Here is a 135961-nt window from a genome sequence, read left to right as displayed (position 1 = left end):
ATTTTTCTTTTAGTGGCTTGTCACGCCACTCCACCCTATTAGGATTTAGGCGACCCATTTGGACGTGTGATTGCGACATGACGTGTGCGTAGCACGATCCGAGGGGTCACTCAATCTTCCACTTTAAGCTTTGGGTTGATAGCCTTTAGCTTTTAGTCGAAGGTTGAGGATTTTTTATAGATTCACTCAGACATGTAGCCGTAACATGACGTATGCGTAGCAATGTCTGGGGAATCGCTTGAGCCACCGACAAAGAACCTTGGGATTGATGACCCTTGGTTTCCAAGTCTGAAGGTTCGGGGACCTAAAACCTATCGAGTCTAGCTGCATTAGTGAGCCAATACCTCATGCATCCATGATAGTTTACCTAAGGTAGAGTCTGCCTTACCCTATTAGGGACACGATTCACGAGGGAAGGAATCCAACCCCTCTTTTCTTTATCGCTTTATCTCTTTGTATTGTTTTGCTACAATGTGTTATTTGTATTTATGTGATTGAACTAACCTTTCTTGGTTTGTGTCTCCATTGCATTCATTAGCCCTAGGAAATAAGAGTTCTGGCATGGCACTCTCTAGGAACCTACCCCGTTTGATGTGACACGTTTAAATTTAATGCTTCACATGCGTAACATGAATACATTCTATTTTTGGCTCACCCCGGCATACAAAATGGGGTCCCTTTAGGTCATGTTTCATTTGAGTACTGCATATTTACGCGCTTTGATAAAATGGCATCACGCATAAACCCTAGAAGGGAATGCCATTTAGGGAATCCCACATTAGGGCAAAGCCAACCCTATATCCCCGTGGGTATTTAACCCTATCTGGGGATTTGCATGTTTAAATTCCTGTTTAACCAGAGAAGTGGGACCTGTAGGTAAGGTATTTGACATCTACTTCTGTTTCTAGATAGAAAGTCCTCGCCGAGTCCAACAGATGTTGGTAGTACCGTTGGAGGTACAAAGGTGGCCCACATTCCTTTCACCTAGTGAAATCAATCAAGTAGCCACTCGATTAGGGCACATCGGGGATTTCAGGGACATTAAGTCCGACGGCTATTTGGTGGAAGCTTTGGTGCATCTATGGGACCCCACTTGTTCCGCTTTTAGACTAGCGAAGAGGGAAATGACCATAACAATTGAGGAGGTCGCTGGATTTCTCAATTTGCCGATTCAAGGAACTGCCGTGATATTTCCATTAGTGTCTAACAAGGCCGAATTTTGTCGCTTCACCGGGTTAAAGGAGTCAGCAATACGAGGGTCAGACCAAAATATAGAGGCAAAGTTCTTATTTGACCGATTCGCGTTAAGGGATGGGTTTGAGAGGCACCTGGGAGATTTCTCGTTCACCTCCAAGGAAATTTGGGAACGAAAGAGAGTATGGGTGTACAGTTTGGTTATGGCTGGAACCTATTTTTTCCCTAGAAAAGACAAAAAGATAGCCTTTAAACTCACTAAAACCTTGTACGACCTGTTCCTAGGAGTGAAAGACAAACAGTGTTCTATTATACCGACCGTTTTGGCAGATATCTTCGTAGCCTGCACTACTTGTCAGAGAGGGAGAAAGTTTTTTTGTGGTTCAAATTGGATTTTACATGTATGGGGTATGGAGCACTTCATGAGACGACCGTCTATTCCCGAGAGTTTACCAATGACTGCGTACGACTGGATAGCCACACATTATAAGAGGGTTAAGAGGGAGAATCTGCCATGTGATGCATCCGAGTTTGTGGATTTCTTGAAGAATATGACTGATCAAAATATTAGATGGGTATTGGATTGGACTAATTGTATAAAACTCGTTCTCCGCACCCAAGCATCCGAATTTGTTCTCTTACTGGGCACCCAAGGAGTCACCGCATACACACCAAAGAGGTTTCTTAGACAGTTAGGACGTACCCAAGAGGTGCCGCCCGCATTTGATATGAGTGAGTTTACCATCATTTTCAATGGAGAAACGTGCCCAAACCCACTCCATATGAAAGATCAGATTATTGAGGCCTGGGTGACGCTATCTGATGACGAGAGCTTTAGATACATCCCGGAGCTCAAGCAGAAGGGTTTGACGACTCCACAATACGAAGACTGGGTGAGAAGGTCCACTGCACAAGAGAAACAAGACGAACCAGCCGAGGAGGTGGAAAAGTTGAAAGCCATTATCGAAGCAAAGGATAAGGAAATTCTGCAATTAAGTAAGTCTGTCGAAGCATATAAAGGGATGGCGGAGCAAAACAAGCAATTGTATGAAAATGAACGAGAAAAACGTCAAGAGCTGAAAAGAAAATGCGGAAAATTATATGACCAAGCTGAACGTGTTAGAATTCCATATGCTAGAGAAACCAGGGACTCTGTATTAGATAGGCTTAGAAGTTTTGCCAATCTTGTACGGAATCGTTTTCATGACATGATGTAAATATTGGCAAATTTATCAATGAAAACGATTTTTCTTTTGCACTCATTTGGAATTGTTGTCAAAAACAGGTTTGTGTTACGGATCCCATTTCGAAGGTGTTGCATCATGCTAGGCCTACTCTTGGCACAAAAAGGGGCCCCCCGATAGGACATGCATCCGAATTTTTGGAACATCTACTAACTCTTGTCTTTTTCTTTTCCTTTGTTTTATTTTTGTTAAAAAAGCTAAGCCAGGGCTAAATCTAAAGCACGCCATTTCGTATTTTTAGGTAATATTTAAACATAACTTCTCGTCGAAACCCCATCATAACGCGATCCCGTAGTCGAGCCCAAAGGAACCCAAAGGAATCGTGTAGACATGAGTACTCAGCCAGAATCGTCTGATAAGACCGCTGCAACTACCCAACCGGAGGCCACAAGTCCCGGGGTTCAGTTGACTGAATTGCTCACCAAATTTGGGGAAATGGCGTCTGAGATGGCCGCCCAGAAGAAGTTGATTGATGAACTCATTAGTGGCGGAGTTTAACCCGAGCCTTTGCCCGTCAGACAACCGGAATCCGAACCATTTGTCATTCCTCCAATTCAAACCACTTTTGAGGGAGTTTTCAACCCGCAGTATACTTACAATCAAAATCTTTCGTTCTATCCTCCCTATGGGCAAGGATTTCAGCCTCAGGGTGGTCAAGGTGGTCCAAACATGCCTCCGGATCCACAAGCTTTTTATCAGACTACTGCAGAGCCTGTTGTGCCGGAGCACACTGTTCAAACCAAGCCAGAAGTGGGGGAGTCGTCTGCCCCGATTGATCTGAAGTTACTTAAGCAGTTGGATCGTTTCGATGAGTTCATCCGGAAAAGCCAAGGTTTAAGCAAGCAGGGGGTGTTAGACTACGATGATCTGTGCCTGTTTCCAAATGTGCAGCTGCCCGTGGGATTCAAGACCCCGAAGTTCAATAAATATGATGGTACGGGCAATCCTAAGACGCACTTGCGTTTGTTTGCCAACAAACTGGGCAAGCCGGTGGATGACGAAAACTTGCCACTGAGGTTATTTCCAGAGAGTCTAGAAGGTGACGCCCTCGATTGGTATTCAAACTTAAAGCCAGAGGAGGTGAAGACTTGGCTTGATCTGTCCAACGCCTTCATCAGACAATACGAGTATAACTGCGAGCTAGCACCGACCAGAACTACTTTGGAAGGCACGAAGAGGCGACCATCTGAAGATCATAAGACATACGCCAAAAGATGGAGAAAGATAGCTGCCAAGGTTGAGCCTCCGATGACCGAAGATGAAATTATTCGCACTTTCATAAAGGCGCATGATCCTCCATACTTTGAAGAAATCTTCCGTATGACTGGGTGTTCATTTGCTGCGATTGTGAATAAACTCGAAGAGTATGATGATTTTGTGAGAGCCGGAAAAATTGTTAACGTTTCTGCCTTAAAATCACAATTAGAAGCTTTGCAAGGGCAAGGAAGTAGTGGAAAGAAACCACAGTTTAAAAAGAAAGAGGGGGATGCGACTTTTATCTGGAACCAAAACCCTTCACCCAAACCCCGATACCAACCCAATCCAACCTACCAACCACATTACCCTTATTATTCAAACCCGCACCATGTATATACTACCAATATCCATCACCCACGACCTCGCCCAAGCTATCCTAACCCACCTGTACCCCCTTTTCAAATCTCTCAACCAAATCCACCCCAAAACCGACCTCGCCCTCCATATAACCCAAGATTTCCTCCCCCAAATAGACCTGTTTACAACCATCCTCACCCTCCTGAACCTTACAACCGACCCCCTAGCCGTACATTTACCAATTTAGACAGGCCTCTAGACCAATTGTATGACCAGTTAAAGGCCGCCGGAAAAATTGGTATGGTACCCCCTCCTACCTATCCATATGGCATGCCCGCTTGGTATAACCCGCAAGCTGTCTGTGCTTATCATTCAGGGGCACCCGGACATTCAACTTTGGATTGCAAGGCTCTTAAGCATAAAGTTCAAGATATGATTGAAGCTGGAGAGATTGTAATTAGGAAAAGGGAGGCACAAGGGCCGAATATAAATAGGAACCCCTTGCCGGAACATGCTAATACCATTGGGGTCATTCTGGACGACGCAGAGTATGACGAGTTAGCCCAAAAATTGGCAAGGAAAGCTGAGGTGTTTGGGGTCACAGACCGACCATTCATAATAGAAGATGAACCATTTGAGGAGGATAAAAGGCCTTTTATTTTGGATCTCACTCTAGCTGAGAGCAAGGCCTTGGAGCCAGTGGTCATCGAATTCCCAGAGCAAGAGCCTATTCTGAGTTTGCAGCGAGTGCCGTGGAACTGTGATGAGCCTGTCATACAAATTGGAGAAAAGTCAGTTGCCAAAGAAGAGGTGTCAGTGGTCACCAGATCAGGGAGGATCGCAAGTCCGTTTGGAGCTACCGTTCCAATTCAAACAAATAACCCCGACTTGCCCGATAAACCAGCAATTACTGAGAAGGAAGCCTTGGATTTTCTTAAAAGGCTCCAAAGAAGTGAATATAATGTAGTCGAGAAGCTAAGCAAGTCGCCCGCCCAAATATCCATGCTGGATCTGCTCTTTTTTTCGAATATGCATAGGGATGCGTTGCTCGAAGTGCTGACTAAAGCTCAAATCCCTAAGGACATTTCGATTGCTAATTTCTCACATATGGTTGGGAATGTGTTATTTACAAAACAAATCATTTTCTCTGATGATGAATTACCGGCGGAAGGCATTGGACATAACAGGGCTCTGTACATAGCTGTGAGGTGCAATGGGAAAATTTTGCCAAAGGTGTTGATTGACAATGGATCTGCGTTTAATATCTGTCCTTGGAGTACCTTGGAAAAGCTAGGGTTGCAAGATATCAAGCTGAGGCCTTCAGGGACCATAGTTAGAGGTTTTGATGGAGCACAAAGAGAACCTATAGGAGAAGTGGATTTAGTAGTCGAGATGGGCCCGCACAGTTTCAAATAGCCTGCCAAGTTATGCACTTTCCTAGTGTTTACAATATTTTGCTTGGAAGGCCGTGGATTCATAAGTCCGGGGCTGTGCCTTCTTCATTGCATCAAATGTTGAAATTCATAGTAAATGACAAATTGATAACTATCTTTGCCGAGAAGGATTGCTTCGTAATTGCTGATTCTGGGTCCGAAGAAGATGGTAACCGAAACGCCACAGTGACCCCTCATAGCACAGCTGATATCATCTCCGTAAGTTGGATAACAAAAGAGGAACGAGCTCTGTCAAAGGCCAGTGTCATGATGGCTAAGGAAATGATCCGCGGAGGATATGAGTTTGACAAAGGGCTGGGACGTGATCTGCAAGGAATTCTGAAACCAGTGGAAATTGTGGAGAAAAAGGATTCATTCGGCTTGGGTTTCCGACCAACTGCTAGAGACATCAAAGAAATGAAGGAACGCAAGAGAGCAGAGAAAGAAGGCAGGCAAAAGGCTCTTGATATTCCACCACTGCATTATACTTTTCCACGACCAACCGAGGTGATCACATCAGAGATTAACCCAGTTGATGGAATCGAAACTAGTTTGGCCCAATTGTTCGTTGGGGCAACATTTGAAGACAGTTTTCCAGATGAGGCCCAGTTTCCTGACATCCCTGAAGGATCAATTTCCAATTGGACAGCCGAGTTTCTGCCCATTCGGAAGGAGTTTCGGTAAACCTAAAGGGGTTTGTCATTCATGCGAATTTATGAAAATACTTCTGCATCTGTAAATAGCTAATGAAAGCATCTTTACCTCTGACTAAAGCTTTCACATGAAAATATTGTCAAGTTTTATTTCGTTCCCGTTTTCTTTCAATCAAAGGTTTTATGAAAATGCACAAGTTGCTCTTGTCATGTTGATTTGTTTATTCGTTTGTTTATATTGCTGTCATATTGCTTGTTCATTTGTTTGTCGTATATTTGTTTGCTTATTATCCCACATTCGTTAATTCTTTCAGATGGCCAAAAATAAAACTATTTGACCCTTTGGATATCACTATTCTGGAATTCAATAATGGCAATCTCTATATCACTCACGACTTGGAGGTCTGGGAATCCGAGCTCCAAAGCGAGAGTGATAATGAGGAGGAATTCGATTCTTTTGCAAAGGATTTTGAACAATATGAGGAGAAATCAAAATCGAACCTGGAAGAAATAGAAAAGGTTAACATTGGCACTAAAGATGAAGTTAAAGAGGTGCAAATTAGTATTCATTTGAATGAGAGGCAGAAAAAGGAGATGCTTGAATTTTTGACTATGTTCCAGGATGTATTTGCATGGTCCTATGATGATATGACTGGTATTTCAACTGATGTGGTAGTGCATAAGTTGCCCACAGACCCTACTTTTTCACCCATAAAACAGAAACCCCGAAAATTCAAACCAGATATGAGCCTCAAAATAAAAGAGCAAATTGAAAAACAGCTCAAAACCAACATTATCATTGTTTCTCATTACCCTATTTGGCTTTCGAATCCAGTCCCTGTTCCAAAAAAGAATGGAGAGGTGCGAGTTTGTGTGGATTATAGAGACCTCAATAAGGCCAGTCCTAAAGATGATTTTCCTCTGCCAAATATTCACATTCTCCTGGACAATACCGCTGGGCATGAGATTGAATCTTTTTGTGATTGCTTCGCTGGATACCACCAGATTTTGATGGCAGAAGAGGATAGGGAGAAGACTGCTTTTATCACCCCTTGGGGGACGTTTTGCTATCGAGTGATGCCATTTGGTCTAAAGAATGCCGGAGCTACTTATCAAAGGACCATGACCACCTTGTTTCATGATATGATCCACCGGGAGATGGAGGTCTACGTGGATGACATTATAATCAAGTCTAAAAGAGCAGAAGACCACTTGGTTGATCTGAAGAAGCTGTTCGAAAGGTTGCGAAAGTACAATTTGAAACTAAATCCTGCAAAGTGCGCCTTTGGGGCACCAGCTGGTAAATTGTTGGGTTTCATTGTTAGTAAAAGAGGCATAGAGATAGATCCAGCAAAAATCAAAGCAATTCGAGATATGCCAGTGCCGAAAACTCAGAAGGACGTGAAAAGCTTCTTAGGAAAGATCAATTTTATTGGGAGATTCATTGCCCAGTTAACTACCACATGCGAGCCGTTGTTCAAATTGTTGAGAAAGAATGTGCCGTTGTACTGGAATGAGGAGTGCCAACAAGTTTTTGACAAGATTAAAGATTATTTACTGCAGCCTCCGGTCTTAGTGCTACCCAAACCGGGCCGACCATTGATCATGTACTTATCTGTGCTCGACGGAGCAGTAGGGTGTGTTCTGGGGCAGCACGATGACTCCGGAAGGAAGGAGCAAGCCATTTACTATCTAAGCAAGAAGTTCACGCAGTATGGGGCTAATTATTCATTCATTGAGAAAAGCTGCTGTGCATTGGCCTGAGCAGCTCAAAAGCTGAGACACTACCTGTTAAGCCATACCACTTATCTTATTTCCCGATCTGATCCTTTGAAGTATCTCTTGGAGAAGCCGATGCTAACTGGACGTCTGGCTAAATGGCAGATAATTCTCTCAGAGTTCGATATTGTTTTCACTTCAGAGAAGGCCGTCAAGGGGCAAGCTATAGCTGATCATTTGGCAGAAAATCCAAGGGATGATGATTATCAACCACTTCATACTCATTTCCCTGATGAGAAAATCTTATTTGTAGGCGCCACAGACGATATAAGCGAACAGAACCCTGAATGGAGGCTTTTCTTCGATGGAGCTTCGAATTCTCTCGGAGCGGGAATTGGAGCTGTTTTAGTTTCACCCGAAGGGAAGCATTACCCTGCCGCTGCCAAATTGCAATTTGCTTGCACAAACAACATGGCTGAATATGAAGCCTGCATTTTTGGTCTCAAAATGGCTCTAGAAATGGAAATCAAAGAGTTGATAGCTTTCAGTGATTCAAATTTGCTCGTGCATCAAACCTTGAAGCAGTGGATAACCAAAGATTCAAAAATTTTGCCCTATCATTGTAGTTTGCTCACTCTGGTCAAGCAATTTCAAAATTTGGAGTTCAGACATCTCCCGCGAGCCCGAAATGCATTTGCTGATGCTTTGTCCATCTTAGCTTCTATGATCCAGTATCCAGATGAATTGAGAATCGAGCCTATTCAGATTCAACTTCAAGACAAGCCTGCCCACTGTTGGGTTGTAGACAAGTCCTCTGACAATATTCCTTGGTATAACGATATTAAGGAGTTTCTCAAAACTGGGTCTTACCCTCTGCATGCTAGTACCAAGGACAAGAGTTTTCTGCGTAGAATGGTTTCAAAATTTTTCTTGAGTGGAGAAGTTTTGTATAAAAGAACCTCAGATTTGAACCTCTTAAAGTGCATCGATGAAGACGAAGCTCAATATATGATGAAAGAAGTGCATAGTGGCGTTTGTGGACCTCACATGAATGGCCATTTGCTAGCAAAGAAAATCATGAGAATCGGATACTACTGGCTTACTATGGAGCGTGATTGTATAGATTTTGTCCGGAGATGTATAAAATGTCAAATGCACGGTGACGTTATACACGCTCCGCCCACTGAATTGCATAGTATGATCGCCCCATGGCCCTGTTCAATGTGGGGTATGGACGTGATTGGCACAATTGATCCTCCCGCCTCAAATGGACATCGATTTATATTGGTGGCAATTGAGTACTTTACCAAATGGGTTGAAGCGGAGTCATTCAAACATGTGACGAAGAAGGTAGTTGCCAATTTCTTGAGAGATCACATCATCTGTCGCTTTGGAGTACCCGAAACGCTTATTACAGACAATGCCAAGAATCTGAACAATGACATGGTAGATGGACTATGCGAGCAGTTCAAGATCAGACACCGCAACTCTGCCATTTATAGGCCTCAGATGAATGGAGCTGTAGAAGCTGCAAACAAGAATTTGAAGAAGATTATCCGCAAAATGACTGAAAGGCATCGCGATTGGCATGAAAAGTTGCCTTATGCATTGATGGCGTATCGGACTTCTATCCGGACATCGACTGGGGCAACGCCATATTCACTCATGTATGGAATGGAAGCTGTATTACCAGTTGAAGTTGAAATTCCTTCGCTACGAATCCTCATGGAAGCTAAATTGGAGGAAGCTGATTGGATAAAGCAGCGCCATGAGCAATTGACTTTGATCGATGAAAAGCGGTTTAATGCTATCTGTCATGGTCAATGCTATCAGAAACGTGTGGCCCGGGCTTACAATAAAAAAGTCCATCGGCGTGCATTCGAAGAAGGTGACAAAGTACTAAAGCGAATTTTGCCGATGCAAGATGAAGCTAAAGGCAAATTTGCTCCAAATTGGCAAGGGCCGTTCATTGTCCAAAAGGTATTACGTGGCGGAGCACTTATCTTGGCAGAAATGGATGGACGAACATTCCCTCAACCCATCAACTCAGACATGTGCAAGAATTTTTTCATTTGATCATGCAAATTTCCTTTCGAAATTCACGCAAATGGCGAAATACAAGTCAGGCCATCTTCTTTTACACTTAAAACATTTTATCTCTACTTGTCCCCTTTGAGCCATCAGAATTGACAAATTTTCGTTTGATAACCCCTGAGAATTGCAAACCCCCACACTGGGACAAATTTATTTTGAAAGAGAGATGATCAAAAAGAAAAGAGAACCTCACACTGAGGCAAATTTAGTTTTTAAAGAAAAATGCGAAAGTGAGGAAAATGCAATGAAGAAAATGCAAAGAGAGAAAATCCGATCAAACTGGGGCAAATTTTCCTCGGTTTCGTTCAAAATCGGAAACGATTTCAAAATAGTGCAATCTCAAGTTATTTCACACCTCGCATCAAAATTTGCTTTCAAGCCTCAACTTTTCTTGAAAAACACCCCACCTGACCTCATTACAAAGCCCAAAGTCCTGGCTTTCGTCATTTGTTGTATTTCTATTAGGAAATTTGTTAATCAACTGGCAAGTGATGTCCGTAATGCTTTCGCCTAATCTTACAAGGGAAGTGCATTTTACTGATGCCCGAAATCTTTAACTCATATTTCTGAGTCGATCATGGTCGAGATGTTTCATTGTTCTTTAGGTGAAAACCCGAAAGGGCGCCTCGGAAAAAGAAAAGAAAAGAAAAAAGAAAAGAAAAAAAGGAAAAGAAAAACAAGAAAAAGAAAAAGTCAAAAACAAAAACAAAAAGGGCGGGGGCAACCTTGGTGAAAACCCGAAAGGGCGCCAAGGCAGGTTTTCTCAACAGACGAGCACGAGAAGGAACAGCTGGTGACCTGGTTCATTTGGACTTTCCCCCATGATTGTGATACTTCTGCCAATATCGAATTCCGAAACAAATATATCCAAAGTTTTGAATATGATATTCGTTGGCCAAATTTGCATTTTTCTTTACGAATATTCTTTTGCAAAATGTACTTTTATAAACCTCTTGGTTTCTCTCGATTATTTGCGTTCGACTGCTTGTGATTGTCTGCATTCTTTTGCATGCTCATCTTTGCCTGACATAGGAAATCATCTTGCACATATTATTGATTTTTATAGGACAAATTTCCATGCATCATTCTTTCACCATTGGATTCAAATGGATGATAAACCCTAGGGTTTGCGCAAGGATAGGGGATTCAATTATCTATTAAAGGGGGTAAAGTGCAACAAAGCTGCTACATGGATTTGGTGACGTGGTAAATACGTACTTTATCAGTCTCAAAATTGAAAGGTTTCAAAATTACAAGTTCGGCTAAGTTAGACGCCGCGGAGCAGAGGCAAAAGCGTCACAAGACTCATGTTTACACGATTCTTAAGGCAAATCGGATCAAATGATGGTGGCAAGTCCATTATTTCTTCTTTTCTTGCAGGAACGTTGCATTTACAAACGAGAACAACCACTCTCCTCTTCGCACCAAAATCGATGTCAGAAACAGCTCCCCAATAGGCAAAGACGAAGTGATAATGTTATTAGCAAAGTTTGACCATAAGAAACAACATCAGCCACCGTTTCAGCCACAGAGATCAAATCTCCCTCTTGGTACAAAAAGTTTGAACTACTCCCATGTAAAAACTCAATTTATTGTTTAAACCTCTCTAGCGCAATCCCGTTTTAAATTTCTGTTCGGGTCAGTCCCGTTTTAAATTTCTTGTTCGGGTCAGTCCCGTTTTAAATTCCTGTTCGGGTCAGTCCCGTTTTAAATTTCTTGTTCGGGTCAGTCCCGTTTTAAATTCCTGTTCGGGTCAGTCCCGTTTTAAATTTATTGTTTGGGTCAGTCCCGTTTTAAATTCCTGTTCGGATCAGTCCCGTTTTAAATTTCTTGTTCGGGTCAGTCCCGTTTTAAATTTCTGGCCAGTCCCGTTTTAAAATTCTCGTTCGGGTCAGTCCCGTTTTAAATTCATGTTCGGGTCAGTCCCGTTTTAAATTTCTTGTTCGGGTCAGTCCCGTTTTAAATTCCTGTTCGGGTCAGTCCCGTTTTGAATTCCTGTTCGGGTCAGTCCCGTTTTAAAATTCCCTGTCAGGGGTCAGTCCCCGTCGTTTGAGTCGTTCACAGCCAAATAGCACAGGTGAGTATTTGGTGTCTATTTCTTTGTCTTAAGTTTTTCCAAAACTCAGACAAAGAGGGGCAAACTATAGACACCAAATTTTTAATGTCACGATTTTAGTTTTTAAACTTTTAGCATTTGTTTTTATTTTAGTTTTTACTTTTTGCATTAGTTTGGTCCTTTTAACTGTTTTGTTGTTTATTTTATTATTATTATTATTGTAAGACTTTAGTCTAAAATTTGTCAAAAAGGAGAAAGTTTCATAAAATAGGGGGATAAGTTTCATTTCTTTTTAGTGTTATTAATCGGAAAAGAAAATCATCAATCAAAAGATTTTTATTATTAAGATTAGCAATTTTTTTTTGTTTTTAGTATTTGTTTATTTTAGTCGTGTTTACTCAATTTGTTGGTTGGTTCATTTGAAAAAAAAGAGAAAAAAGAAAAAACGATGAAAATGAAAAATGAAGAAAAGAAAAGAAAAATAAAAATCGCGAACTTTGGTGTTTCTAGTTTGTTTATTTTGCCCGATATTACTTAAATTGTTGTTGTTTTTTTTTACTTAATTTTATTACTATTTTGTTAAATTACTTAAAAAAAAAAAAGGGCCGCGACATGCAAGCTGCGTAAATACGCAGCTTGCAAGGAAGGGCTCGGGCAGCCCTTTGGCTGCAATTTTAGAGGAGAAGGTTGGTGGTTCCAGGTGGCCAGACACCTGGCTAAATGGGGGAAGCTTCCATGCAAGGTGTAAGGCTAAAATGGAAAAGAGGAGAGGCAGCAAAGGAGAGCCGTGGGATGAAGGGTTTGGTGTGAAGGGGGGTTGCATTTGACAGTAGCCGCAGGGAGAGATCTGGGGGGAGCTAGAAAACAAGAGAGAGAAAGAAGATTGGCGGGGGGCAGAAGAAAAGAGGCAGACGGGAAGAAAGAAAAAAAAAAGGGGAGAGAAATCTGGGCTAAAGTCTGAGAGAGAGAAAGGAGAAAAGAAACAACGGCTGAGAGGTGTTTTGGGGGTAACAACTGAGAGAAACCAGAGGGAGTGACGGCTGAAAAACTGAGGGCTTAGAGAGTGTTGGCGGTGGGAAAACAAGGAGAAAGAAAACCAGCAAAAAGAAACAGAAAAATCCAAGAGAGGAACCAGAGTTGTCTTCCTTGCGGTCACCATTTGTTGCCGTCTAACTTCGCTGAACAAACCACTCCCGAAGCTGTCTCTTTTGTTGTTCATCGGCGTTTAGGTACGTTGGGGTTGCTTACTCTCCCCAGAATTCGTTTAGTTGCCTTTCCTAGAGTTTGTTCTTATGATGTACTGTGCTTGTTGGTTGTTCGATTGACATGTTATGGTATGAATTCGTTGCAAGTTTCTTTCTTTATGTCTCTGTAGCGTTTCTTATCTTCTATTGTATGTTGTAGCTGTGGGTATTAAGTGGTTGCACTGAGATAATCTTAATAACATTGGGTAGCGATAACATCTGGGTTTTCTGGGTTTTGGGTAATGGATCAGTAGTTTTTGTGGGAGCTATTGCATAAATATGTTTAGCTGAGTGAAAACGTAGAAAGTTTTCAGCTTTACAAGCTTTATTCTGTCTTTTCTTGGGCATGATTAGATATAGGGATGGGTCCTGTTTCAGTTTAATTCTCAGGCAAAAACATGGGATTCTTTTTCTATCTTGACACATTAGTAGAAAGTTTGGATTGGGTTCATGATTCACGGCTAATTGCTCTGTTTTGCTTAACCTGTGTGACGTTTGCTGAGTTTGAACTCAGAAAGACAGCGGAGCTTCACGGGTTAGCCGTCGTTTGTTGTTGTCCATGCTACTTTAGTTTTTGGTTGTACAGGTTGCATGTTTTTTGTTAGTTTGGAGATTGTTTTGTGTAGCCTGTGAATTTGATAAAGCAAACCCAGGAGTTACAGAAGAACAGAATTGTTGCCTGAGATTTCTTTGCTTGAATGTCGAGTTTCTGTGGTTTTGATGTTTGAGATCATAGCTTTGTTGTTTGGTTGAGAAGCTAGTTGATCTGTTTTTTTTTGTTTTGGTCCAAACTATAGATGTTTTGGTTTGAGTGTCACGCGAGTTGAAGCTGCAAATTTCGCAGCAGCACAAAAAGCTTCCGCATTCTTTTACTGTTTGCTTTCCTGCAACTGCTCATATAAGTTTCGGCCATCTGTTTTTGCTAGTTGGGTTTGCATGTTTGGGGTGTTGGAATACTGGTTGAAAGGAATTGGATAAGGGGGTGTTGGGTGTGTATGTTTAGGGGCTGAAATGTTTGAAACATGTTCAAATGCTTGCTGGAAAAGAACAAACCAGGCTTGCCGAACCTTTTGCACAGAATTTTCCAGCATTGACATGATTTTTCTTCTATGTTTTGGTTTGTTTGAATGTTGAAATTGTGTGTTATGACGCTTAGATTAGTTTTCGGATGTTTGGTTGAAAGGTTTTTTGATCAAAATTGGTGATGAAGTTGATATGTACCTGCAAAAAAATGAAAATTGCAGCAAGCTTGGATACAAAAGGAAGCATGTTTCATTTTTTTTCAGTTGCAGAAGTTTAAGCCATACGTAGCTGCATGTTTTGCATGAAAATAACTTCTGAATTTAGCATTTTGTCCCCCCAAGTCTCCCTTTGTTCCCCTGTGGCCCAACTAATCACATAAATTAATCAATTTCGTCCATTTCAAGTTTAACTTTCTTAGTATGTTTTAATATGATGATTGGGATAGATTATTCATAAGTTTAGAATGGATTTGTAGGTTTTAATAACTTTTCATAGACGTATAGCTTTGATTTGAATTTTTAATGGAATGTTTGAATTTTTGTCGTTTAATTGTAAAATGGGGTTTTTATTCATTTCTTGTGAATTTTATCATTTGATTGGAGGTCTCACCTTAGGTCCTTAATTTTATTTTACTTTATAGTAATAATAAATTGATCCCTTGAATATTCCTTAATTCTTTATATGGACCTTTGTTTGTTTAATTGGGAGAATAGGGGGTGTTTAACTTCTTTGAATGCTTTGTTTAATTATTCAATTTCATATTTATTCTTTTCCTTGAAATTTTGTTAATTAAAGTGATGCATTAACCCCTTGTTTTGATATTTTTAGCCCAAATTAGCTCTTTCTTTGGCGATTATAGCCCAAGTTAAGTTTTGTTCACCTTATTAGCATTACAAACGGGGGAGGTACAACTTCTTTTATCCCTTTTTGTCTCTCCTATGTGACCCAACGTGCTAAGTGAGAATTGCATGCCTACTTTGCTTTCCTTGCTTTTCCTTAATTCCTTTCATTTATTTCATTTACTTTGCTTTTATTAAGTCATTCTTTTATTTATTTATGGGGTATGTGTACACCTCTTGGCTTGTAATAGATAGGGCTTGGAGAGCGTTTTGTCCATTTTCCCCTTCCCCTTTTGTTTTAGTTAGCAAAATGCAATAGGTTCATTAGATTGATCGCTTGCTTTTGTTGCTACGTGTTAATTTGCTTTATTAGGCTCTTGCATTTAGTCGAGCATGCTAAGTGTTATGTGCTACGTGTTTATAGGTGATTGGCATGTCTACTTGCTTTCTATAGTCATAGATGAATATGATGGATGAATGCACGTCACCACACTAGTCCAATGCTAGTTGTGGCTCATTGCCCCGTTTTCCACTAGTCCAACGCTAGTAGGAGTTCATAGATATGGGCTAGTCCAACGCTAGACCCTTAGGGATTTCCCTCGCTAGTTCATACTTGCATGTTTCACTACATTTCATGCATTTTTCTTAGTTTCTAGCATTTGGTATGCCCCTCCAACCCTTTCCCCTTCATTTTAGGTTTTTGCATCTTCATGCTAGTTATAGGGTACATTTGCTTGAGGGTCCCCTTTCGATAAGGGAAACGAGCGAGTGTGGCTACAAAATAGCCTTAGCACGCTGGTTCTTCCTTCTAATCAAAAGGAAAATTAAAGTCGTGAAATTAGGAGTCATTCCCGTACCCGACTTGATGCATTCCTCTAGGTTCATGCACTCTCATTCTTATCATATCACTTCCTCACTCTTTTATCCACCTTTTTTCACAACTCATATTTTCCTCAATCCACGTGCCATGTTTGTACATTTTTCTTCTTTTATCATTTATTTTCTACATCACAAATTGCACCCAATTGCACTTATATGTATCTACTATTATATTTTCATTCACTAGCACACAAACACCTTTATCTTCTCAATTGGCACACATGCACTTTTCTCACATTTACACAATTGCACTTTTCTTACATTTGCACACTTACACGCATACTTGAGTCTTCATTTGCATTGCCCGTGACCTCTATGAGGACTTTCCTTATTGGCCACCTCAACTCATGTGGTTGGGACCAAAAAGCTTCATAAGAGACATTTTAGATTTAGGATTGCATCTTTTTAGCATCCATTAGTCATGTCCAACATGCAAAACATACTTTGGGTAGAAGAAATTAGGAAAAGAAGGGCTAAGTCACGCAACTAGCTTTTGCTAGGGTAAGGGAGTGCCTTAGGCTTTGCCTTTGCCTTCTCCCTTATCAAATGTGACCCTCGATCCCTTTCTTTGGTTATGTAGACCTAAAGGTTCTTTAAAAAGGGTTTGTTTACTTTTCTTTCCAAAAATCACTTTTTGGGTGACTTGGTACACCCTAACTCTATACCAAGTGGCGACTCCATTTTTCATTCAAAAACCCTTTTTGAACTTTATTTGGCCAAACCGTCGCATTTCACAATCCCCCGGCCTTTTGTTTTCATTTTCACACACGTTCACATACATATTCCACACACTATTTTCACACCATTTCAAAAAGTGGGGCGCGACAGGGAGCTCTATGGACCTGGAGCAACACTTGGGAGGGGCAAGGGACAATAAAAGAAAGATTAGATAGATGTTTAGGGAGTGTGGGCTGGCTGCAACAATATGAGAAAGCAATCTGTGAGCATGTGGAAAAGGAGGCATCTGACCACAGTCTTCTTCTCTTAGACTTTAGCCCAGCGCAAAAGAGAGTGAACAGAAGATTCTATTTTGACCAACGCTGGGCAAAAGACAACACTTCTGAGGTAGTCATCAAGAATGCGTGGGGAAAAGATCAACATGGCTCTCGAATGTTCAAGGTGGTAAGAAGAATAAAAGAGTGCAGGTTAGCTCTAATCGAATGGCATAGAACAACAAAAGGTAACACACGGGCAGTAATCTAGGAATTAAAAGGGCAATTGAAAGCACTAAGGGAGCAAGAAGACTGGGACAAGGGTGCTGCGGCGAACCTGAAGCTACAATTGAGCAAGGCCTACAAGGATGAAGAGCTTTACTGGAGTCAAAAATCAAGAAGTCGATGGCTCAAAGAGCGGGACAAAAGTACAGCCTATTTTCACTTAAGTGTCATGGCTAAAAGGAAAAGGAACAGAATCAATATGCTGCAAAAGGCGAATAGAGAGTGGTGTAGAGGCGAACAAGAAGTGGAAGAGGAACTGAGCAAACACTATAAGGAACTTTTCACCTCCACGGAACCTTCTAAGTTTGATGAAGTGCTACACAGAATACCTCACACTATTTCCCATCTTATGAACGCGAAGTTGATTAAACCAGTGGACGAGAAGGAGATACAACACGCTACTTTCTCTATGTTCCCTAACACAGCCCCTGGGGTTGATGGTATGTCCCCTCTATTTTTTCAAAGATATTGGCACATCATTAAAGATGATTTGGTACATGCCATTATTAGTTTTTTTCATACTAGAAACCTCCTTAAATCTGTAAATGAAACTATAATTTCCTTAATTCCAAAGGTCGACAATCCAGTTATCATCTCTAACTTCAGACCTATTAGCTTATGTTCAGTGCTTTACAAAGTTATCTCCAAAATCTTAGCTAATAGGCTGAAATCTGTCCTTCACCCCTGTATTACCCCCTCACAGTCGACCTTTGTCCCAGGGAGACAGATCTTAGACAATGTCATGATTGCCCATGAAATTTTACATTTCTTGAAAAACAAAAGATCTGAAAAAGTTGGTTTCATGTCCATTAAGCTAGATATGTCCAAAGCATATGATAGGGTAGAGTGGAAATATTTGGGGAGAATTATGATACACATGGGTTTTTGTCCTATTTTTGTCCAATGGATCATGGCTTATATTTCCTCTGTATCATATTCCTTTAACTTGAATGGTAGGAAGGTCGGATACATTAAGCCTTCTAGAGGCATTCGGCAAGGAGACCCCTTATCTCCATACCTGTTCATCTTGTGCACTGAAGGATTTTCCAATTTACTAAATAAAGCTGTGGATAGAAAGGAACTCACTGGAATCAAAGTCAGTAAAGATAGCCCCATGGTGTCACATTTGTTTTTTGCAGATGACTCCTTGTTGTGTTGCAAAGCAAGTAAGAAGGAAGTTCTGAAGATAAAGGAGGTCATCAACCACTACGGCCAAGCATCTGGACAGGTTGTGAACTATGAAAAATCTGCCATGTTCTTTTCTAAAAACACTCCCAACCGGATTAGGAAGGAGCTGAGCAAGGTGTTGGATAATATGAGGGAGGCTCAAAGTGGTAAGTATCTAGGTCTACCTATGACTATAGGAAGAGGTAAGAACCAGGTGTTTGGGTACCTGAAAGACAAGATAAATAGCAAGTTGCAAGGGTGGAAACACAAGCTGCTCAGTCAAGGAGGTAAAGAGATTCTGTTGAAGTCTGTAATCATGGCCATGCCTAATTACATAATGTCTTGCTTCAAACTCCCTAGAGGGTTGTGTAAGGAGATTAGTTCTAGGTTAGCTAGATTCTGGTGGGGAGGAGGGGAATTGAAAAGAAGATGCATTGGGTCAAATGGAGCAAGCTGTCAGATGTGAAGGGAAGAGGGGGTTTGGGTTTTAGGGACCTAGAGATTCTCAACCTAGCTTTGCTTGCGAAGCAAATTTGGAGAGTCATCACTAATCCAAAATTGCTAGTAAGCAAAGTTTTGAAAGCAAAGTACATGAAAGAGGAAAACTGGATAGAAACACAGCCCCCGTCCACGACTTCTTGGTGCTGGAAAAGTATCCACAAGGGGGGAGAGTTATTGAAACAAGGACTATGGAAGCGGGTAAGAGATGGTAGAACAGTGAGGATTTGGGAGGATAAGTGGATACCTGGATCGACCAATGGTTGTGTATCAACTCCAAGACCAACAAGCTGCCCACTCGTATATGTCCATGAATTAATTGAGGATGGGAGGTGGAAATCTGATCTCCTGCAGCTGTGGTTCAGGAGTGAAGACATCGCTCTCATCTCCAGTATCCCTCTTAGTATTTTTGGCAGAAAAGACAGGTTTTTTTGGCAGTATAGCCAATCTGGAAGTTACACAGTAAAGACTGGCTATGCTGTAGCAAAAGGGACAATTGACAACATGAGGAGCAAAACAGCACATGAACCTGAAACTAGTTGGGAAATTGGGAAACATACGGTATGGAAAAGGCTGTGGAGTTTGAATATCAAGCTGAAACTAAACCACTTCCTATGGAGATGCCTACAAAATGCCTTGCCTGCAAATGAAACACTTTTTAAGAGGATAGGAAAGGGAAGCAACATATGTGCCTGCTGTGGCGACAATGCTGAAACAATTGAACATATGTTATTCTTTTGCCCAACTGCCAAAGTGGTATGGAAACTTGCTCCAGTGAAATGGGAAGGGATAGCTGAACTACAAGGCAACTTTTGGAACTGGTGGGTGGCTGTGATGCAATCAGCACAGGAGGCGCATGGCCTGGACAGAATCCAGCTTACGGTTAGCATTTTATGGCAAGTGTGGAAGGCTAGAAACAAAATGACTTTTCAAGCCGAGAGGGGGAATGCAAAACTGATTGTCGACAAAGCTCACAGTGAATGGCTTGAGTATGAAGCTAGCAATGAAACCAATGGAAGACCAGCTACAACAGCAGAGGAGAATGGGCAATCACAGTAGAAATGGGAACCACCTAAAGAAGGCGTGATAAGGATAAACACGGATACGGCACTCTCAGCTAAGATGGTCCGGACAGGCCTGGGGATCATTGCGCAGAATTGGCATGGAAAGATAGTGAAAGCTAAAGGCATCGTGACACGGAGGAGAGGAGCACCAGCCATCGAGGAAGCAATGGCAATAAGGAGTGCGTTGGAAATGACCACAAATGCAGGATGGACTACAATAGAGGTCCAATCTGATTGCAAATGTGTGGTAAGCCTAATCAACTCAAGCAATGCACAGGACTGTAAGCTACAAACGATCCTGGATGACATTGAAGACTTGAAGAAGAACTTTGACTGTTGTGTGTTTTTGTTTATTCCCAGGACTGCTAATAGTTGTAGCCATGCTTTGGCTCAATTTACAGTTAAGTCAGTTAGGATAATTGAATGGGAGGGATCATTCCCATTTTGGTTTTCAGAACTAGCTAGGAAAGATATGGGGGTAGTTACCCCGTTTTGTAATTAACTCTTGTAATTTCAAGTGTTAATATATATAAAATTGGTATCGTTTGTCAAAAAAAAAATTGTATATCAGATCCCAGTCCGAACTCCGAAATAACTTATCCCTATATTCACCGACAGCTCTGCAGCCCTTTTTGTTGCTATGTCCTCCACCTTCTCTTTAAACTTGCCGAGTAGACGTATCATTTCAGTTATAGCCTTCCTAATGATGTGCAGCATTATATTCATGGCTTTCCAAAACATATTTGTCATCTATCAAGAACAGAGCAAACAATTCTCGAATTAGGTGCAAATTTGCAGTAAACTAGACCTTTCAAATTGTTTACTAAAAAATATTCCTACATCATTGTTAATTGAACAAGGAGAGGAGTAGGATGTTAGTAGTGAATCATAGCGAGAATGTATTTGGAAGATATCTGACAAAAGTAGTATCGTACCCTTTTTTCATTAACTTAACAGAATGGTTGACTACATCAAATTTGAGTACTATTCCGTATACCCTGACCTGCCATTTTGGCACTTGCATTTTTCAGGGCATAATGGAAAGAAAGCTTATTTTGATTTTAAAAAATTCACAATTTAATTTGGAAACTAGATACAATTTAATTCTTGTCAGCTTTGGGATGTCCAGTCATCTATAACATGCCAATAACTTTGATCGGATTGGACTGCAATTTTTTTTATTCAAAAAAATATTTGTTAAAATAGCAAAATAAATGTGAGTTAGGACATAGATAAAATTTGTAATTGAAGATGAAGATTCTGAAATCCTACACCTTTTTTTGCGGAATTGTTTCCTTAAACTTGGTGCCTAGAAGTTCAAATTCCAATTCATTTTGAATAGGAACACAAGGAGACCCAAACTAAGACCAATCATTTCTAATCTAATAATCGTGCCCATCGTCTCCATTTTGAATAATCAATCTTTCTACCACTAAGCTTTGTTTGGGCCTTGGGGCAACACCATTTGATTAATTATTTTACAGTTTCTTAAAAGATTTTGAAATTTAGGAATTCACCAAAAGCCCACAAAGCCCAAATATAGACAAATAGCTGATGGGGTTACTCCTGAGTTTATTGTACTTAAGCACAGGAACTTACTACATTCCTGTCGGATAAGCGGCTTAAGATTTCCGTCTAGAGGTTAAGCCTAGTTTCAAAGTTCATGAAAGAAAATTGTCAAGGCATAAATAATTATGGATTTATATCACATCTAATTTAACATATGAATGCATGTACTGATATTTATTGTGCCTATCAATGGGCACTTTACCAAATTAATTATACTTTTACCAAAATTAACCCTTGAAGCACCTATTAATCATTACCAAATTAATTATACTTTTGCCAAAATTAACACTTGAAGCACCTATTAATCAAACCCACTAATTAATTAGAGGAAAAGGAAAAACCAAGTTTTAGTGCCTGACCTCTTTGCCTTGTTTGGTAATATAAGACAGAAAAATATGACCACGTTTTACTTATTTGCATTCTTAGTTTTTCTCTTTAGGATTTATATAGTAGCTTGGGTTCTAGACTTACCATCTTTTACTTTCTATCACGAAGTTCATCTAATTATTTTGTCGTATAATTTTACATGTGACACTTCGTGCTCAATTTGTGAATAAAGCATGTGTATATTCACATGTTACGTGGAAAAAATAGAGAGCAAAATAAAAGCTATAAGAAAAGCCTTTTTTTCGTCAAAAGTATTTTTTATATTTCATTTACTAACTTGATACCACAAGCTCAGTTATAACCTGGTTACTACCCAAAAGATCCATTTGTGCACTCTCTTTGAGCCACATGGGAAAGTTTTCTTCCCAGTCTACTTCTTTAACAAGTTTGACAGCAAACTTTGCTAGATTGTGTGCACATCCATTAATTAGTCTATTAATAAAAGAAAAAGTACATTTGTCAAACAGACTTTTCATTTTTTGTATGTCCTCTAGTAAAATAGCAACTCTGGAATCCTTGATGCTTTCTTTCGTTATCATTTCCACTACTGCTTTACAATCCAATTGGAACTCTACTTTATTTCACTGAGCTTTCTTTACCTTTACCATTCCCATTCTGATTGTTGTAGCTTCCTCCACCAGTGGTTCACTGGTTTTCCTTGCTGATTTTGCCCATGCTTTTAGTACCCTTCCTTTCCAGTCCCTTGCTACCCATCCTAGTCCACATTTGTCCATTCCTGTTGAGAATGCAGCATCCATGTTAATCCTTATCACTTCTTTACCAGATGATTTCCAAGTTGCTGACCTTGAGCTTCCTGTTTGTTCAATGTACTCCCCTCCTCCAGTATTCTGGGCATCCATGATTCTGCCCACTCTCTCTGTGCTTTTTGTACAATAAGTCTAGCATCTACCTCCTCATCTGAGAATATCTTCCTATTTCTTGCTATAAGAAATAGCAAGAAGTTTTGTAATGCTATCGCACCAAAGGCATATCCTTACAACATAAGAACCCAGAGGTTAAGACCACGCCTTCAGTACTTGGTATTTCCCTAAAATCTACCAAGTTTGAATATTTCACTTAATTAAGTATGATTCCAATTTGTGCCATTTCACTTAACATTATTTAAAAGGACGTGGAAAACTAAAACATAAGCAAACCTTCTTTTCTTTTGAGGGCGGGGTCCAAATTACAAGCAACCATATGATTTTACGCATCCTAAACATGAAGATAATGTTAAGCGTTAAAAGAGGAAAAAAAAAGGAAAGGTTTTTGTTTAATTTAAAGGTTGTTTGCATTTCCTGCTTTATCATATGGTTCAATTTCCTTTGATGCCTTAAATACCAGTGCAATGGACAAATCCGAGTCAATCAGCACATGAGTATCATGTGACCATACTGGTAGTAAAGCGGTCACACATGCTTATAGTTGTCACTTGCCACTTTTTGTGAGTTGTGTTTAATTGTAACGGATGGGAAATCTCATTGGTTTTATTATTATTTTTTTATAATAAAAAGTTAGGATGGATTCGGCTCCGATCACTACTATGTATGAGTCAGGTATACTTTCCGGAACGATGGAACCATAAGACGCTTAAGGGTTTTTTAATAGATCATCCACAAATACAACCCTTATATTATTAAAAAGAAGTGATTGATAAAACACAGGAATCTATACGATGAAGTATAGATAAAATGGGAATGGATAAAAAAAATGAAAGATAGACTATCTTTTGCTTTATTTCTATTACAGAGTTGCGTGCAAAAGATAAAATATCATTCCTCTTGCCAAAAAGTCCACCATTTCTTAAAATAGGGGACTAGAGGGACTAGAATAGATTGTGGGGGGTTGGGTCAGAGAAAATAATTGTTCTATTTTCATGTTTTTTCAAAAATTAAGCTTTTATACACTATTAGTGTAGAGGATTTTTTACATTTGTAACAAGTATAAATGTATGTCAAGTATGCAAAAAGTAAATTTTAAATTTGAAATTAGATTAAATGTCATGCATTTGCATCCGCTCATGTATACACTGAATAAAAAAATTACTCTTTTAAAAAATTTGACTTTTACGGATTTTTTTTTGTTTTGACTTTTAGCATCTATCTGAACATGTCTAGGATGATATACAAATTATTTGAGATGTTTTTTCATTATTACAACATGTGTGTGATGATATAAAAATTATGCGAGATATTTCTATGTTGCTCTAAACAATTAGAACGGGTAATTATTTGGCATCAAATATGATTTTGGGAGGTGTGCCATGTGACAACCCGACCTCTCCCTTGGACGAACCCCAGGGTATCAGCGGACTACCTGCCCAACTCTCGTCGGGGCTCGGTCAATCAAAGAACTAATAACTCAAAAATAACTGGTGAAATAATTTCAAATTTAAGTGTACAAACCCTAATGGCTCATAATCGTCAAGCCAACTTTCCAAACTTAAAATGTTAAACTAAAAGTCACACTTACCACTCCATACTACAATTACGTAACATAAAACGAATTTATGAATCCAAACTGACAAAAGTCAAAAGTAAAGTCGTCTTAACAAAAGGGTTACAAGTCCAAGCAAAATAAAGTTAAGAAAACTCTGGACTGTTAGTCCATCCCCGATTTGTTAAGGAAAACAAAGGGAGTGGGGTGAGCTAAAGCCCAATGAGGTTCCAAGTAAAACAAGTAATCACATAGCCAAATAAGGGCACAAAATGATCAAATAAACATCGTACAGGAGAATGACAGTTTAAACACAATTCAATTCAAGGATACGGGTGGCTTTCAAAATCCAAAGATCCACTTGAGTTTGATCATAAATGCCTCCATTGACTCTCCGTCAACACTTGTGTACACAGAATATAAAGTTCATAGAACACCACTTTCACCGATCTCCGTCCACCAGTCAACCCCCTATCGGGCCCGAACACCAAACAGGAACAGGAATGGCAATACTCGAGTATACCAGGAATCCAAGATTCCAAAGAAACAAGATCAAGTTCAGAATTTTACCACTGGTGATGCTGGACAACACAACAAGCAAGCACAACGGCTATACTTCACCAGGGACCTCCAAATATCAGTCCCCAAGGTTTATCGGCCTTCTCGACCAAACTCTTGCAGGCTCGATACAACCGACTCACCTAAGAGGTTGGATACCCAAACAGTAGCAGTAGTTGATGGGATATCACCCAAACAACTCAAACACAGTCATATATAGAGAAATCACATCTCATAATAACAGTATACGGAGCCTTATTGGAAAACAAGAGAGGTCGAGTGCGATAAAGTACACGCTCGCCTCCATTTTATCAAAACAGTATTTGGTTCCAATAGTCATAAATCAAGTATTTCAGATATTCAGATATTTCACATAACAGGTAGCAAGTAGTGGAACACTCACCTGTCAAGCAATGCAGTAGTCAAACGTCAAGTATCTCAGTTACGACCACATTCATTTTCCAATTCTAGGGCAACGAGTAAAATCGTTAACAAATTAGGTTCACTTTCCACTCAATTGTAGGCTCATTAAGTGACCAAGTGAGTGGTTAAAGTCGCTCAATTCATCATGCAAATTAGGCCCAAAATGCAGTAAAAGTTCATGAGAAAACAAGTTCAATAAGTGCATGAAAGTTGGGCGAAAGAAAAGTTTCATTCAAGCTTAAAATGTTCTTCGCGGGTAAAACAGTCGCGCTCACGCAGTCTCGATAAAACGGCTATATCTCACTGTAGGAAGGTCGGAATTAGGAGTTGTCAGTGGCGTTAAAAACTAGACTCGAAGGGCTTTCCAACGGTATCAAATACACACTCTAGATCATCTCCTATCAGTACCAGTAGCTCAGACAAGTTGGCTGATTTTTCAACCCTGGATCAGCCCTAACCTCAAGCAAAACTACATTAGTTCTTGGTGCTATCTTCTTTTGTTTTGGTTCAAATTTACCCAAATCAGTCCTCAAATGTTCATATACCGGGATTCAAGTCACCTAGTACCATTGGATTTCATAATGTAACACATAAACGTGTTTAAGAATGACCATAGCAGTCTAGTTATCAAGGGAAACCAAAACAGTCCACTAGTGGTCTAACAAACCACTTTACTCACTTCAATTTCATTCCAACTCACACATGAGCTTAACCAATGTCTAGCCAAGTTTCTTAGGTATGATTAAGGTGTAAATAAATCACAAAAATCAAGGAAAAACCCATCCTTCAAGAACCGGTCAGCCAAGGCAAAGAAGAACAGTCCACACTTTAACATATTCACTCAACCTTCACCCTCCCATGATTTTCATTTAAATAACATATCAAGTGGTAGATCTAACTCAAAAGAGGTTTAAAACATGTTAATACCTTATAAACAAACATGAGCAAAGTCCAAACATTTCATCAAACACTTGGTAGGCATACTAACTAATTCAACTATTACTTGTTTCATTCAAGAGATTAACCCCAAATCTCAACCAAAACATCTGGTAGTTTGCCATTAAATTTTAAAGTACATGACAAAATACAATAAAACTCTCATTTAAAGATTATTTACCTCTCTTGTAATGAGCTTGAACCACCAAATCAATCCACCAAAAGGAAAACTTCAAGCTTGGAACAACCACTAGGAATGAAGGGAAGTTTCTCAACTCACTCAAGATCTTTCTCTTTTGATTTTTGCTCTTGATTTACTAAGGTTAGAAAGCAAGGAAAATGGAGTTTCTCTCTTCCTCTCTAAGCTTCAAGAAATTTGGCCAAGCTAAGGGAAAGAAAGCTCCAACATGGTTTAAATTATCTTCTAACTTTTGGTCAAACAAGATCCGTGGCTAGAGTTTTGCCACTTGTCCCCATTCTTGTCCAATCCTCCCTCAGTCTTTGACTAATGATATTTTAACCTTTCCAAATGTACCAATACTTATTTAACACATCTAATCCTTCATGTAAAGTCCCTACCACTAATAAAAGAACACTGGGTAAAATACAAGTGGTGAATTATTTAAAACCAACTCAAGAAAATGTTTTACTTCAAGTAAAAAGAAATGAAATGTAATACATGGGAAATGTTGTAACACATAGGGAATATGATGCAAGGGCATGTTATAAGTGGTCTAAGTCTTAGAATAAGGCATGTAAATAAAAAAAAACTGTGTTTTAAAGTGAGGGTCAATACAAGGGAATTGTTGTATCACATGTAAAATACAATGCTAGGGCATATAATGAATGGTTTAAATCTTAGGGCAAGGCATGTAGTTTAGGGAAATTGTGTTTTAAAGTGAGGGTTCTCACACTCTCTCTCCCTTCAAAGAATTTCGTTCTCGAAATTCTCACCTTGATCACTGAATAGCTCCGGATATTTTAATCAAATGCCCTATTGAACTCTCTCGAGGCCTGTGGTCATATACTATAGTAAAATACTAGCAATACAAAGCCAAATATAGGAAGAAATTGAGGTTCCAAAACTTTATTTAGAATATGCATCAATTTACAAATTTTATACCCGTATAACTTATCAAAATATAATATTTGCTTGTTCCAATCGAGGAGTAATCCTCATGTACTTACAAATCAACGTTGCCAAAAGTCATTTAGAGCACAAGAGTATCACTTATAGTCAAAAGTTTGGAGAAATAAGAAAAGGCATTCAAAATACAAAGTTGGAAATTGTTCGACCTAAAAGGATTTGAATAAACTCATTTCCTTTCATTTAAACCTCAATTCCACTCAAAAGCCAACCTCAAAATAGTTTACCAACTCCAATCATAAAGTTGGAAATGAAAGTAGGAACAGTTCTAGGAAAATAGAAATTTTCTAGTTTTGCGTGATACCATTTGAAAGTCATATCTCAAGTTTCTTAGTTCCAAAATTTATAGACTCTATACCGTCACAAAATAGATTCAAAGAGTTACAACTTTCTAGAAGGTACCATTGTAAGATTCAATCCACAAGTCAGTCAAATTCCAACCTTAAGTTGCTCTTCACCCAGTAAGAGATAGAACAGGTATGCAATTTCGTCAATTTTAAAAAATCACAGATATTCATGAAAATTGAGAACAATACTGAAATTTTCATAATTGATAGTATTCTGAATCTAGTTCTAAACTCAACAAACGGAACTCATTTCTGACCTTTCTTCATCAAGATATAACAGATTTCCTAAAACTGCCCAAGGTTTCCTGCGGACAAATTTTCAGCGGCACTTCATTTGTGTTTACTAATTTTTGCAGCCAATTCAAGGCTTCATTCTTCCCACAAAGCAGTTTCAACTCAAGTGTATATACGTACCAAGCCAACAATTCACTAAATCAAGCATATAACCGTCACCTACTCAAGTTAGAAAATGAAACTCTGAGCTGAAATTCCTAATCACAAGTTGGAATTTTCTTTAGGCAAGTCAAACTAGCATATAAAAGCTAAATATTTCACATAGCAAAACTATCAGACCATGGCCAACACTCAAGCATGATGTGTGGGTAGAAAATTCTCCATAAAACTGAAAATTTCTAATGGACAAGCGAAATTATAGCAATTGACTCATGGACAAGGATCCAATACTGCCCAACCAACAATATTTAATAGCACTTATTAAAATAGCAGGTACAAAGTTCACTGTTCCTAACGAAAAATAGCTTACTACATAAAATTTCACTACGCAGAGTCCAATGATCACAACTATTTCAGACAAGACCTCACTAAGGGCTAACTTAACTATGAATGTCTTGAGATGCTATTCGACTAGGCAAATGCACTAATTGAAACTTATTCCGTACCACTTCTGGAATCCCTTCGCATTTCTTTTTCAATTCTATGTTCTGGTGCAGTAGTTCAATTTTCTCCAAGTACTCTTATTCCCATCGTCCTTCCCAGTGCTACACTAATCTCTTTTGGAACTCTACTTCCATTCGAATAATCTCTATATTCTTATACAGATCAGTCAAATTTGTCATCTCGCCGATTCACTTAAATTGATGACAGCTTGCCAGGCAAATCAAAGGAGCAGGAAGTAACTCATTACGATTGGAAACTCTAGTCATATAACTTTTAAGTTTATTCACTTCCAATCCAACAACGAAGAATTAAACTAAGCTATTCTCAAATGAGATAGACAAGACAGTAGGATACATTTAGGGCAATATCTCAAGATACTATACCACTTATTCTTATTCGGAGATTTTGACACAAGGAGTATCCTTATCACTTATGTACATAATGAAATCCTAAAGTATACTTCGTATCTCAAAAGTTCCACACCTCATCTCAAGTTTTTGGATATAAGTATAGAACCCAATTCTTTTCCTCAAACCCCCATACATAATTCCAAAACTCTCAGTATCAACATGGTAATGATCAAGCCAAGTCTATACTTTGACATTAGTGGATAGGTGTCAAGGGAGTATAGGTAAGGGTAGTTCGTCGAGAACCAAGTTACAGGTATCAGATATCACAAGAGAGGTAGAAATACCTATATAGTTGCAGTTAATACAACCTCCCAATCCAATAAACATTTATCAAGTCCTCACGTCATAGGAGAAGGAAATAGGTCTTCAGTGTAAATTTCTCGATGTACACTACAATCTAACCATCATTAATAGAAACCCAAACCAGACTATGACTAGGTTAGTCCATAATAACCTTCCAAGATCCATTACCTCAATCAGTCCAATTACTAGGTCAACTGTTAGAATCTTCCGCGCTTGACTTTTGCCATCTAAACTTCTCATGTACAATCAAGATACAGACCCTTATTCTAGTGCTCTCCACTTTTTGGCACTCAAGTACAAGAATCCACAATAAGATAATTCACAACTCGAACCGGCTGGTCCCAAGAGTAAATCACCCTTATTAGAGATTCCTACCTGACATACATATCTATATCTTTCAAGTACCATGATAAAGGGTTTATGCTTCTAACAGTCATGATTCATAGCTTACGCCCAAGGAGAGCACCTAGTTCTTTCCACTTACTCACATAATCGGGATAATAACACCACTTGACCCCAAGCTAACTCCGCGTAGGGACCACGCGAAGCAGCAAAAATATCTTTCATTCTTTCAAACCAGTTCTCGGCAGTTTCGGGATCTAGTCCTCTAAGAAATTTAGGAGGAGCGAACTTTTGGAACCGTTCCTGGGCCCTATTTTCGCCTACTTCAAGGTCTCTTTGCTGGTTATCAAGTACTTGACCTTGTTGGTCAACCAAACGGGTCAGTAAATCAGTCATACGATTGATAATTGTAGTTACCTGGTCCCCTTCTTACCTCTGGGTCCCTGGTCTTGGTTACCACAAAACCTTGTTCCCCCTCTTGATTATGGGCCTGCCTAGATCCAGATCCACGGTCCCGATCACGTTGTCATTTAGTCTCCATAATCACTCACTGGTTTAGACCCAAGTATTTTAACTAACGGGGTAAGCAAGTATGGGTATATATCAGATACTCATTTATATTTAAAAGTCATATAAAAATGAAATCGGAGTCACGATAAGCAAGTGAAAATGCAAAGCAGTTAAACGCCAATGCCGAAACAGAGTCAAAGTCAAAGTCAAAGTCACAGTCACAGTCACAGTCAAAGTCACAGTATTATACATTCAAAGGCTCATTACAGTTGTTTACAAGATAACAAGATCAAAAGCCTCAAAAGTACAGGACTGTAGTCATATCGAGCGAAACCCTAGTGTAAGTAGTCAAAAGAAAGCTATACAACCACCGAGTCACCACATCCTCTATCCTTTCTATGTACAGTAGTCAAAATCATCCACAATAGTAACCAAATAGTGAGGGCCTAATCCGCGGTGGGAATGGCTGACCTCTCGCTCTGGGCAGGTTCAACGCCTGTGTCATTTCCAATGTGAGAAGTCTCATCGCTCACTTCTCCCAGTAGATCATTACAAATATTTAGAATGGACTCTGCTCTATTCCTCACTTTCCCGGCTTTCTTGGCCATACGCTCTTGAGCTTCTCCAAGCTGCGCGCACAGGTCATCAACCCTATCTCGACCCTTGACCACATCATATTCAAGTTTCTTAATCCGCTCGACTTGCTTTTTAATAGTTTCCTTCAGGTAACTCACTTTAACTCCAAGCCTAGTATTGTCCCACGCTAGGACCTTGCGTTCCTTCACAACGGCCAGAACTATTTCATTAGGATAAGTGTAAATATGCCGACACTCGCAACGCTTATAGCGGTCGGATGGGCTCCAATAGGCTATAGCTTCTCCGGGCCTGGTCTGGTATCTAATCATCGGTAAGTTCTCGCGGGACGTCTTGCCAACCGATCTATCACCAGGGCCACTAGATCCGTCCATCCTACACAAAGTGTAGATAAACTTAAGTACTCTTAAGGGAAATAATGAGATATAATCCTCAAGTAAAAAATTTCTAACTCGCCCAAGTTAATTCAAACCTAGGTTCTGATACCACCTGTGACAGCCCCACCTCTCCCTAGGGCGAACCCCAGGGTATCAGCGGACTGCCTGCACAACTCTCGCCGAGGCTCAGTCAATCAAAGAACTAATAACTCAAAAATAACTGGTGAAATAACTTCAAATTTAAGTGTACAAACCCTAATGGCTTATAATCGTCGAGCCAACTTTCCAAATTTAAAATGTTAAACTAAAAGTCACACTTACTACTCCATACTACAATTACGTAACATAAAACGAACTTATGAATCCAAACTGACAAAAGTCAAAAGTAAAGTCGTCTTAACAAAAGGGTTACAAGACCAAGCAAAATAAAGCTAAGAAAGCTCTTGACCGTTAGTCCATCCCCGATCTGTTAAGGAAAACAAAGGGAGTAGGGTGAGCTAAAACGCAGTGAGGTTCCAAGTAAAACAAGTAATCACATAGCCAAATAAGGGCACAAAATGATCAAATAAACATCGTACAGGAGAATGACAGTTTAAACACAGTTCAATTCAAGGATACGGGTGGCTTTCAAAAGCCAAAGATCCACTTGAGCTTGATCATAAATGCCTCCGTTGACTCTCCGTCAACACTTGCGTGCACAGAATATAAAGTCCGTAGAACACCACTTTCACCGATCTCCGTCCACCAGTCAACCCCCTATCGGGCCCGAACACCAAACAAGAACAGGAATGGTAATACTCGAGTATACTAGGAATCTAAGATTCCAAAGAAACAGGATCAAGTCGAGGATTTTACCACTGGTGATGTTGGGCAACACAACAAGTAAGCACAACGGCTATACTTCACCAGGGACCTCCAAACATCAGTCCCCAAGGTTTATCGGCCTTCTCGTCCAAGCCCTTGCTGACTCGATACAACCGACTCACCTAAGAGGTTGGGTACCCAAACAGTAGTAGTAGTTGATGGGATATCACCCAAACAACTCAAACACAGTCATATATAGAGAAATCACATCTTATAATAATAGTATACAGAGCCTTATTGGAAAACAAGGGAGGTCGAGTGCTATAAAGTACACGATCGCCTCCATTTTTATCAAAACAGTATTTGGTTCCAACAGTCATAAATCAATTATTTCAGATATTCAGATATTTCACATAACAGGTAGCAGGTAGTGGAACACTCACCTATCAAGCAATGCAGTATTCAAACGTCAAGTATCTCAGTTACGACCACCTTCGTTTCCCAATCCTAGGGCAACGAGTGAAATCGTTAACAAATTAGGTTCATTTCCCACTCAATTGTAGGCTCATTAAGTGACCAAGTGAGTGATTAAAGTCACTCAATTCGTCATGCAAATTAGGCCCAAAATGCAGTAAAATTTCATGAGTAAACAAGGTCAATAAGTGCATGAAAGTTGGGCAAAAGAAAAGTTTCATTCAAGCTTAAAATGTTCTTCGCGGGTAAAACAGTCGCGCCCACGCAGTCTCGGTAAAACGGCTATATCTCACTGTAGGAAGGTCGGAATTAGATGCCGTCAGTGGCGTTGGAAACTAGACTCGAAGGGCTTTCCAACGGTACTAAATATATACTCTAGATCATCTCCTATCAGTACCAGTAGCTCAGACAAGTTGGCTGATTTTCCAACTCTGGATCAGCCCTAACCTCAAGCAAAACTACATTAGTTCTTGGTGCTATGTTCATTTGTTTTAGTTCAAATTTACCCAAATTAGTCCTCAAATATTCATATACTGGGATTCAAGTCACCTAGTACCATTGGAGTTCAAAATGTAACACATAAACATGTTTAAGAATGACCATAGCAGTCTAGTTATCAAGGGAAACCAAAACAGTCCACTAGTGGTCTGACCAACCACTTTACTTGCTTCAATTTCTTTCCAACTCACACATAAGCTTAACCAATGTCTAGCCAATTTTCTTAGGCATGATTAAGGTGCAAATAAATCACAAAAATCAAGGGAAAACCCTTCCTTCAAGAACCGGTCAGCCAAGGCAAAGAAGAACAGTCCACACTTTCACATATTCACTCAACCTTCACCCTCCCATGATTTTCATTTAAATAACATATCAAGTGGTAGATCTAACTCAAAAGAGGTTTAAAACATGTTAATACCTCATAAACAAACATGAGCAAAGTCCAAACATTTCATCAAACACTTGGTAGGCATACTAACTAACTCAACTACTACTTGTTTCATTCAAGAGATTAACCCCAAATCTCAACCAAAACATCTTGTAGTTTGCCATTAAAACTTAAAGTACATGATAAAACACTATAAAACTCTCATTTAAAGATTATTTACCTCTCTTGTAATGAGTTTGAACCTCCAAATCAATCCACCAAAAGGAAATCTTCAAGCTTGGAACAACCACTAGGAATGAAGGGAAGTTTCTCAACTCACTCAAGATCTTTCTCTTTTGATTTTTGCTCTTGATTTACTAGGGTTAGAAAGCAAGGAAAATGGAGTTTCTCTCTTCCTCTCTAAGCATCAAGAAATTTGGCCATGCTAAGGGAAAGAAAGCTCCAAGATGGTTTAAATTATCTTCTAACTTTTGGTCAAACAAGATCCATGGCTAGGGTTTTGCCACTTATCCCCATTCTTGTCCAATCCTCCCTTAATATTTGACTAATGATATTTTAACCTTTCCAAATGTACCAATACTTATTTAACACCTCTAATCCTTCATGTAAAGTCCCTACCACTAATAAAAGAACACTGGGTAAAATACAAGTAGTGAATTATTTAAAACCAACTCAAGAAAATGTTTTACTTCAAATAAAAAGAAATGAAATGTAATGCATGGGAAATATAGGGTCAATACACGGGAATTGTTGTACCACATGTAAAATACAATGCTAGGGCATATAACAAAAGGTTTAAATCTTAGGGCAAGACATGTAGTTTAGGAAAATTATGTTTTAAAGTGAGGGTTCTCACATGCCACTTCGTACTTTTCATTGAAATATGAAAACAGAAGCACTATGTGTTAACTCTCAATGTCAACTTATTGAGGAAAAATCGCACAATTTCCAAATTTATTGGTTAGGCCTAGCCCCTAGAGCTCCATGTGTTCATCAGATTTAAACACAAATAGTCAGTCAGGGCAAGCTTTTTATCTGGTTATATTCTGAAATCCATTCAATTTATAGAGGTAGAGTAACGAGAGTGGTTGTGCAAAGAATGATTCTTCTTCAACCACTCTTGCTTGATACCTGTGAGTACTGCAGCTATTGAATTCTTTCCTGTTTGTTTATTAGTTGTAAATTTGCATTTCTTATAGCTAAATTTTACACTATCAATATCTCTTAATCATATGGACTATATCCTTTCGCTAAACTACTTTGATGAGGGTTTAAAAAGAAGTGATCTTACTGTCATGTGGAGTTTAATATTCTACTGAGCTGATGTATCTATTAGAAAAGTGATTGAGATTTGAAATTCTACAGTACCTGTTTTCTTTGGAAGGAATACAAGCTATAATCAAATAGTGAGCTATAAATGAAACTATTAGCAAAAGAGAGGATTGATGAGCTGAAATATTTTAGTAGAATCATTAATTTTACAAGTCATGTGCACTTTTGATCTTTGTCAATTATTATAGCCATCTTGTTCTTTTAGAAACATCTACCGGACTTGTACCAGAGAGTTGGAATCCAAATTCACGGACTACAACATTTGACTCCCTTGATCAGTTTTTAGTTCTAAAGTCTGATTGATCTGAAATCTTCCAAAGGATGAAAGTTGAAAAGTGCTATTCAAGTTTTTCCTAGCATTTATGATTTGTCCTGCTATTTCAATTTCATAACATAATCCAACACTTGGCGGTTGAAGTTGAAATTCATTTACTTTACCATCAAATTTGTCAAGATATAGTGAGCTTACATCATGGCCTGTTGATGGTCCCTATTGACATTTGAATAAGAATTTCTAAAGTGTGTCATAGAGCTCTTTATTGTGAAATGTAGACAAAGAGCAACATGCACATGGTTCATATACTTCTAAATTCTAATGAATTCATGTATTTGTATGTGCTGCAGATATACCTCCATTGATGAGCAGTTCACATGAATCCATAGGCGGTTCTGATGCAGTACTAAAAAAGCATTTCATTTCATTTCTTCTTATTATGTCTCTTTGAGTAAAGATCTTCAGCCTTATGCATTTCATTTCTTCTTATTATGTCTCTTTGAGTAAAGATCTTCAGCCTCATGCACCACAGGTACCTTCACCACTGATGCCTTTCATATAACGGCTTGCCAAAGTTATCAGGCACAAAAATGCTCACTTTTTCTTTACATGGTTTATAGTTCTCTGCTTCAATACAAGGATTTTAGTTCTTGACTGTAATACAGTCATGTATTTTAACTCATACTACAATAAAAGTAGTTAATAAGAAAAATGGTGCCAAACTTATCATGGCTTGTTAATAGCCCACCAGTTATGAAATTTCAGTTCAATATATCCCTAGCACATTAAAAACCTGAAATAAAATTCAAACTAAGAATAAGTGGTCTTTCATGAAGGTGAGTTTTACCATGTCTTAGCAATATCATAGGGCTTGTGTATTTTTACATAAAACATTAAATTTCTGTAACACAGTGGCATCTGAACTGATTGTATCGAGTCTTGTGATTGACGAGAATTTGATGTAGAATAGCAGAAGAATAGCTGAGTTTCAATGACATTCATTCATCCAAAAAAATTAGTCTAATCTTCAAGTTGCTTCAGTCTTCATGTTCACATATGTAAGAGGTTGTTATTAATTACTGATTGATTGTGTTTGATTTTTCAAGTATGTTGAACTTTTCCTTGATTGAAATTATATTGAGTGTGACAGCGACTGATTGCTGGTCTTCCCTAGCTCCACATCTTGCAAATGTGGTTTGTTGTCCTCAATATGAGGCCAGCCTTGTAGTTCTCCTGGGACCGTCAGTCATTGCATTTCAGATGTTGAAAAGATCTTGGAAATTCGAGGCGCCAATGAGAATCTTAGCAATCTCACTTCAGCTTCTTGCCCTATTGTAGATGTTCATAAGGTTGATAGCATTCTGGCTTCATTAAAACTTCTAGATACATGCGATGATGTTGATACCACTGCAGTGTGCTACAATAGAATTTGCCAGAATGCCTTATCAGGTGCAGCTAATTAAAAAACTATATTTCGACAATTATAGTATGAAAACATTGAGTAACAATCCTATCTTGCTTGATGAATTAGCAATTATGAGGGACTATTCCAATATCGTGCTTTGATGGCTAGCTAGTAAGCTTAATCCTTCTTCTGCAAACCAAATACTCGGCGGACTTTCTAGCTGTCACTTAAACAAAGGTAACAAGGAAAAACAATAAGAAATGCACCTTGCATCTTTATGATTTGCATGATAAACTTTGATAATTCATCTAAAGCAAGAGTATCTTGATCTTATTTTCATCGAACTCTTTGATTAGCCTGCCCACTGGTATTTCCGAATATTGCTGAAATTCCTGAATACTGTGGAGATTAAGTGAATAATGAGACATCTTGCTGCAATGCCATGGAGAGTTATAGGTCTCGCTTGCAAGAGCAAAGCTTTATTAATAATTTGCAAGCAGCAAACTGTGCTTCCTTGCCTGTTATGAAGTTGCAGAGTGCTAACATATCGAGCAGCATGTATAACCTTTACCATATAAAGCTGAAGGACTTCTCACCTCAAGGTCTGCATCTATATCTTTTTCAAATATATTACTTTAGGTCACTTTTCCAAACATTACTTGCGGAATATTTTTTCCTTCCATAAATTTGTGGATCATCATGGTGTGCAATCTACTGAGAACTGATTTCCTTCAGCAGTTGACTCGAAAGGTAATTGTTTCAACAGATAGTCCAATATCATATATAACGATTATCTTTCTCTTTATGTTTTGATCTATAAGATATCAGACTTTTTCTTTACAAAAATTAATTTAGCAATGAATGTCTATTTTATCTTACCTTTGATTAGTTTATCACTTATATTCTCCAAAATCTGGTTGCCTCTTGCCTAGCTTGCCTTCGGATGTAACATTTAATGGAAGTTTTGGAATTGGATTTATTTGCGATCTCAATGATAACATTGTGGCTTCTTGGCCTTTGGTCCTTTTGTTTCTGCTTCTCCCTGCAATAAAACTAGCACATGTACGCAAGCAGTTTCTTTTCTTTGTTGCATAATATAATAATGTCCTCTGCAGCTTATGGCTTGTTATCTTGAGACTTCAGTTATCTATTTGAGAAATTCTCCTCTTTTTCTTGTTTTTTCCCTTGACCAGAGATCACATGAAGGAAGGAGAGGCTTCTTGAAATTGTTGCTTAGAAATGTAGGATTAGGTGGAGCAGCATTACTTAATGATGGAAAAGCATATGTCGATGAGCAAGGGGTTTCTAATTCAAGGATGTCCTATTCTAGATTTTTGGAGTATTTGGACAAGGATAGAGTGAAAAGTGTGACGACCCCACTTCTCCCAAGGGCGAACCCCAGGGTATCGGCGGGCCGCCCGCCCAGCTCTCGCCGGGACTCAGTCGCTCACTACAGTCCTCAACCAAATTACAATATAAATCTCAAAATTACATCAAATTCTCCAATGATTACATATTACAAATGCAGCGGAAACTGATTCCAATCGTGGAACGTATACTTACATCCATATGAATTTCAAATATTTATACAAGACCAACTCGTACATAAAATAGATCCAAACTTAAACTGTACACGATATAAGCCATCCAGTCACGTGAATAAGCAATCCAAGCTTTTCTTCACCTTGAGCCCTGTGGGGGGGGAAATAAAACATTTTTTTGGGGTGAGCTAAAAGCCCAGTGAGTAACCAGTAAAATCAGTAATCAAATAGTTTTCACAAAAATTCATTTCATTGATGTCATGGTTCAGAAATCAGATGTACGTATTTTTGCTCTCGTGAGCCAGTGAAATCATTGTAATGTTTTAGAAATTCAATAAGTAACCGGGGGTAAAAATGTAATTTTGTTACAGGTCAACATTTGCACAGTGAGAGTAAAACAAAAGCAGAAAATGACACCACATGGTAATTCCACAAAGCTCAATGAGCTAAAATCTCAATAAGGTTCCGAACATGAAATTACATAACAAAGCCAACACATTAACCATCAATAATCAATAATTCAAGAAACATTTACAATGGAAAGCGATAGTAACATTCATGAAAGGATACATTCATTCTCCTGACATTTCCTCGCTCATTTGGTCATTCATTTCATTTCATTCACCCCGTCCCTGGCTTTTGGCCAGGCTCCACCAACCTACATAGGTAATACTCGAGTATACCAAACGTTCACCCAAGTTCCTAATCGCCTGACCGAGTCCACTTCTGGCTCAAGACGACCGGTAACAAGGGGCAATGGCCAGTTCAGCCCAAAAGGCTTACATTCATGCGCAAGTAACATTTCAATCGAAAATTTCACATTTATCGAGGTCGAGTGCGATAAAGTACACACTCGCCTCGAAAACTCGTTTTGGAAATCATTATAAGCGCTTAACACGTTATCAACCAAAATACAAGTCATGAAGTCAAGAAATATAGCAAACAAGGCACACTCACATGCCAGCACGCATGATATGCAAGAAAACATTTCAAAAGTAACTTTGGAAACAGTTCAAAAGTAAATAATGTAAGAAACGGTTCATAAATAACTTTAGAAGTAGTTTGAGGTCACTCACCTCCACGGCTCAGAAATCATCCATCACATAACATTGCCTTGCTCAAATCCAAGTCTTAGATCACAAACTCAATGCAAACAAGTCCTTTAAAACTTCGGACAGCACTTCCCCTAAATTTGCTTACTTTCCCAGCCATCATGGCTTCATTATTTCTTCAGCCAGTCCCAAAGTCACACAAATAAGTTCATCTAATATCCATTCAGCAAGCTCCAAGTAGTACTAGTACAAGTCAAGCTAGGAAAAAGTCCGGAAATGAAGGTTAAGCTCAAAACCAGAAAAACAGTTTTGACGTCATTTTGCGGTAATGGTACCAAAGGCACTACAATTGTCGGATGGGGGTGTAAGACCCACCGTTTCGAAGCTAAGGACCAGGGCTACAACAATGTAGAAGGTCACTCAGTCCAGTTCCTAGCACAACTAGGTCAAATATGCCAAAAATACCAAACCAGAACCACTAAAACAGGTTCACAAATCACACAATGCTGTAATGAGTCCAACTCGGTCCATACAAGTCCAAATGCATTGATTCCAAAGGCATATGGTAGCTAAGACATCCAGATACATTTCATCAGAAGATACCAACATCCAAATCCAAAGCAATTCCAGTCAAAATGGCCAATTACAAGTGCAGTTTTCGCATTCTGATCAACCCAGAACAGCAACAGTAAAATCGACATATCTCACTCTACACTAGTCCAAATGACCTGGAATTTTACAGGAACTTCAAACTCATCAATACCTACAACTTTCATGTTTTAATCAAAGGCCAATTTGGCCTCTAACATGGTGCAATAAATTCGGGCAGAATGAAGAACTACAAAACCTAATTTTCTGAAATTTCTTCCAAAACAGAAATTGATTGTACTTAATCACTTTTTCCACCTCCTAGAGTCATTAAACATCATTTCCAATCATCATACATGACCACAACACCATGATCATATTAAACCAGAAAATTCCTCAAAAAAAATAAAAACTTCACCAATTCAACCAAACTCAAGAAATAATCCAAGAAATTGCATCTTATAACACCACTAATCATGAATTGAACATCATTAGAGGAAGGAGAGGTGTTCATCCACCACTCACCTTAGCAAAACAAGAGGGAGAGCTACTTGTCACCTTAGCTTCTCAAACAACTCCACCAAACAACTCACAAACACTAAGTGAAGAGGTTTTATGGAGAAATTGGAAGTTTAAACGGTTGATTTGCTAGATTTGAGCAAGAAATTGAAGAAACAAGTTGAGAGCTTTCTTTTCTTCCTTTCTTGAGAGAGCTTCGGCCATGAAGCTTGGAAATGGAGCAAATTTTTGGTAAAGTTTTAGTTTATTAAGTCAAATGGTAAGACATGGCATAAAAGTCAAAAATTCCACCCAATGGCCAAGCGACACTTGTCACTTAAATAATGAATCTCTATCTCTTTGTTCCCTCTCACACCAATCCATAAATATCTCTTAACACCTTATAAAAAAAATATCACTTAGCACAAAACTCCAACAAGTTATCAAAAATATATTACATTTGCCGCACTAGCGGGTCCCACGTCCAAAATACGCTTTTAATCTCTCAAAAACTAACCGATACTAGAAAAATCATTTAAAAACTATATTTGCTCATAAACTTTATCTGGGGAATTTTTCTAATCAAGAAAATGTAGGAAAAGCGGGCGTTAAAAAAAAATAAACCCTAGGAAATTAGAAAATTTCCGGGTTCTCAAACTCATTTTTTTCGGGGCGTCACAAAAAGAGTAGATCTATATGAAAATGGAACTATTGCCATTGTTGAGGCAGTCTCCCGAGTTGGGTAATCGGGTGCAGAGAGTTCATGTGCAACTTCCAGGACTTCTGCAAGAGCTTCTTCAGAAATTTAGAGAAAAGAACATTGACTTTGCTGCTCACAATGCTCAAGAGGACTCTGGTTCTCTGTTGTTCAACTTGATTGGAAACTTGGCCTTCCCACTGATCTTGATTGGAGGTCTATTCCTACTTTCAAGGCGATCTTCTGGAGGGATGTGTGGTCCTGGTGGGCCCGATTTTCCATTGGCCTTTGGTCAATCAAAAGCCAAGTTCCAAATGGAACCAAGCACTGGTGTGACCTTTGATGATGTTGCAGGGGTGGATGAAGCAAAACAAGATTTTATGGAGGTTGTGGAGTTCTTGAAGAAGCCTAAAAGGTTCATTGCCTTGGGAGCTCGTATCCTTAAGGAGGTCTTCCTTGTTGGCCCTCCAGGTACTGGAAAGACCCTCCTAGCTAAAGCTATTGCTGGTGAAGTAGGTGTTCCATTTTTCTCGATTCAGGTTTAGAGTTCGTAGAGATGTTTGTTGGTGTTGGTGCCTCTCGTGTTTGTGATCTTTTCAAGAAAGTGAAGGAGAGTGCTCCATGCATTGTATTAGTTGATGAAATTGATGCTGTTGGGCGGCAAAGAGGAACTGGCATTAGAGGAGGCAATGATGAAAGAGAACAGACCCTCAACCAGCTTTTGACAAAAATGGATGGTTTTGAAGGAAACACTGGCATTAATTGCGGCTACTGACCGTGCTGACGTTCTTGACTCTGCCTTGTTGAGACCAAGACGTTTTGATAGACAGGTATAACTCCTTCAATGATTCTCACTCCTCAAACTGAGGTTTAATGGAAAATACTTGTTTAATGGAAAATGTTTAATTTCATGCTTTTACACAGGTAACCGTTGATGTACCAGATATTCGAGGAAGAACAGAAATTCTGAAAGTTCATGCTAGCAATAAAAAATTTGATTCAGATGTGTCTCTTGAAGTGATAGCCATGAGAACAGCTGGTTTTAGTGGAGAAGATCTTGCTAATCTCTTAAATGAGGCTGCTATCTTGGCTGGCCGACGTGGGAAGGCAGCAATCTCATCAAAAGAGATCAACGATTCAATTGATAGAATAGTTGCAGGAATGGAAGGGACAATTATGACTGATGGCAAGAGCAAAAGTCTGGTTGCATACCATGAAGTTGGGCATGCTGTCTGTGGGTAAGTTTTGAGATTGTCAAGCTTGTCTTTATTAATTCGAGGTGTTTTATCTCTCATTGAGATTGTCTCTCATTGCATTTGACTTCCTGTGTTGCAAGTAGTATACTTCCTGAGGTTCCTATAGCAACATCTGCTCTACTAGGTAGGAGTACTTGCTGATGTGCTATTAAAAATAGCAGGTCATTTCCTTTACGGAAATGAAATAAACTAGCATTCAGTTAAGTTCACTAAATTGAGTGATCTTTTGTTTAGCAGATATTATCCTTCTTTCTACATCATTAGGCACTTCAAGATGATCTTTTGACCCCTTAAAACAATGAAAAAAATGGATGTCCTGACATTATGAGATTTGTTAATCATATTCATCAGGAGAATAATTTTAGGTGAATTACCGGCTGATATGTTTACATTATCTGAAACCACATTCCTTCCTTTACCTCATTGTACAGCAACTGATGCTATATTTCCTGCCCTAGACCAATTTCTGTTTGTCCTTCGTTCCTTTATTGGTTGCATATCACTGAGTTCTTTGTGGTGTGAACTCTGAATTAGGCTCAAACTGAAATCAATCAACTATAAACTGGAGAATAATTAGTTATGAATGTTCCTTGATTGAAAGTTATTAACCTTGATTTTGCCTCTTCATAAATTGTAGGACTGCAGATTAGCAAGGAAATCACATTCTAGAAATGAAAATCTAGAAAAAGTACACACATAGAAAGGCTTAAATTGATAGAGCGAAATCACATTCTCGGAGTACAATATGACCAAAAATTTTAGCATAATACCTCAAAACAATTTTGTTGCTAATCATGGAATAGTCGCAAAAAACTGTGTCGCTACTCCAGTTACAATCAAGCACAGAAAAAACATGATCTAGGTAGGAATAAAAGGCCAAACATGACAAAAAGCAGCAACTGTAATACAGCTAAAGAAGAAGCACGTCTTGGAAGGAAATTTGGTACTGGAGGATAGGGCTTCGATTAACACTTGTTTTTGCAACATCACCTCTCTTGCAGCAGCAAATTTGTTTAGTAACCTGAGAAATATTGACAAACAACACTTGATCAGTGTAGTCAGAAACACAAAGCTAATTCGTCCATGATACTAATTCAGTGTACAATAATGTAAATTACTTTGCAGTTCTACTTCCTTCCAACTTGTTGTGGCTCTCAACATGAAATTTAGAATTTAAACATTTGCAAACATATATACCTACAGCTTTATCTGGAAACCTCTTCAAAAAAAGGGAAATTCAAGAAAACCTCCAAAACCAGGAAATGAAAAAAGAAAAGAACATAGAGATCAGCTCATTCACAGAATAAATTAATAAAGACACTAAACTCATAAATGAACAAGAAGAAAGAAAGAGAGAGAAAATAAAATATTTAAATTTTGAAAATTGAGAAAAAGTACTAAAAAGCTGTGCACTAGATTATATCAATGATTATAAGAAAAGGGTGTGGTTTGCAATTCCTCTCCATCGGAAAGGTAGTTGGCAGAGGAAAACTTGAGCCTCTCCAGAAAAAGGGAAAGATAGAGAACATTCCACAGCATAAAATGAAAAAAGAAATTTATCATGACATTGAACTCAAAAATAAATAAGAAGAAAGAGAGAGAGAGAGAGAGAGAGACAAACTATAGTACTTAAATCCATTTTCCCATCAAAAAAGTCAAAACAAAAAATGAAAAAGAAAAAAAAACATTATATGTAGTAAATCACGTAAATTAATTGAAGAAAGGGTGTTAGTAGTTCTGCACCGCAACATTGAAATAACTAATATTGATTCCTACGCAATAGAAAATCTAGGCTATTGGAGAAGTAGATCATATTTTGGAAAATTTCAAAGAAAGGGGATACTTGGCAAGACAAGACTAGAGGGAAGGGAGGAATCACGTACTTGAAAACCAATCCGGATTTTGATCAAATAGGTGGCCTTTAACACCTTGTTCGAACTTCACCCCTTTGCTATGAACAATGGGTCAAGGGCATTTTTTGGGTAGCGACTGTCCCAGTCTAATAATTCCCACCATTCTACATCTCCCCTAATTTTACGAAGAGTGCTGGGAGGAGATGGTAGACCGTTGGTGGTAGGAAGAAACAAAGGCAGCCTCTTTACCTTTGGACAATCGAATATTTCAATCTCCTTAATTGAATCGTAGATCATGGCTGCCTTGCAAATGTTCTTCAGTTGCAGCAGCCTATTCAGAGTCAATCTCCTTAATTTTGGAAGGATGACGGTGGCAGTGGCTCCACTTGAAGTCAATTGGATGCCTTCTCCTCCTCCTTGTCCTGCTCTATTGCCATCTGTTGCTATCTCCTCCAATCCTTCACAATCTTCAACACTTAATGTTTCAAGATTTTGAAGGTTCTGCAGCAACTGCACTGTGAATAGCTGCTTCACGTTGTGACATTCAGAAATCCACAATATTTTGAGGGAAAAAAAGGTGCCAATTGGAAGCAAATATGGTTCTGATTCTCCGTAAAAAAGACCAACTAGATTTGGCAACCCGGAGAGCCTAGCTCTTCGAGATGACAGAGTCGACTAAGAGACGAGACTTCCAGCCGATCATGTGGAGAAGGAGAGGGCAATTGCCAGAGGAACTCTATTCCAACCGAATAAAAAATATCCAATTCAAATAAGTGGCTTAAATTTATAAAATTTCTAAACACATCTGACAAGCACCTAATGCCCATGCCTTCACAATCCACGATTTCCAAACTCTTCAAATCATCTGGCAGATAGTTCGATCCTCTACCAAGCTTACACTGATGAAAATACAGTTGTTTCTGATAATACATATAACCCCGATTCTTAGTTAAGATGTCGTTGATATAAACATTATAGTATTTTGGCCACTGAGTATTTTTATAGAAGTTCGTAAAAGACAAACATCCTATGAAACTTTCTAATTGGTTCAGCACTTCTGGATCATTAACTTGTACCTTACCAAAGGGTGGCAATAATAGCAGTTGAAGACGGTGGAATTGGGAAAATGTCCCTTTTGGTATTATCTTTAAACCTAAAGTCTGACAGTCTTTCAAGTTAAGCCTTTCAAGGTTGACCAGTGACTCCCAACCTTGAGGTAAATCCTGAATGCTAGTGCATGATAAATCCAAATCCCTCAATTGCTTGAGCTTTCCCAGTGGTGGCACAGACATGAGGCGTGCACAACCCCCCAAAATCAAAGCAGTGAGATTCACCATGTCTGAAACACAATTAGGCAACTCTGTTATATCTTTGCACCCTTCTAGATTCAAAACTTTAAGTCCACACATGTGCCGAAAGAAAGAATCTGGGATTCTTTTTATGGAAAAATGGGGAAGAAGCAAGGTTGAGAGCTTAGGACAATTCGGTGACCAGCCTGGTGGAACTTCTATTTCTGCGCTTCCAAATGTATGAAAGTAGACTGCATGGAGATCTTCTGTCCATTCTTTTTGTTCCAGTATTACTTTTGAACGCCTCCATACAAAGCTTTTGACCAAGAAGCGTGGTACAACTCCACTCATCTTTAGTTTGGAGTTTCCATTCGTGATCCTCATTGCCATATCTCTGACCAAATCATGCATCTTTACATGGTCATCCCCTTCGGAATCTTTTGTTTCTTCCAGCAGGCAAAATCTTATCAGTTTGTTTAATATCGTTTGACCTTCATCAATATCTTCTGACCTTGAGTTCCGTTTTGGCATCAACTCTGCCCAAATAAAAAGGTCTATTAGTTCCTTTCTTTTTATTTTCCAATCTTCCGGATAAAGAGAGCAATACAAGAAGCAATTCCTTTGACATTCATTCAGGCGATTGAAACTCCATTCCAGGATGCGAAACACCTTTTTTTCCATCTCATCGTGCCCGACGGAACATGCTTTCAAGTCTTCCAATGCATTTCTCCACTCACAGATGTCTCTCACACCTCTCATGCTCCCAGCCACTGTGACAATACCAAGAGGCAAACCATCGCACCTTTCCGTGATGGACTTGGCAATATCTTTCAAACCTCCATCACTGGAGGTCTCGCTGCCAAGTGTATGCTCGAACAAACCCCAAGCTTCCTCTGTGTCCAATGTTTTCAACTCAAAATTGCTTTGGCATTGCATCCGGTTGCACACGTCTAACGAGCGTGTAGTCAAAATCAATCTGCGATTTAGTGCATCAAGAGGAATCCCTACCCTGTCTAAACCAAAGTCTTCCCAAACATCATCCAATATGAGCACTACCATTTCCTCCATTTTCTCGAATGCGTCACGCAACCTGCGTGCCCTTGCTCCTTCATCATCCACGTTTGACAGATCAAGCCTTAGGTGTTTAGCAATGTCACCTTGCAGCTTTTTGATGCTAAAATCTTGAGAGACAGAAATCCAATAAACCTTGAATTGAGTATTCTCAAGGAGATGATTATGGATGTGTTCCGCCAAAGTAGTCTTACCCACACCTCCCATCCCCCATATCCCAATCCTTAAGATCTCATTGGTGTCCAACCATGCCGGGATTGTTTCCAGACCTTTGCAAAACCTTTTTCCAAGTAATTTTATTGTCTCTCGTGGCTCACCTCTGCTCTCAGAAGCCTCAAGGCAAAGCTCAGCAAAATGATCACTATCACTTTGCACCATCAGTTGCTCTACAAACTTGTCCATTTTCTCCACTCCATCCCCACTGCTAAATGCATATTTTAGAAGATTACCCTGTTCTACCCTCGTTTTCAATGCAACGAATTCATTCTCTATTTTTGCTACCTCCTCAAACCAATTCTCAACCTCCCTTTTCCTTTTCTTAGTACCTGATCTTTCTGCAACTTTCACTTTCGACTCGAAATCAATTTTCCTGTTGCTTAATCTTTGCAACTTCATTTCGAGCGACCTTAGATTATCACGCAAATGGTAACACTTCCTTCCTCTGTCGAATGCCAAATTCCCAAGTGCCTCCATTGTTAATTTTCCAGTGAGCTCAATTACCTATCGATTGACAAGAAAATCTCTAAAAATTCCAGTTATCTAACAATAACGTTGTTCAATAAAGGTAGCATAATAATCATGATGCTCCTTTGGAAAATTTTGAAACAGGGCATTTCCAAACTCAGTCTGACAAATTTGAACCCAGTTAGTAAACTAAACAGTTAGCCGATTAATGTTGGATTCTACATAAATGTATCCTCAACTTTTAATCAATGTTTCAATGATGCAAAGGAACTAAAAGTAGTATTATTAGAATTTTCATTTTGCATTTATTTATCAAATACAAGTCCTATCATATCATAACTTTTTTGCGCTGAATGAAATGTTCATAAGTATACATGATGTATTAAGCAGAAACATTCCAGTATGTAGTAGTAACTTTATATTTTTTGAGTAAGTACAAGTGGTTCTTCTTAGTAACATAATTTTTCTTTTTCTTATTTGAGGCAAATGGTATCTTAATTATTTTTTTATTTTTGATAAATAAATTTTAGGTAAATTGGTGTTGAAGAGGTGATTTTTGGCGGGTAACTGAACCGACCTAAATCAGTCCCTTCTCAGGTGAAGTGAGGGATACTTGCTTATCCGAAGTGGAAGGCGGGGCTTCTCCCCTGGGATCACTCCGACGATCAAGTTAGTATCAGAACGAGAAAAAATAATAGTATATATGAATGAACAGTATGTTTACTTGTTGGGTGTACATGTGGGGTATTTATGGAGTGGGAGTGGATGACAGGACGAAGGTCTCATGCTGGTGGGACCCATGTCCTGTCATTACGGCTCTGTTCCTTGTCAGGAGGTCTGACTCTGACACTGTAGCCGACTGAGCAGGATGACGGGGAACCTTGCCCAGTACCCATTAAGAGCATCAGTGCTTTTCAGATAAAGCACTGGTCCTGGATGATGTCAGGCGGGTTGACATCATCAGCGTGCAGCCGAGGTGGAGGCCTGAGGTGCAGAGGTCACATAAGCAGTAGACCAGGGTTCAGCCCGAGCTCGGGGGTCATGTTCAGGACAAAACCACACTCGCTTGAGAGACGAAATAAGATCACCTCGGCTATTCGGGGAAGGCCGAGGTGAGCATCCTCAATAAGCCTCCCAAGCCTCTGGAGCTCCGGGCCCGGGAGGTACCGAGGCTTCGTTGTGCCGAGGTCGGCCAGGGTCGGGGACCCGAAACTGCTCTGGAAGATGCAGGGGTACGACACGTGGGCAGGTCAGTTGATAGGACGTGGTGAGCAGAGAGAGTGTCAGTCGAAAGGACGGGACATTAATGAAGAGAGAGAGAGAGAGACACGTACTTTTGAATTTGAACATGGCTGTCTTTTCGCATTCTTGGCGCCTCTTCGGGTTCCCCCGATCCCCTATAAATGGGGGGCCCCTTTCACCGCACGTCTCACACTTTTTCGTTTTTGCCTGAAGCTTGTAATATCCGTGAGCGCTGCCGAGGTCAGTTCTGTCAGCCGAGATCACAGCCGAAGTCATCCACTTCGTCCGATTCCGTAGTGAATAGTAAGTATCTTTCTTTTCATCTCATCTTTCACACATGGCCAAAACAGCTAAAACCCATAAGGAAACCGTGAAACCGAGCTATCAGGCCGAGAAGGGGTCGAACCCCTTGGAAGAAGCGAATTCATCCAGCTCTGCGGGGTCGGCGCCTACCGATGTAGGGGAATCAGCCGAGGAGAAAGTGGCCGGGACAGCCTCGGGGTCAGAGTCATCAGAGATGAGCGAGGGTGGTTCCGATGTCGAATACGATACCGATCTCGGAACTGCCATTCCCCGTGACGAGGGCGTGCTGGAGCCAGTTGCCCCAAAGAATGCTGCCAACCTTGACTTCGGCAAGATGCCGAAGTTTAGGAGCCGCATGGGAAGGGACATGGTCGAGAAGGTGATAAGAAAGTACCCCTTCAGGCCGGGGTATCTCATCACATCGCCCGGGCCGAACGATTCGACCGAGAAACCCCCCATGGGCACTGTGGCCATCTACCTTCAGCAGTTGGAGGCCGGGCTTAGGATGCCACCGTCGAGGGTCTTCAGGGACGTACTCCGTCACTTCAGCGTGAGAATTACTCAACTCACCCCGAATGCGGTCCGCATTCTAGTGGGATTTGAGATGCTGTGCCGACATCAAGAGTTGACACCCACTGTGGATCTCTTCCGCCGATGTTACACTGTCAAGGCACACGGGACGGATAAGGGGTGGTTCTACATCTGTAATCGGAACAACTGCATCCCGAAGCTCGTGATTGGCGCTCCCACCTCGATAAAGAACTGGAAGCGTGACTTTTTCTTCGTCCTAGCCGGGGACTTCCCTTGGGGTTTTTGGTGGAGGCCCATTAAATCGAAGGCCGACCCTTCCGCGGGGGACCACGAGGAGGAGGCCTTCCAGAAGTTGATGGGGTCAGGACTTTGGATATACAGTTGGGACTACCCCGAAGCCGTGCTAGTCGACGAGGGGATTAACCGAGCTTTACTCAATCCTGACAAGCCTCCCTTCTTTTCTACTAAACTTAAGAAACCTTGTAATTTTTCTTTCATGACTTTCCTTTTACCTCGGCTATGGCAAATAATAATGTTTGTTTCTTGTGCAGTGGCCAAATTATCCAACATCATCACCTCGGGCTCAGCCGAGGTGGCAAAGAGATCGAAAAGGAAGAACTCAGACGAGACATCGACGCCCCCACCTAAAAAGAAGTCACAAGGGCAAGTGTCCAAGACTTTGGTGGCAAAGAGCACTCCCACCCCGGCCGCCCAAAGCAGCTCGGCCGCCGCAGCCACGGGGTCCACCTCTTCCGTGCCAGAAAGGGTGCCCCTCGGAGTTACCACGGCACTTCCGCCTCCTCACGGCCGAGGTAAACAGTTGAAGGTTCCGGTCAATACGGTCACGGGGTCTTCACTGTGGAACCGTTTCCATAGCCCCCCGGTGTTTCCCGAGAAGGACAAAACCCACTCCGACGAGCATTGGTGTCCGGAGTGGACGATTTCGGTCAATGATAGGTGCACCCATCCTCGGATCGCACAAGAGTTGGTGATGCAGTCAAGCTTGCCGAGGGACGTAGAGTTCACGAGGAAGCTGACTCCGGTCGAGATGATTCAAAGCGTAATGGTGACCACGGCCTCCAACACAGCCTTTGTGGCCGAGATGGCACATCGATACTGTGCCCTACTCGAGGAGCAGGATACCGGCAAGTTGCAAGATCAGATCTCCAAGTTGAAGAAAAAACTGGTGGTGTCCGAGTCTGAGAAGTCGAAACTTCAGAGACGGCTTCAAGAAGCCGAGACTAAAGGGGAGGAGGCCGAGGCCACGATCAACAGTCTCAGGTCGGCTCTGGAGGAAGAGCAGAAGAGGGTGGACGAGATGAAGAAGTCCCATGAATAAGCTCTCGAGAGTGCAAGGGCCTCGGCAGTTGAGGATTTCCGGAAGTCCGAGAACTTAATCGGAGATCTCGGCCAACTGACGAGGCCGAGCTTTATGCTAGGCTACACATCGGCTATCGACGAGGCCGCAGTTCATCTTTCCTCCGAGGCCTTGGAGTCTTTGAGAAACAATGCCAACTACAATGAGAACTCCAAGAAATTGTGCGATCGGATGGCCGATGGCATCCAAGTTGGAAGGAACTTGGCCGAGGTCCAGGACGAGTTCAACAAATGGCTATCTGAATTCGACGAGGTGTTCGAGGAGGACGGAGGGGAGGAAGCTGGGGGTGACGTCGGCGAGAAGGCTGACGAATGGCAAGAAGGAGAAGGAGGAGGAGAGATTCATCCCGGCGGGAAAGAAGCCGAGGGGCAAACCGGCAAGGAGGGAGCCGAGACGGGGGTCTAGGCTCGTAGGTGCTTAAGTGTAATGCCGAGGTGGGAATTGCTTAGTAGCATTCCTGATCTCGGCCTTGTAATCCTTTGGTAATGCCTCTTTTTAGTAAATGACATATCTATTTCATCTCACTTCGGCTCTTTTAATTTTTTGCTTCGTCCCCTGCTTGTCCCCCTTATTTTTTAATAACGGATGTGTGGTATCGTAGTATTGAAAAATAACAAAGCATCTGAGGTCATAACTTGACGAAATGTTCAAGCATAATACAATTTAAGGTTCTCGGCGTGCCAAGTCCTCGGCACTAAAGAGCCATCTCGGTAGCTCAGTTTACAATACCCACTAAGATTAGATTCCACAACTCGGTAAGGACCTTCCCATTTTGGGCATAACTTTCCTTGCGGTTCCGCTCGGCTGACTGAGTTTTTTCTAAGCACCAAGTCTCCTGGCAGGAATTACCGATGTTTGACGCGGGCATTGTAATAGTGGGTTAGGGTGTTCTTGTAGGAAGTTACCCGAGCTGAGGCAATGTCCCTTCTCTCGTCGACGAGGTCGAGATCCAACTGTCTTTTTCTTCGTTCACCTCGGCGGCATAGGCTGCCAGCCGAGGACTGGGTGTTAGGATATCAGCAGGGATGACAGCCTCGGCTCCATAGGTCAAGGAGAATGGGGTCTCTTGCGTGGATGACTTCGGCGTGGTCCGATAAGACCAAAGGACACTGGGGAGTTCTTCCACCCAGGATGATCCAACTCGGCATAGTCGGGTCTTGAGGCCATGCAAGAGAATTCGGTTGAAATTTTCTGCTTGGCCGTTGGCCTGGAGGTGGCCCACCGAAGTGAAGTGTTGTTTGATGCCGAGGTTCTCGCACCAAGTCTTAAATGGATTCTCGGCAAACTGTCTCCCGTTGTCTGAGATGATGATCTGAGGTATGCCGAAACGGCAAATAATGCATTCCAAAAGAATTTTTGAACGGCCAGCCCTGTGATGGTCCTTAGAGGCTCGGCCTCGACCCACTTAGTGAAGTAATCCACAACGGTTACAAGAAAGGTATAACCACCGACAGCCTTAGGGAAAGAACCAATGATGTCTGTCCCCCACTGCTCGAACGGCCAGGGTGAGGTGATTGGAACCATGAAGTTTGAGGGCTGGTGGTGCTCGGGGGGGTGGACTTGGCAGGAAGAACAGCCGAGAACAAGATTTTGGGCATCCTGTCGAATGAAAGGCCAGAAATACCCAAGAAACAAGGTCTTCTTGGCCAACATCCTATGGCCGATGTGAGCCCCACATAGGCTTTAATGTATCTCGTGAAGGACCTGGCGTCCTTCCTCAGGCGTAACGCACCTCAGCCACGGGCCAAGGTAGGAGTGTTTATACAATTCTCCATCGCGGAGAGCGTACCGAGCGGCTTTGCGTTGTATATTTCTCGCATCGGCTCGGTCCTCGGGGAGGATTCCCTGCCCTAAGAAAAGGATGAACGGGCTCATCCATGTATCTCCAGAGTTTACAGGGCAGGCCACCTCTTCCATGTACCCAGGCTCGTTCAGCACTTCCACTAAAACGGTCTTGTTGAGGTCAGAAAATGATGTGGAAGTCAGTCGGGATAAGGCGTCTGCCCGCCTATTCTGGGAGCGGGGAATTCTTTAGATTTCGAAAGACTTGAAGTACGCGGTGAGTTGGTGGACTTTGGAGAGATACCGTTGCATGGTCTCATCCTTGGCATAATATTCGCCACGAACTTGGCATACTACAAGTTGGGAGTCACTGCGGACGTGGATCCGCTGGGCACCGAGCTTGCGGGCTAGCTAGAGTCCCGCGATCAAGGCCTCATATTCGGCCTCATTATTGGTGGCCGGGAAGCCAAAGCGGAGGGCATATGAGCACATTTCCCCCTGGGGGCCCTCCAGGAGCAGTCCCGCTCCGCTGCCGTCCCCATTAGAGGATCCGTCCACATACAACGTCCAAGAGGGTGAGGTGGACACTTCGGCAACGGCGGAGGTGGATTCCCGACCTTCCGCGAAGGTGAGCTCGGCAAGAAAGTCGGCTAAAGTTTGAGCTTTTATGGCGGTGCGTGGCTCATACGACAGGTCGTACTCCCCCAATTCGACAGCCCACTTGGTGAGGCGCCCGGAAGCCTCGGGCCGTACCAGTATCTGTGGAATAGGCTGGTATGTCCTGACGAAAATGGGATGAGCTAGGAAGTAAAGTTTCAGCCGCCGAGCCGCGTGGACCAACCCTAGCACGAGTTTTTTCACTTGGGTATATCGAGTCTCCGGCCCACGGAGAGCTCGGCTGACATAGTAGACCGGCACTTGGGTGCCCTCATTTCGGATGAGCACAGCACTGATAGCTTCGTCGGCGGCGGAGAGGTAGAGGTACAGTTTTTCTTCGGGTCGAGGTGAGGCGAGGGTAGGCAGGTGATGCAAATATTGTTTTAATTTGTCGAAGGCAGCCTGGCACTCTTCGGTCCAGACAAACTGATCAACCTTCTTCAACACCTTAAAGAAGGGCAAGGCTTTCTCAGCAGATTGGGACAGGAAGCGGTTCAGCGCGGCCAGGCGTCCATTTAGTCTCTGGACTTCTCGGAGGTTCCGAGGTGGGGACATGTCCTGAATGGCCTTGACTTTGTCAGGGTTAGTTTCGATTCCCCGGTGGGAAACCAGATACCTCAAGAATTTTTCTGAGGTAACACCGAAGACGCATTTCTTGGGATTTAACTTCATCCTCGAGTTCCGCAGGACGCCGAAGACCTCCCTCACATCTGATAAGAAGGCCGAAGTGGTTAAACTTTTGACGAGAATGTTGTCCACATAGGCCTCCACATTGCGGCCGATCTGATCTTTGAAGAGGCGATTGATCAACCTTTGATAGGTCGCCCCGGCGTTTTTTAACCCGAACGGCATGGTAGTGTAGCAGTAGACACCTTGGTCGGTGTAGAATGTTATTTTCTCTTGGTCCTTTTTACTCATTCCTATTTGATGGTACCCTTTGAAGGCATCAAGGAAGTAGAGGATCTCGTGTCCCATTGCCGAGTCAACGAGGGCGTCTATCCTCGGCAAAGGATAGCAATCCTTAGGGCAGGCCTTGTTAAGGTCGGTGAAATCCACACACATTCTCCATCCACCTGTGTCCTTTTTGACCATGACGGGGTTGGACAACCAGGTGGGGTATTGGACCTCATGAATCATCTTGGCGGGCAAGAGCTTGTCGACCTCATCAGATATGGCATTGCTGCGTTCGGGGCCGAAGTGCCTACGTTTTTGCTTCACAGGACGGGCCTGTGGATTAACGTTAAACTGGTGAGTCATGAGCTCAGGTAGCACTCCGACCACTTCATCAGCGGACCACGCGAAGACGTCTCGGTGGTCCTTTATCAGATAAATCATCTCTTCCTTTAGGGGCGAGGGGAGTCCGGCTCCCACTTGGACCACTTGGTCAGGTCTCGCCTCATCCAAGACCACCTGCTCCACCTCATCCCCGGGTTCGAGCCTACCGGGCTTTCCTGCCGTCTGAGGATCGATGCTATCTATGGAGAAGACAGCTGGCCTCTTTTCTTCGGCCTTTGACGCAGTTCGGGGAGTGACCGCGGCCTGGATGGTGGCGAGGTAGCATTCCCAGGCGGCATTCACGTCGCTGCTCACCTCAGCCACCCCCGCAGGCGTCTGAAATTTGAAACTCAGGTGGTAGGTAGAGTACACAGCCCGCAAGGCGTTGAGTGTGGGTCGACCTATCAGCATATTGTAGGGGGAGTCTGCTTTGACCACCGCAAAGCTAACAGGTATAGTTCGGCAGCGGGGATGACGTCCGATAGTCATCATCAGGGACACCATACCTTCCGGGTGGACTACGTGTCCCCCGAAACCGACGAGGGGAGTTCTGACAGGAGTGAGTTGCTCCCTGATCAGTTTCAAACTTTCGAAAGTTCGGTAGTACAAGACGTCTACCGAGCTTCCGGGGTCAATGCAGACCTTCTTGACTATGTAATTATTGGTGAGAACTTCAATCACAAGAGCTTCGTGATTGCTGGAGGTGGCAGGGACAGTGTCGCTGGGGCCATAGGTAATCACCTCGGATAGCCGAGAGCTCGACTCTGCCACCTCCATCCCAACTTGGCGGTAGGTCCGCTTCCGGGAGTTCTGGTTGTCTTCTCCCGTCGGACCACCCGCGATTGTGTTGATCACCCCGGCGATGCTGGGGCCGTAGCCCGGTGATCCGTCGCGCGGAGGCCGCTGGTCCTCCCTATGGTCCTCGGGACCTCGGCAATGCATCTTCGTGTCCCGCCTGTCCTCTCGGCGGGGGCCCCGGTTATCCCGTTGGGAGGCGCTTCGGTTGAGACCTCCGTCCTTGCGGACGAATTGTTTCAAGTACCCCTGCCGGATCAAGTTCTCGATCTCTCACTTCAGATCATTGCAGTCCTCAGTCTCGTGCCCAACATCCCGGTGGTAGGCACAGTAGAGGTTGGAGTTCCTCTTATCTCTCCTCCCCAAAATTTCAGGAGGGGCTCGGCCGAGGTGGTTCTGCCTCATCACAGGCAAGATATGAGTCCGGCTGGAATTGAGCGGTGTCAGCTCAGCGTCCGAGGTGGACGACCTTCCTTTCACGATCCGGTCGAAGACACTTCGACGATCTCGAAATTGATTCGACGAGCCACTGGGGCCCTGTTCGACTCGACCGGTGTCTCTTTTCCTCCGGGACTCTTGCCCGGTGCGAGCAGCTTGAGCTTCCCGCTTCATGCGATTGAGGTTCTCACTTTGGATTCCTTGGTCGACTCGCTCCCAGAGTTCCCGAAGTGTGCGGGAGTAATCCCGATGTATCTCGGTGTTGAAGATTCCCGCAATTAACCCGTTGGTGAAGGCAGCTATGGTCACCTGCTCATTCTGATCAGGTATCTGCACATTTTCCTCATTGAACCTCTGCACATACGAGCGCAGTGACTCACCGGGAGCCTGCTGTAGGTTCAAGAGGTAAGCTGAAGTCTTCGTAATTGGGCGAGACGATACGAAACGGTGGATGAACCGGTCTATCAACTCGTCCAATGAGGAAATGCTCCTCGGTTCTAAGCCCCAGAACCATTTTCGGGCTGTTCCTTGTAGGAAAACGGGGAAAGCTCGACAAATCATGGCATCGGGGATGCAGTAGAGTCGGAAGGCAGAGATGAATGCGCGGAGGTGATCCTCGGGGTCACCTCGGCTATCGTAGGAGTGCAAGGCTGGGAACTTAAAATTTGTGGGCACCATTTACCCATTGATGTCATCAGTGAAGGGCGGAACCCTCATATAGTCGGCTGCTATACCTCCGGGGCGCCGAGGTGGGTCCTCAGCGTGTTTTCCCAACAGACCCCGGGAGAACGCCCGGGAAATAGAGGCAATTTTAGAAGCCGCCTTGGAAGAGGCGCGCTTGGAGGTACTCCGGGAGAGGTGCCCCTCATCAGAGTCCTCACCGGAAGGTATTTCAGGGGACTTCGTCGATCTCCTCTTGGAGGATTCGGTTTTTTCCTTCCCCTGCCTCTTGAAGTACCTTCCCAGTTCTTCAAAGATGTTAGGGTTGTCAGCTACGAATTCGGCCATCTTGGCGATGGCGTCTGTGAGAACCCTGAAAATATATATATATAAATATCAGTGCATATCTCATTTTGCATTTGTAATTCCTTAATAAATTTTAGCATTTAATCTAATTGTTTTTAAATAAGTACGTAAAAATAATTTTCATGTGCAAAATAATATAATTTGTGCTAAACTATTAAGTTCCTTGGCTTTATTATATTAAATTAATATTTCGAAGGTAAATTATTTCGTTTATTTAATAATTAATTTCTCCGAATCCCGTTAGCTAAACTTTAATCGTTGATATTGCTCAAGGTTAATAGGAACCTTTGCACTAAGATGCAATCGATAAACTTTAGATAAAATCGATATAAGTATACCAAGTATACTTAGAACGTTAAAATCTCGATAGTTTAATTTTTGCGAGACGAGTATACTAGTAGGCATTCAAATTGCATTTGGGATAAATCTTGGATTTAGTTTAGGATTGAGGGCTTAAGTGGAAATTCGGATGAAATGTGAAAAGACCAAATTAACCCTTCCTCATCTCAAATTTATCCATGCAGCCATGGAACATTCCAAACAATTCCAATTCCTGCCGGTTCCATTTCTCACGTTTCATTCCAGCCTTTTCCATTTGATATTGCCGACCAACTCCACTCACAGCCTCACCTTATATACATTACACTACTCACACACTTCATCATATCATTCTCACTTCACCACAATATCACAACTCCAATTTCTTTCCTGCCGTGAACTGTGAGGGAGCAACCTTGGAATTATCGACCGGGAGAGAGTGAGAAAGAGCCGAGCTTCTTGTTTCTTTTCTCTCTGTCCGTAAACTAGAGAAGGAAGAGAGGGACTTGCGATTCAGTTTGTCTTTCATCCGCGAGCTGGTGAAGAGCTTGAGACCAGATTTTCTTCATCCTAGTGCCGAGCTTGAGCAAGGGAGAGGAAGACTAGCGGGCTAAATTTCTGGACAGCCAAGAGTGGAGGTTTGTTGCAGCTGCTAGTCGTGTGTTTTAGGCTTCAAGCTAAGGTAAATTCTGGACTTAGAAGAATTGTTTATGGGTTGATGAAGCTGTCTATACGCATGCATGTGGGTTTGTGAGGTTAGATGAGGAATTGAGACTTAAGAAATCTGGTTTGGAAGAATTGAAGCTGCCGAAAGTTTGAGTTGGAAATTTGTAACTCTAATTAGCTAATCTGTGATAATCCGAGCCTAGATGCACATTTAATCAACTAAAACATGGATGATTAAGCTTTGCATGAAGGTAATTAACCTTGATTAAGACAGAAAATTGAAAAGATACAAAATCAGGTTGCATGCAAGCCAACCGAGAGCAGGATTGTTTGAATTTCTGGTTGAGTAATGTTTTGATGTTGTCCGAACTTGCTTATGGATCAAAACTGATAGATAACTGATTTTTGGGTCATGCATGTAGCTGATGAATCGTGAGGAAAGAAAAAAAAAAGAAAGAAAAAAAAGGGAAAAAAACTGAAAATGTGGCCGAGAGCTTGCATGTGAGTTGCCGCCTGTTACTGTTGAAGAAAAATGGAAACTAATGGTAGTTTTTGCATGTGATATGTGGGTCTTAGATGTTTGGAAGGTTTAGTTGAAGAAAGCTTGAGGAAAAGTTGAATTTTGGATTGAAACCGAGAGAGATTTTCTGCTGCAAAAATTTTCCAGCTTATCCAAGAGAGGAACTAGACAGATTCCTAACAAATTTTATGACTTTGGGTCTTGAATTTCTATGTTAAACTGGATTATGTATATACATATGTATTAGCATGGTTTGGTTCTGCATGTAGCCGAAATGGGCCGTGAAAAAAAAGGGAGAGTAAAATTTGTACTTCAAGCACTTGGGAAGCTGTTAAAAAAATATTCCAGCTTGGTCGAGAGCATTTAATTAATTTTTCTTCGAATTTTAATTAAGATTTTCATATTGGATGTTTAAGATTTGCTTGAAGCTTGCTAATCACCTTTTGCATGTTGAGCTGAGGTAAGAATTGAAGAAAACTAGGAACAAAAGCTATATAAATAAACTACTCTATTGTTGGAAATTTGATTTGAAAGCTGGCCGAACTAATTGAGATCTTTTAGTGAGTATTGGTTGTCAAGAGCTAATGATTGATGAAGCTCTTGACCATTTGAGTAGTTTTGCAATAATTTAATTTTTGGTGAATTTGTTCAAGTGGTTGGTTGAAATGTACTTGGAAGGTCCATGGGTTGTGATTTGGGATTGCTTTAGTACCTTGGACTTCCTTTGTTGAATTTTAATTGTACTGTAATTTGTTGAGACCTAGGGCTAATGATTGATGAAACCCTAGTGAAATTGATATTTGGTTTGTAATGTTTCAATCTTGGTGACTTGGGAATCCATTGTGCAAATGAACTAGAATTGTAAAGACCGTTTTGGTTTTCTTGAACCTGAATACTTTCAAAATCAAATTTCGTGGGAATACTCAGCTTTAATATCAAGTAATAGAATTTGAGTTTAGTATGTATTATTAAAAAGTTAGATATTGGGACTTTTAAAACCTTGCCGACTAGTTAATTCTTTTATTTTGCTTAAGCTAGTTTTATTACCTTTAGGGAGTAATTGTATTTAACTTTTAAACTTTAAGTTTCATAAAACTATTCTTGACTAGTTGTTTTAAAGGAAATTTGAAAAAAATACTAGATTTGAATGATTTCAAATAAAAGGATAGAAAACTTATTCGGCAAGAAAACCGTTTAAACCAATTTGGTTCTAGTTTGCCTCTAGAAGGGAAATACCTTTAAAGAAACCATACGAAATATTTTATTTCTTTACTAGCCTTAATTCCAAGGGAACTATTGATTCGTTTCGAGAAATTAAATTAGTTTTATACAAGATAACCTTTTATATATAAAACAAGGGTTTGTTTAGTAAAACTTATAGTTTTAAAACTTGGTTTTCTAGGGTATAGCAAGGACGTGGAATTTTGAATCCCAGCTTGACCTTTGAACTTCACTCGTGGTGAGTGTTCCTGCTTGTTCTACGCCTACTTGATTAAAGTGATTTCTTGACTTGATATGTGATAATCGGAAAATGGTTTTTCTGATCCATCGAAGTGGGCAGTGTGTACTTTATCGCACTAGCCGTTCGAGTGGTGACTTGTGTGAAGTGTTTTCGTGAAATATCTTGCTTGCACTTGCTAAGCATTGAGTAGGGGAATGTACCACACCTGAGGGTGGGAGGGCCTCTTATCCTATCTCAAGTGCTAAAATCTTGGAATACTTGCTAAGTACTGAGTAGGGGAATGTACCACACCTGAGGGTGGGAGGGCCTCTTATCCTATCTCAAGTACTAAATCACCAGGCAGGGGAATGTACCACACCTTAAGGGTGGGAGGGCCTCTTATCCTGACCTGGTAACCACGTGTTGGACATAACGTCGCTGGGTGAATCCCTCGACCAATTTCCTGAGGGTATACGCAAGTATACTGCTCCCAATTTCCTAAGGGTATATCTCGAGTATACTGCTTCCTTTATTTTGTCGTGCGGGCCCGGAGCTGGGGTATGTCTGGTGGCCGGAGTAAGAGAAATAAGAGAATCTACATGAACCGTAAGTAGTGAGAGTTGACGGAGGGTCAACTACAATAACTTTTGATCAAGCGAGGCAAATGGCTCCTGAGAGCCCCTGTATCCTACCTTGTGCTGTTATCTGCTTTTCTTAAGTGTGAAATTTAAATACTCGTTACTTGCCTTATGTGATTGCATGTTTTGGGGCACCACTGAGCTTTAGCTCACCCCACGTTCATTTGTTTTCCTTACAGGTTATGAAGTTTGAAAGAGTTTGAGCTGCTTATATTTTCTATGAGTGTACTTGACCAACCTGAATTTAGATTGTGGTTTGTAATGAATTCCAGGTTAAGCATTGTATCTTTTATTTTGGATTGCCACCTGAAGTTGGAAAAGTGTAAACCCTGATTATAATATTTGGCTTGTATGTGTATATATATTCGGGCCGTATGAAATTTTATGTTTTGGAAACAGTAAGACTTTACCACTTGAATGTAACGCGTGAGGTGTTTAGGAGCCGCCGATTGGCTAATTTCGGATGCTGTTATCTTTGAAGTTAATGTGATGTTAACAATTGATTTATTTTGGAAGATTTGCTATTGTAATAGCTTAGGTTAATCTTCGGAAGGATTTGGGTTAGTATGCTTGCGTGAGTTCTGGCGAGAGCTAGGCAGACGGCCCGCCAACCCTCTGGTTCGCCTTAGGGGGAAGTGGGGTCGCCACAGCGTCTTCCTTGTTGGGCTGGGTCCTTGGAGACCCTTGTTCTTCAGAAATGCATCCTTGCTGGGCTCCTGAGGTTTGCCCAGCCCCGGTTGAGGGAACTCTCCCGCTTCTGGAGCGCGTGGATCTCATTTTAGTAATAATCTCGTTCCCACAGACGGCGCCAATTGAAGAGGTGATTTTTGGCGGGTAACTGAACCGACCTAAATCGGTCCCTTCTCAGGTGAAGTGAGGGATACTTGCTTATCCGAAGTGGAAGGCGGGGCTTCTCCCCTGAGATCACTCCGACGATCAAGTTAGTATGAGAACGAGAAAAAGCAATAGTATATATGAATGAACAGTATGCTTACTTGTTGGGTGTACATGTGGGGTATTTATAGAGTGGGAGTGGATGACAGGACGGAGGTCTCATGCTGGTGGGACCCATGTCCTGTCATTACGGCTCTGTTCCTTGTCAGGAGGTCTGACTCTGACACTGTAGCCGACTGAGCAGGATGACGGGGAACCTTGCCCAGTAGCCATTAAGAGCATCAGTGCTTTTCAGATAAAGCACTGGTCCTGGATGATGTCAGGCGGGTTGACATCATCAGCGTGCAGGCGAGGTGGAGGCCTGAGGTGCAGAGGTCACCTAAGCAGTAGACCAGGGTTCGGCCCGAGCTCGGGGGTCATGTTCAGGACAAGACCACACTCGCTTGAGAGACAAAATAAGATCACCTCGGCCATTCGGGGAAGGTCGAGGTGAGCATCCTCAGGTGTGTATGTCGAATTACTCACCACTCATTCCATCTCATTCGACAAATAGCAAGAGTCCAAACGACAAAATGGTCCAATTAAAGACCTCATAGAATTCAAGAATATATCAAACTTGGTCTGGACGTTGTTTAATAAAGTTCATAACACAATAGGTAAGTAGGGGAAAAAAAATCTTCCTCGGTCAATCAATATTTATGCAACTGTAGGCTTATCTAGGATTCTTCCCATTGGCAAAGATAAAATATTTACTACAATATCTGGAGAAATATCAATGTGATATGAAGAACCATGTACATTTTAAATCCCATCAATAAAATGTATCTAAAAAAATTACAAAATATGCATGAATACCCACTTTATTAGTCTTTCAGATAGATTACTAAGGTAGTTTTGTTTTTCTTTTCTATCGATTTTTAAATTTTGAGTGCATCAAATCAAAAAATTTAAATGAAATAGGTAACAAGAGTTGTGCCTTAATAAAGGCTTCAGATCCTCTGTCCCCAAAATAGTCTCTATCCCCTTTGTCCCTTTGTTGTACAGCTGCCACGTGTCTCTAGCCTTTTGTTAATCCAAACTCAAATAAACCGATAATAATCGATTTACAAGTTTTATTAACCCAAATTCAAACAAACCAATAACTCAAAACTTTTTTTATTTTCTTTTTAACAGAAAAGAGTTATTTTCTTTTTTATTTTCTTGATAAAAAAGTTTTGAGTTATCGGTTTGTTTGAATTTGGGTTAACAAAACTAATAAATCGATTATTATCAGTTTATTTGAATTTGGGTTAACAAAAGGCTAGAGACACGTGGCAGCTGTACAACAAAGGGACAGAGGGGACAGAGACTATTTTGGAGACAGAGGATCTGAAGCCATAAATAAAGTGTCGTGATAACAATGTTTCAAATACATTATTTTTAAAAAGGAGAAGAATAAGAAAAAAGTGTCTCAAAACTTGAAAGGATGGATGTTAATAAACATGTAGTGCTCTAATGCCTTCCCATTTGATAGTGAAGAAGAGCACAAAAAAGTGTAGTCGTCCAATTAGCTGGACTTAATGAAGACTGTTATAAAAATTTTAACAATTTTATAAGACTAACACCAAGATCTGGATCCGGTTCTAGACTCGACAAGATCCGATCAAATTCATCTTAAAAATCCACCATGTACCTAGATCCAATTTTGATGGTTTCGAGATCCCGATTTGGATCAACTCATTCTGCCCAAGAATCAGCCCCACTAGAGCAGTTCGTTTAGATCCAGGAAGCCGATAAGGTCCTATTACTAGCCAATTTCATATTACTCTACGAATTTGCAAACGTAAAATTAATTTAGCTGCACCAAATATTATTGAAAAAAAAAACAACTTTCGAGTTTCAAGCTAGTAGTCCAAACATTTATCTTTTCTAAAGAATTGATATCAAAGCTTTTGCACATATAATAATATCCGAATTTCTTGCCAAACATTGTCAATCATATAAAAAGCTTGAAGAGAGCACTCCATGTATTGAAAGGAACAAAAAAAAAAAAAAGAGTGGTCGAGATTTTTGGGCCTCAGAAATCTAAATATACAACTACAAAAATTTACAACATCAAGATGGAGTGTGATATCATTGTACCTTGAAATGAGAACAAGTTATCGTCAAGAAGTTGAGAACCGCAAGACTCTGCCAAAAAACAAAAATTTGTATTATATTTCGATCTAATTTTCACTACTATAAGGACTATGATCGTTGAGTTTTGATGAATGACTTATAATTGAAACAACGTGTTTGTGCCAAGTAATTCCATTATTACATGATGAAATAAGAAAAAACTCCAAAAGTTGCAAAATTCAGATGGATATGATCTCATTATACCTGAAATTGATAAGAAAACTTGAGGAAGCTGAAATCCTGAGACTGAGACTCTGCCAAAAGCATGTATTATGATTTTTGAGTGTTGTGGAAAGGATGGTAAAAGTTGAAGTAACTGCAGAGCACCAATGACTTTAAGCGTTCATGATAGTGGGCCCTTGGGAAGGTCGAAAGATGGGCACTGAAATTGCAATCGTTAAATACCTCGATTATTCTTGGCAAAAAAAAAAACCTCGAGTATTAACCAATTTGCCTGAGATTTAGTTGGCCACCATGCAAAACACAAAATACAACTTTAGTTACAGATTAAGAGCTCAAACTTTACTACTTATAATAACATCCAAAAAGTTGTACATATTTTTAAATTCAGAAAGTATGTTGCAACTCTAGAGAATTTCACTTACTTTTAAATCAAATAATGTGCAGTAGCATAGATTCGCAAGTTTAGATAGACTATCTATTGAGTAGTGCACACTCTCTTCAAAGAATATCTATTACGTACACTAAATGCTATGATAGAAACAAATTTAACTTGAATACCATCGGTTTCCGTAGTATGTATATGTGTATTTATTGTTTTGCTTTTGCAATATGATTTCATAAAAACTATTTCCAAGCTATGAGAAATTTTAAGATACTGTGCTCCAATTATAAGAAACATTACACGACTACTTAACTTGCAGGCATGCTGATTCAGCACTCATGTTAAGTAATTAAGTAGTAGTATCTTTTAATAGCATACCATATTTTGTTCGGAAACTGTTTGAATAGAAATTACCTATTCATTTTATATAATTCTCAGAGAAATTGGTCTATAGAAAAATCAGGTGGCGGATCAGGTGGCGGATGCGTTGGCCAAGGTGGGGGCACAGTCAGAGGATTTTGTCTTGTATTCTTCACAGCAAGACTTTCCCAGAATGGCAAGGGGGGCCTTGGGCTTAGATAGGTCTCAGACTCCCGCTATTCGTGTTAGAGTTGCTCGCAAGTGAACTCGTTGTAATTTTGATGGTTTTTATAATAAATAAAATAAATGTGTGTTGGAAAAAAAAAATGGTCTATAGAAAAATCAAAATGATCACAACTTAATAAAAACTTTAAAACATAAGCATGAGGCATGAGAAAGCAATGCTGTCACCATGTTTTTTCATTTTCATATAAAACTTTGAAGGGGCTTTTCTTGGGTTTTGTATGTGAACAAATTTTGAAAAATGAGTAAAATGCAATTTTGGTATCTAAACTTTGACCCTTAAGTGATTCTAGCACCCAAATTTCTACTAAAAAAATCATGGGTTGTCACATGTCCAGCAACGAAATTATAAAAAAGGTTTCACGTTTATAGCTAATGAAGTATTTTCAAATTGTTACTTCAAGCTCTTCATGTGAAACTATATTTCACAATTTTTTTTAATGGTTTCATGATTTCATGGTTAAATCCATAAAGATTTTTCTCTTTTTTTAAATCAGAGTATGGAGAGGAGAAAGGAGTCTTGAGCGTGTATGATTAACTTGATTGAGTATTTTCTTAGAATAGGTTATTTTATTTTTAGATGAGTGATCCATGTTCTATTATTGCTTAAATTGGGCATCATGTTCACATTTTTTTAAAATTTTGTTGTTGGAAACAGGACAACACATGAATGGTTTTTTAAGATGAAATTTGAAAAAATCCATCAAAAGTACCAAATGTGCTTAAATATTATAACATAAGGTACCAGATTTGCTTTGGTCCAAAGTTTGGTTATCAAAATCGCTCAAGGATCAAAATTGGATAGCCAAAACTACATTTACTCTTTTTCAAAATTTAATTGGAATGAGCCTTCTAACAACATAAGATCTTAGTCTAGCCATCAAGGTTGAGATCCAATAATTAGAGGTTTTGAATTCAAATATTCAATTCTCTCCTTACTTTTTAAGTCATACCGATCTTGAGTTCAAAAGTTTCTATTTTGTCCTTACTTTTTAAATTTTACCTCTCTCATGTTGAAAAAAAAAAACATAAGATCAATTAGTCAAGAGGAAGCAAATGTTCTTTGCAGGATGAGCCTACCAGTTTAGTCGTTGAAGCGGTTACTTAGAAGGAGCTGTGGTAGTACATAGATGTTGCAGATAATTTGTTTTTCACATTTCATCATTATTAGTACCGAAGGGAAAAGACTTCCGTTGACGTTGACGACATTGTCGAGAGGAAAAATCGAGGAAGTTGCAGGGAGGCGAGAAAATCGTTCATAACATATGTCATATTTGGTCAAATGAATTTTTCACCATTTATTTTTAAAATATTAAGGCCTTGTTTGGATTGCATTTTTCTGAATTTTTTGTAGAAAAAATACTGTAGTAATTTGATATATATGAGGTAAAAAGATGATTGAAAAATGTGCTCACAAAAAATATGAAAAATTGTTGTCCAAACAAGGCATAATTTTACATTTTTACAAATTTAAGTTAGTAAAATTTTATCTCAATCTAAGTTTTCAATCACTTTTAAACTTGAAATCACTATATGATTCACATGCAGTCATTTTTTATTCAAATATGTCAAATCCCACCTTTTGTGAAGTAAAAATGAATATGAATTAGATTATATCCCAATTTTTAGCTCTTTTTTTTTTGAAAATTTTTTAAAAATTTTGTTGTCGAACGCAAGACATCACACATGATTTTTTTTAGTTGAAAATTGAAAAAAATCCATCAAGGATACCAAATGTGCTTAAATATTATAATATAAAGTATCAGATTTGCTTTCGTCCAAAATTTTTGGTTACTGAAATTGCCCAAAGCTCAAGATTTGATTACAAAAACTGCATTTACTCTTTTTCAAATTAGTTGGAATGAGCCTCTTAACAATATAAAATCTTACTTTAATGACTAATGTTGATATTAAGAATTAAAGATATTGAGATCAAATTCTCCTATTTCCTCTTTTTTTTTAAATCCTGCCCCTCTCCAATTGGAAAAAAAATTAGGAAAAAAAACATATGACCTACTCGTTTAGTCTTTTTTTATCGCAATAATAACATTTTTATAAGTTAATCTATTCTATCCTATAGGAAGGGGGAATCTAAAAAGACTATATAATGGATTAATCTATCCTATTTTACAAGAAGGGAGAATCTAAAGAAACTGATGAACTAATAGATAAACAAATTCGACTAAACTAAAAGAATACTCTAATACTTGTTTTAGATTTTTTTCATTGTAGGTGGAATTCGGACGAGTTCGACCCGATCTACAGCCCATGTCGTTCAAGTGGTCACTTAGAAGCATAGTTATTAAACCCGGCCCGGGGAGGAACCCGGTGAAAGAGGTGGATCAGCGGATTACTGATTCAACCAGTGGGGGTGAGTGATCCAACTGGTGGTCACTAAATATATTTAAATATTATGTCTTATAATTTTTTATATGTTTGAAATTATAATAAACTATGTCTTAGTAAATGTTCAATTAGTCTAATTTATTATAGAATCATTAATTCTTATAAGAATCAACAAAACTTAAATTTGCCTTATGGAAATTTCATTATTTTTAACCAACTTTTGGTTTTAACTTATGGAAATAAACTAGATAATGTTATTTTATTAAAATTTGCCTTATGGAATTCGGAAAATAAATAAAATTTTATTAAAAGATTTCAAATAAATTTTATTTTGAAGAAATAAAAGTCTAATATATAATATAAGAAGGACCAAACAACTAACAAATGGATTGTTGGTCTAATGGTGATTGCACTATATTCTTATACTTGAGGTTTCAAGTTCGAACCATCAAATGCAACATTTTCTAAAATATTTTTTGCATGGCAACCGGGTTCCTCAGAAAACCGGCGGGTTCACCGGGTTGACCGGTTGAACCACCGGTTCGTCAAAAAGTCAACGGTTCTACTGTCCAAACGATCTAATTAGCAACCCGGTCCGGTTCTATGGCCGGTTCACCTGGTTGATCGATTGAACCGTTGGGCGGGTCGGGTTTAATAACTATGCTTAGAAGGAGCCGTGGTCGCACAAAGATGTAGCGCATGGTTTGCTTTCCACTTTTCGTCATTGCTCGGACAACTAAAAGCTACCACACTCCACTATTAGTAGAGGGCCACCACCGAAAGGGAAAAGACTTCACCGTTGACGCAGACGAACATTGTCGAGAGGAAAAATCCAGGAAGTTGCAGCGAGGCTTTTCAAATTTTCGAAGTGAAATTATTTAGGGAAGGCAACTGGCGGGTTTGAAGTGGGGAGCCTTCGCTTGTCCCTCGGTCAGCCGTCCAAAAGCTCTCTCAGCTTCTACCCAGCTACCCCTGCAAGTGCTCCATGGGTGACCACTTCTAGTTTTTTTTCTTATTTGACTTTATTTATATATGTACAATATTGATAATAAAAGTACTAATCATTCTTTTCAATTTTTAACCAAAAATTCAACATGAAATAAAATTTAAAAAATATTTTGATCTTTGTGAATTCATTTCTTCATATTTAATTTTAGATAAAATCTAAATCATCATTGTTTTTATTTAAAAAAAGTAATCTAACATTTTTAAAAAATCCTTTTACCAAATAAATAAACAAGAAAGATTATATTTTTTTTACCACAATTTCATATTACATATATATATAATCATACTATGTCATCTATTTTTTATTCCACAAATATATATCATTTATATTATAGGTAGGGTGGAGGGCAGGGTTTTCTTCCCCGTTCGTCACCCTATTTAAAGTTGGGGGAGAAAAATGTCCCTTCTCTTCTCCTCCCCCAGCCTCTCTCTTTGGCGCCCCAAGCCCCATTGCCCTCATTGTTATCTCTAGAATTATTAGGTAAAATTAGAATGAAATAATTGGCATCTTGGGTGTGATTATTTGCTAGGTAAACACTAGTATTTGAGTCCCTAAAACTAAGCTTAACTGATAGAGACATTAGTCTAGTAATAATTGGTTCAAGGTTAGATTGAAAATCTTCTCAGCCCTTCCCCTTTCTCTCTTGTCTTCTTTCTCCTTATATGATTCAGAGTCTTCCTTTGAATTAAAAAAAGGTTTGTCTGGGCACTCATTAAGTTGTATTTCAGATGTTAGATTTTTAGAAATATAAGATTAATTAGGGAAAGTGTATAAATATAAGGAGATTAATTATGCAAAGTGTATAAATACAGAAAAAAGTAATAATTCTTAGTATATGTGTATATATATGACATGTTGAGTTGAATATAGATGTTTTAACGAGTACTCATTGGCACCCGTTAGAAAATCCTTTTAAAAAAAATACTAATCTGTAAGGTATCCACTAATAGTTAAAGTTTGCTTACCTATTTTATACCATGTTCTTGGAAAAATATGATTCTAATTTTCTTTTTCATTTTCTTTTTGTAATATAGCTACTACTTTAGTCAGGACTCAAAACTTGACAGTTAATAGCCTCACATCCAACGTTTGACAAAAAGAAAAAAAAATAGCCTCACATCAACATTTCTTATAAATACCAGGTACAAATCTTCAACTATTACATAGATACATTTGCATAACCTTTTATCTTTTTCCTTTTTATTATTTTGACAAAAATATAGGTGCATGTTTGTGACTCTATCTTAATCAGACCATAAAAAATTGGGTAAATTACATGTAACCCTCATGTGATTTCATCTATTGCTACATGACCCCTCAAATATTTCAAAATATTCACTTCACCCCCCTATGGTTTTAAGTAAAATGAAAAGTTCGCGAAAAATAGTTTATGTAACGTCATTAGTTAAAATACCAATAATGACCTTAATTAAATACTAAATCAATCGACGGCTAAATCACCTTGTATAAAAGCATAAGGAGATTATGTAGATAAATGCAAAAACTACAAGGGTAAGTGGATAATATATAAATTATAAGGAGATTATATGAATATTAAAGCTCCGTTTGGATTAACTGTTTTTTGCGGTGTTTTTGAAATATTTTACTGTAACATATATGAAAAACTTTTACTATAGATATTTTTTGTGATGTTTTTGAAAGGATTTTTGGAATATATTTTGGGATACCTTTTAAAATTAAAATATTTCTATAATACTTTTTTAAAAATTAATACTACCACCAACAACCACAGCCTCCACGGCCACCACCCCCACCTACCACCACCATCACCCTTTCCCTCCTCTTTTCTCCCCTCCCTCACTCTTCCTCCTCCTTCTTCCCCTTCCCTCTCCCTCCTCCCCTCCATTTCCCACCCCATCCCCCATCCCTTGACTCTCCCTAGCCGTGGCCAAATTGGGGGGGAGGGGGAGGGGGAGGGGGAAGGGAAGGGAGGGTTGGGAGTGGGAAGGGAGGAGAAAGAGGGAAGGGGAAGGGAGGAGGAGGAGGAAGACTGAGGAAAGGAAGGAGTGGTGGTGGTGGTAGTGGGTGGAGGTGGTGGTAATGGTGGTGATAGGTGGAAAATATTATAGAATTTATTTTTAAAAAAAATTTTGTATATATTTGTGAGTTGATTTTGATATATTGTATGGATGAGATATTTTTTGAGTTGTTTTAGTTTATATATTACTGTAACATTATATTTGAAAAACTAGTTTTTGAAAAATAAGCTAGTCCAAACAGAGCTTAAGATTTATTACACGCGCTTTTAAAGTGTGTTTGGTATAAACACCGTAACTAATTGTGCATTCTATCCATTTTTCATTTTATATAAAATCACATAGGAATTATGTGGCTATTTTAAAACCTTAGAGGGATCATCTAACATTATGTAAAATCACAAGAGGGTAATAAGTAATTTACCTTAAAAAATTTTGATGTAGCACTTCTACTTATTTCTCTCTAATTACAATAATAGGTCAGTAAAAAAAAGAGAAAAAGAAAGTTACATGGATATCAATTACTAGCAATCAAAAGGCTGAAAATAGCTATATGACTGAAATACAATATTTCCTTTAATCTTAGGCGGTGCGTTTCAACTTTCGCCCCATAATTGTATCCATACTCTCTTTCCTTGCTAAAACACTTATAGAGTCATTAGAAACAAAAGAATTTTTCCCAGTGGTATCATTTCAGCTATAGTCTTCCCAATGTTAGTTGTTTACAACACAAAAGAATTGATGAAACAAAATGCTCCCCTCTCAACTGCTGTCCCCTCCACCTTCTCTACAAACTTACCAACCAGTAGTATCGTTTTAGCTATAGCCTTCCCAATGATAGGCACAATGATTTCCATATGGACGGCCTTCCAAGCTGCATCTGTCATCTAATAAAAAGAGACCAAAGTATGTAAGATTTTACAACACAAATGATTGATGAAACAAAATGCGCCCTCTCCCCCTGTAAAACTCGTGCTTTGTTGCTAGATTTTGTGTCAAATAAATTATACCTTTAGACTTTAACAGGAATAGTCTCTTGAGAATGAAATATACCTTAAAGATTTGGCATACTATTCAAGCTAATATGCTGAGAATCATCACAAGGATGAGAAGAACTGCTGATGGACAAGAGGGAAAGGTGGTTAATAGAGGAAGAGGCAATCTCTTTTTAGACTTTGAGATTGACGATGAAATCATGGAAACCTGGTAGGAAAGTCATGGGAAGAAACATGGGAACTGGTTAGACACTTGGTAGATAACAATAAGATTAGAAGTCCAGATTAAAGATTGCGGTATTCCTAGCAAGATCCTTCTGCTTTGGATTGAATTCTGCTACTACTTGAAATATGGTTGAGCTACAAGAATGCTTGTAATATCATAGAAATCATTTCTAATTAATTAGATAGTATTCTTTTTCTATATTGATTCAATGAAACGACAAAAGTAATTTTTAAACTTTTTTTTTCATTTTTTGATGATCGTATTTCAAGTGAACCTAAGACGCACAAGTAAAAATGTGTAGGAAGGCTTGAATAAAACACAATTGTCGGATTTGCTAGGTGAACGCGGTCGGGGTCTCGTGGAACATAGTGAGTTTGTTTGGATAAGAGTTTATTTGGATGATTTATTTGAGATAATTACTGTAATACTTTTTGTGATGTGATGTGATGTATGTGAGATAAAAAGGTGATTGAAAAGATAAAAATATGGTCGAAATTTGTGAAATAAATTTTTTTATTTGAAGTCAAGTCTATCCAAACAAACCCGTATTTCTTTCATGATACAACGGATACATTAAGGATTCTTTAAATTCAGCAATTGCCCAATAGCCCACAAACCCAGAAGCCCACAAACCAGACCAAGAATGGATGGGGACCTTACAAGAATCCCTCTCCTTACAATTGTTTACTTGAGCGTTATTTGATAATGTTTCTCCCTAATTTCAAATTTTGTGTAGAGGGATTTTTTTTTGGCCCACAATTATCCCAAATCATTTACTTTTACAGATATTTTATTTTCTATCCTTTTCTCCTCCCAAGTCCCAAGTGAGCTATAAGTAAAGCCATAGACCAGGAGGCATGTTTAGCAAGAATGTCCTGTCAAAGACGTAATATTAACAAGTTAAAATCTAAAATTTCAAACAACGCCTTTATTAGTTGGATTTTCCCTTCATAAAAAGTTGTTAGCCTTTTCCATCTTTTCCACTATACAAGTTTCAAGTTTGAATCTTTCATTAAATTAAACATAATTCCAACTTATGCCAGTTTCAAAACCTTGTTTTACTCAATATTTTTACAAGTTAGTGTTGACTTTTGTTTTTTGTTCAAGCAGTTAAATTTTTTAGGAGGATTAAATAAAAAAGATGATAGAACTAAAACACAAGCACACGTTCTTTTTCTTTTTTTCCCCAAGGCCTTTGGTCTAATTATGCTTTGTGAAAATGATAATAACATAAAAAAACATATCAGGAAGAAAAGGGAAAGAAAAGGGGTTTCGTTTAATCCAATGGTTTGTGTTCCATCTTAGGATTTAGGGGCACTGGTCAAGTTCATGTTAGCCGTTGATGCCGCAGGAAGCACTTGCCCCTGTCCACTGAAGCAATGGACAAATCCTGGTGAATCAGCACGTGAGTATCATGTAATCACACATGCGGCTAGTTGTCTCTTTGTTTTTTTTGGTCGAAACGATAGATTGTATATATTAGTCAAAAGTATATACAGTTCAAGCATAGGACCGGATGTTCTATATAATCATGCATTTAGCATAGTAGGCAGGGTTGATCCATTCTACCTCGTGATAATTGCTCAAGGCATAGCACTAAAATAATAGTTAAGATCATTCTTGTTTATATCTTTATATCTATAAGATCATTCTTGTTTATATCTTTATATCTTATAAGAAGACGTTTTGAGGGTTCTTGTACATTGCAATTTCATTTGCTCTCTTCAGGGCCATTTTTGTCCTTATAGCCTTTTGGTTGTTCTTTTTCTTGGAGCTAAGACGTTTGGAGAGTTAGTGTTCATTACAATTCGTTTGCTCTCTTCAGGGCTATTTTTGTCCTCCAAGCCTTTTGGCTGTTCTTTTTCTTGTAACTATTAGAACTGGTTGTTGCTTCTTGCAAGGCTTAGCCGAATGTTAGTGGAACAATGACTGTTTTGCAGCATTTACAAGAAGCATTAATGAGATGTGATGTTTATATCTATCAGCCAGCTCATTTTCTCTTGTTTAATTACATTTTTGTCCCTCAAAATATTCATTGAATGGACTATATATTTTCAACTCATATCTAACAGTGTCATTTTACAATAGCTTTTACTTTTGGTGTTGGAAATTGGAAAATTGCTTCATGCATTCATGTTCCATAGCTATTTGTATAAGCCCACAACTTTTTGCTCTATCCTACTACCTTTTGCTTCGTTTATGCTTCCTTTATTCATGCTATAAACTGTAAATCATGGCTTCAACTGATGCACTTACACATTCAACGAATAAGAACATTGTTCGCAACCGAAGATTAAGAGAAAAATATGCTTCCTTATCAGTGGAAGAAAAAGAAGCTCATAGAGCTAAACAAAGAGAAGCTTATCCAAAGAGGAGAGGAAGGAAAGCTGCTGCATCCACGTCTTCTATGAATCAACAGCAAACTGATGGTATCTAATTCAGTTTTGCCTTTATATTGTGTTTTTGTATGTAGCAGAAAGCAGTAATGCATCGTCTGAAATAAAAGAACAATAACGTAGTGAATAAAGGTGCTTCTCATGCATGCAATACTTAAGAATTTTCTTATGAGAAACCTGCTCACGAGAAAAACATAGATCGAGTAACCGATAACAAATTGCTCCCCAACAAAAAATATATTATAAGAACCAACCATCAGTAAGACAAACTACAATCACACTACTAATCTGGATTGTTGCATACAAAAAATATAATACTAACTGAGCAGTACTTGAAATGTTAATACAGCTAGCAGAGGTGTTGAAATTTAAAACTGTTCCTGCTTCACTTTTCTATATGATTTCATGCTTTAATTAATTAATGGCATTTAATGTTGACATTCTTGTCAAGTTAACAACTAAGCTGATGTTTTTCCCAAAAAAAAAACTAAGCTGATGTAAAATAGTAAACGTGCATAATGCATATAAATATATATCAGCATAAACATTTGTTTTTCCCACTAAGATTCCATATTATCTAGTCCGTCAATGCCATGAACCTCTTTTTCAATCACTGACTTATGCTTCTAAATTACTTTCTTCATAAATAAAGAGGAAAAAAATCTTCTATAAGCAATGTGAATTATGAAAATCTTGTATATCTGGTATAGAACTTCCAGTTGGGTGTGACGTACAGCAAAACAATGAGCACAATAACCAACAAAGTATTGCTGTTAAACAGCTTCTGCAACAGAATAGAAACAAAGAGACTAATCTGCAACAATCTATTGCTGTCAAAAGTAATTCTCTGTGCAAAACCAATGGTAAATCAAAAGGCAAGCTGAAAAGGCATGATTCTGTATTTTCGACATTTGAACAAGGTTTGCCTACACAAATTAATTCTGTCTTCTATGTTTACACAAGTAATTCTATATTCTATGTTTACCTTAATTCTGTATTTTTTTTGCTCTTCTAGGTTCTTCATCAAAAAATTCGTCCAACTATAAATGCAGAAGAATCAATAAACTAAATGTGTTAGGTATATCTTGTTATAATCATATTTATCACTCTATGTTTCATATAACAATTTCTTTGTTTTTATCTGGTAGGTGATCCTTCTATCTGCTCTAATTTCTTGCATGAAACAGTTGATAATCTTGCAGGATTAACCCCTTAATACTATTTTTACAAATATTTGCTCAGTATTGGTTGGTCACTGAATTTGATTTATGTTCTTACACTTTTTTATTTACCTAATCAGGTATATCAATGACAGTACAGCCTCAGCCAGTGGAAACCAATGTTTCTAATGTCATAAAAAATCATCCAAAAGATATGTATAACTAAAATGTATCTGAAAATGTTGCAAAACTTATATGTCCTTATCAGTAGCATTATCGTTTTTACGTCCTGACTAGCGACATTATTGTTCTGTAGGCAAAAACTCAAGCCAAAGGAGATCAAGTATCCGAGCAAACAAGACTTACATGCAAAATAAAGGTATCATTCCTATTTCTTTATGTTATATCTGTTCATATACAAATATGTATAGTTCTTTCATATGCATATAACATAGTGATAAAAATGCTTTGTATTCCTATTATTGTACAGCATGTAAAAATGCAGTTGGTGTAGACACTCTGAATTTCATTAGCCATAATGCAGACCATCTCTCTGATGCATCAGATTGTAAATATTGTGGAGCGAAAAAATTCTATTCAAAGACAGCAAACTTTTGCTGTTCTGATGGAGAGTTGTGCTCCATGAAAATAAGCTACCTGATGTATTAATTGAACTTTTTACTGGACAGAGTGAAGAAGCTATACATTTCCGAACCTATGTTAAGACCTATAATAGCATGTTTGCATTCACTTCCTTTGGTGTTCACTATGACAAATCCCTTTGCAAGAGGACAAACGGAATCTATACATTCAAGATACAAGGCCAAACCTACCATTTTATCAATGAACTAATACCGCATGGAGGATCAGGAATGTATCTTCAGCTTTATTTCCATGACACAAAATATGAAATTCAGAATCGATTAGCAATATCAGAAAGGCCGACCGAAAGTATTGTAGTCAAGCTAATGGAAGTAATGAAAGAAAATCCATATGCTTGCTTCTTTAGGAGTTTGAGAAATGTCCCAAACTTGGACTCATATCAGATAGTATTAAAATCTCACTCCGACAACGACCAGCGAGTGTTTAATAAACCCGCTGTATCTCAAGTTGTAGCTTTATGGGTTGAAGGAGACAACACTAATCAAGGTTATTCTAGACACATTGTGACGCCCCCACTTCTCCCAAGAGCGAACTCAAGGGTATCCGCGGAACGCCTACCCAACTCTCGTCAGGACTCGAGACAAATCGATTCAAGTTTAACAATATATAACAGTTACTACTAATTTAATAAGGAAAAGTCGCTTCCATAATCGAATATCCAAATCTTACACCACAAGTTCAAAATACATCAGTTACCCAATTTTTATATCAGGATCCAGAAGATACATCAATTCCCAAAATATACAACAACCAAAATGTCTAGTCGGTTACTTTAGAAATCCTAATACAAAAGTATATCCAAAGGGTTCCACCGAGTTTCACTCCATCCATTCCTGTTAAGGAAAACAAATCTACGGGGTAAGCAATTGCTCGTGAGGCCAAGAAAACACACATGCAAGCACGTTGTCCAAGTAACAATCCCAATATTCAAGTAGAACAATAATATATTCAAGTAAATTACAATTCGAGCGAGAAAAGTAAACATAAACAATTCAAGAATATAGGAGCTCTTAGGAGCTAATTTTCACTTGCTTCGCCACTTCTCGATCCGATACCCTCTCGTGATGACACTCCGTCATCCAGGTGGGTATTATATCAGTTACAACTTCACTTATTACTTCCTCCGACCAACATTCCACCCTTTCGGATCCGTAACCAAACACGCACGAAAAAGGCGATACTCGTTGAGTATGTCGAACGAGATCTCAAGAGATTAAGTTTTGATTTTTAGAACACGCACGAAAAGGGCGATACCCCACGAGTATGCCGAACAAGATCTTAAAAGATCAAGTTGTGTTTTGTTATTCTCTTGGTTTATCAAGTTTCTCGACCAAGCCCATGCCGACTTGAGTTGCAAGATTGGCTAAGAGAATTGGGCGTCCCCATAAGTCGAGGAGATTCACTCCACCCGACAACACGACACGCAGGACACGTACGACCCGCATGATAACATGCTATGCACACGAAAACGAGTATATTTTAGTCGACGAGATTCACTCAAATCAACTTTGAAAACCAAGTTAATGCAAGTAAAGTTCAAATAAAGGAGAGCGAGTGCGATACAATACACACTCGTCTCATCAAGTGATATTCACGTATATAAGCAGGTAAATCAAGTAAACGCGACAAGTTATGCACTTGACACTCACCAATTCAAAAGTAATTGAGCGAGTAAAATCTTTAGTTATCCCCTCCGGAATTCTCTTCAAAAATCGCTTGAGTACTTGAAGCAATTAATAAGCATTTTTCACTCATAATCACGCATTAATCAAGAAAGGAATTACACTCATCTAAACTAGTCAATACCTCAAACCGAGAACCTTAGCCACTCAAAATAAAGGTTCAAAAGTGAGGTTTTATTAACAGAAGAAAAACTGATTTTCATCTTTGAAATCGGGTGTATAACGATCAAGTGATATCAAAGAAAAAGAGAGAATTTGAAAAAAAACTCCATTTCCTTTAAACTATGAATTTTCAGATTTATTACACTTACTTTGAAAAAATCGTATCTCACTCTCTACAAGTCCAAAATTGAAAATTTTGGTACCGTTGAAAACAACTTCCAAAGTACTAAAAGTTCTTAGAATACACTTTCCCATGGTTCCAAACAGAAAGTAATCAAAATTTAGCTCAAAATTGTTATTTTGGGGCACTTGAGACAGGTTTAGGTCGATTTTTGGCTAATTTTGAAAATTCGGCAAAATTCATTTGATTTGAACTAACCTCTGAAATTTGGAACTCTATTAGGGTTGCAATTCAAGTTTAAGACAAAATAAACGGAACAAGAGTCGGAGTGTTGAGCACCAAGATATGATAGTTCAAAGTTGGTGAAAAATCGAAACTGTTAAACCAGATTTAAATTGCAAACTTTGAGATTTTGGTTAGCTATCGAAACGGATTCGGAACGGCACCAAATTTGGTATGAATACACTACCAGGTAAGGGTTACTCCTGTGCCAAAATTCATAGAAAAATATGTACGAAAAATCGGTTAACGAAACTACTAAAATCCCAAGAAGTTCCAAGGCAAATCTGCCGTAGACTTCCATTTTCAAGCATTTGGCCAAGGAAATTCCCTCGACATGGTTCATTGGTGTAGACAAGATCTAATAAACGTTCCAAGATAGGTTTGGTAGGTGACTAACACCAAGAATCTCGAATTAACAAGTCTCAATCAAGTTTAGTAATAATTTTGCCCAAAAGAAGGGTTTTCCTTCAAAAAGTCAGTTTCGAAATACGGTCACAAATCATTCAATTCAACTCGAAATTGGACGTGTTTGGTGGTGTTGAAAAATACATTCATAAAGTAACAATTTCTCAGAAGAAACCATTTTTAAAATCTGTCCACAACTAGTTCACATTGGAGCCTAAAGTTGTAGTTCATGTTCTACCTTCCAGGGAACTAACGAAACAGGGCAGCCAAGTTCAAACGGTTGGTACGGATTACTCATGTGGAATCAGGACGTGCATTTTATACCGTTGGAAAGTTGGAAATGTCTAGTTTCCAGTGCCGCAAACGGCACTCGATTTCGACATCGGAGTAAAAAGTTATGGCCGAAAGAAAAGGACTGCCTGGGCAATCAGGGAAAATTTTCCAGTTTTGCTAAACCTTTGAAATCTACAATTGACCAACCAAAACATGTTATTTTTCAATGAAACTTTCTACACCATTCATATAACATATATACATCACAAACAAGTCATTAGAATCTCAAAAGTTCGCACCAAAGTGCATGAACATGGCATGGGTAAAATGGTCACTTTTGTTCATTGCACCTTCCTTGAATTTCTACCAACAACCCAACATTATTTCACTAATTTAAGCACTAAACTAACATTATAATAGCATCATCATTCATCAAACAAGCTACAATTTTTCCATCCAATCCAAGTGGGAGTTCATAGAGCCCATAGAGCCCATACAACAATTTTTCCAACATAAACAAGCTACTCACATGCATGCATGAGCTTATATGTGCACTACTACTTCCATAAATCAAGATTTTCAAAATTAATCATCACCTACTTGTTTAGATGAACCAAGGCAGAAATTTCAGTCCAAAATTGCTCAAGAAAATCTTGGAAAGCAGCCCCTTTTTGTAGCTTGAGTGGTTCACCAAGTGATTACAAAGTGTGGTTAAAGTTTGAGGTGATTTGGAGTAAGATTTGAATTAGAAATGAAGAGTTTTCTTTCATTTCTTTTCTTTCTTGTTTTGGCCGGCTCTTGAGGTGAGAAAATGAGAGTTTCAGCCGTGCACTTGAGGTGAGAAAAGAAGGTTTTGATCTGGTGTGATACTTCCATGAGAAACTTAAGAATGTGTGGCCAAAATTGCTCCAAAAGTCAACTAAGAATAGTGTGCGTACGCGCGCTTTTCGTGCTTGATTCCTCTCGAGTTTGTTTTACTTGTGTTCTAAACCTCTGATGCACTTGTATTCGTACTATTATTATTCGCTTTTAATGGTTTAAAAATAATGGTCTTAAATCTCTCAATTAATCGAGCGCGTAAAAAAGCGTACTTCCGATTTGTGCGCGATAAAGTGAAATTTTAAAAAATTTCTTATAACGATAGTATCACTAACTAATAATTGAATATTTAAACATAAAAATACCTATTTTAAGACAAATGTACAAGTTTCCAATTTTTTAACCTTATTGTATTCTCGAATTGATTATTATTTCCAATCGCGTATTCACTATTCTCATTTTAAAAATATAAATAAGTCATATTTCCATGTAATTGAGTATAAAGAGGTTGAAATAAAATATTCGAGGCAAACGGACAATTAAAAATTGAAATAAGCTAGTAATAGGGGCTTAAAATAGGAAATTTTGCGAGTCCTCACATAAGTCGAGTTTTAATTCCTCAAATATCCCATTAATTTTTCTTAATCTACTATTGATCATTCTTACTTCTCCAAAATTAATACACTCTCGATTCAAATATAATCTCGAAAAACGTGTACTCGTTATTCCGAACTAAACGAGTTTTCGAAAAGTAAATTTTCTAACAAAACGCTTTAAAAACATAAGAGAGGCGTTTTTCCATATAAATGGATTTTAAGTAGTCAAATTAAATAATTCGAAGAAAAAGAGTGAATATCTATTTAAATAAATCAGGAATATTTGACAAAAATAAGAAAATTTTCGAATCCTCACATTTTATTATTTTTGTCAAATATTATTGATTTATTTAAATAGTTATTCACTCTTTTTCTACGAATTATTTAATTTGACTATTTAAAATTCATTTATATAGAAAAATGCCTCTCTTATGTTTTTAAAGCGTTTTGTTAGAAAATTTACTTTTCGAAAACTAGTTTAGTTCGGAACAACGAGTACACGTTTTTCGAGACTATATTTGAATCGAGAGTGTATTAATTTTGGAGAAGTAAGAATGATCAATAATAAATTAAGAAAAATTAATTGGCGATTTGAGAAATTAAAACTCGACTTATGTGAGGACTCACAAAATTTCCTATTTTAAGCCCCTATTACTAGCTTATTTCAATATTTAATTGCCCGTTTGTCTCGAATATTTTATTTCAACCTCTTTATACTCAATTACATAGAACTATGATTCTTTTTTTTATTTGTCTATCTAAGGTTCTCAGTGACCCTAGTACCGTACACACTTTTTGCAAAACCCTAGATTCATAAGATAGAATCAAAGTTTGACTACTAATTGGGTAAATAAAAATTGTGAGATATGGATCAGAAAGTGTAAGTTAGTGATTGATTTGAAAGGCATGACTATTAAAGGATATGACTATTATCCTAAGTGTGAATTTCGAGAACGAAATTTTTTAAGGAGGGGAAAATGTGAGGATCCGAAAATTTTCTTATTTTTGTCAAATATTACTGGTTTATTTAAATAGTTATTCACTCTTTTTCTCCGAATTATTTAATTTGACTACTTAAAATCCATTTATATGGAAAAACACCTCTCTTATGTTTTTAAAGCGTTTTGTTAGAAATTTACTTTTCGAAAACTCATTTAGTTCGGAACAACGAGTACACGTTTTTCGAGGCTATATTTGAATCGAGAGTGTATTAATTTTGGAGAAATAAGAATGATCAATAGTAGATTAAGAAAAATTAATTGGCGATTTGAGAAATTAAAACTCGACTTATGTGAGAACTCGCAAAATTTCCTATTTTAAACCCCTATTACTAGCTTATTTCAATATTTAATTGCCCGTTTATCTCGAATATTTTATTTCAACCTCTTTATACTCAATTACATAGAACTATGATTCTTCCTTTTATTTGTCTATCTAAGGTTCTTAATGACCCTAGTACCGTACACACTTTTTGCAAAACCCTAGATTCATAAGATAGAATCAAAATTTGACTACTAATTGGGTAAATAGAAATTGTGAGATATGAATCGGAGAGTGTAAGTTAGTGATTGATTTGAAAAGCATGACTATTAAAGGATATGACTATTATCCTAAGTGTGAATTTCGAGGACGAAATTCTTTTAAGGAGGGAAAAATGTGAGGATCCGAAAATTTTCTTATTTTTGTCAAATATTACTGGTTTATTTAAATAGTTATTCACTCTTTTTCTCCGAATTATTTAATTTGACTACTTAAAATCCATTTATATGAAAAAACGCATCTCTTATGTTTTTAAAGCGTTTTGTTAGAAAATTTACTTTTCGAAAACTCATTTAGTTCGGAACAACGAATACACGTTTTTCGAGGCTATATTTGAATCGAGAGTGTATTAATTTTGGAGAAGTAAGAATGATCAATAGTAGATTAAGAAAAATTAATTGGAGATTTAAGGAATTAAAACTCGACTAATGTGAAAACTCGCAAAATTTCCTATTTTAAGCCCCTATTACTAGCTTATTTCAATATTTAATTGCCCGTTTGTCTCGAATATTTTATTTCAACCTCTTTATACTCAATTACATGGAACTATGATTTACTTATATTTTTAAAATGACTCGTTTCAAAATTTAATTTTTGAAAGCTCGTAACATGAGAATAGTGAATACGCGATTGGAAATAATAATCGATTCGAGAATACAATAAGTTTGAAAAATTGAAGACTTGTACATTAGTTTTGAAATAGGTATTTTTATGTTTAAATATTCAATTATTAGTTAGTGATACTATCGTGATAAGAAATTCTTGAAAATTTCACTTTATCGCGCACAAATCTGAAGTACGCATTTTTACACGTGCGATTAATTGAGGGATTTAAGACCATTAAAAGTAAATAATAATAGTACGAATACAAGTGCATTAGAGGTTTAGAACACAAGTAAAACAAACTCGAGCGGAATCGAGCACGAAACGCGCGCGTACGCGCACTATTCTTAGTTGACTTTTGGAGCAATTTTGGCCACACTTTCTTAAGCTTCTCATGGAAGCATCACACCATATCAAAACCCTTCTTTTCTCACCTCAAGTGCACGGTTGAAACTCTCATTTTCTCACCTCAAGAGCCGGCCAAAACAAGAAAGGAAAGGAAAGAAAACTCTTCATTTCTACCTCAAATCTTACTCCAAATCACCTCAAACTTTAACCACACTTTGTAATCACTTGGTGAACCACCCAAACTACAAAAAGGGACTGCTTTTCACGATTTTCTTGAGCATTTTTGGATTGAAATTTCTGCCTTGATTCATTTAAACAAGTATGTGATGATCAACTTGAAAAATCTTGATTTATGAAAGTAGTAGTGCACATATAAGCTCATGCATGCATGTGGGTAGCTTGTTTATGTTGAAAAAATTATTGTGTGGACTCTATAAACTCCCACTTGGATCGGATGGACTGATTTGATAAATGATGATGCTATTAATGTTGGTTTAGTGCTTAAATTAGTGAAATAATGTTGAGTTGTTGATAGAAATTCAAGGAAGGTGCAATGAACAAAAGTGACCATTTTACCCCTGCCATGTTCGTGCACTTTGGTGCGAAATTTTGAGATTCTAATGACTTGTTTGTGATGTATACATGTTATATGAATGATGTAGAAAGTTTCATTGAAAAATAACATGATTTAGTTGATCAATTGTAGTGATTTCAAAGGTTTAGCGAAACTGGAAAATTTTCCCGGATTGCCCAGGCAGTCCTTTTCTTTCAACCATAACTTTTTGCTTCGATGTCGAAATCGAGTGCCGTTTGCGGCACTGAAAACTAGACATTCCCAGCTTTCCAACGGTATAAAATGCACGTCCTAATTCCACATGAGTAATCCGTACCAACCGTTTGAACTTGGCTGCCCTGTTTCGTTAGTTTCCTGGAAGGCAGAACATGAACTATAACTTGAGGTTCCAATGTGAACTAGTTGTGGACAGATTTTGAAAATGATTTTTTCTGAGAAATTGTAGCTTTATGAGTGTGTTTTCCAACACCACCAATCATGTCCAATTCCGAGTTGAATTGAGTAATTTGTGACCGTATTTCGAAACTGACTTCTTGAAGGAAAACCCTCCTTTTGGGCAAAATTAGTACTAAATTTGATCGAGACTTGTTAATTCGAGATTCTTGGTCTTAATCACCTACCAAATCTATCTTGAAATGTTTATTAGATCTCGTCTACACCAATGAACCATGTCGAGGGAATTTCCTTGGCCAAATGCTTGAAAACGGAAAAACGGAAGTTCAAGACAGATTTGCCTTGGAACTTCTTGGAATTTTAGTGGTTTCGTTAACCGATTTCTCGTACATATTTTTCTATGAATTTTGGCAGAAGAGTAGCCCTTATCTGGTAGTGTATTCATACCAAATTTGGTGTCGTTCCGAGTTCGTTTCGATACCTAACCAAAGTCCCAAAGTTTGAAGTTTAAATCTGGAATTTTGTTTAACAGTTTCGATTTTTCACCAACTTTGAGCTATCATATCTTGGTGCTCAACACTCCGACTCTTGTTCCGTTTGTTTTGTCTTAAACTTGGATTATAACCCTAATAGAATTCCAAATTTCAGAGGTTAGTTCAAATCAAGTGAATTTTGTTGAATTTTCAATGTTGGCAAAAATTAGCATTAGCTACCGCTTCTTGTGGAGTTGCAGCATCAATATTACCAGGAGGTAGAACAACACACTCTCGATTCAAGATTCCAATTGATATGAATTCAGTTAACATGTGTAAAATTAGTAAACAAAGTGCACTTGCTAAACTAATTCAAGCGGCTAAACTTATCATTTGGGATGAAGCTCCAATGGCACACAAAACTGGTATAGAAGGTGTGGATACACTACTAAAAGATTTAATGGGTTCTTCTGAATTATTTGGCTCAAAAATTATGGTTTTTGGTGGTGACTTTAGACAAGTTCTCCCTGTTGTCACTAAAGGTTCAAAGGAAGATTCTGTACAAGCTAGCTTAGTAACTTCATACATTTGGCCATAGCTTCATAAACTATACCTCACAGATAACATGAGAGCAATATCAGATCCAGAATTCACAGATTACCTTCTCCGAATAGGGAATGGACTAGAACCAGCAATACAAGGGTTAAAAGTAAATATCCTGTCCCACTATTGATACCATACAAAAGTGAAACATAATCAATTTTTGAACTTATCAAAACAGTTTACCCAGATTTAACTGCTTTTTCCAAGGATGATTTTTCATTGGTAAATCGAGCAATCCTTACTACAAAAAATGAATTTGTTGATATGTTAAACAACTTGTTAATTAACATTTTTCCAGGTGAGGCTCAAGAATATATTAGTCGTGATAAAACACTTGACATTTCAGAACAAGGCCTATTTGAAGATTTTCTGAATAGCTTAACACCCAATGGTTTTCCCCCCCCATAATCTTATTCTAAAACCAAATTGCCCAATAATTCTTCTCAGAAACATTGATCCCCCAAAAGGTTTATGCAATGGAACAAGACTAATATGTATATCTTTAACTAACAATATTATTGATGCAATTATAAGTGCTGGAGAATTCAAAGGCAAACAAGTCTTTTTACATAGAATATCTTTTCGAATAGAAAATAATCCTAATTGCCCAATGTCATTTGAAAGAGTTCAATTTCCAGTGTGCCTATGCTTTGCAATGACAATTAATAAGGCTCAAGGTCAAACCTTAGATTTTGTTGGTATATACTTACGTGAACCAGTTTTTTCACATGCCCAACTATATGTTGCTTTATCAAGAGCAAAAAGCAGCAATTGTGTAAAGATTCTTATACAGCCTTCTCCTTTTGATCCAACAGTTGACCATGCTACCAATAACATAGTATACAAACATATTTTACAGCTTGCAAATCATCACCTTTCATAATTATTGATTACAAGATTGTCAGATTCATATTCATTGCACTTATTCATATTCATAATCCACCAGCAATTCATGCTTAACTTGCTTGTACTAAAATACCTATTAAGAAAATTCTTGTATTAAGATATAGCATTAACTAGAACTTATGCTTCATTTATAATGCAAATAATGTTAAATCTTTCACAAATACTGCTCCATTTTTGAGTTAGCTCATACTTTTACAAATGTCCCTAGGGAATATTCAAAAAACAGAGGTTAGTGTTCATACATTTCATCTGCCCTTATTACTGATTCTTGTAGTCATATGTTCAGAAAATTCGTTATATATTAACATTACTCATTCTTGTAATTGTATGTTCAGAAAATTGATTACTAAGTCTTTATCGTTTTTGCAGTGAAAATGTATATAAAGATGAGAACTTTGATGAGACTCAGAGGCAACTACCTACATTACTGGCCTCAAAGATTCAAAGATGCTTTTTTGTTGGAAGTTTTTGTTTTAAAGCCCACTTCTACAGACTGCTCATCTCCTTCATTAATATTTTAGCATTCATTTTATCAGGTTATATAAAATGCATTTGAAGAATAGGAAGCATAAGTTCTTTTTGCTTTCATTTGTGTTCATTATTTATAACAAATCTCTATCTCCCCTCTCAGGTCTTTTGTTATTTGAATAAACTAAATCACTCATTGTTGTCATTCCTTGCAGTTGACCTTCTATTCAATGTATCAGAAGATTCAGATTATGTCCGGACTATTCTAGGTAGCATGTTATTGTTGAATTCTGCCTTCTAAATTTGTTAAGTATTTCTATGTATTGCATCTATAAGAAAATAAATCATGGTTAGATAAATACTGATTTTGCACTATAAAGTAGCACTGGTATTACATAACTTAACTATGCATTTCTTTTTAACCATGCCATGCACGTCTTACTTTATTTTCTATTATATACTTTTGTCTCAGCTAAAGCTATAGACAAACGTCCTGACCTCAAAACTAAGGCTGCTGAGTCAAATAAAGCAGCAAAGATAGATGCAAGATCAAGTCATTATTGAAAGGATGCTTGATAAGTACGTAAACTTCTGAAACATTACATTATACTATACATTTCAAAATTTTCTCATTATCTCATTTTTTGACCCCCTGTAGAATAAGCATAAAATACCAAAGATTGGATAAGCTTCAGCAAGCACTTACAAGAAGTGACAACATTCAAGTAACCGTATACTATTGTAATCATGTCTCTCACAATTTTGCCAGCTCTAGAGAATATCAACGTGATGTGATTATATCTACTATCCAATTCATTCTTATAAACCTTATTCCTAATTCTAGAAAATGTTGGTCCAAGTGTATCAGATGTCAAAACTTCAGAAATTCTAACCTCAACTACTTTAATGCATATGTCACCTGATTATTTAAGCATATGTCAGCTTCTCATGTTTTTTGATAGACCACAAGACATTGCTGCTGTATTTGAGAAACTCTTAAGAACAAAAAGTAAGAATGATGGTTTATTGGGATTTCAAATAGCATTTGACCTTGTAGAGAATGAACACCAAGCTTATCTTTTGAAAATGAGGGACTAACTTTCCAGTCCCAAGAAAGATATTCAGATAGCAGAGGGTAATCAAAATTCTGAAAGAAACTATTTATGCTGCGAAGTTACCAGAAATAAAAGGAATGCTGTCTCGAGAGACTTCCATACAGTTGACATTGCAATTCTTATATAGTTATAATAACTAAGGTATTTTTCCTATTTTCTTTTTTTTCCTTCTCAAGATAGTTTCTCAGTTTACTAGATTTCTTTGGAATATTTCACTAATTGTTACCTTTTTGCATATCAGATTGCATTTTGTAATTCTCAACACAATAAAACAATCTGTTGAGATGAGAAATAATATTTGTCATAATGCAACTATACACACTAATAGCATTATGGATGTTGTCACAACTGTCAACACATTACTCTGCACCTACTTTCCTCATTGTTTTATATGCTGCATAACGATAAAACTTATTATTTCTATCTAACATTTTGTATTTGTTTAAACTATCAGAACTAGCTCACCAGGACTACAAATTGGACTAAGTTTAGCGCAACAGCAGTACAGGTTATTAACAGAGACCATCTACAGCAAGGAAAATCACTTATAGGTCCTTGTCACACAGTGGAGCTGGTGGTGGTGGCAGCTCATATTCAGAAATATAAGCATTGTCTGCTATGAGGAAGGCATGAATTAGTTCCTCTATCATAGTCTAACAAACACTAACGCTGAAGTATTTGTCTTATTGCATTATGTAAAAAAGTACCTATTTTTATCTTTCGACTTTTCCGTCTTTTTTTAAAAATTGTCTCCTACACGTTATTCAGCATAGTACCTACCTTAGCAGTATTGGAAACTCCTAATGAAGATATTTTTCATGATATAAAAAATGTCATGTAAAAATTTATTAAATTAAAAGCTATAATATATTTCTAGAGTTAAAAGCTGAATGAATTCCATAATCTATTTCTAGAATTAAAAACTTAATGAATTCTTTCTCTTTTTGACAGTTTACGGAACAGAAGAAGCACATTATCGATAAATGTATGCATTAGCATTTGCTTACAATGAAACTGCAAACAACAAGACAATTTGATACCTGCTGCATTTTGGTGCATCAGAATTAAGCAATGGTGTTAGGTAAACTGCAATTTTGGCACTTGGTTAGTTTGTCTTATGTTTAGGCTTAGCACTTGTTTATGGTTTATGTTCTGGACTATAAGAACTTCACAGCAAAGCTTTGCTTGTCCAAACAACTTTTCATATGATGTCTTTGCTCTTAACTTTTTCTACCCTTATTAGTCATTCTTGTAGACATATGTTCAGAAAATTCATTATATATTTACATTGCTCATTCTTATAATTATATGTTCAGAAAATTAATTACTAACTGTTTATCGTTTTGCAACAAGAGTGTATATGAACATGAGAACTTTGATGAGACTCACAGCCAACTAGCTATATTACTAGCCTCAAAGATTCAAAGAAGCCTTTTTGTTGCAAGTTTTTCTTTTAAAGCCTACTTCTACAGACAACTCATCTCCTTGATTAATATTTTAGCATTCATTTTACCAGGTTATGTAAAATCCATTTGAAGAATAGGAAGGATAATTTTTTTTTGCTTTCGTATGTGTTCATTATTCATAACAAACCTTTAAGAAAATAAATCATGGCTAGATAAATACTGATTTTGAAGTATAAAGTGGCACTGGTATTACATAAGTTAACTATGCATTTCTTTTTAACCATGCCACACACGTCTTACTTTATTTTCTACTATATCCTTTTATCTCAGCTAAAGCTATAGACAAACGTCCTGATCTCAAGACTAAGGCTGCTGAGACAAATAAAGCACCAAAAATTTATACTATAAATTTAAACTTTCTCTCATTATCTCATTTTTGAAACTCCCTCTAGGTATATAATTAACAAAAGATATCAATAACCTGTGAGAATAGATATAAAATACCAGAGATTGGATAAGCTTCAGCAAATACTTATACAAACTGACAACATTCAAGTGACCCTATACTATTGTAATCATGTCTGTCACAATCTTGTCAACTCTAGAAAATATCAGCGTGATATGATTATATCTATTTAATTCATTCTTCTAAACCTTATTCCTAATTCTAAAAAATGTTGGTCCAAGTGTATCAGATGTCAAAACTTCAAAAATTCTAACCTCAACTACTTTAATGCATATGTCACCTCATTATTTAAACATATGTCAGCTTCTCATGTTTTTGGATAGACCACAAGACATTGCTGCTGTATTTGAGAAACTCTTAAGAACAAAAAGTAAGAATGATGGTTTATTGGGATTTCAAATAGCATTTGACCTTGTAGAGAATGAACACCAAGCTTATCTTTTGAAAATGAGGGACTAACTGTCCAGTCCCAAGAAAGATATTCAGATAACACAGAGGGTAATCACAATTCTGAAGGAAACTATTTATGCTACAAAGTTATCAAAAATAAAAGGGATGCTGTCTCGAAGACTTCCATACAGTTGACATTGCAATTCTTATATAGTTATAATAAGACATTTTTCCTATTTTCTTTTCTTTTCTTCCCAAGACGCTTTCCCAGTTTACTAGATTTCTTTGAAACATTTGACTAATTGTTAGCTTTTTGCATATTAGATTGCATTTCATAATTCTCAACACAATAAAGCAATCTGTTAAGATGAGAAATAATATTTTAGTTAGCACAAGATAAGATGTGCATAATATTTTAAAACATGGTTAGTTAGTTCAAAATAAGATCTGAGTACGATCACTCAATGACATTTAGTGAATCAAATTTGATTACAATGAAAAAAATATCAAAGACAAATAGCAAATAGCAAGCATTCTCAATTTCAAATTTTGTATGCTCGGTAACTTTTTCACATGAACAAAGTTCAGTTTTCAGAATTAAATCAGAGGCTGTTTCTCCAAATCCCACATTAACTACTTTACATTCCATATTTACAAGGGGAAAATTTTTTTATTCAAGGGGAAATTCCAAAACTTACAAGGAGGAAAAGGAATTGAAACTTACAAGGAGGAAAAGGAATTGAAACTTACAAGGAGGAAAAGGAATTGAGAGTCAAGTTAGTTTTCAAAACATTTGTAAAATATGGTGCTTTGTTTAAAAGTTAAAGTTTGATATCAAGTTTTTGATATCATAGCACAATCATAGGAACGGATATCAAGTTTTTGATGCTCATATATTTCATTGTATGATAAACAACTATGACAATATGGTGCGTTACTGAGAATACTGATTCTATGATGGAGAGGACTCAAAACATCTTGTAGTCATTGAAAAATATTAAGTTGTTTAGTGATGCATTTTGTGTCAGTTGATGTTTCTTAGCATATAAAGTTTTTTTTGCATTCGACAATGTTGCACAAACATACACTTTTTAAGTACACACCACATCCATCCATATATATAATTTTAAGTACAAATTATACTATAATATGCACTAAAATATATAATATAATACCTACCACAATATGTATGATTAGGACTATCAATAGGTCTAACTGGCATGAGTTCGGCCTATTCAACTTGAGAAAAGTATGATTGCATCAGTAAGACTCGAATTAAACATGAGTAGAGCCTGGGTGTCATTTGGCTCAATCCAGTTAGAATCTGATCCATTAAAGGTTACATTAAAAGTGTATGTTTTGTATGTAATAATGTGTATATTGTGTTTATAGTGAGTTTGGGCCAATTGTGAAATAGGCCTGAAATGGACCAGTTCAAACATGCTACTGTGCACCTACTTTCCTCATTGTTTTATATGCTGCATAATGATAAAAGTAGTTATCTCTATCTAACATTTTGTATTTGTTTAAACTGTCACAACTAGCTCACCAGAGCTACAAATTGGACTAAGTTTAGCGCAACAGCACCACAACTTATTGACAGCGGCCATCTACAACAACGAAAATCACTAATGGCTCCTTGTCACAGAATGAGGCTGGTGGTGGTGGCAGCCCATATTCAGAAACATAAACATTGGTATTTGTCTTATTGCATTATGTAAAGAAGTACTTATTTTTATGTTTCCACTTTTCTACTTTTTTTTAAAAATCATCTCCTACAGGTTATTCAGCATAGTACCTACCTTAGTCTTGGTTTACATTTTGCTGCATCAGAATTAAGCAACGATGTTAGACAAACAGCAGTTTTGGCATTTAGTTAGTTTCTCTTACGTTCAGGCTTGGCACTTACTTATGGTTTATGTTCTGGACTATAAAAATTTGACACCAAACCTTTACTTCTCCAAACAAGTTTTCATATTATGTCTTTGCTCTTAACTTTTTCTAGCCTTCTACAAGAATCAATGAATATGCACAGATTCAATAATTCATCTAATTGAGTTGCTAGCCTTAAAATACACATGTTATTGCTGAAGCCTTTCAACATCAGATGTAATTGATTTTATTCATGAAGAAGCTTTTATAACAATGACCTGAGTGATTCCCCTGTTAATGCATTCAGGTAATTGGAAAAAATTATTCTGGTTAAGCATGAGGATGCTATGAACGAGATGCATAAATTGCTTTGAAAGACAAAACATAACAAAGTAACTGCAGTTGTTGTTCTTACTATTTTTAGCCAATCTTGGTACTGGAATCTGCTCATATACTTCCTTAGCTTATGCTCTAGCACTTCAGCTATCATGAGAAACAAAAAGACAAAGCAGAGTTATATTCCATCATTTTTTATCTACTTCTGTAATCAAGAATGAAAAACACACCATTTTCATTTGACATTCAGTCACAATAGATCTATCATACGTTCAAAGTTTTTCAATTATTACAGGCATTACTCACAGATTATTATGTGATTGGCAGATCCACGGTAGTGCCTAATTTTTATTTTAAACATTTTTATCATGACACAAACGTTATAAAGCTCACCATTAGTTTGCAAGTAATGTATTTTCCCTGTAATTAACTATTACCTTTGCTCTTCAGCTCCACTCACCCCAAAAAAAAACCTATTATCTTTGGTTCAAGCTTCCCAGTTGAGAGTTGTAACTCACTGTTGTGAATTATTACCCCATGTTGTCTGTGGATCTATCAGCCGTGTTCTTTTTCTCTCACCTTTCTCACACTCCCCTCTTCTCATTTCTCCCTTGCCCAGTCTCCCCTGCACACACTACACACAGCGGACACCAGACATAGATGTGTGCAAAAAACGTACAGACATGGCTGTCGTGAACCAGAGTGGGATGGCTCCAATATTCACGTTCATGAGAAGTGACAATATGGGTTAAGCGTCATTTGGGTTCGCCTCAGTTCAGCCAAAAAGATTAGAAAGAAGGTCTGGTCACGGCTCAAATATGGCTTCATCTATTTCCAATCAGATTTCAATTTTCCCTATTTTCAAACCCTATTCCTTAGAAATCATCGATAAGATAACAAAATTGACCCCTCGGCCAAAGTATCGACCAAGAAATGAAAGGGATGAATTTCCCACCCCTCGGCTACCCGCCGCACAAAAAACACAGAATTTGAACAGAAAAAATTAATCAAATTAAATCATACTGAAAATATTACCACTGCCAAGATGCAATAAGCTGAGAGGGCGACAAGAATTCTGGAAACACGAACCGAAGGGTACAGCGAAGCGAGAAGGAAGCCCTGCAGCAGCCGCAGACCTAAATCAGGACAGCGAAGGTTTAATCGACGACGCCATGGATAATATCCTCACCATTGTCACTCTATTTCTCTGTTCCCCGCTCACTCTCTCGTACATATGACCGAATTTCTATATATGCAGAGCAAAGAAGCTCTGAACTCTGAAGTGAAGCGTAGTGAAACCAAGCAATTAGATGCGCAAATTATTTGAGGACCCACGACCCACGACCCACGACCCAAGACCGAAAAGCCTGTGTTCAATTCGCAGCTGATTGGTTAAATCTTAAATTAGTTTCGCAGTCAAAGCAATTGTTCATCCACAATCATTGTAGTGTGCTTATTCTGCTTATACATTGCGTATTAAATATCTTCGCTTCCTTTTCTCTTCCAATTTTCTCCCTTCACTCATTCCTGCATAATTGCTTGTGACTATTTCAACTCCATACCTTCTGAATTTACAATTTACCTTTTCATTGAACCATGAACAGATAAATAAAAGAAATAAAAAAATTACATCTTCACAATATTTCCTAATGCTAATATCATTTTATATACTTGCTAAACCTCTCTGCTCCTATTTGTCTTGTATCAGCAACCAAGCATCTTGGCTGCGTTTGGTTCCACTGTTTTTACCAAAAACAGTTTTTGTAGTCAATATACAAACGATGGTCAACAGGTTGTATTTAAAATGCTACAGTCCCGCTGAATCCATACGGTACCGTTTAGCAGCCCAAAATGTTAAAACAAGTCTCGTTCCTCCAATCACCTCACCTACAACTTTCCCTTCTTCACTTTCCTCTTCACTACAGCAACAACCGAGGACCGCATTCGGACACAAATCACCTCCAGTTAAGAGCTTCTAATCCGTGGATGTTTGGTGGCGCGCAGCTAGAAAAGGCAAGAACCTAGCTTGTCCAAGAGCACATCAGCAGCTTATCGAAGGCTGTTTTTGCAAACCAGTGACCAAGGAGCTGAGTATCCGCAACGCAAAAAGGAACGAGAAGCGACAGGAACTTCTATCAGAAGTACCGAACTAGCGTAATCAGCTTGGTAATCAGCTTGGATTTGGCGTTTCGATCGCGATTCTACTTGCTCAGCGAAGGAGAGTGAAGTTTCCGCCGCTGCTCAGAACGTTGCGCCGTTGAGGTTGGTTGACCTGTTCACTTGATTGGGCCCTAATTAATTTTGAACTGTTCACTTAATAGGGCTACAGTACTTAAATCAATTTTGAAACCGGCATGTTTTGGGGGCTCTGAACTACCATTGTGCTGATAGTATATGGTAGACAGAATGGAATACCTATTTTGAAACCGGCTTCGTTTAATCTCCCCAAATCTACGGTAATTTTGGGAGTAATTTTCTTCAGTTCCGGTTTGGAACTGATTTTTGCAATTCACACTGGCATCTTCACCATTTATTTGCTTTCAATTCTCTTCCCCGCATATACTTTTTGAGTATGGCCCAATTAGTCAGGACACAGGGGACGTATACCCACCTATCCCAGAAAAAAATATTTAGCTTGTCTGCACTTGCCCATTTCTAGTGTGCATAGGAGATATTTTAGTAGCAACTCATGCTATATATGCATCGTGTTAACTAAATGAATATCAACCTAATTTTCTAAGTATTAGATAGTTGATAAGTTTGTGAGCTGTTAGCTTAAATTGATCCGTATATTAATGCCTGTTATCTGTGAATAGGGTATTTGTTCCTACACTTTAATTTTGTGTAAGAAATTTGATCAGTTGGGAGATTTACATATTAAGCACCACTGCTATTTTTCTAACTAGTTATTGCAATTGGATTACTGAAATTATATGGCCCCTGTGATATGCTGGGCCAAGCTGGTGGAATATCGATTATTTACAGCGGCTGTTGTTGTTGTACTTGAGCTGCCTTTCTTAATTAGTGAAGTTTTATTGGGTGGGCTCGCGAAATTTTAATTAGTCCTACGCAGCGGTAAAGGAAATTGAGGACCTTTTAGCTGTGACTCATTTGGTTTTGAATGCAACATAAGCTGGCCTTATTCGAAATTAGTCTCTAGTTCTTATGTGAAGCTGTTTTGGACCTGTGAGAGTTTTGTCCCATAATATGATAACCTGACCTGAATTTCACTTTCTATTTTGGAACTGTTTTATTTGCTTGGTACATTAAAATGGATGATATTTTGTGAACATTTTATGCGTAAAGCCTGGTAATAGCATTTTAAAAAGTACCTTGTACATATTTTTAGGATTGTGATGCCCCCTGTGACTCGGAGTGCTTCGAAGGGTAAGGCCCAACTATTGTGACAATTAATTATTAGAAATTCTGATCACAAACAGCTGTAGTGCTCGGCTTTTTAACTTGCCTTATTTACAGCTTTGCAAACGACTAGGGGTGCTAACCGTTGTTCTTTATATTCGGCTACGGGAGAAAACGATTTGCGTCTTTGTATAACAAATTACTTCAAGGTGAGTTATAACTGACTAGGTGAAAAATTTCTGTAGATGCTGTCCCAATATTGGCTTAGATTGTATCTAATTTCCCCTCAATTAAGGCGACCCTAAGCCTGTTTTCTGGTTTTGACTTTCCTAAAGAAAACAAAGATGCCCAAACCAAAAGGTCCTAAGGAACGTATCAATTTCACGCCGAAGATGGAAACTGCCATTGCTGAACAGCTTGTGAACATGCATAGGAATGGGGAAATATCATCACAGACCATCGGGAGCCACGTTGTCCCTCAGATTACTAGGATGCTCACTGAGACTTTCGGGGTTTCATTCTCCCGCGATACTATTCGGTCGAAGTACTATGCACTTCAGAACTTAACTAGGCTTTACATTTCGTTCAAGAAGCGTGGCACTGGTATGGGCTGGGACTCAACCAACTTCACCTTCATGATGGATGATGAGCGATGGAGTCATCTACTTCAGGTATAATACTTAGTCCTATCCTTTAGCTTATACGCTGTTATCGTTATATATTTTCTTTTATAAGCTTGGTTTATAGAATTTTGGTAGGTTTTTTGACCATTATTAGTTGTATGTATTGTTCAGCTGTGGAATTTGCCTTAGTTATTTGTAAAAGTTGTTTGTTCCTAACAGCTGTTGTGTTAAATTGTTAATTGGGCTTTTGCTTATTTTTAAAACCTGTTTTCTTCTTTTGTAGGTCAACCAGGGATACAATAGATTTAGGAACCGGTGCTGTCTGGTCTTCCATTTGCTTGAAGAAGTCTTCATGAATCAGGGGGCTACTGGGGATTTTAGCGCCGGCTTTGGAGTATCGCCCCTCAACTCGGGCGATGAATTGGAAATGGAACACGCTGCGAGCAGAGGTAGGGGCAAGGGGGTTGTGGATGTCGATTCATCAGATGGAGGAGATGCCGTTCCTGTGACCCGGAAAGGGAAAGAGAAGGTTAAGAAGGGCAAAGGGAAAGAGAAGGTTAAGAAGCGCAAATCGGGGGACATGTCAACTGAGTCATTCTTTGCGCCGTCCTCCCCCCAATTCCAGAAATACGTCCGGGTTTTAGACAGCATCGAGACACGATTGAGCGGTAAAGGGAGCTCTGGGATCTCCGGTTCGGTCTCTTCTCCTGCTAAGAGCAATAAGGCTCCAGTTGATGAAGACGAGGAGCTGGTGGCTGCTTTGGCCACTTTGAGCAGTCTGAATTTGGACCGAAGTGTGCGCTTCCAGATGGCTGATCTGCTAAGGAATCGGCATGAGCGTCTCATTTGGTTCTTATGCGCGGACGACGAGGACCGCCTTGCCTTTGTCAGACATCGAGGCTTCCTCCCCCCCCTTAGCATCTCGTTCAATCCAGCCCAAAACTATTGCGGCAGCCTTCGTCTTAGTTTTCCCTATGCCTTAAATGGATTTGATCTATTCGTGCGGATTTATGTACTTGGAGTTGACATTGGCCTGTGTTATTCATTTCTTTACTGTACCGTGGACCCAATTTAGTTTGTGAATTTTTTTCTTGTGAGATGAAGTTGAGGTTACAAAAATTTCGGATAATTTATTTGGTTGCGTTTATAAATGTTGGTTGAATTGTTTACAAACTATTATTTGTTGGGAATGGTGCAAGGATTTTCATTTTGTGCGACAGGAGTTGCCGCTACATTTTCTTGTGAGCCGATGGTCATCTTTGTTAGTATATTTTTTAACATTTGGAGCTGGTTCAGGTTATTTCTGAATACCATCTGCATGTTCAGGGACCATCGTGTGTTAAATAATTTGAGTGTGCTTCTCAATATTGGTTGCAGTAGTGCTTCTCAGTATTGGTTGTTACGAAATAGTGCAATGCCGTATATATTAGGGAGCCATGTTCCTAAATTAATTATATTGGCATCATTTAATATCTATTCTTTGGGTTTTTCTGTTATCACATTCACACCGGGGCCTGTTATCATTTTATCCTTGTGCCATTCAGGGAATGTTTACATAATTTACTTGTGCTGGGGATAGCAATATTGGCTGATGTTCACTAAATATCAATTGTGGCCCCGTAAAAGTGCAATGGCTAATATTTTGTGTACTCATAGTTGCCATATAAATTTTTTGGTTTTCGTGTTTTCTAGTATTAATTACTCACAGTTATTTTCTCAGATAGCTAGGTTAATGTCTGCTAAAATAAACTCCTTATTCAGTTATTTTCAAAATAATATTTGAACTTGTTTGCTACACACTGTACGATATTTACTTATTCAACTTGTGAGTCTTTATATGAAATGGTTGAACTTGTTTAATTATTTCACCTGTGTACAAGGATAGTTGACATTTTTTTTTCCATTATATTATTGGCGTTCCCCAAATGTGCCTGTGAGTGTTTATAATTATTAAGTGAACTTATATATAAAATAAACTTGTTAGGAGATTTACTTATTGCACTTTTGACACTTTGTAATAAATGGTTGAACTTGTTTAATTATTTCACTTGTTTAATCTATGATTAAGAATATTTCAGGTTATTTTAGGCATAGGGTTTTGTCTATTTTTTTCTTCATATTGAGGATATTGCTATTAATTTATTTGTGAGTGTTTATAATAATGGGTTGAACTTATTTAGTAGAATTTGTTAGGGATTTCACCAATTGACTCAATTGGTTTACATGGATATCAACCTTTAAATGAGGTTGTGAGTTAACATACGAGGAATTAAGTGCTTATTTCCTCTTTTAGTATTCATAGTTACACCGTTTTTGCATTATATTGAGGATATCAACCTAATGTTTTCGTGTTATTAGTCATATATAATGCTTGGATGTTTGTTTCTTTATAATTATTTCTTGGAATCTCGTCATCAATTGAGGTTATTATTTCTTGGTTGATAATATTTCACTTGTACTACTAGAATAGGGTTTAATGTTCTTCAATCACTTGGCCAATTTCAGAGTTCAAAGTTGTTGTTGTGCGAAGATGGACAACGATGGGCACATTCAAGGAGGTCAACTGGATGACGAGCTAGATGATGAGGAGCTCGACAACATCCTTATGTACGTCGTATTATTGGGTTTCATGTTCTTTTTCTAGGATACACATCAGCAGGTCCCAAGAAGACGAAGAGTACGAGATAGCGCGCTGTCAGGGAGAGATTATGTGTTTGAGATTATTAACGGACATGAAGACCGAATTATTCAGAATATGCGCTTGGATGTTCCTCAATTCCTTTTGTTGTGCGATTTATTGGTTAATCGGGGTTACTGGCATGCATATCCTTCTCAAAGAGTGGGGGTACATGAATCCGTTGCTTTAACCCTAATGTGCCTGAGCCATGATGAGCGGCACCGGGTGTTAGCCGAGCGGTTCCAGCACTCAACGGAGACGATTGATCGACACGTTCGTCGTGTCTTACGAGCTTTGGTTCGGCTAGGTCGTGATCTCGTTAGGCCAAGAAACGTCGATGACACGCATCCTCGGATCTTGAACAATGGTTTGCTCATGCCGTGGTTCCGAGTATGTATCTCATTTTTAGTTGGACATGCACTTTCATGTAGGTTTCTGCGAGCATGTGAAACTTATAGCCAAACTTATTTCACTTATATAGGATTGTGTGGGAGCTTTAGATGGGACCCACGTATCCGCTTGGTGCAGAGCAGAGGTAAGAGAGAGGTTCAGAAATCGGCATGGCGACTTATCCCAGAATATACTTGCTGCCTGCGATCATGATATGCGGTTTGTCTTTGTTCGGGTCGGCTGGGAGGGTAGTGCTCATGATGCCAGAATTCTCCAAGAGACCTTGCTTGATCCGGCCTCAGGATTTCCAATGCCACCGCAAGGTAATTTAATTGAAATGCCTTTTTAGAATATGTCTGGTAACGAATTACTTTTATAATACAAGGCAGTAGGAAATAGTCTCTTTTGTATTTGACAGATTATTTACAGCATTTGTTTCCGTAATAAATGAGTAGGGGCTATAACATGAAACCTATCATTAAATCAACAGGAAAATATTATGCAGTAGATGCTGCCTACAGAAATATGCCGGGGTTTATGGCTCCGTTTAGGGGTGCACGGGGCACACCTCATGAGCGAGCAGCTAAAGCGCTGTTCAATAGGCGACATGCATCAGTTAGGAATATTATTGAGCGTACATTTGGAGTTCTTAAGAAGCGATTTCCAATACTCAAAGGTCCAATGCAGAACTACCTGATAGCAACGGAAAATAATATTGTACTTGCATGTTGTGCTCTTCACAATTTTATGCGCGATTATGTGCCGAATGATGAGTACTTCAATGAAGAAGCGATAAATGGTGCCTTTGCAGATGCACACATAGCAGGGGAACAAGTGCAGATGGGTCAACCTATCGATATGTCGCAGCAGGGCATAGATAACTGGAATGAAGATCGGCGGGCAATGGCGGCGCACATGTATGTGAATGCTAATAACTAGACTCTAGTGCTTGGCCTAGGACCAAAAGTGTGTTAAATCAGCTTCCGATTTGTACTTAAATGTTTAATTCACGTTCCTGGTGAATGAGGGATTACTTTTAATTTGGCTCCAGTTAATTGTGTTATTGCTTGTCCAGGGATTTGCACCTTTGTATTATATTTGGGGACTCAAACTTTGCTCTACAACCTCAGTAAGTATTCAGTTTGCCGGTTTAGTTCACGTGAGTTTGTGAATGGTGACGTACGAATAAGTCATGACCGAGTTAAGTTCTAGGCACATTTTTTACAGTGCAAAATTTGGTTTAAACTTTGCCAACTACTTTAGGAAATTGCGGGAGGGGACATAATTTAATGGCCATTATTTTGCAAACATAGCGAACGTATTGGCCAATTACACATTTGGACCCTTAGATCCCCTGTTTTGGGGGTGTTACACATAAACTAGTTTTTGAAATACATTAAAAATTTTTAAAAAGTACTATAAAAGGTAATCAAAAAATTAGTTCCGTTTTTTTAAAAAAATTTTCAAGAATGTATCTCAAAATATTTTCTAAAAACTTTTCTATTCTTAAATATTTCAAAATATTTTCCACCACCCAATCCAAAATATGCTCTAAAAACTCTGCTACAGTAAAGTTTTATTTTAAAAAAATCCCAAAAAAACACCTAATCCAAACGAAGCTGTTTTTCAAAAACAGCTCAATCCAAACGCATGTGTTTTTCAAAAAATGAGTTTTTCAAAAACAACAATCCAAACGACAACGCGTGTTTTTAAAAAACTGCTACAGTATTGTTTTTCAAAAACACCCCCAAAAACAGGGAATCCAAACGCAGCCCTTATCTATCAACACTTAACTCCTCTTATCAACTAATATATATTGCTTTTGCATGGCAGAGAAGCTTACTAACAGGTCTAAAGCTCCCACGCCTTGCGTGGGAAGCAACCCCTAGTCATTTAGATAAGAGGAGCATTTGTAAAACTAAGTACTCAGCTCTTAGACATCCTGCACGAGAGTTGCAGTCCACTTATCCATATTTTTCTTGCCTTGAATTTGTTCCAACGGTCGTTCGTTTGGGGCATCAACTTTAATTATCCTCCATCATCCTTGTTCTGCTGCTTTCACCAAAGCAACCTTGATAGCTTCAGCTTCTTGTTGGACTTGATTGCTGTTGCTCTTTCCCTAAATGCCCATCCCATAGTGTTTCTGTCACCTCCCGTGACTTTGTTTAACTGAAAGTGTTAGGAAATCTATTAGCTAGGAAATTCCTCCATTTCTTGAAAAAGTTTAGCGGCACACGGAGTTAGGAATTGTGGGATTAGAATTTGTAGATTTTGGGGGTGTGCGCCAGGAAATATAGGCCCCGTTTGACAAATGATTTTTCTGAGTACTTGTCTAAAATTTTACTATACCATAACGTAGAAGTTGTAGGAAAAATTTTTGAAGTGTTTAAATTTTTGAATATTTTGAAATGTATAATTTAAAAAAACTTTGAGAAATTTTTTAAGATTACATGCTCTAAAATTATTAAAAATTTATAACAAATAAATTTGGCCAAAAACTTGTTTGCCAAACACGCCGTAATTGATTTAACCATTCTTTGACAAAGTGTAGTACGAAAACATTTGAGGCAATCCCATCTTGCCTGATGACTCAGCTAGGATAAGGGACGGTACCCATGTCGTGCTCCGATGGCTTGCCAGTCATCCCCTGTTTCAAGCTGCAAACAGAGTACTCAGAGGACTTTCTAGCTACAAGTTAAACAGACGTAATTAGGATGAACAATAAGAAAGGCACCTTGTGTCTTTATGGTATGCATGATAATAAACTTTTTTGACTCGTCTAAAGCTAAGAGTGTCTTATCCTTATTTTCATCCAACTCCATGATTAACCTGCCCTCTGGTATTTTTGGGTATCACTGAAATTTCTAACTTTGCAAGAGCAGTGCTTTATCACTGACTTGCAAGCAGTAAACTTTCCTTCCTAGCCTGGCATGAAGTTGAAAACTGCTAACATCTCCAGCAATTTATATAACCTCTTGTAAGGGCGTCTCATCCAAAAAGTCTGCATTCCCCTGTACCCCTGTGTGTTTACTGCCTTAGGCCACTTTTCCTAACATGTGAGATTTTTTTGCTTTCATAGATCTGTGGATCATCATGGTGTGCAATCTGCAAAAAATTAATATCCTTCACATAGGTTTGATCTGTTCATAGACAAGTGCTGCCAAAGAAGTCAGATATAGAAGGCTCAAGTCTCGTGGAAAAGTTGATGTAAAAGCTATCTGTTCAATGATTCTAAATGTAGATACTTAACGCTGCAGAAGATTTGAATGTTTTAACATGCATATACAATCTGAAGTTTGAACCCCAATGAAAGGGATTTAGCTGAAGAATTATCAGTGGAATTGGGGAGGATAATTTCTTGAAATGGAAAACAAGAAAAAGCACACATAAAAAGGTTTAAATTCATAGAGTGAAATCACATTCTTGGAGTACAATGGGACTAAAAATTTTGGCATAATAGCCCAAAACAGTTCTGTTGATATTAAAGGAATAGTTGCAAAAAACAGGATCACTTGTCCAATTACATTCAAGAACAGAAAAACATCATCAAGCTAGGAATATAAAGCTAGACCTGACCAAAAACAGTCAACTGCTGTAATACACCCAAGGAAGAAGCATGTATTGAAAGGAAATTTGGCACCGGTAGACAAGGGTTCAGTTAACACTTCTTTTTGCAAATCACCTCTCTTGCAGCAGCAATTTTGTGGCTACCTAGTAACCTGAGAAATATTGGCAAACAACACTTGATCGGTATAGTCAGAAACAGAAAGCAAATTCATCCATGATACTAACACAAGTACAATCATGGAAATTACATTGTAATTCTACTTCCTTCCAACTTATTGTGGCTCTCACTATGAAATTACAAATTTAAACAATTGCAAACATATATACCCTGTAACTTTATCTAGAAAGACTCTTCAGAGAAGGGGAAAAACAAGACAACTTTCAACAACAGGAAATGAATGAAAGAAAATAACATAGGGATCAGCTCATTCATAGAATAAATTAATAAAGACACTAAATTCAGAAACAAACAAGAAGGAAAGGGATAGAAAATAAAATATTTATATTTATAGAAATAAGAAAAAATTAAAAAGCTGTATGAAGTAGACTATATGGATGAATATAAGAAAGGGTGCAGTTCGTAGTTCAGTGTCATAGGAAAGGTAGTTAGCAGAGGAAAACTTGAGCCTCACTAGAAATAGGAGAAAGACAGAGAACATGCAACAGCTTAAAATGAGAAAAGAAAATAACAGAGAAATTTATAACGACATTGAACTCAAAATAAATAAAAGGAAAGAAAGAGAAACTGATGTACTTAAATCCATTTTCCCATCAGAATAATTCAGTAGGTGTTAGCAGGTCTACACCTCAAGAAAGTTTTTTAAAAAAAACCTTGAGCTCAACACGGAAAGTGCTAATATTGATTCCTACACAATAGCAAGTTCTATGCTAGTGGAGAAGCAAATCATTTTGGGGAAAGAAGCTCAAAGAAGGGGATAGTTGGTAACATTTGAGGAAGGGGAGAATACACGTACATGAGAACTAGTCAGGATTTTGATCAAACAGACAGTTTCCAACAAAGAAATGGACTTCACACTGTGTAGTAAAAAATGGGCCAAGGGCATTTTTGGCGCAGTAATTGTCCCACTCTAATGATTCCCACCATTCTACATCTCCCCTGATTTTACGAAGAGTGCTGGGAGGAGATGGTAGACCGTTGGTGGTGGGAAGAAGCAAAGACAGCCTCTTAACTTTTGGACAACCAAACATTTCAATCTCATTAATTGAATCGCAGATCATGGCAGCCGTGCAAATGTTCTTCAGTTGCAGCAGCCTATTCAGATTCAGCCACCTTAAATTTGGAAGGATGACCGTGGCAGTGACTTCACTTGAAGTCAATTGGATGCCTTCTTCTCTTCCTTGTCCTACTCCATGGTCATCTGCAGCTATCTCTTCCATTCCTTCACAATCATATGTTGGAATGTATGCCCTAAAACAATATATTTGTTTTTATTTTATACATTCATTATTATATGTTTTGTATTTTAATAATTTCTTATTTATCTGTTAAATATTAGATACAACCGATAAAGTCCTTAGAATATTTACTAATGTGATGATAGTCACAAGAGTTGGTGACTATGAGATATCAATCGCATTTATAGTAATATTATTAAAATTCCCTAGTTTTTGTACTAATGAAATAGGACATCTTTAGTACGGTAAAACTAGTACACAGTTAGCTTCTAATTAATGTAATTAGTGGTTGTTCTCATCAACTATGGTATGAAGATACTTAGGCTAATGTGTAGATGATTTGAAAAGTACAAATGCATTGGAGTGATCCGTTTAGAGATCCCGTTAGGATATCTATCTAGTGCCAATGGTGTATCTCTAGTGAAAAATTGTGTAAGTGATCCTACGACTTGATATCACCATAGAATCTTGAGTGGGAATCACTACATTTTGACTCTAACTACATGTTACTCTTTGAGAGTACCTTAAAGTGTAGAAGTTGGATGTAGTGTGAAGCACGTAAAGAAAATGAGTGATCAAGATAGGATTTACCACTCTGATAGAAGGAGTTGATATCCGGATGGCCACTAGTGAGAAATTAACCCTAAAGTCGACTATTAGGTAAATTGAAGAATGTCTTCAATTTAACCTAATTAAGGGTAAAATTTCGGGAACTAGAAAATTTAATTAGTCATCAAGGAATTGGCACTTATTCCTTATTCCTGACTAATTGGATATCTTTGGTGAAAGGATAATAATTACACGGTAATTTTTCACGGAAAGGTTAGGTCAAATTCCCTTGACTAATTCCGAATAATTGGGCAATCGCGATGTGTTGCTAGACACCGCTCGTGATTTATAATTATGGATTAATTATTTATTATAAGTTATGATAAAATAAAGTCGTTTATTTTATCTAATTATTACCAATGCATTCGGGACCTATTGGTCACACGCAATAGAGATTTAATCCTGGATTGAAACTATGTAAATTATCGGGGTTTAATTTTAAAAGAAAATTAATCCCAGGCCAATTTGAGCAGATAAGAGTAAATGGTTATCTCTTATCTATCAGATAATGATAGATAGAGTCTTGTGTGATGAGAAGTCTTATTGTTTTGATTTTGAATTAGACAAGAAGACTCATCATTCTATCTTATCATATATATATCTCTCTCTCTCCAATTGTTTTTTTTTTGGGCTGAGATACAGATACAGGGAGGAAAAAAAAATTGAGGCTGTGAGCGTCACATACGAGAGAGAGAAAAGATATACGTTCGAAAAGAGTAAGAAGGCTAGCACCTTTTTCTCTTCAATACATAGTTCGTGAGACGATCCAGGGTTGCTTTAGCGTAGATATCAGTAGAGGCAAGATGACTAGACTGCTCAAGGGCTGACCATTCTCAAACAACGTGACGGGTATTTAACATACGTACAAGTTAAAAAAAACCGAATTACACCCGTTCACTGCAAGTATACAGGTCAACTAGTAGTTTAGGGTATATATCGGGTCGATCCCACAGGGAAGAGTGAACAATTACCGGTATTACTAAAGTTTCTCTATTATTTAGACTATCAATGAATTATAACAAATTAAAACCTACTGAAATTATACAAGAAAATAACAAATGAAAGCTCCTTAGGTTGTGGTATCCCTAACTACTCATGCAAGTGCTATAATTGGATCATTGAATACTACTATCTAGGCTAGTTATGGTGTAATTTCCTTAAACATGTGAAACCTACTTTCGTAGTGAATCAATTATACTCATAACTAATCCATACCTATTCTCATGGTTATGAAATTAGCTACAAGTTCATTTCTTCAGTGAAATTACATGAAATGAATCACTAAAACCACATAGATGCACCTCTACTTTCGTGAGTGTACTCCCTATGTTTAGCACTTCTTGAACTAGTGTTAAATCTCAATTTTCATTGCAGAAACAACACCTTAGATAATCATAATTAATGGTACCAGATTAATCATGATTTAAGGAGTCAAAGTGCTAAATAACTTGCTCAAATCATAGCAATCAAACAACCAAATAATAAACACTAACAATCATAGAAAGTTCAACCAAACCCAAGGCTTAAACTTTAAATACACATATTGAACACAAAATCCAGAACTTGTATATTAACTAAACTTGGAATCAAGTACAAAAGATAAAGAGTTTGGAAGGAATACAACCCTTGTCACATGAGCTTTCTTCCTTGTCTTCTTCATCCTAATCTAGATAATAAACAAGAATGGACAAACTATACTACTCTATACTAAGCTAAACTAACACTAGGGAGATGAAAGAGCTATATTTCTGCAACTTCAAGCTTCTCCCGTATCTCTCTCTATTCTCTTGTTGGATCCCCAATCCCTCATTCTTGCAATGAATTTGGCTCTTTAATGATGAAAGGTGGTCAAGAAATGAGGATTACATCTCCCTTTTACAGCTGGGAATGTTTCTCACATGTATAGCATCACATGTGAGTTGATGGAGGTGAAATTGAGTTTTCCGCGTAAAGAGCAGACTTCTCTGACCACAATCCGGGCAGAAATCCGGCCTTAAATCCGGCCAAATTCCGGCCGGATTGATACAGTGACCATTTGGTCACTTCTGGTTCAATTTCCAGCTCTGTTCCGATTTTGACTCAATTTCAACTGCATTTTTCTTGATGATAAAAGCTGATTTAGCTCTTGACCAAAACATGAAACTTGTAGCCCTTTGAGTTATCTTTCCAATGCTTCAAGAATCACCTCATTTGAATTTGTGTGGGCTGAGAAATGACCGAAATACCCTTACCTGCTCACTACCCTGTTCCAGTTTCGACCAGTAGAAATTAGCTACTGTAATTCGGCTTTTTGACTTAGATAACCTTCAAACTGGATTCAGATGTCTTCACCAAAGTTGTAGATCTATCTCTTATCTTCAAATTGGTTCAAGAATCATCTCAATCCGATCACTGTAGCTCAAGTTATAGCCGAAATACGGAAATGTGTCAAAACGGTCAAAATACACAAAATCCAAGTAAAAAGTGATAAAAATCTCATTTAATCACTTAAAAGCATTTTTCACCAATTATAGCCAAAATAATTCATTTTCTTCCAATAATATAACAAAAGTGACAAAAAATAATATAAAATATCATACAATTATTATGTAAATTAGTCACTTATCAACTCCCCCACACTTAAATCATTGCTTGTCCTCAAGCAATTCACACATAATCAACTACAATGATTCAAGCGGTGAGACAATATATGCACTTTGTCAAATTTGATTCCTCAAGACTTGAAAAATAATCATTATACAATTATTCAAATTACACTAAATACTCATAATATCAAGTAAAGGAAAGATAATTATATCCTAATTTAACAAGTTAAACTTAATCTCTTACCTTAACCTAATTTCACAAATAAGCAAATCACATAGTCGATTTATAGCCTTCCTCCTCCTATAATCATCTTTTTCTCAAAATTTTACAACTAAGAGGGATTTATTCATACTAATTTTACTTAAATAGTGAGAATGTCTTTATACGCGAAAATCGACACTTTTAGGTGAAGATTCCCGGTTACTCAACATTTCACTTATTCAAGTTGCTATGCATACTCTTAATTCAAGTACCTGTTTACGCGAAAATCGACATTTGTAGATGCCAACCCCCGGTTACTCGGTACAAAAATCATTGGAGTAGAATAATTTTTTACTTTCTTTTCTTCTCTTTTTTTTTTCTTCTTTTTTTTCTTTTTTTTTTAAAAAAAAAAAACAAAGGACAATAAATAGATATTCCCTCTTAGAAAATATATAAGAATAATCAAAGGAGGAGTATAACCTTTTATCAACTATATCAATCACTTACTTATAAAATTAAGTAAAGAGAAGAAATCTCATTAAACATGTAAAATTATAGGCGTAATTTTCCTCACTTTACCGAATATACTTTCTAAAATGTAAAAATCCTAATTCCATAATAATCATTTTCAAGTTAAATGAGGACTAAACCTTCCAAAATACACATAAAGTTTCAACAATTGGAAGAATCAAACACTTAAGGTTGGAACAAATTAGCCCTTTTTGAATGAAAATGCAAAAATTTGAAGAACTTTTGGGCTATAGTGAAATATTGAAAAAGATTTTAGAAAATTTTTTACAGAGTTTCTCCTTATAAATGGATGAAAACTCCCTGCCAACAAACCCAATTTCAAGCAAATTATCCACATGGCAAATAATTCAAACACAATTCCAACATTTCTAAGCATTTAAATCTACAAAATATCATCACATAGAAAGTATTTGCAAGTTCAAATATTTCCTCCTCCACACTTAAACTTCACATTGTCCTCAATGTGAGAAAAGGAAAATAAATAAAGAGTAAAAGAAAATACTCCCCTTATGACTTGCGCGATCCAAATCCATGGCAATGTGATGAATTTCCAACCATATTTGAGAAAGAATGGAGAGTTCACTTATTGCACCCTGAAAAAGACAAAATCAAAACAAATAAATTTCTTAAAAATAAACGGTTGCAATCAACAAGAAGAAAACATGCAAGTCAAGGAAAAAGGAAAAATGATCGAGCATGTGGAACCATACAATGTTCATGGGATAAAAACATGAAATGAGCTAATCTTTGCTAATGAAATATATGCATTAGTATCCAAAGCAAAGGGAAGCTAATTTCACACAAAAAACCCACAATCATGAACAAAATAAGTTCCATTTATACATTTTGTCATCAATGATCAAATCCCTTCAAGTACAAAAGTAATCTCAAAATGGAGGCAAACACACCAAACCAAAATATAAATGACCTTCGTGAAAATTCATGAAATACTAAAAACTATTGAACCACAAAAATTGTACGTGCATTTATGAATTTCATCAATTAAGGCCATCTTCAATTCACCTCTTCTTTTAGAATTATCTAAGAATTCAAGAAATCATTCAATCAAGCACCTTTTCATTCATTAGGTAATCTAAATTACTCACATGAATATCAAAAACTCCCACTAAGCTAATTAAAATGCTATATTGGCCACTTAATATGCAACTTTGTTACCAAGCCAAATTAAGCATAAAACTAGCAAGAATTCACCAAATAAATACAATAAATGCAAATCACAAAATATATTTATCACTAACAATCACCAATAACATCAATAAGCTCAAATAAATACACCTAACTTCACATATAAAAATTGCCTAAAAATAAAAAATATTCAACCATGGCAAAATTCAAATAACAAAGTTAGGTGAAGAATTGTTACCTCAAATTGGTTTGGTGATGTTAAGTGATAAACATGATGTGAAAACCCCCAAGAAACTTACTCCAATTTGACCTCAATTGAGTGATTCAAGAAAGTACAACCCTAACTATTGGTAAGGTTGAATCCACTTTAGAGTTATTTTTGAAAGAATATGTACTATGAAATTCACTCTAAAAGATGGGAGAAAGTGATTTGGTGAAGGTTATTTGAAGATTAAATGGTGAAAAGTGGTGTTTTAGTGAGTGGTGTGTGTTTGAGGTGTGAGTGTGTGTGTAGGTTGAAGGAGAAAGGAAGGGGAATTGTTAGCCTCTTGAAGCTGAAATATCGCCAGAATCCGGCCGCTTTTTGGCCCGATATCCGGCCGGATTGTCGGCCGGATTCTGGCCAGTGAGCTGGAAAAAAAAAATTCTGATTGCAGAAGTGGATCCGAGGCCTCGGATCCATTGAATCTGCACTTGTTGCAGAATTTTTGTAATTTTCAGTTTGACCCCAATTATTCAAAATACACCCTAGATCATTTCTATGTCAAAATAAACCATTCACGCACATGTAAAATGATCTAAACATGCATTCTAAACCTCTTTAATGCATCAAAAACCACAATTACTGAATTTGAGGTATTGAGATCTTTGATCAAACTTCGCATTTTTCACCTCATTTGGTCACTTTTCCAAAACCTACAAATGAAAAACAACAAAATTACTCAAACTTATACTTTAAACATAAAATCACTCCAAAGTAACAGCAACTTAAACAAACATTGGGTTGCCTCCCAATAAGCGCTTCTTTAAAGTTAATAGCTTGACTATTTCTTCTCATTTTTCAAGGAGGTTTAGTTAACGAATAATCCACCATTTTAGGCCGTGGTGGATCATTAAATGGTGACTTTATAGCCAAAGCCACATGATCTAATGATGTGAGAAATGAAAGTGACTTACCTATCCCAAGTGTTTCATAGATATTACCATGAATATACACCACTTGAGAACTTACCAAAGAAAATGTCATGAGAGTATCTTGGGCAGGAATACCGTTAGAACCTATACTTTCACTGCACTCCTCAAGAGAGGTGAAAAATGAGTCATTAAAACTCACCTCTTGAGACTCAAAGTTAGTTTCAAAGGTATTATCATGTGAAATGGATATTTGCTCATTGAAATATAATTGAGATTCATCATTTTCATCCAAATGCAATCCATTTTCACATACAACATTTCCACTATTCATGCTAGGATCATTTTGCAAATTATTAGAAGAAATAACTTCACACAATACATTCAATTGCTCATGTATATCACCAAAGTGAGAAGCTAATTCATCTAACCCTTCCTCAATCCTATCAAAACGGTCGGAAGTTGCATTTGCTAGCTTTTCTATTGCTGAATCAAATTGATTAGAATAATTTTCTACAGCTAGCTCCCAAGATGCATTAGAATCATTAGCTAATGGTTCATTCTCTAATTCCAAAGGCAAAGATGCATTAGCTAGCCTTTCTATTGCCAACTCCCAAGATGATTTTGATTCATATTGGACACTTTCAGGTTGGTAATCATAAAAATTTGGAGAGTCACTATATACACATTGATTTTCCCAACCATAAGCAGGAGAATTGCTCCAATTAGCACTATATTGATCAAAACAAGGATTGTAATGCTCTAATTCATCATAATAATCCACATTTTGTACTTACATACATGTATTAGTAGCATGATAATCTCCACACAAGTCACAAATCACATGATAAGAATTAAAAGCATTAACATTCCTCCTCTGCTCAATTTCATGTATTATGGTGTCCATTTGAACTTGTAACTTAATTACATCAAATTTTGCCTTTAAGCACCTTAAACCATCTTCAAAAGACATACATTCAGTAAATTCTTGGTTACCTCTGTTGAAGGAGTTTTGCACTTGGTAACCATCCATTGTCAAACCTCCATTTCTCAAGCATTGTCTACCCCTGTTTTCTACTCTCCTTGATCCCCTAAACATGCTCTCAAAGCAGCTAAAAAACAAGTTTAGTCAAGAAGAATAGATGACTTTAAACATACAAAAACAAGACATTAAACATAAAAGACTCAACAAGACTCAAAACAAACAAGACACTTAACCAACAAAAACAAGTGAAATTGTCTAAATTAATAAAGTTGTTTTTCACACCGATATTGCCAAATCTTCCCCGACAACGGCGCCAAAAACTTGACGGGTATTTAACATATGTACAAGTTAAAAAAAACCGAATTACACCCGTTCACTGCAAGTATACAGGTCAACTAGTAGTTTAGGGTATATATCGGGTCGATCCCACAGGGAAGAGTGAACAATTACCGGTATTACTAAAACTTCTCTATTATTTAGACTATCAATGAATTATAACAAATTAAAACCTACTGAAATTATACAAGAAAATAATAAATGAAAGCTCCTTAGGTTGTGGTATCCCTAACTACTCATGCAAGTGCTATAATTGGATCATTGAATACTACTATCTAGGCTAGTTATGGTGTAATTTCCTTAAACATGTGAAACCTACTTTCGTAGTGAATCAATTATACTCATAACTAATCCATACCTATTCTCATGGTTATGAAATTAGTAACAAGTTCATTTCTTCAGTGAAATTACATGAAATGAATCACTAAAACCACATAGATGCACCTCTACTTTCGTGAGTGTACTCCCTATGTTTAGCACTTCTTGAACTAGTGTTAAATCTCAATTTTCATTGCAGAAACAACACATTAGATAATCATAATTAATGGTACCAGATTAATCATGATTTAAGGAGTCAAAGTGCTAAATAACTTGCTCAAATCATAGCAATCAAACAACCAAATAATAAACACTAACAATCATAGAAAGTTCAACCAAACCCAAGGCTTAAACTCTAAATACACATATTGAACACAAAATCCAGAACTTGTATATTAACTAAACTTGGAATCAAGTACAAAAGATAAAGAGTTTGGAAGGAATACAACCCTTGTCACATGAGCTTTCTTCCTTGTCTTCTTCATCCTCCATCTTCATCCTAATCTAGATAATAAACAAGAATGGACAAACTATACTACTCTATACTAAACTAAACTAACACTAGGGAGATGAAAGAGCTACATTTCTGCAACTTCAAGCTTCTCCTGTATCTCTCTCTATTCTCTTGTTGGATCCCCAATCCCTCCTTCTTGCAATGAATTTGGCTCTTTAATGATGAAAGGTGGCCAAGAAATGAGGATTACATCTCCCTTTTACAGCTGGGAATGTTTCTCACATGTATAGCATCACATGTGAGTTGGTGGAGGTGAAATTGAGTTTTTCGCATAAAGAGCAGACTTCTCTGACCACAATCCGGCCAGAAATCCGGCCTTAAATCCGGCCAAATTCCGGCCGGATTGATACAGTGACCATTTGGTCACTTCTGGTTCAATTTTCAGCTCTGTTCCGATTTTGACTCAATTTCAACTATATTTTTCTTGATGATAAAAGCTGATTTAGCACTTGACCAAAACATGAAACTTGTAGCCCTTTGAGTTATCTTTCCAATGCATCAAGAATCACCTCATTTGAATTTGTGTGGGCTGAGAAATGACCAAAATACCCTTACCTGCTCACTGCCCTGTTCCAGTTTCGACCAGTAGAAATTAGCTACTGTAATTCGGCTTTTTGACTTAGAAAACCTTCAAACTGGATTTAGATGTCTTCACCAAAGTTGTAGATCTATCTCTTATCTTCAAATTGGTTCAAGAATCATCTCAATCCGATCACTGTAGCTCGAGTTATAGCCGAAATACGAAAATATGTCAAAACGGTCAAAATACACAAAATCCAAGTAAAAAGTGATAAAACCTCATTTAATCACTTAAAAGCATTTTTCACCAATTATAGCCAAAATAATTCATTTTCTTCCAATAATATAACAAAAGTGACTAAAAATAATATAAAATATCATACAATTATTACGTAAATTAGTCACTTATCACAACGCTGCAGGGAGACGCCGCTTGGATTAAGGTAATCCTAAAACCCTACTTTTAGTACATCATACGTAAAATCTAGGGTGATTCCTGGATGGTTTTAAGGAAAAATTTTTATTTTTCCGCTGCGTAGTATCCCTAAAACCCAACAGTGGTATCAAAGCCATCCCTAAGAATTTTACGTATGATTTTAGGCAATTTTGGATTCATGGATTAATATTACTAATTGGATTTAATTGAATATGCGGAATTATGGGAGAATTATTTTTTTTTGGTTTTTCAAAACAAAAAAAAAGGAGTTTTCTTACGAAGCTTTTGAAGCTACGTACGTCTTCTCTTATGAAAGCTCGGATGGAGCTGTTGTGGGATCGTAGACGCTTGTTTTTTTTCTTTCCGTGGATTTACTTAACCTGTGGATTTGAGTTGATCATCTGCAAAAGTTGCAGGATGATCATTGAAAAAAAAAACAATATAGCAGGTTTGCAGTTTGCGACTACTGCGATGTTGCGACTGCAAGGGCTGCCGCCAGCTGCTGCTGCCATGTGAGGCCATGGTGGCTTTCCTTGGTGGCAGTGGGAGATTGTACACCTGGTGGTGGTTGCTGGATAGAAGAGCTATGAGCTTTCTGGGACAAAAGCGCAGCAAATTTGCTGCAGGCATTGGCAAGGGCATAGCAGCCTCCTCACAGTTGCTGCCCATGACCTCCGGTGGCTGCTACCAGGAGCCGCTGCCACTGGTGGTCAGTGGAGACTCTAGTGGTGGTGGCTGTTGCGGTGGTAGCTCCGTTATCCAGCAAACAGGCGCGATAACGAAGAGCAGCAGCAATCAGGCACGGGAAAACCTTGCAACTTGGTGTTGCAGCCGAGTGGTTGCTTCCAGTGATCATCCTGGTGGCTACCGCTGGGAGTTGCTGCCGTTGATGGTTAGTGGAGACCTCAGCGGTGGTGGCTGAAGTGGTGGTGTCTAGTGGTAGTTGCCGGAAGTGCTAGAAAACAAGTGCAGTAGTGGTTTAGGAAACTATTGTTTTGAGAATTTGAAGTTTTAAAACTTTTGACATTTTTTGAATTAGATCCCTTTTTAATTGTTAAAATGTGTTATGGGATCTATTATTCATATTTATTAGGTTGGGAATTGATTCACAATTAATTTGATTAATTGAAATTATCTTTCCAATTATTTTCCTAATTTAGTTAGGAATAACAATGACCTAATAAAAATTAATTTTACCAAAATTTCTCGCATATGCATGGACCCAAATTTTGTTTGGGACCTTAGAAATTAAATCCAATTAATCCATGAATTGAGATTGCTTATTTTACATGCTTTTCTTTTATTTAAAGTTGTTTAAATTGTGAAAATGCATGGTGGATGGTTGTGGATATAGTACGCAATATGATTGTGGTATTTTGGAAGGTTACAATCATTCTAGGTTTAAATGGTTGTAATTAATTTTAAAATAGGGCCTGCGTGTCCTGCCTTTTTTATTTTCTAATTGTAATTTCTTTTCTCATCTAAATTCCCCCCGAATGTAACTCGGGATTTCTTCTATACTATTTGTAATGTACAATAGATAGGAATAGATGATAGGAATTTATATAATTTATATAGAAATTGTAACTTTGAAAAGAAGAAAGGAGGTATACTACAACGAAGGGGTTCGTCTCGGTATTAAAAATTTTTAGTCACATGCTAATTTTTCTAATGGCCGGGGAAATTAGTTTAGGAATATCCACAACCATCCACGATTTAAATTCATGTTTATACGTTTTTGAAATGGTGATATGCATGTTTATTGATGAGACCAAATGAGCAATTTTTTCAAAAATTTTAATTATAAAATGTTTTTGGAAAAAAAAGACAAATCCCTCAACTATAATATTAAATCAATAAAATGCCTTCCATCATTATAGTATAAAACTAGAGTAGTTATTAAGTGCTAGCTTGTTGGGATTCACCCAAGGCTGCCTTATTTACTACGTGTTTTTGCTATGAGAAATGTTCTCAAGAATGATGGGTTTGATTTAGCTAAAATTATGATTTGTTGGGATTCACTCAAAATCATTAATTTTAGAGGCAAGTGTTGGGTTGATTCAAAGAGATTTAAAGTCAAGAGTTGACACCCAACTGATCTAGGAATTACAATAAGTTGTAATTGGTAAAAGTTCCTACCTTTCATAATTATTTTCGATTTGTTGGGACACACTCAAGGTCGAAATAAATTAAGATAGGATCCTAGCCACTATGGAATTTTAGAAATTCCCAATTCAATTTTAGAGGGTAATTGATTTGAAAAAAAATAGTGGAAATAAAATCATAATTTTGAAGTTTTTATGATTTTATTAAACAAAACATTTTTCTAACAAATTCTATCTTTCATTTTGTTGTAGAATGAGTAACAATTTGAGCTTTCGTACTATTCTTACTGATTGCAAACTCAACGACACGAACTTTCTTGATTGGCATCGTAATGTCCTTATCGTTCTCACTCATGAGAAAATTGAGTATGTACTTGATGGTCCAATGCCTCAAGAGTCTGAACCTACTGCACCTGCTGCTGTTAGAAATGCTTATAAGAAACATAAGGATGACAATAGGGAAGTTTCATGTATCATGGTAGCTTCCATGACTCCTCAGCTTCAGCAGCAGCACATGAACATGGGGGCGTATGATATTGTACAACACCTGAGAGAGTTGTTTGAACAACAATGAAGGACGGTTAGATATGATACCTCTAAAGAATTGTTCAGGTGCAAGATGGCAGAGGGAGCACCTGTTGCTCCGCATGTCTTAAAAATAATTGGGCTAATTGAAAAATTGGCCGAATTAGGCTTTAAGATGGATCAGGAGCCGAATGTTGATTTAGTGCTCCAATCTCTGCCAGATTCTTTCTCACAGTTTGTTATGAACTATCAGATGAATAATCTGCAGCACACTTTGCCTCAATTGTTGAATGTGCTGAAAACTGCTGAGAAAGAAATCAAAAAGGGAAAAGGCTCTACTGGTGTGCTTGTCGTTACTTTCTCTAAGAAGAGGAAGAGGCAAGAAAAGGGATTTAAGAAATCCAAAAACAAACCCACCCAAAAGCCCAAAAAGGCAAAGGTAATCAAACTGGACATTGGAAAAGGAACTGCAAGTCATACTTGGAGAGCCTGAAGCAAAAGAAGCTTGCTGAAGCTTCATCATCAGGTACATATATGATTGAGATTAATGTGTCGACTTCCAAATCAGACTCTTGGGTATTAGATACCGGATGTGGTTCTCACATTTGCACATCTATGCAGGGTTTAAGGGACAGTAGAAAGCTGGAAAAAAGAGAAGTCACCCTACGTATGGGCAATGGAGCAAAAGTTACTGCTTTAGCTGTAGGGACTTATTATATCACTTTACCCAGTGGATTGATTTTAGAATTATTAAATTGTTATTGTGTTCCAGCACTTACTACAAACATCATTTCTATTTCCTGTTTGGATTTAAATGGGTTTCGGATAACCCAGGAGAATAAATGTTGTTCTTTTCCTAAAAATGGTGTGTTTTATGGTTCTGGAAGTTGGAATAACGGTTTATATATTCTAGATCTTGATCATCAAATTCTCAATGTGAGTGAAAAAAGAATGAGAACAGATAAACTAAATAAAACCTACCTCTAGCACTGTAGGCTTGGTCATGTAAATGAAAAACGCATCTCCAAGTTATGCCAACATGGATACTTGGATTCATTTGATTATGAATCATATGATACATGCGAAACTTGTTTACTTGGCAAAATGACCAAAATGCCTTTCACTGGAAAAGGGGAACGAGCCAGTGATTTACTTGGGCTAGTACATACTGATGTATGCAGCCCAATGTCGATCACTGCTAAAGGTGGTTTTTCATACTTCATCACCTTCACAGATGACCATTCGAGATATGGTTACGTGTATTTAATGAAATATAAATCTGAATCCTTTGAAAAGTTTAAGGAATTCAAGAATGAAGTAGAAAAACAAACCAATAAAAGTATTAAGACACTACGATCTGATCGTGGTGGAGAATACTTAAATGACGAGTTTGGAGTTTATTTAAAAGATAATGGAATAGTTCCACAATGGACTCCTCCAGGTACACCACAGTTAAATGGTGTATCTGAAAGGAGAAATCGAACCTTATTGGATATGGTTCGTTCTATGATGAGCCACTCAAGTGCCCCAAAATCGTTTTGGGGATTTGCATTAGATGCAGCCTCTTATGCTCTTAATAGAGTACCCACTAAAGTTGTCGACTCCACACCATATGAGATATGGAAAGGAAAGAAACCAAATCTGTCTTATATGAAGGTTTGGGGCTGCCCAGCTTATGTGAAAAGGGCAGAGTCAGACAAGCTTGAAACTAGATCTGACAAATGTTTGTTTGTAGGGTATCCAAGAGAGTCTATAGGATACTATTTCTACAATCCAATTGAGCAAAAGGTGTTTGTCTCAAAACATGCTATTTTTCTAGAGAAAGAATACATTTTAGAAAGAAGTAGTGGGAGTAGAATAGATCTTGAAGAAATTCAGGATCATCCAACAAACATTGAACGATCTAATGAAGAACAGCTTCAACCACATAATGATGGGGCAGATACTGAAGCTGTTGATACACAAGGGTTTCGTAGGTCAGTAAGAACACGCTCAACTCCCAAGAGATACCAATTTCTTGTGAGCCATAGCAATGATGTTCTAGTCATTCAAGATGACGAACCTACTACCTACCAAGAGGCAATAAGTAATCCAGACTCCTCTAAATGGTTAGAAGCCATGAATTCCGAAATAAATTCCATGTATGACAATAAGGTGTGGACCTTAGTTGATCCACCTGAAGGGATAAAACCTGTAGGGTGTAAATGGATCTTCAAGAAGAAGACTGACATGGATGGTAATGTGGTTACCTATAAAGCTAGACTGGTAGCCAAAGACTACAAACAGAAAGAGAGAATCGATTACGATGAAACTTTCTCACCAGTAGCTATGCTTAAATCCATTCGGATATTGCTTGCCATAGCAGCATATCATGACTATGAGATTTGGCAGATGGATGTAAAGACCGCATTCCTTAACGGGACATTGCATGAGGATGTGTATATGACACAACCTGAAGGCTTAACATCTACAAATCCTAGTCAAATATGTAAGCTACAAAAGTCTATTTATGGACTTAAGCAATCATCTAGGAGTTGGAACATCCGATTCGATGAGACGATCAAAGAGTTTGGATTTCTCAAGAATCCGGATGAATCTTGTGTGTATAAGAAAGTTAGTGGGAGTTCAATTGTTTTCCTTATTTTATATGTAGCTGACATATTAATAATGGGAAACAATATACCGATGTTACAATCGGTAAAGGGTTGGTTGTCGAAGAACTTTTCCATGAAAGATTTAGGAGAAGCGGCCTATATATTAGGCATTAAGATCTATAGGGATAGATCTAATAGGCTACTAGGTCTTTCACAATCTACATACATTGATAAAGTGCTAAAGAGGTTTAGCATGGATCAGTCTAAGAGGGGTAATTTACCTATGACTCATGGTATACGCCTTTCTAAAAACATGTGTCCAAAGACACAAGTTGAGACTGATAAGATGCACAATGTTCCATATGCTTCGGCAATTGGATCAATTATGTATGCTATGTTATGTACAAGACCTGATGTCTCCTATGCTCTGAGTGTCACAAGCAGATTTCAGGCTAATCCAGGTGAGGGTCATTGGATAGTTGTTAAGAACATTCTTAAGTACTTAAGAAGGACCAAAGATTTGTTCTTAATTTATGGAAAGGATGAGTTAGAGCTCAAAGGCTATACTGATGCAAGTTTTCAATCAAATAAGGACGATTGTAAATCGCAGTCAGGTTTCATTTTTACTCTTAATGGAGGTGTCGTCTGTTGGAAGAGTTCCAAACAAGACACCACAGCAGATTCTACAACAGAGGCTGAGTATATTGCGGCCGCGGAAGCAGCTAAGGAAGCAGTTTGGATCAAGAAGTTCGTAACTGAACTTGGTGTGGTTCCAACTATTGTTGATCCGGTCACTTTGTACTGTGACAACAATGGGGCTATAGCTCAAGCCAAGGAACCTAGGTCTCATCAGCGATCCAAACATGTGCTTAGAAGATTTCACTTGATTAGAGAAATCGTTGCTAGGAATGATGTAAAGATAGAGAGAGTCTCCACAGAGGATAACATAGCTGATCCTCTTGCTAAAGTTCTTTCTCAAAAGAAGCATGATAGTCATGTATTATCTTATGGGATGAAAAACATAGACAATGTGTTTTAGTGCAAGTGGGAGATTGTTGGAATGTATGCCCTAAAACAATATATTTGTTTTTATTTTATACATTCCTTATTATATGTTTTGTATTTTAATAACTTCTTATTTATCTGTTAAATATTAGATACAACCGATAAAGTCCTTAGAATATTTACTAATGTGATGATAGTCACAGGAGTTGGTGACTACGAGATATCAATCGCATTTATAGTAATATTATTAAAATTCCCTAGTTTTTGTACTAATGAAATAGGACATCTTTAGTACGGTAAAACTAGTACACAGTTAGCTTCTAATTAATGTAATTAGTGGTTGTTCTCATCAACTATGGTATGAAGATACTTAGGCTAATGTGTAGATGATTTGAAAAGTACAAATGCATTGGAGTGATCCGTTTAGAGATCCCGTTAGGATATCTATCTAGTGCCAATGATGTATCTCTAGTGAAAAATTGTATAAGTGATCCTACGACTTGAGATCACCATAGAATCTTGAGTGGGAATCACTACATTTTGACTCTAATTACATGTTACTCTTTGAGAGTACCTTAAAGTGTAGAAGTTGGATGTAGTGTGAAGCACGTAAAGAAAATGGGTGATCAAGATAGGATTTACCACTCTGATAGAAGGAGTTGATATCCGGATGGCCACTAGTGAGAAATTAACCCTAAAGTCGACTATTAGGTAAATTGAAGAATGTCTTCAATTTAACCTAATTAAGGGTAAAATTTCGGGAACTAGAAAATTTAATTAGTCATCAGGGAATTGGCACTTATTCCTTATTCCTGACTAATTGGATATCTTTGGTGAAAGGATAATAATTACAAGGTAATTTTTCACGGAAAGGTTAGGTCAAATTCCCTTGACTAATTTCGAATAATTGGGCAATCGCGATGTGTTGCTAGACACCGCTCGTGATTTATAATTATGGATTAATTATTTATTATAAGTTATGATAAAATAAAGTCGTTTATTTTATCTAATTATTACCAATGCATTCGGGACCTATTGGGTCACACGCAATAGAGATTTAATCCTAGATTGAAACTATGTAAATTATCGGGGTTTAATTTTAAAAGAAAATTAATCCTAGGCCTATTTGAGCAGATAAGAGTAAATGGTTATCTCTTATCTATCAGATAATGATAGATAGAGTCTTGTGTGATGAGAAGTCTTATTGTTTTGATTTTGAATCAGACAAGAAGACTCATCATTCTATCTTATCATATATCTATCTCTCTCTCTCTCTCCAATTGTTTTTTTTTTGGGCTGAGATACAGATACAGGGAGGAAAAAAAAATTGAGGCTGTGAGCGTCACATACGAGAGAGAGAAAAGATATACGTTCGAAAAGAGTAAGAAGGCTAGCATCTTTTTCTCTTCAATACATAGTTCGTGAGACGATCTAGAGTTGCTCTAGCGTGGATATCAGTAGAGGTAGGACGACTGGACTGCTCAAGAGCTGACCATCCTCAAACAACGCTGCAGGGAGATGCCGCTTGGATTAAGGTAATCCTAAAACCCTACTTTTAGTACATCATAAGTAAAATCTAGGGTGATTCCTGGATGGTTTTAGGGAAAAATTTTTATTTTTCCGTTGCGTAGTATCCCTAAACCCAACATCATAGACATAAAATCCAATTAGACTCTTTAAGATTCTGCAGTAGTTGCACCGTCAATAATTGCTTCATGTTGTCACATCTGTAAATCGACAACCACGTAAGGGAAGAAAAGATGCCAGGTGGAATCAAATATGCTTCTGATTCCCCAAAAAAGAGACCCACCAGATCCGGCAAATTCCAGAGTATTAGCTTGTCCAGATTTTAGTCTACCTGCTGATCACGTGGAGCAGGAGAGGAAAAGTGCCAGAGGAACTCTATTCCCTCCAAACCCTCGATCTCCAAAGAAGACAAGTCGTTTAAACTTGTAAAATTCTTAAAAACATCTGACAAGCACCTAATGCCCATCCCGACACATTTCTTGAGTATTTGACACTTCATATCACTTGGCAGCAGCAGCACACGATTGTTTGACCCGCTACCCAACTCACACTGATCGAACCACAATTGTTTGCGATGCCCAATATCATCGCCTGAGGGAACGTAGTCATCAAAAGATGAGAAGTCATCATTGATATAAAGATAATAGTCCTTTGGCTAGCGAGAGATTTAATAGAAGTCGGTAAAACATAAACATCCTGCAAAATTTTTTAATTGGTTCAATACTTCTGGATCATTAACTTGTACAGTACCATAGGATGGCAATACTAGGCACTGCAGATGGTGCAATTCGGAAAATGTCTCTTTTGGTATTATCTTTCTTTTGAAAGACAAATAACTGTCCAAGTTAAGCCTTTCGAGATTGACCAATGACTCCAGACCTTGAGGTAAATCCTGAATCTTAGTCCAGGATAGATCCAGTTCCCTCAATTGCTTGAGCTTTCCCAGTGGTGGCACAAATCGGAGGTCTTTACAACTCCCCAAAATCAAAGCAGTGAGATTCACCAAGTTTGAAACAGAATTAGGCAACTTTGTTATACCTTTGCACGCATAGAGATTCAAAACTTTAAGTCCGCACATGTGCTGAAAGAATGAATCTGGAATTCTTTTTATGGAAAAATGAGGAAGAAGCAAGGTTGAGAGCTTAGGACAATTTGGCGACCAGGCTGGTGGAACTTTTATTTCTGGAATTTCATATGGAGATGGTGTATGAAAGGAGACTCCATGGAGATCTTTTGTCCAATTTTTTTGTTCCAGTGTTACTTTTTCTTCCCATCCTAGGCTTTCACCAAGAATCGTGGTACATCATCTCTTCTCATCTTTAGTTTGGAGTTTCCATTTGTGGTCCTTAGTGCCATATCTCTGACCAAATCATGCATCTTCACACAGTCACCCCCATTAAAATCTGTAGTTTTTTTCTAGCAAGCAAACTTTTATCAGTTTGTTTAATATCGTGTGACCCTGATCAAATGGTTCTGACCTTGACCGCAACCGCAACCGTGACTTTGATGTGGAAGATATTTCCAATCTTCCTTTCTTTGGCATTCATTCAAGCGATTGAAACTCCATTCTAGGATGGGAAACACATCTTGTTCCATCTCATCATGCCCTACTGAACATTTTTTCAATTGTTCCAATGCATTTCTCCACTCACAGATGTTGCTCACACCTCTCAAGCTTCCAGTCACTGTGATAATACCAAGAGACAAACCAGCACACCTTTTCCATGGTTCGAAGTCTCGGCCGAGTCATCACCGTCTCGACCCCTACCGATACGATACCGTGACGAAACGATACCGAAATACTTGACTCGCCGAGAAATCGGCCGAGTCGTCACCGTGACGGATTGACTCGGCCGAGTCACACCGAGTCACTTCGAGTTATCCCGAATCAAGACGAGAAATCAGCCGAATCACACCGCGACGGATTGACTTGGCCGTTTCTTTTGCTATTTTTAAATTATTTTTATTTAGCATACTTTTTTATATTATTAATAATTTTTAGAATATTAAATACTTTAAAATTTGCGTCTCACCGAGACCGCAACCGATATGCCGAGACCGATGTGGAATGTTCCAGGCCGCGACCGCGACCGCAACCGTGACTTTGAACCATGACCTTTTCACGATGGACTTGGCAATATCTTCCACATCTCCATGAAGCATTGTCTTAGGGTCAAGTGTATGATTGAATAAATCCCAAGCTTCATTCATAGCCAAAGTTTTAGCTTCAAATACCCTTTGACAGCTAAGCCTGTTGCATAATTCTAGTGATCGAGTAGTCAAGATCACTATGCATTTGTTTGCACCGAGAGGAATTCCAATCTTTTCAAAAGAAAATTCTTGCCAAACATCATCGAGTATGAGGACAGACTGCTTCACCAATGCCCTGGACAAAATGGCTGCCCTGCTATCCTCATCATCCACATCTGACAGATCAAGCCTCAGGCATTTAGCAATATCATCTTGCAGCTTTTTGATGCTAAATTCTTGAGAGACAGTGATCCAATAAACCATGAATTCAGTTTTCTCATGGAGATGATTATGGATGTGTTTCGCCAACGTAGTCTTACCCGCACCTCCCATCCCGAAAATCCCAATGTTTGAGATGCTATCGATGACCAACCATGCCCAGATTGCCTTCAAACCTCTGTCAAACATTTCTCCAAATAATTTTGTTATCATTCGTGGCTCACCTCTGCTCTCAAAAGCCTCAAGCAAAAGCCCATCAAAATGATTACTTTGCTCCATCAGTTGCTCTACAATTGCATCCATTTTCGCCACTCTATGCCCGCTGCTAACTGCATTTTCTAGAAATCCACCCTCTTGTACACTCTTTTTCAATGCACCGAATTCATTTTCTACTGTTGCTGCCTCCTCAAACCAAATCTCAACCTCCCTTTTCCTTTTCTTAGTACCTGACCTTTCTGCATTTGTTACTTGCAACTCGAAGTCAGATTTTCTGGCGCTTAATCTTTGCAACTTCCTTTCAAGCGACCTCAAATTATCATCCAGATTGACATACCTCCTTCCTCTGTCTACTGCCAAATTCCCAAGTGCCTCCATTGTTATTGTCTAGTGAACTCCCTTACCTATCAAGTGCAAGAGAATCTCTAAGAAGGCTAGTTATCAACCAATAATGTTGTTCAATAAAGGCAGCACAAGAATCGCGATGTTCCTTTGGAAAATTGTGAACTGAACAATTAGCTGTTTAATGTTGGATCCTATATAATGGAATTAATATTCTTAGGAATTTCTTTTTGCATTTATTTTTGAATATGTGCATCAATATTAAGATGAACAAGACTTTTTATCATAGTCAACTATTTATCAAATACAAGTTCCATCAGATCATGACTTTCTTGCGGTGAATGAAATGGTCACGAAGTATACATGATGTTATTAAGCAGAAATATTCATGTTAGCAGTAGTAATTTTATATTTTTTTGGTACAAGTGTTTTTCTAACGAATACAAAGAAAGATTATGGTTATTTTGAAGGTATGCTCCAAAAAAGCAAGAGAATTGTTACCACAAATATTCAAATATTGAGCATGATATTGTTGAGTTGACAGTACCACTTTTATTGTCATATAGTAAGTTATGATGTCCGATTTTTTTCAAATCCATTATTGGTTTTAGTCGAAATTATATGGCCTTTAGTATGATTCAATCATTTCTCATTTTTTGGATTATATTGAGGTTTAGTCAATGCCACATAGCAACCGTTGTTCAGACAAATTAAACATAGTATTGTTAGAGTCTACTGTACCCATCTTCCATGGCCTTTGTGGAAGAAATAGAAACCTAATAGGGTTGGCCTTTGTGGAAGAAACAAAAACCTGGTAGGGGTTGATTATCTTATAATCAATTTATTTCGCTTGAAAATTGATTCCAAAGCATACACAAAAAGATGTTGCCATGTGCAGGCTCCATTTTTGTTTGATATATGGATATGACATTATTAGATAGAGTACTCTTTCTGTTGAGGAATTGATGGAATATTCAAGGTCCGCAAAAAATAGATTTCCAGATATATAGTTTGGGCCTCTTCATTATAATTCTAGGTTTTTTTTTCTTGAGAAATGCTAATCGCACTTCACTTTTTGTTAGTCACCCTCTCACCATTTATTTTATCATATAATCTAATAAATGAAAACCAAAAGAAAATAGTGACAGCGGGAGTGCGATTAATAAAAAAGAAATACAATTAACGTTTTATATTTTTAACTGCACTACAAGTCCAGCACATGCAACATACATATGTCACCAAGGAATTCAGATAAACTTTTTAGTGACTCCTTTCTCAATTTAGATCATGTGAGGGCAGCCAATCATGAGCTTATAGAGAAACATATTATTACGATCTGTTAATGATTTTTTTCTTTGATTGATACGTCTACCTAAACTCAAATTTAGAGAATTACCTTGATTTAGGCATTGTTGCATAGTATGGTATAAACTAAAGAGCAGATAAAGCCAAAACTTATACTAGAAATCAAAAGATTCAAAATTCAGAAAGACAAGTCATAAAAAAAGGATGAATAAAAATTAAAAACATGGCTTAAAGAAATAAAGTAAATCACAAAGTTCGTATATGTGCTAATTGCACATTAGATTCTATTTACAATTCACAAGTTGTAATTTTATACTATGGAGTTATGCATTGAGTAAAAGGTCTAGCAGGCATTGCTTTTTCTAAGAGAATTAAGTTGATGAAGTCTAATAATCAAAGACTTTCTGTGAGATTTTTACTTCTTACACATCCCAGTTTTTCTTCAAAGAACATGTAAATTTTGTTTTGAGCATTTAATGTAGTCTTGAGCGAAAAAAATATAGCTATGGATCACTTTTTAACAAAACTAGAATCATGTTAGATGAAACATAATTTGGAGCTCCTATATGAAAGACAATAGTAGTGATGATTAAATTCTAAATCAGAATGAAAATTATTATAAACATTGAAAACTAGAACATGTAAGAACAAAAAAGTATCGTTGATTCTATAATGAAGAAAATAGAAAAATAATCTACCAAATCATTGAATGTTAAAGATAAACTATTCATACAGAAGAATAGTTATAAACTAACTCTTACATTTTTTATGAGAAAATGAGTGCAATTGCTTCTAAAAGTAATTGAGTGAGTGTATATATTGACTGTGGCCTAAAGGATAAGTATCACTTTACCTAATAATCACAAAAAATTACTAAAAAAAATTTTCAATATCAGATAAACCAAAAAAAGACTCATAAGCTTGATTTGATTACTTTCTTTTGCTTGCAAAAGTTGGACCAATAAGGGTGATAGTTTATGATTAAGATTTTTTAAATAGCTTTTATTACTTAATAGACATACCATACAAAAAAAGAAGTGATACAAAAAGTGAGTACTTATAAGATAAAAAGGCTTTTCGATTTTAAGATGATAAAAATGATCTTTCTTCTTCAATTCTTTTTTTTTTTTAATGTAAACATGATAAAAAGTTAAGGAACCCAATATTTAGATTTAAGATAAACACGTGCAACGCATGTGTTTGTGTGTGTGTGTGTGTATGTGTATATATATATATACACACAAAAAGAGATATTTGGCCTTTATTTTTTCTGCACCCGGATCAATTCCAGCCAGACGCAGAGTCTTGTTCTACATAATTAGCTAGCAAATTGCTCAAATAATTGTGTCAGAAAAAATTTACGTGCTGATGCAGTGTTTATGCATAATTATGCAACAATAGATATGGGATTAATTTTGTCGAGGGAGAGAAGAAAGATTAGGGGGTGACACTAGAGTTGTATAGGCTGTATAGAGTTCTAGATTAAAGAATCATGAATCAAAAGCAACAAAAATCTTCAACGACAGAAAAATTTAGACTATGAAGAAAAAGAGAAGGAAAAAAAAAAGGAGTTAACATGTTCTGGCTACCTTGAAATGTTGGGAAACTAAAATCCCGAGCCCGCAGTTGTATGCTTGGATTGGATGAAGTTGAGAAAGGTGATAAGCATCCAAAGCTGCAAACGTAATGAATTTCTTGTTTCCTTTTTAATTAAGGCTTCCGCAGTATGGACTAGTTTTCAGTAAGTCTTCAAGTAGAGGGATGAATGAATGACAGACTGCGATCAAAATCAATGGGAGAGATTAAAATAGAAGTGTGGACGTTGAAGATGAATTGTACATCGAGGCCCCAAAGTCATAGAGATGTGGACGTAGGACGAAAATAACAGTAAAAATACGTGCAAGTGGGAATTTTATGAACAGATTTATATATTTAGGCCTGTTAATAGTGTAGATTCTTAGAAGGAGCCATACGGTTGCATTATCATTCATGACTTGCTGACAAGTTGCGGTCAAGTTTTAGCTATAGGAAGCACCGAGAAGGCGTGACTGAAGAAAGGACGTTTTATCCACGCTTTCTCCGCCAACTACACTTCGATGCAATGGAAAGAAAGGCCATGACGCAGAACAATTGTATTTAGTCACTCTTCTGAGTTTAGACCAGCAATTACGTAACAACGGACCGATTCAAAGTGCGTAGTTAAGAAAATACTTTAAGAATTACACTTGCTCAAATTAAAATAATAACATAGCTGTTGACACGAAAGATCTTCCCTAATTAAAGATGAAGACAAATTTAGTGAACAGGCTATTATGTGCAGATTGATAATGTATAATTAAGCCCGCAACTATTGCGACTTTGTCATCTAATTAATTTGATCTGTTTTTTAGTGAACAGGCTATTGCCTGGAGATTCATAATGTAAAATTAAGCCCGAAATTATTGCGATTTTGTCATTTAATTAATTCGATTTTGGCCGCCTCCCCTCTACTATTCTAGAAAAATGTGATTGTCCCCTTCACGGAACTTTTCTCTCATGAAAAATATTAACCTAAGTTTTTAATTTTCTTTACTACTATTTAGGTAGTTAATTTTCAAATATTTAACTTCATATGAAATGTTTTAATAATAGTCAAAAAGGCTTTGATCTAGTGATTAAAATTGAGAACCTAAAATTTAGAAGTTTTGTATTCAGATTTCCCTTCCTACTTCTAAATCCTGCCCTCCCCTACCAAGAAGGCAATGCTTTCATATTATATTCTCCAAAATTGATGTACTGTCTTTATAAAGATTTACTTATGAACATGTCGATGAACATTTATAGCTATTTAAATATTTCCTTTATGAACTGTGAACTTAAACTGTCAGGATCAAGCGCTTACCATTGCACCAAAAGCTATAGCTTTTAGTGAAGGCGCAACTTTATTTCCTTAACCACAATGGCAGCGCAAAGCACCGTACCACGCTCGGCCAGCATGAGGGTCTGCACCCCTGGGTGCCACGGGCTGGGCGGTTAGTCCCGTCGAACCGGGATCTGAGGGATGTTGCTGATTAGGCCAACAATCCCTCCCCCAGCAACAGCCAGGGAGATTCGAACCCGCGACCTCGCTCTGATACCACTTGTCAGGATCAAGCGCTTACCATTGCACCAAAAGCTATAGCTTTTAGTGAAGGCGCAACTTTATTTCCTTAACCACAATGGCAGCGCAAAGCACCGTACCACGCTCGGCCAGCATGAGGGTCTGCACCCCTGGGTGCCACGGGCTGGGCGGTTAGTCCCGTCGAACCGGGATCTGAGGGATGTTGCTGATTAGGCCAACATAAACATAGGGTTGGTGTTGGGGAATCACATTTATAATTTCAAGTGGAGAAATTGTATGTTATAACATGGTTTCGGCTTACGTCATTATCTAATTAACATTTAACAGCGACTAAGAACCGACGTAGGTAAACAACGAAATAAGTTTTCTTGTTAAGGGATCATCCATAGGCATGCAGAATCATAATATGTGAATGAAGAAAGTGTTTTTTTTCTTTCCCTACGAATACTTGGACACAATCCAGCATAAGTTGCGGCATAGGGTGCCTGTGTGACAAACTTATCTCTAATAGAAAATTAGATTGCTCTTGTTGTAACAATTGTCAGAAATTTAGCTTTGAAAGATTTCAAGTAGTAAATTTGTGTTAGCGTGTATTACTTTTATTCTCTTTATCTTTCCTATTATTTTGTTATCCCTTATAATTGTTGTACGATTAGGATAGAATTAATTTTTATATTCCTATACGATAAAGATAGAATTAGTTAGTTGTATGATAAGGATAGAATTAGCATGGTATTCCAGTACGTTAGGTTAGAAGTCTGCAATTTGTCTTTGTATATAGTCTCCGTTGTACATGACGCTTGGGTGTCGAAAAAATAAAATTGCCACTTTTTGACAATTTGCTGGGACATCTAACCTTTTGTTCTTTTTTTTTTTTTTTACAATGAATATGTATTTTAAGTTATTTTTCCTACCAGGTATTAAACTTTAAAACATTCATTTGCTTGTCATACAAATTGAAAGAGATACAAGGCTTATTAGATGATTCCAGTATGTAAACAAATATGCCAAAATACAACTGTTCGAAAAAGTTAAACTGCATAAACTGAGTGGAACAAAATTTGTTTAGCTGCCTATTCTGAAGTTCTTTTCGCCTCCTATCCTTTGATATCCTAAGACGAAAGGTATTGCTGCATTTGTCCAATTGCACTTTAACTCTATTCAAATTACACAGAATTGGATTTCTCAATTTGGTGAGCGGGCATGAATGAGCCTTAAAAATTGTTTTAGAAAACTTATTTGATCATTTAAGCATAAAAGCTATTAGCACTTAATTTTCATAATTCAAAATTCGGATTTCAAATTTCAATTTTATCAAATGGGCCCTTAGTTGTGCATACGATCACCGTGACATAATCTTCAACAATGTTGCTTTGTACCAAAGTTCAAGATTTGTAACTTCAACGTAAGCAATGAGACTTTCTAACTATATAGCCACAATTTTAACTTTATTTTGAAGAAAAAACTACAGAAGACTTCATCATCAATGGTATAAACCACCAATTTTAACATCTTTTGATAATTAATCACTGACACCACATTAATATTTTCAATATTTCAAATGTTTAGATGTCCCACAGAAGAAATGTAAAACAACTCATTAAAAATGAAAGATTTTGAAACGCTACATAGCCAAAAATATGAGCGGAATTTGTTTGCTTGTATTGGAAGTTCAGAAAGATGATAAGTAAAGCCCTATGAATTAGAGATCATACATTACATTTGAGTCTCATCTAATTACATATTAGTCCTCATTTTACTATATGCGGGTTAATGGTCGTAATATTATTGAGTTACCAGTTGGCCTACTTGTAATTATCATTATTTTAAAAAAAAGGAAATTTTTCCCTTCGTTTCCACTTCTACTTTGTGGAGAAGGTACCAATAAATTTTCATGTAGACAGATGAATGAATGAGAACACAATAGCAACTTTTGACGGTGAATAGTGGGGCAGGGTTTGGGAAATCACATTTATAATTTCAAGTGGAGAAGAAAGTAACAAAGAGATTACTGGAAAGGTTTAGGAAACCGCATGGTGTAGGTTTCGGGAAACATTAATAATTTCAATGTTTATAAATATAATTGTATGTTTGTAGATTATAATTAATAGCGACTAAGATTCCCGGAAGGAAAAGGATTCCTTAAAAAAAAAAAAAACTTTTTCATGCTCAAAGGGGAATCAAGCAACTATGGCTGACATAGCCATTGACATTCACCGGGAAACTTAGAAGGAAGTTTCAAGAAGGGCCAATAGTTTTTGAAGCCAATCAAGGAGAGGTAAACCGGTAAAAGATATAGGAAAGAATTACAATCAGGATGCACACGAAGGCGTGCTTTAGACAATGAATTTCTGCAACGTCTTCTTTACTACCTGCATGGAGTTGCAATGGAAATGAAGGCTTTTAGCTTAGTGTTAACGTCACTCGTTTGATTCGAACTTGGAACTCAATTGTAGTTTGAAATTGCTTATTATTTTCCCCCCTTCTTGACTATTTATCTTCTAGTTCTTTCGATACAAAGCGTGGATAGGAAAGGTAACAGAAGGATGATACTCATAAAATCTTAACTAAGATCAAAAAAGAAAAGTTATATAATTATTTTTGGAATATTAATTGCATAGTAGAGGCTCAAATGGTCACAAACATTGTCATTCAAATAATACTTGGGAATATCTAATGCAAGCTTTCGGCCTAGAAATATATTCTTGGCCAGCAAACTATATTGGAAATCTGGAGATTGGTAATGTTGATTGTTTAAGGACTTTTCCTGCTTTTGATTTATAGATTATTGGTACAATTAATCTTGTCATCAACTGTGGTTAACAAGCAAAAGCCAATCAAATTTCGACTTTGGTCTGTCAGTGCTGCCACAAACTAAACCAAGAACCGATGGGTCCTTACAAAACTTCCTCTCCTTACAATTTTTCACTCTCTTAGTTAAGTTTCTTGCAGCAAGGTCCAGTAGCTTATCAAACATTATATTAGAGCGTTATATAATGTTTCTTCCTAATTTCAAACTTCGTAGAGGGATTTTTTTTTTCAAACTTGGAACTCAATTGTAGTTTGAAATTGCTTATTTTTAGTGAACGAGGTACATATAAAATTTGTATTTGATCACGCTTTTGAGCTTAACTCAAGTATAGGTATCACAGGATCTATCAATTTTATCTTCGAAATTTATTACTGGATTACTGGATGGTTTGATTCTGATTGAAAGTTGGATTTAGAGATATAATAGTTTCAATTTTTAAATACCAGAGACGAATTTGCTTTATTTTAAAAATGAGGGTTGAAAAAAATATTTTTATGAAATATGAGAGATAAAATAGGTCATTTTCCCGAAAAAACTAATACACAAGCAAACCTTCTTTTCTTTTAAAACCTTTGGTCCAATTATGTTCTTGAAAATGATAATAACATAAAACACATAACAGAAGAAACCAAAAAAAGAAAGGAAAGAAAAGAAAAGGGGTTTTGTCTAATCCAATGGTTCGTCTTCCATCTTATAATTTAGGGGCACGGGTCAAATACATGCTAGCCGCTAATGCTGGAGGAAACTGTGACTCCTAAGTCTACTGAAGCAATGGGCAAATCCCGGTTAATCAGCACGTGAATATCATGTGGTCACACATGCGGCTAGTTTTCACCTCTTGTGACTTGTGTTTAACTGAAAATGTTGACAAAAAATATAATTGCTAGAAAAAAATATAATTGCTAGAAAAGTCCTCCATTTCTTGAAAAAGTTTAGTAGGACACGAAGTTAGCAATTGTGGGAGTAGAATGTATTAAGCATTCTTTGACATGGTATGAAAACAATTGAGTAGCAGTCCCAACTCCCATCCTGTCTGATGCCTCCATTTCTCATAAGGGACTTTCCAGCTGCAACTAAAAGGTAATCAGGAAGAACAAGAAGAAAGCCACCTTGTGTCTTTATGGTTTGTATGATAATAAACTTTGATGACTCATCTAAAGCTAAGAGTGTCTTATTCTTATTTTCATCCAACTCGAGGATTAGCCTGCCCACTGGTATCACTAGAGGTGTCAAAATGGGTGACTTGGACGGGTTTGGGTTGGGTAAAATGGGTAATGGGTATAAGTGAGTCAACCCATTTATACCCATCTAATTTAAATTAGATGGGTATAAATGGGTAAGTCAAAAAATGAATTGAGTAACCCAATTACCCATTTATTTTAATTTTTTGTAAACTCATTTAAATTCATTTTTGCAAACTAAGTTATCAATTTATACCGCTCTTTGTATCCATCATTAGTTTTAAATATTTACTTGTAATGCTCAATAAGCCTAATTACCAATTTTTTTCCATTTATACTTTATGAAGCAAATTTACATATTATTTAATAATTGAATAATAAGAATATAAAAATTTGAACTAAGTACTATAAAAGTTAATATAAAACTTAAACAAAAAATTTTGAATCCTTAACATTATTTTCATAGATAAATTTAAAATTTCATTTTAGAAAGATAAGAAAAGAGCCTAAAATTTATCATAAATTGGTAATGCTGAAAAATGAGCAAGTTAACAAACTAAAATAAAATAAAATAATATAATAAGATAAAACTAACAAATAATAATAATAATGAAACAAAAGTAGTTAACATCATGACAAAATGAAAATTTTGAAAAAAAAAATGGGTGGAGGAAGAGAAGAGATTTGGGAGAAGAGAATTCTAAATGGGTTAATTGGGTTTGATGGGTTACCCAATAATACCCATTTATTAAATGGGTATTATTGGTTAACCCATTTATACCCATATACAAAAATTTAAAATACCCATACTCATCGATTCATGGGCGAGTATGGGTAAATTTAGTTAAGTGGGTTGGTTTGCCCCCTGTAGGTATCACCACCGAAATTTCTCAAGAATGTGGAGATCAAGTGAATAATAGGACATGTTTGTGGAAAAAAAAAGTGAATAATAGGACATCTTGCTGCAATGCCATAGAGTGTTATATGTCTCATTTGCAAGAGGAAAGCTCTATTACAAACTTGAAAGCAATAAACCGCGCTTCTTTGCTTGGTATGAAGTTGCAGAGTGCTAACATATCCAGAAATGTGTATAGCCTCTGTCATATAAAGCTGAAGGACTTATCACTTCAAGGTCCGCATTCCCTTATATCTTTTCAAATATGTTACTTTAGGTCACTTTCCAAACATTACTTATGGGATTTTTTTCCTTCCATAAATTTGTGGATCATCATGGTGTGCAATCTGCTGAGAACTAGTTTCAACAGATAGTCCAATGTCATACATAACGTTTGTCTTTCTCTTTATATTTTGATCTATAAGATATCAGACCTTTTCTTTACAAAAATTAATTTAGCAATGAATGTCAATTTTGTCTTATCTTGATTAGTTTATCACTTGTACTCTCCAGAATCTGGTTGCCTCATGCCTAGCTAGCCTTCGGATGTAACATTTAATGGAAGTTTAGGAATTGGATTTATTTGCGGTCTCAATGATAACGTTGGTAGTTCTTTGGCCTTCTGGTCCTTTTGTTTCTGCTTCTTCCTGCAATAAAACTAGCACATGTACGCAAGCAGTTTCTTTTCTTTGTTGGATAATATAATAATGTCCTCTTCAGCTTATGGCTTGTTATCTTGAGACTTCAGCCAGCTATTTGAGAAATTCTCCTCTTTTTCTAGTTTTTTCCTTGTCCCTTTTGTCTCTGATTGCATTTGACTTCCTATGTTGCAGGTAGTATACTTCCTGAAGTTCCCACAGCAACATCTGCTCTACTAGGTGGGAGTACTTGCTGATGTTCTATTAAGAATAGCAGGTCATTTCCTTTATCGAAATGAAATCAACTAGCATTCAGTTAAGTTCACAAAATAGAGTAATCCCTTTTTTTAGCAGATATTATCCTTCTTTCTACGCCATCTGGCACTAAAAGATGATCTGATCCCTTAAAACAATGAAAAAACGAATGTCCTGACATTGTGAGATTTGTTAATCATTTTCATCAGAAGCATAATTTCAAGTGAATCGCCAGCTGATATGGTTACATTATCTGAAACCACATTCCTTCCTTTACGACATTGTCCAGCAATTGATGTTATATTTCCTGCCCTAGACCAATTCCCTTTTGTCCTTTGCTCCTTTATTGGTTGCATATAACTGAGATCTTTGTGGGTCGAAGACTCTGAATTGGGCTCAAACTGAAATCAATCAACTATAATCTGGAAAATAAATAGTTACGCCTGTTCCTTGATTGAAAGTTATTAACCTCAAATTTTGCCTCTTCATAAATTGCAGAACTGCAGATTATAATGCTGATGCTTGCTTTGCTAACATACTGATTTTTCAAACAAATGCCAATACCATATCGGATGACATATACAAGTGCTTGACTCTTGCAAAACAAAACTCCATCTGAATTTTCTTTTCTTTTTCCATTTAATACATTTGTTTTTGAAAAGAAAAAAAATCATTCCATAATAGTTTGATATGATAATAGATAATTGCTGCCAAGGAAGTCAGACAAAAAGCACTCAAGTCACGCAATAAAGTTGAAGTAAAAGCCTCTTCTATTCGTTTATTCTAATTGTAAATAACTCCAGAAGGGATTTCAAACGTTATTCTGATCCTTCTTTAACGTGCATATACAACCTTGACCCCAACCAAACGGCTTTAGCTAAAGAATTATTAGTGGGACTGGGGATATAATTGCTTGACATGGAAATCGGAAAAAAATGCACACGGAGAAAATTTTAAAGTGACAGTGTGAACTTACATTCTTGGAGTACAATGTGACTAAAAGTTTTGACATAATACCCCAGAACAGTTTTGTTGATATTCAAGGAGCAGTCACAAAAAACTGTACCACTGCTCCAGTTACAATCAAGTACAGAAAAAAAACGTCATCTAGCTAGGAATTGAATGCTAAACATGATGAAAAATAGCAATTGTAACACATCTAAGGAAGAAGCACGTATTGAAAGGAAGTTTGGTGCTAGTAGACAAGGCTTGAATTTACATTTCTTTTTGCAACTCCACCTCTTGCAGCAGCAATTTTGTGGCATTCATGATACGAACGCAAGTACAATCATGTAAGTTACTTTGCAACTGCACTTCCTTCTTCCAACTTATTGCGGCTCTCAATTATATGCATTTGGAATATAAACATTTGCAAACATACATATACACCTGCAGCTTTATCTGGAAAGCCTCTTCAGAAAAGGGGAAAAACAAGACAACCTTCAAGAGCGGGAAATGAAAAATAGAAAAGAATAGAGTACAGCTCATTCACAGAACAAATTAATAGACACTGAATTCAGAATTGAACAAGAAGAAAGAAAAGAGAGAGAAAATATAATATTTAAATTTACAGAAATAAGAAAAATTAAAATAAGATATTAAGGAGCTGCACGTATCGTAAAATATCAATATCAATATCAATGACAATAAGAAAAGGATGCAGTTAGTAGTTCGGCACCATCGGAAAGGCAGTCAGCAGAGAAAAACTTGAGCTCAATAGCGAAAGAGTTAATATCGATTTTTATGCAATAGCAAATTCTATGCTAGTGGAGAAGCAGATCATTTTGGGAAAGCTCAAAAAATGGGGATAGTTGGCAACATTAGAGGAAGGGAGAAAACACGTACATGAGAACTGAGAACCAGTTAGAATTTTGATCGTTAGAATTTTGATCAAACAGGTGGTTTTCACTAATCAGTGGTAAAAAGTCGGTTAAGTGCATTTTTGGTTTCAGGATTGTCCCATTTTAACGATTCCCATCATTCTTTATCTCCCCTGATTTTACGAAGAGTGCTGGGAATAGATGGTTGTTCGTTGATGGTGGGAAGAAACAAAGGCAGCCTCTCTACATTTGGACAACCAAATATGGTAATACCTTCGATTGAATCGCAGCGCATGGCTGCCTTGCAAATGTTATTCAGTTGTGGCAGGCTATCCAGACTCAACCATATTAATTTTGGAAGGATGACAATGGCGGTGGCTTCACCTCCTCCTCCTTGCCCTACGCCATTGTCATCTGCTGCTATCTCCTCCAGTCCTTCATAATACCAGACATAAATCTCTCTTAGATTCTCAAGGTTTTGCAGCAGCTGCACTGTGAATAGTTGCTTCATTTTGTGACATTCGTAAATCCACAACTTCGTAAAGGAAGAAAAGGTACCAGGTGGAATCAAATATGCTTAAAAGAGAACCACCAGATCCGGCAATTTCCCGAGCATTAGCTCTTTTATATTTCTTAGTGGACTAAAAGACGCGTCTACCTGCTGATCACGTGGAGCAGGAGAGGAAAATTTCTAGAGGAACTCTATTCCATCCAAACCCCTGATCTTTTCATTTTATTATGGCAACGTAAATCATTGATTATCGTCTTTAGTTCGCCAGTATCTTCTTCATCAAAAGGATCATTTAAGTTTTATGAGGTCATTTCTTTCACAAAAAGAATTTCGAAAAAGGATATCAGTTACATACGTACATATTCCTTAGAATTTTAGCTTCCTTTTATTAATAGAATAATTTGTATTTGTATGAAATAAAATAAAATTTTTTTAATTAAATGAATGTTTCTTTGAATTGTAGGTACAATAGGTAAATTAATAAAAAATAAATTATTGATTAATTGATACTTTTTTAAATTAATAGAATTTGTATGGTTCTAAAGTTATTAATTTATAGAGATTTTATATCTAAGATTTCTTATCCTTTTCATTCTTGACATTCATTAACATATGGTATGGAATTATTTAACAATCAACATACTA

General features: G+C 37.6%; 6 protein-coding genes, 2 long non-coding RNA genes and 1 pseudogene across 8 annotated transcripts; 5 read left to right on the top strand and 4 right to left on the bottom strand.

The window, feature by feature from the left end:
* The first annotated feature begins 3107 nt into the window (after positions 1 to 3107).
* Positions 3108 to 6109, top strand: LOC140006959 (uncharacterized). The gene is made up of 3 exons (XM_072049634.1): positions 3108 to 3606; positions 4369 to 5248; positions 5458 to 6109. The coding sequence occupies exons 1-3, from the start codon at positions 3108 to 3110 to the stop codon at positions 6107 to 6109; spliced, it is 2031 nt and encodes a 676-aa protein (XP_071905735.1).
* Positions 6110 to 19936: 13827 nt separating this feature from the next.
* On the top strand, positions 19937 to 20380 carry LOC113743969 (uncharacterized). The gene has a single exon (XM_027272014.1). It carries the CDS (start codon positions 19937 to 19939, stop codon positions 20378 to 20380), a length of 444 nt encoding a protein of 147 aa, XP_027127815.1.
* A 16351-nt stretch (positions 20381 to 36731) lies between these two features.
* Positions 36732 to 41907, top strand: LOC113743968 (ATP-dependent zinc metalloprotease FTSH 2, chloroplastic-like; annotated as a pseudogene).
* Positions 41908 to 43861: 1954 nt separating this feature from the next.
* LOC113743967 (putative disease resistance protein At4g10780) lies at positions 43862 to 46827 on the bottom strand. The gene is made up of 3 exons (XM_027272013.1): positions 44851 to 46827; positions 44578 to 44763; positions 43862 to 44449 (listed from the first exon to the last, which is right to left on the bottom strand). The coding sequence occupies exons 1-3, from the start codon at positions 46825 to 46827 to the stop codon at positions 43862 to 43864; spliced, it is 2751 nt and encodes a 916-aa protein (XP_027127814.1).
* Positions 46828 to 55054: 8227 nt separating this feature from the next.
* Positions 55055 to 55897, bottom strand: LOC113743965 (uncharacterized). The gene has a single exon (XM_027272012.2). It carries the CDS (start codon positions 55895 to 55897, stop codon positions 55055 to 55057), a length of 843 nt encoding a protein of 280 aa, XP_027127813.2.
* A 19565-nt stretch (positions 55898 to 75462) lies between these two features.
* LOC113688502 (uncharacterized) lies at positions 75463 to 92093 on the bottom strand. The gene is made up of 3 exons (XR_003447975.2): positions 91707 to 92093; positions 90751 to 90818; positions 75463 to 75672 (listed from the first exon to the last, which is right to left on the bottom strand). It is a non-coding gene; the product is annotated as an uncharacterized lncRNA (long non-coding RNA).
* Positions 84807 to 85623, top strand: LOC113688503 (uncharacterized). Its single transcript, XR_003447977.2, has 3 exons — positions 84807 to 85154; positions 85302 to 85355; positions 85559 to 85623. It is a non-coding gene; the product is annotated as an uncharacterized lncRNA (long non-coding RNA).
* Positions 92094 to 114374: 22281 nt separating the features above from the next.
* On the top strand, positions 114375 to 115139 carry LOC113743964 (uncharacterized). Its single transcript, XM_027272011.1, has 2 exons — positions 114375 to 114649; positions 114734 to 115139. The coding sequence occupies exons 1-2, from the start codon at positions 114375 to 114377 to the stop codon at positions 115137 to 115139; spliced, it is 681 nt and encodes a 226-aa protein (XP_027127812.1).
* A 4955-nt stretch (positions 115140 to 120094) lies between these two features.
* Positions 120095 to 122835, bottom strand: LOC140006957 (probable disease resistance protein At1g52660). Its single transcript, XM_072049632.1, has 4 exons — positions 121806 to 122835; positions 121251 to 121457; positions 120497 to 120810; positions 120095 to 120427 (listed from the first exon to the last, which is right to left on the bottom strand). The coding sequence occupies exons 1-4, from the start codon at positions 122833 to 122835 to the stop codon at positions 120095 to 120097; spliced, it is 1884 nt and encodes a 627-aa protein (XP_071905733.1).
* Between the last annotated feature and the right edge of the window lie 13126 nt (positions 122836 to 135961).

The sequence above is a fragment of the Coffea arabica genome, chromosome 5e (assembly GCF_036785885.1).
Source record: "Coffea arabica cultivar ET-39 chromosome 5e, Coffea Arabica ET-39 HiFi, whole genome shotgun sequence".
Classification (NCBI taxonomy): domain Eukaryota; kingdom Viridiplantae; phylum Streptophyta; class Magnoliopsida; order Gentianales; family Rubiaceae; genus Coffea; species Coffea arabica.
The sequence above is the reverse complement of the archived record's forward strand: the minus strand, read 5'-3'. Positions and strand labels throughout refer to the sequence as shown.

Coding starts and splice junctions, on each gene's coding strand:
- LOC113743964 (XM_027272011.1), top strand. CDS start 114,375: ATGAGTAACAATTTGAGCTTTCGTACTATTCTTACTGATTGCAAACTC. Junction 114,650..114,733: donor CAGCACATGAACATGGGGGC/GTATGATATTGT, acceptor AGAATTGTTCAG/GTGCAAGATGGCAGAGGGAG.
- LOC140006957 (XM_072049632.1), bottom strand. CDS start 122,835: ATGGAGGCACTTGGGAATTTGGCAGTAGACAGAGGAAGGAGGTATGTC. Junction 120,811..121,250: donor CGGTTGCGGTTGCGGTCAAG/GTCAGAACCATT, acceptor ATGCGTGCAAAG/GTATAACAAAGTTGCCTAAT. Junction 120,428..120,496: donor TACAAGTTAATGATCCAGAA/GTATTGAACCAA, acceptor ATCTCTCGCTAG/CCAAAGGACTATTATCTTTA.
- LOC113743969 (XM_027272014.1), top strand. CDS start 19,937: ATGGTCCGGACAGGCCTGGGGATCATTGCGCAGAATTGGCATGGAAAG.
- LOC113743965 (XM_027272012.2), bottom strand. CDS start 55,897: ATGGTGCCCACAAATTTTAAGTTCCCAGCCTTGCACTCCTACGATAGC.
- LOC113743967 (XM_027272013.1), bottom strand. CDS start 46,827: ATGGAGGCACTTGGGAATTTGGCATTCGACAGAGGAAGGAAGTGTTAC. Junction 44,764..44,850: donor TATTGCCACCCTTTGGTAAG/GTACAAGTTAAT, acceptor AAAAATACTCAG/TGGCCAAAATACTATAATGT. Junction 44,450..44,577: donor GCATTAGGTGCTTGTCAGAT/GTGTTTAGAAAT, acceptor CTCGTCTCTTAG/TCGACTCTGTCATCTCGAAG.
- LOC140006959 (XM_072049634.1), top strand. CDS start 3,108: ATGCCTCCGGATCCACAAGCTTTTTATCAGACTACTGCAGAGCCTGTT. Junction 3,607..4,368: donor GACCAGAACTACTTTGGAAG/GCACGAAGAGGC, acceptor CTTATCATTCAG/GGGCACCCGGACATTCAACT. Junction 5,249..5,457: donor TTGATTGACAATGGATCTGC/GTTTAATATCTG, acceptor TTTGCTTGGAAG/GCCGTGGATTCATAAGTCCG.